The following is a 144,179-nucleotide window of genomic DNA, read 5'->3' as shown; positions in this document are numbered from 1 at the left end:
TCCTCCTCTGTACGAAGAAAACAATCATGCTGCTCTTGGGTATCTTTGTCTTCTGGAATGGGTAACAGAGTTGCTGGATTTAAAACATTACATCGCTTGATGTGTATATGACTAGCCAAGAGCGTCAACTCGTACCCAGACAAACAGGCACTCGTGAGGTGTTGCGTTTTCGTTCTGTTCAAAAGAGTATCTACTGCATGTGGTACCATAACAACAAGAGTGTTATCCAGTACCAATCCAGCAGATTGACGAATAGAGATTGCTGCTGCTGCTGTAGCTCTGAGACAACTAGGCAATGCCTTGGCTACCGGATCCAATGTAGCCGAAAAATAGGCACATGGCCTTTGTTTGTCTCCAAATTGTTGCGTTAAAACTGACAATGCACAACCTTCTCTTTCATGTACATAGAGTGTGAAAGGCTTGCTATAATCCGGAGTACCTGCACACAGGAGCAGAACACAAAGCAGTACGTAAGTCAGAAAAACTCTTCTGACATTCATAAGTCCAAGGAAGAGGTTGGGGTGTATCTTTCAAAGTAAGTGCCAGCAGAGGTTTAGCCAACAAAGAAAAATTCGGAATCCACTGTCTACAATAAGAGGTAATGCCCAGAAAGGCATCACCTCCCTTTGTGTGGATGGCACAGACATTCGTGCAATCGCTTGAATACGTTCTGGGGTCAATCGCCTTCCCTCCTTCGACAAGAGATGACCTAAATAGGTAACCTCTTGGCGGCAATATTGTAGTTTAGAGGGTGACACCTTATGATGTAAATCAGACAAATTACGTAAAAGCGAAACAGTCGCATTTTTACAAACATCCTCCGAATCAGCAGCCACTAATAAATCATCCACATACTGAATAAGAGTAGCACCTGAAGGCAAAGAAAAAGAATCAAGCTGAGATTTCAAAGCCTGACTATAAATGGAGGGACTCTCACAATAACCTTGAGGTGCATGTTTGAATCGAAAACTTCGGCCTCCAAGAGAGAAGCCAAAGAGATCCCTACTCTCCTCAGCAATAGGAATGCTGAAGAAAGCATTCTTGAGATCAATAACTGAGAACCAAACAGCCGAGGCAGGTATCATTGTGAGCAAGGCAGTGATATCCGGGACAACGGGAAACTGGGGGACAACAATTTTGTTGACCTCCAGAAGATCAATCACAAAACGGTATACAGGAGGCTGAGAAGGATCAGTGCGTTTAAGAACAGGCAAAACAGGACTGTTGCAAACATTTCCTCTCGTTTCTTCAACCACACCCTTCTGAACTAAATCATAAACAATAGCCAACAGAGCTCTTTCACCATCGTTAGAAATCTTATACTGAGGAATGCATGGTAATTTAACATCGGGTTTGACAGTAATCACGTAAGGTGGAATTTTGAGCAACCCAACATCATTCGGACCCGTGGCCCAAAGCGTAGCAGGAAGTGAACGCAATTCAAGTGACAATTGATCCTTAAACAAATACATAGGAGAAATCAATTTGTCACCCAAAGTAAGATGTACACCAGAGGGGGAACAATACAATGTTGCATGTAGACGTTTCAACAAATCCAAACCCAACAAATTCTCACCGCAACCAGTCGTTAAAATGAGCGAGCTTCCAAATCATAAGGACCAATGGAGATAGGCAAAGGACAAGAAACTGGGTTACGAACTGGGCCGCCAGAGAATCCTACAGAAACATTTGTTAAGCCGGACAAAGGTGCCCCAGGGAGTTTGGAATGTATGATAGAACTTCTCATTGCACCAATATCCAAAGGAAATGGTTCTGAAACACTCAATGCACCAACATTAACATAAGGCCCATTCTGATCCACTGGAACTGATACGACTCCCGTACTTTGCCCATGGCTGTCCTAGCTAGTATGAAAATCCTGATTTTCACTTTCAGTACAATAATCGTCATTGTAATATTGTGCAGACTGAGAATTCTGCTGATCAAAATAGTTCATAGAATTCTGAGGGGGAAAAGAACACTCGCCCTCTACCTCTAGGTGCTGACTGAAAACCATCACGGCCTCTCGACCCTGGAAATCCACCATTACGCTGCAATAAAACTGGACAACTATTCTTAAAATGACCTTCCTCTTTACAATAGGCACATTGATTAGGACCCAGCAAAGGTCGTGGAACAAAAGGTTCAGGTTTCTGTAACAACCTTTGAAACTGTGAGGGCTGTTGCAATTGGCGCTGAGCAGAACGAGAGGGATAAGCCTGTTGCAAAAGAACCTTCATTTTTAATTCTTTAGTCTTTTTCTCCACTTTATCCTTTTCTTCCTTATCCCTGTTCTCGTAGTACTGAGCAGTAGCTAATATCTGGGCAGACGAAGAAACGGCCCATGAACTTTCGGAATCTTTCAATTTATGCGATAGTTCTGGAAGTAAATTAATTACAAATTTATCCACAAATAAACGCTGTCCACCCTCAGTACTCATATCTTGACCACTACGGTCGATGAACGTCTCCTCAAAACGAGTAAAGAAATCAGAGACACTCTCATCTTTCTTCTGTTTACACGCAGCTAACTTATCCCAGTTAACACGTAGGGCAGGCATCATCGTTTTCACTAAAGTGATGATCCTACCAGGTAAATCTGTAATCAAAACATCGGGTTTAGCACCACCAACTTGTGCTGTATCTTCAGCAACTATAGCGGCCCAAGTACCACCTAAAGCTTGGTCGTGGTCTTCCCTACGAATCCGAGCCCATAATGCTTGTGGCACTACATTTCCCATCAGTAAATCAATATCTGCCAAATTCATAATACACGCATCGACAGTCTGGGACAGCTCCTTATAATACCCAGCAGGATTTTTACCAGGGTCCGGTAAAGACTGTTTAAGCGCCAACACCTCAGATCGATTCCAGGGGACATGTACCCATATACGTTGGAAATTAGCTGGAACAGCTGGAACAGCGCCTGCCTGTGGAACCGCATCCCTCCATATCGGGGGAACTTCTCGCATAGGATAGTGTTTCACTTTAAGCCGAACCGCAGGATCAGGTTCAAGAGGAGCTTGAGAGAAAAATAAGGACCTGAAAGTGACAAGAGTCTTTACGGCATCCTCAACTTCGGGACCCACAATAAGTCCTTTATCAAATTTAGCCTGTATTTCTAACAAACCCTGGGGAGGTAAATCCAAATCCATATCCTCCCATCTTTTAACAAGAGTATTACACATGACATTAAAAATTAAAAACATATCACTGCTTGGGCGCATTCCATTGACGAAAAGTGTTCAGGATATCACGCACGCTCTACTGTGGACCACTCATGATCCAATTGTGAGCAAGAGAGTCCAACATAACTCGCTCGTCAGAATCTGGAAATTGACTACGGGATTGCCATCGGGATAGAACAGGAGTCAAGTTAAGAGACCCAAAGAAAGGGGAGAAAAGACCAGAAACAGTATCGACTAATCGTTTACGAGCTGTAGGAGAATCTGACAGTAAAACAGGAGACAAGGTATTAAGCACAGCAGGAGAAGAGCTAACAGTTACAAGAGGAACTGATGGTAAAGGAGACTGAGGTACAGAAGTCGGTGGCAAAGGAGGCGGAGGCGGAGGTGGAAATACTGGAAGAGGCAATTGCGGAAGAACCGGAACAACTGGCTGGACAACAGGTTGCTGGACAAGTGGTAACAATGAGAGGGTGCATTAGCACCTGGTACATAAGGCGGAGGCAATCTCAACAAATGGGACATTAAGGGATCTTCGTCAAGATCCTCATTCTGTGGGGGAGTAGGCAACACAGGATAACATCTATCTATTGCCATACGATGCTGTCTTTCTGAGACTTCAATCATCTGATCAGTCTCATTATTCTTAAACTGCTGGGCAGCCTGTAAAATCGTCATATCTTGCGCTTTCTTATTTCTTTTAGCCTGTTTAATTTCTTTCTGTTTGGCTTCCTTACGCCATAGGCGGAAAGAGTCAAACATTGCCGGCCGGGCTTTTCTTTTAAACAAAATTGCTTCTAGATGATCTAATATGTCAGGCTCAAAGCTACCATTTTGTGGCCACTGCAGAACACCATCTTTCTTCGTATATCGGATCCATGTTTCATTAAAAATAATGGGGCCGATACCATGTTTCGAATAAAGCTCATAAGTGGGAGTTCCAACCTGAAGAATTGGACAAGAGTCCTCCAGCCGGGAATCCCTATTACAGTCCAAACAGCAAAACTTCCTAAACTTACTAAGCCCAGGCATTTCGTAACGGACTGGACTGTTCACAAACTTCAAGGGGTTTGATCACAGCACAAACGTACTTACCCCTTGGCTTCGACTAGTGCAAAAGTTGAATAACAAAAACAAGACAAAAAGGTGGGCGCTACCCACGAATACTTAACTAAGTGTTTTCTGACGCCAACAGAGGTCCGTCTAACGTCTCGCGATACCAATCATCACCAGAGGGGCAAGGCAGGCCGGCAGTCAGGGCAGCAGTCGTCGGCAGCCGTCGGAAAGGAGTAGCCACACTGCAAAAGACCTTTGGTCCACTTCGACATACAGGGGTCGCTTGACATTGGTTCGCGAATCCTCCAGAATTTTCTTGCGAGGCTCCTCACGACCTCGGGCTCAACCGCTACCACTGAAGCCGCCCTACGTTGGGCGCCAGTTGGAGAACCGGGCCTTATGGGCCGAGCGGCGCAGGGCACGCCTGAAATCTTCGGGTTCACCTGCCTTCTCAGACAGAGACACAAGACACTCTGTTAGGCATAGAAAATCAGGTTTATTAGCTGCAGCTAAGCACAGTTATCCAAGAAGTACATGGTATATTCTTAGGAGACTGCCACTTGACTCTTTTATAGTACACATATTTACAACCGCTACTCCCAAAACATACAAAGCTGACAAATAGGAAAAGTTTGAAAACAAGCTATCAAGTATCTTGAATATGCCCTTCTTTCAGACCCCGTGTTCACTCCTCCCCTCAAGTTAATCAGTGTTAATGCCCACAATTCAATTTACAGGTGGTAGGACGTGTTCGTATGTCTCAAAGGATAGTTGTGTAATAGGAGAACATAAGGAGAGAATAGCGAAGGCCAGTCAAATAAGATAAAGTAAGAAAGAATGGTGGGACCCAAACAGTCGACTAAGACAAGGATCAATCAGTCTATACATGGATTAACAAACTCGGCCAGACCCTGACTTCGGTTTCGTAAACAAGGACAAGGGGTTACTTTTTAACAGAACAGACGCAAAGCAGATGGAAAAGCAAAAACACTCCGTTCGCCGTGCTGCCTGAGTGAGGGCAACACAAAATGGCGACGGACACAAAATGGCGGCTAAATACAGGACGAAGTCGAAAACCAAAGAACCTCAGTACCTATTAAATGGCACTGGAACAATGACAGAAATTGCACCGTAGCACAGTATTTTTCATCTGTAATATTTGAACTGTCTTAAAATGTTTCCAGTTGGGCACATTGTATCAAACAAGCACTGCTTCTCTTGTGGCACACATGTGTGCGCTGTGTATTCCATTTATGTTCTCGATACATACTGTTTTATTGACACATCTGGTTACCTGTGAAGAATGTTGCTTTTTGGGGGAACATACGTGATAATTTTGATGTAAACTGCACACTGTGGCCCAATTTGCCCCAATAGTCTCTTGGTAGAGAAAGTAGGGTCCAAACCCCAACGACCCCAATCCACCCCCTCTGGGAGAGGTTGGCGTGCTTGCTACAATTCCTCTCAATATACCATGTGTGACTTTTGTGATTTTTTTGTAAATCCAGGACTATTATTATTTCATGATCGACCTCGACTGACTGACTAAGATCACTTGTATAGCGCCCTCACACACCACTCTCTCGACCTGGAGGGTCCTCAAGGCGCTATACTTGCAGTGCCCCACTTTACAGGGCTGCTCTGTTGCAGCTACAGAGCGCATTTCCATGTCCTCTGATCCTGTACAGGTGAAAATAGTAATTGTTGCGCTTTCCCGCTGGGAAGTGTTCCTTTTTGGTGCACTGCCGGGGTCCCTATTGGAAAATGAAATCAATTTAATCCCAAATCAGGTTATAATTTCATTTTAAATTCTTTATTCATCTTAAAAAATAAACTTCTTTCATTAGATATTTCGCTTTATCCATATGTCAACACAAATCATATAATTCAATTGCTGGATATCAAATAAAGGTTACAAATGCCCCCAATGCCTTTCGGGCATGGACGCTGCCCTTCATCAGTTCCTTATCAAGATGCCTGAGTTTGCGCGAATTAGACGTGTGGTGTTTCAGTGGGAAACATCCTTTACAACGCAACTTTTACCACGCAGTGCTTTTACAACGCAGGTTTTACAACGAAAACCATTACAACGCATTGCGCTGGGGGGCGTTCTAGGATAGGGAATAGATTTAATTTACTATCCAACACCTTCCCTAGTGTCCACGGGGACTGGAGTTGGAATAGTAAATTAAATTATTCACTATCCAGCACCCCAAAGCGCTCTGCGTTGTAATGGTATGCGTTGTAAAAACCGCTTTGTAAAAGCATGCGTGGTAAAAGCATGCGTTGTAATGTCATACATCCGTTTCAGTGAACGCCATTGTGAAAGACACAATACCAGGCCAATGGATGCAGAGGGCTAGCTGGAAGCTCCTATACATAAATATATCATAAAAACTATTTTAGTAAAAACACGTATTCGCTAATGCTGGATCTCAAAAAGGAGGCATTTTAAATTTTACAGAAAATTCCAACCAGCTGCAAATTACGAAACAGCTATTGATGAATAGGCAAAAACACCAGGCTACTGTAACTTGATAAAAACTAAAGATTTTGTTAAGCTAAATACTTGCTCTTAAAACATACATAATAGTATTGGTTAAATCAGATGTTTGTCAAGTGTACACATGGAGAAAGCCACTGGAGCCACAGCTAGCTGCCTTTACCATGACATATCCCGGAGCGAAATAATCTGCACCTCCAAGAAGAGCCATTTTAAAATCTTTTAAAAGCAAATTCCAGTCTTTCAAGTGTTTTAAGTTTTCCGTCGACGATATATCTTATTGTTTCAAGTACTGCAATGCAAAGTATTAAAGAAGAGACGCATTCGTAAAATAATGGTCGTTTTCTAATAAACATGTGCTTTCTTCTCTCAGTCGTCATTGAGGTAATTGGATTACCACGAATTCACCATGTTCCTCATACCTAGACAAATTAATGCGGTAAAGTTATTCCTGCCTAGTTTTGTTAACACTTATTTATCGCACTAGCCTGATAAAGTAATTTGAGTCTTTTAGCAGTTGTCAATTTTGTTTTATTGTATTAACATTTTAGTGCACTTAATAATAGATACAGCAGTCCTTAAACCGATGTGAAACCATGTATTCATTTATTCGTCTGCGAAATAAAGTCACGTTTCCCAACTGGAATACAAAGTGGTGAACTCGAACGACCTGTCGCACTGCTGACACAATTGTTGCATTTTTAAGATACACTCTAAACTGGTAAAGGAAACACAAATGCAAGGAAAGCTTTACACTGGAGTTTATTTTGTTTCCTGCTTGGAACGCAGTGTTGTGTGTTTAAGCTTAAACGTTGTTTCCCTAAGAAACATGTTTCTTTGCAAACCGGCTGCAACGGCCGAAGATCTGTTGCAGATTATTTTTTTGTGAGTGGAAATAGAAGATGAGGGGCTTGAGAGCTACTTTCTGTGCACTTCTGCCTTTATTCAAGCAGACATTTATATGTTTTTTTTTTTATTTAACTTTTTTTGTGCTTTATTAAGCAGGGCAGTCAAGAGAAATGACACAGTTCAAATATTTTACCGGAGGCAAAATATTAGCTTCTGTACACAAGAGGGGTGCAGTGCAGGGGGTTGGAAGACAAATAAAGCACCCCTCTTTGACCCATGTGCCACTACATGAAAAAGCAAAGTGAGTGATACCCATCCTTCCTATGAAGGCCATGAGAATTGTTCACACCTAGTAAATTAAAACAGAAAATTGTGCTGAATGATGCACTTCACTGCAAGATTTTAAAGAAAATTGCCCATAAAACTACACATTTACAAATCTTGGAATTGCTTTTATTCGTTCCTCTTTCTTTCCTTTTATCCATTGTTCATTCTTCCCTCCTTTCCGTCTTTTCATTATTCTTTCCTTCTTTGTCATCTTTATTTAATACTTCCTGTTATCCATTCTTTCCACTCTCCTTTCATTCCTCCATTCCTTATTCTTTCCTTCTAACCATTCTTCTTACATTCCATCGCTCCTCCTCTCTATCTTTCTGCCCTTCTTTATATTATTTTACTTTTTCCTTCTTACAATATTCTCTTCCTTCTTGCGTTCTTTTTTCTTGCTTTCTATCCTCCTGTCCTTCTTTCTCCCCTTCTTTTCATCTTTCATTATTTATTCCTTCCCTTCTTTGTGTCATTTTCTTCTTTTCTTTCTTCTTTTTTTCTTTATTTCATTATTTGTTTATACTTTCACTTCTTATTTTCTTTCCATAGTCATTTCCTCATTTACAGAATGTCCTCCTATGTCTTACTTTCTTTCCCTATTTCACTCCTCCTTTTTTAATTTTTGTTCCTTCCTTTATTTCTTCTTAACGTTTTTCTTCCAATTCTCTCTTCTTTCTACATTTCTTTACTTAGTTCCTTCTTGGTTGATTTCTTTTTCTTTCTCTTGCCTCCTGCCTCCTTTCCATTTCATTGTGGCTTTTTAAAGAAGTAAAATTTCTTATTTACCATTTCAATCATTTTTCTATTTGCCTATGTATTTGACTTTCCTGGCACCCCTTTTCCCCCACTCCACAGATCGGTCATGGGATCTTTCATGTCTTCTGTCTTGTGATCTCTGAGTCACAGGTCGAAGTTGAAAAGGGCTTAAAAAGCAATTTAAACAGCCCCTGATGCATCCCCATGGAGCTCACAAAGCTGGTCCTTTATTACGCCTTTGGTGCAGTACCAATTTGACAGCCAACGGTCTTAGCATTCCAAGGATAACAAAACAACTGTAGGCCTTCTGTTATGTTACCTCCTTCGTTGTAGAGGTTCATGAGCCAGGCATTGTGCAAGGATGGCTAGGTCTAAATATCTGGCTCGTGAACCCTCAGGAATCGTAAGCCAACATAGAGCCAAGTCAAGTTTGCCAACTGAAACTTGCTAACCACTTTATATACATGCGACTCAACAAGGTGGTATAATCTAATGTACTAAACTGATCCACAAATTTTGATGAAATAGCTTACTTATTTGTAAAGGTCTTTATAGTTTTATATTTTAAATGTTTGTTGATGATGTACATGCCAAATCGTTTCATGACAGGACTTATGATTTGGATCTTGGAGCCAAACCAGAAGGCTCAGTTCTGGCTCGCCTTGCTCTATAAGTTTGTGGGCTTGCCCATATCTCATTCAATGTTCTCGATAGTGTTCACTTGGGAGCTGACGGTTAAATCCACTTTAAGTGGATAGGAATGCGGTTGGAGGAAATCAGCAGAACCGTCTGCTCTTGGTGGCTAAAGAAAAGAGCTTGAATGCCATAATCCTTAACACAATGCAATCATATTATTCTAAAAACATTGCTTGTCAAGGGAGTTTCCAACATAAACTGTGAAAAAATTGATGGACATTTCAAAGGTACTGCAGAGGGTTGATCCCTCACAGAACATGTGTGAACAATTGAATCATTTCTTACTGGAGAAGGTAGAAGAGATTATAAAAGATATTGAATAATTCTGTGTTTTGAGGATAATCCTCTAGACAAAGATCTGCTAATGCACTCTCGTCGTTACCAGTTTTAGAGGATGGAAAGTTGAAAGAGTAAATATGTACAGTGAAGTTGGGCTCGCAGCTGTATCCCTGTCCTCTGGAGGTCACCCATTCTTTGTCGGTGACAGCCTTGCAATCTTGAAGCCTTTTTGAATGCTTCTCACTGCATACTTTGAAAAAGACATTGTCCTAGCTATCTTCAAGGTGGCTACAATCATAATACTGCTGAAAGAACCCCATGGTACTGATCATTTTCACCATATTGCACTTCTACTTTTTGGGACAAATGTGATGGAAAATTTTGAGCCCAAAACTCTTTAGAATGATCTTAAGACACTCCATGGCCTTTGCAACATGCAGGCTGGTTTTCACTAACCCTGGGCGTAGTTCGCGTAGTAGCGCTACGGTAGCTACGCGAAGTGCATTTCGCACTACGCAAGCTATGCGTAGCTACGCGAACTGCGTAGTGCGGTAGGGAAAATGCTGTTCGCACTGATTGCACAGTGCCGGATGCTTGCCCGCACTGTGCAGTCATTGCAAACGGCATCTTGCACAATGCAAGCAGTCGTTTTCTGCCGCTCGAGTAGATTTCTACTCGAGCAGCAGCTTTCTCAAAGCGGACTGGTAGTTTCTCATCGCAAGGGTTCGTGAGCATAGGCGACCACTAGCAATGAGGAACCTGATCTACCACTGTTGAGAATCTCACCGGGAGGTTTATTTTCCACGCTCGCGAACGGAAACTTGATGTTGCTGATCGCGAACGAGGAAAGAGTCTCGCCGGGATAGTGATTTTGCTCGCTCTCGGTCGCCAACTTGACGTTGAAGAACGCGAGCGAGCATAAAATGCCCGCTACGCTACGCGTTTTTGCACTGTGCTACGTGCAATTTGTGTAGTGTACCGCCCAGGGTTGGTTTTCACTCGACTCACAGTAACTTAACAGTCTTACTCTCTCTATTGAATGACCTCAGGTTTGATTTAGATGTGAGAAAAATAAGTGCATTGATACTGATAAACCTGTGGGCTTTATTTAACATGGTTGATCGGGACATTTATTTTAGATCATTACAAAGCAGTCGCATTGGGCACACAGTGTGGAAATGGGTTAAGTCTTTTATGACAGATAGGACGCAAGATATGATTATGAGCCCATACTTCTCGCAGATAGAAAAAGTCCAATTTGGTTAGTTCCGCAAGGATCGCCAATGGCACCACACCTCTTCAACATCTGTATGAGCCCATTGGCCAAAGCCTTGTCTGAAATGGGTGTCAGGGCATGCACATGAGCAGATGATATGCAGCTGCTTCTTCGGTTGGCTAATAGCATCTTCTCTGGTTTGCATACTGAGTTTCAACAGAATATTCACTTAGTTTGTAACTGGATGGGGTTCAATAAACTGAAATAAACTGAAATTTAATTTTCAGAGTTCAGCGGTCTTGGCAGTGAATGGGCATTCTTATTGATGGTTAGATACTTACTAGCCGTCCAAGCTGAGTATGATGCTTAACCCAGGCTGTGGTGTGATGATTGATGTTATGTCATGTTATGTGATGTGTATTTGTAAAGTGCACTATCAAATGCGAAGGTATCTTGGCGCTGAGCAGGTGTATGAGCCTAGCCCTGCCTATTGTAGGATGGTTAATCGAAAAGCCACGTCTTCAACTTCTTGAGGAATTGAAGAAGGGAGGAGGAGGCTCTGATTGGAGTGGGAGGCCGTTCCACACTTTAGGAGCAATGTAGGAGAATGCCCATCCTCCTTATCTGGTTCTGTGTATGTGTGGAATGTGTGCAAGGAGGAGTCCTGTAAACGGAGAAGTCTGGGTGGTTGAATGAAGGAGTTGCGACTGTTGAGGTAGGTGGTGCCTGAGTTGTGTAGTGCCTTGAATCTGTGTGTGAGGAGTTCTCAATGACCACGTTTGTGTATCTGGAGCCAGTAAAGCTCCCTAATGTGTGGTATTATGTGCGTTCTGTATCGGAGGTTGAGAATAAGACTGTTCCTGATTTCTGGATGGTTTGTAATCTTTTAGTGAGTTACTTGGTGATCCTGGTGTAAAGGGTGTTCCCGTAGTTCAACCTGCTGGAGACTAGGGAGTGAGTGATAGATTTTCTAGTGCTTCTTGGAAGCCATTTGAAGATCTTCCCCAGCATCTTCATGGTGTTGAAGCTGGACGCAGTAACAACTTTTACTTGTGCGATCATGTCCAGTTTGCTGTGGATGATTATTCTGAGTTTCTGGTGTGGGTGCTGGCTGTGGGTGTAGTTTCGAGTTTGGTCGGCCACCAGTTGGGGTCCCATTGTGAGGTGTTCTTGCCGAAGCTTTGAGACAATTTGCTTTCATTCAGTTACTGACTTCGGTCATGTAGGTTGTGAATTTGTTTCTTGTGTTCAGGGTCTTGTCCAGAGAGAGCGCATGAGTTACATGTCGTTGGATTAGGAGAGGATGTTGATGTTGTGTGCACAGATGACATTGGGGCTGAGCAATGAGCCTTGAGGTGCTCCGCAGAAGAGTTTGCCAGCTTCTGAGGACTATGGTGCCAGGCTGACAGCTTGTGTTATATCCATTAACAAGGAGCAGATCCAGCAAAGAGCGGATCCTTGGATGCTAATTTCATGCAGGGGAATAATGAGGATGGGGTGTGAGGCCATGTCAGATACTGTAGAGAGGTTCATGAGAAGGAGGCCTTGAGTGTCTCCTCTATCAAGGATCATGTGGATGTCATATGTGGCGGTGATGAGTGCTGTTTCTGGACTGTGGTAGGGCCTGAATTCGGACTCCGGGGGGTTGAGGAGCTGGTAGTTGCTGAGGTGGTCGGTGAGGTGTCAATTGATTTGTTTCTCTAAGACATTTGCCTGCATGGTAGGAGGGAGATGGGTCTGTAGTAGAAAAGCATGGCTGGGCCAGATAGTTTCTTGAGCAGTGGTGTGACAATGGCATGTTTCCAGGTGTCCGGGAATGTGGCTGAGTCAATGAAGGTGATGAGGATGGGTGTTAGTACTTTGCTGATCGATAGGAGTACTTTTGTGAAGGTGTGGTGGGGGTAAGTGTCAGATGGGGCTTGTGTCTGGATGGTCTTCATTGTGGGAGCAATTCTGACTATGGTTATGATGGACCATGAGGTCAGGGTTTTTTCTTCTGCCGTGATGGGTAGTTGAGTTGATCTGGTGACATGCAGTGGCGTAATGAAACTGAAGGCCCCCCCTGCAAAGTACACAGAGGGGGCCCCCTCACTGGTCCTCCACCTACCACTTTTGCTGTCCACCCTCAGTACTCATATCTTGACCACTACGGTCGATGAACGTCTCCTCAAAACGAGTAAAGAAATCAGAGACACTCTCATCTTTCTTCTGTTTACACGCAGCTAACTTATCCCAGTTAACACGTAGGGCAGGCATCATCGTTTTCACTAAAGTGATGATCCTACCAGGTAAATCTGTAATCAAAACATCGGGTTTAGCACCACCAACTTGTGCTGTATCTTCAGCAACTATAGCGGCCCAAGTACCACCTAAAGCTTGGTCGTGGTCTTCCCTACGAATCCGAGCCCATAATGCTTGTGGCACTACATTTCACATCAGTAAATCAATATCTGCCAAATTCATAATACACGCATCGACAGTCTGGGACAGCTCCTTATAATACCCAGCAGGATTTTTACCAGGGTCCGGTAAAGACTGTTTAAGCGCCAACACCTCAGATCGATTCCAGGGGACATGTACCCATATACGTTGGAAATTAGCTGGAACAGCGCCTGCCTGTGGAACCGCATCCCTCCATATCGGGGGAACTTCTCGCATAGGATAGTGTTTCACTTTAAGCCGAACCGCAGGATCAGGTTCAAGAGGAGCTTGAGAGAAAAATAAGGACCTGAAAGTGACAAGAGTCTTTACGGCATCCTCAACTTCGGGACCCACAATAAGTCCTTTATCAAATTTAGCCTGTATTTCTAACAAACCCTGGGGAGGTAAATCCAAATCCATATCCTCCCATCTTTTAACAAGAGTATTACACATGACATTAAAAATTAAAAACATATCACTGCTTGGGCGCATTCCATTGACGAAAAGTGTTCAGGATATCACGCACGCTCTACTGTGGACCACTCATGATCCAATTGTGAGCAAGAGAGTCCAACATAACTCGCTCGTCAGAATCTGGAAATTGACTACGGGATTGCCATCGGGATAGAACAGGAGTCAAGTTAAGAGACCCAAAGAAAGGGGAGAAAAGACCAGAAACAGTATCGACTAATCGTTTACGAGCTGTAGGAGAATCTGACAGTAAAACAGGAGACAAGGTATTAAGCACAGCAGGAGAAGAGCTAACAGTTACAAGAGGAACTGATGGTAAAGGAGACTGAGGTACAGAAGTCGGTGGCAAAGGAGGCGGAGGTGGAAATACTGGAAGAGGCAATTGCGGAAGAACCGGAACAACTGGCTGGACAACAGGTTGCTGGACAAGTGGTAACAATGAGAGGGTGCATTAGCACCTGGTACATAAGGCGGAGGCAATCTCAACAAATGGGACATTAAGGGATCTTCGTCACGATCCTCATTCTGTGGGGGAGTAGGCAACACAGGATAACATCTATCTATTGCCATACGATGCTGTCTTTCTGAGACTTCAATCATCTGATCAGTCTCATTATTCTTAAACTGCTGGGCAGCCTGTAAAATCGTCATATCTTGCGCTTTCTTATTTCTTTTAGCCTGTTTAATTTCTTTCTGTTTGGCTTCCTTACGCCATAGGCGGAAAGAGTCAAACATTGCCGGCCGGGCTTTTCTTTTAAACAAAATTGCTTCTAGATGATCTAATATGTCAGGCTCAAAGCTACCATTTTGTGGCCACTGCAGAACACCATCTTTCTTCGTATATCGGATCCATTTTTCATTAAAAATAATGGGGCCGATACCATGTTTCGAATAAAGCTCATAAGTGGGAGTTCCAACCTGAAGAATTGGACAAGAGTCCTCCAGCCGGGAATCCCTATTACAGTCCAAACAGCAAAACTTCCTAAACTTACTAAGCCCAGGCATTTCGTAACGGACTGGACTGTTCACAAACTTCAAGGGGTTTGATCACAGCACAAACGTACTTACCCCTTGGCTTCGACTAGTGCAAAAGTTGAATAACAAAAACAAGACAAAAAGGTGGGCGCTACCCACGAATACTTAACTAAGTGTTTTCTGACGCCAACAGAGGTCCGTCTAACGTCTCGCGATACCAATCATCACCAGAGGGGCAAGGCAAGCCGGCAGTCAGGGCAGCAGTCGTCGGCAGCCGTCGGAAAGGAGTAGCCACACTGCAAAAGACTTTCGGTCCACTTCGACATACAGGGGTCGCTTGACATTGGTTTGCGAATCCTCCAGAATTTTCTTGCGAGGCTCCTCACGACCCTCGGGCTCAACCGCTACCACTGAAGCCGCCCTACGTTGGGCGCCAGTTGGAGAACCGGGCCTTATGGGCCGAGCGGCGCAGGGCACGCCTGAAATCTCCGGGTTCACCTGCCTTCTCAGACAGAGACACAAGACACTCTGTTAGGCATAGAAAATCAGGTTTATTAGCTGCAGCTAAGCACAGTTATCCAAGAAGTACATGGTATATTCTTAGGAGACTGCCACTTGACTCTTTTATAGTACACATATTTACAACCGCTACTCCCAAAACATACAAAGCTGACAAATAGGAAAAGTTTGAAAACAAGCTATCAAGTATCTTGAATATGCCCTTCTTTCAGACCCCGTGTTCACTCTTCCCCTCAAGTTAATCAGTGTTAATGCCCACAATTCAATTTACAGGTGGTAGGACGTGTTCGTATGTCTCAAAGGATAGTTGTGTAATAGGAGAACATAAGGAGAGAATAGCGAAGGCCAGTCAAATAAGATAAAGTAAGAAAGAATGGTGGGACCCAAACAGTCGACTAAGACAAGGATCAATCAGTCTAGACATGGATTAACAAACTCGGCCAGACCCTGACTTCGGTTTCGTAAACAAGGACAAGGGGTTACTTTTTAACAGAAGAGACGCAAAGCAGATGGAAAAGCAAAAACACTCCGTTCGCCGTGCTGCCTGAGTGAGGGCAACACAAAATGGCGACGGACACAAAATGGCGGCTAAATACAGGACGAAGTCGAAAACCAAAGAACCTCAGTACCTATTAAATGGCACTGGAACAGTGACAGAAATTGCACCGTAGCACAGTATTTTTCATCTGTAATATTTGAACTGTCTTAAAATGTTTCCAGTTGGGCACATTGTATCAAACAAGCACTGCTTCTCTTGTGGCACACATGTGTGCGCTGTGTATTCCATTTATGTTCTCGATACATACTGTTTTATTGACACATCTGGTTACCTGTGAAGAATGTTGCTTTTTGGGGGAACATACGTGATAATTTTGATGTAAACTGCACACTGTGGCCCAATTTGCCCCAATAGTCTCTTGGTAGAGAAAGTAGGGTCCAAACCCCAACGACCCCAATCCACCCCCTCTGGGAGAGGTTGGCGTGCTTGCTACAATTCCTCTCAATATACCATGTGTGACTTTTGTGATTTTTTTGTAAATCCAGGACTATTATTATTTCATGATCGACCTCGACTGACTGACTAAGATCACTTGTATAGCGCCCTCACACACCACTCTCTCGACCTGGAGGGTCCTCAAGGCGCTATACTTGCAGTGCCCCACTTTACAGGGCTGCTCTGTTGCAGCTACAGAGCGCATTTCCATGTCCTCTGATCCTGTACAGGTGAAAATAGTAATTGTTGCGCTTTCCCGCTGGGAAGTGTTCCTTTTTGGTGCACTGCCGGGGTCCCTATTGGAAAATGAAATCAATTTAATCCCAAATCAGGTTATAATTTCATTTTAAATTCTTTATTCATCTTAAAAAATAAACTTCTTTCATTAGATATTTCGCTTTATCCATATGTCAACACAAATCATATAATTCAATTGCTGGATATCAAATAAAGGTTACAAATGCCCCCAATGCCTTTCGGGCATGGACGCTGCCCTTCATCAGTTCCTTATCAAGATGCCTGAGTTTGCGCGAATTAGACGTGTGGTGTTTCAGTGGGAAACATCCTTTACAACGCAACTTTTACCACGCAGTGCTTTTACAACGCAGGTTTTACAACGAAAACCATTACAACGCATTGCGCTGGGGGGCGTTCTAGGATAGGGAATAGATTTAATTTACTATCCAACACCTTCCCTAGTGTCCACGGGGACTGGAGTTGGAATAGTAAATTAAATTATTCACTATCCAGCACCCCAAAGCGCTCTGCGTTGTAATGGTATGCGTTGTAAAAACCGCTTTGTATAAGCATGCGTGGTAAAAGCATGCGTTGTAATGTCATACATCCGTTTCAGTGAACGCCATTGTGAAAGACACAATACCAGGCCAATGGATGCAGAGGGCTAGCTGGAAGCTCCTATACATAAATATATCATAAAAACTATTTTAGTAAAAACACGTATTCGCTAATGCTGGATCTCAAAAAGGAGGCATTTTAAATTTTACAGAAAATTCCAACCAGCTGCAAATTACGAAACAGTTATTGATGAATAGGCAAAAACACCAGGCTACTGTAACTTGATAAAAACTAAAGATTTTGTTAAGCTAAATACTTGCTCTTAAAACATACATAATAGTATTGGTTAAATCAGATGTTTGTCAAGTGTACACATGGAGAAAGCCACTGGAGCCACAGCTAGCTGCCTTTACCATGACATATCCCGGAGCGAAATAATCTGCACCTCCAAGAAGAGCCATTTTAAAATCTTTTAAAAGCAAATTCCAGTCTTTCAAGTGTTTTAAGTTTTCCGTCGACGATATATCTTATTGTTTCAAGTACTGCAATGCAAAGTATTAAAGAAGAGACGCATTCGTAAAATAATGGTCGTTTTCTAATAAACATGTGCTTTCTTCTCTCAGTCGTCATTGAGGTAATTGGATTACCACGAATTCACCATGTTCCTCATACCTAGACAAATTAATGCGGTAAAGTTATTCCTGCCTAGTTTTGTTAACACTTATTTATCGCACTAGCCTGATAAAGTAATTTGAGTCTTTTAGCAGTTGTCAATTTTGTTTTATTGTATTAACATTTTAGTGCACTTAATAATAGATACAGCAGTCCTTAAACCGATGTGAAACCATGTATTCATTTATTCGTCTGCGAAATAAAGTCACGTTTCCCAACTGGAATACAAAGTGGTGAACTCGAACGACCTGTCGCACTGCTGACACAATTGTTGCATTTTTAAGATACACTCTAAACTGGTAAAGGAAACACAAATGCAAGGAAAGCTTTACACTGGAGTTTATTTTGTTTCCTGCTTGGAACGCAGTGTTGTGTGTTTAAGCTTAAACGTTGTTTCCCTAAGAAACATGTTTCTTTGCAAACCGGCTGCAACGGCCGAAGATCTGTTGCAGATTATTTTTTTGTGAGTGGAAATAGAAGATGAGGGGCTTGAGAGCTACTTTCTGTGCACTTCTGCCTTTATTCAAGCAGACATTTATATGTTTTTTTTTTATTTAACTTTTTTTGTGCTTTATTAAGCAGGGCAGTCAAGAGAAATGACACAGTTCAAATATTTTACCGGAGGCAAAATATTAGCTTCTGTACACAAGAGGGGTGCAGTGCAGGGGGTTGGTAGACAAATAAAGCACCCCTCTTTGACCCATGTGCCACTACATGAAAAAGCAAAGTGAGTGATACCCATCCTTCCTATGAAGGCCATGAGAATTGTTCACACCTAGTAAATTAAAACAGAAAATTGTGCTGAATGATGCACTTCACTGCAAGATTTTAAAGAAAATTGCCCATAAAACTACACATTTACAAATCTTGGAATTGCTTTTATTCGTTCCTCTTTCTTTCTTTTATCCATTGTTCATTCTTCCCTCCTTTCCGTCTTTTCATTATTCTTTCCTTCTTTGTCATCTTTATTTAATACTTCCTGTTATCCATTCTTTCCACTCTCCTTTCATTCCTCCATTCCTTATTCTTTCCTTCTAACCATTCTTCTTACATTCCATCGCTCCTCCTCTCTATCTTTCTGCCCTTCTTTATATTATTTTACTTTTTCCTTCTTACAATATTCTCTTCCTTCTTGCGTTCTTTTTTCTTGCTTTCTATCCTCCTGTCCTTCTTTCTCCCCTTCTTTTCATCTTTCATTATTTATTCCTTCCCTTCTTTGTGTCATTTTCTTCTTTTCTTTCTTCTTTTTTTCTTTATTTCATTATTTGTTTATACTTTCACTTCTTATTTTCTTTCCATAGTCATTTCCTCATTTACAGAATGTCCTCCTATGTCTTACTTTCTTTCCCTATTTCACTCCTCCTTTTTTAATTTTTGTTCCTTCCTTTATTTCTTCTTAACGTTTTTCTTCCAATTCTCTCTTCTTTCTACATTTCTTTACTTAGTTCCTTCTTGGTTGCTTTCTTTTTCTTTCTCTTGCCTCCTGCCTCCTTTCCATTTCATTGTGGCTTTTTAAAGAAGTAAAATTTCTTATTTACCATTTCAATCATTTTTCTATTTGCCTATGTATTTGACTTTCCTGGCACCCCTTTTCCCCCACTCCACAGATCGGTCATGGGATCTTTCATGTCTTCTGTCTTGTGATCTCTGAGTCACAGGTCGAAGTTGAAAAGGGCTTAAAAAGCAATTTAAACAGCCCCTGATGCATCCCCATGGAGCTCACAAAGCTGGTGCTTTATTACGCCTTTGGTGCAGTACCAATTTGACAGCCAACGGTCTTAGCATTCCAAGGATAACAAAACAACTGTAGGCCTTCTGTTATGTTACCTCCTTCGTTGTAGAGGTTCATGAGCCAGGCATTGTGCAAGGATGGCTAGGTCTAAATATCTGGCTCGTGAACCCTCAGGAATCGTAAGCCAACATAGAGCCAAGTCAAGTTTGCCAACTGAAACTTGCTAACCACTTTATATACATGCGACTCAACAAGGTGGTATAATCTAATGTACTAAACTGATCCACAAATTTTGATGAAATAGCTTACTTATTTGTAAAGGTCTTTATAGTTTTATATTTTAAATGTTTGTTGATGATGTACATGCCAAATCGTTTCATGACAGGACTTATGATTTGGATCTTGGAGCCAAACCAGAAGGCTCAGTTCTGGCTCGCCTTGCTCTATAAGTTTGTGGGCTTGCCCATATCTCATTCAATGTTCTCGATAGTGTTCACTTGGGAGCTGACGGTTAAATCCACTTTAAGTGGATAGGAATGCGGTTGGAGGAAATCAGCAGAACCGTCTGCTCTTGGTGGCTAAAGAAAAGAGCTTGAATGCCATAATCCTTAACACAATGCAATCATATTATTCTAAAAACATTGCTTGTCAAGGGAGTTTCCAACATAAACTGTGAAAAAATTGATGGACATTTCAAAGGTACTGCAGAGGGTTGATCCCTCACAGAACATGTGTGAACAATTGAATCATTTCTTACTGGAGAAGGTAGAAGAGATTATAAAAGATATTGAATAATTCTGTGTTTTGAGGATAATCCTCTAGACAAAGATCTGCTAATGCACTCTCGTCGTTACCAGTTTTAGAGGATGGAAAGTTGAAAGAGTAAATATGTACAGTGAAGTTGGGCTCGCAGCTGTATCCCTGTCCTCTGGAGGTCACCCATTCTTTGTCGGTGACAGCCTTGCAATCTTGAAGCCTTTTTGAATGCTTCTCACTGCATACTTTGAAAAGGACATTGTCCTAGCTATCTTCAAGGTGGCTACAATCATAATACTGCTGAAAGAACCCCATGGTACTGATCATTTTCACCATATTGCACTTCTACTTTTTGGGACAAATGTGATGGAAAATTTTGAGCCCAAAACTCTTTAGAATGATCTTAAGACACTCCATGGCCTTTGCAACATGCAGGCTGGTTTTCACTAACCCTGGGCGTAGTTCGCGTAGTAGCGCTACGGTAGCTACGCGAAGTGCATTTCGCACTACGCAAGCTATGCGTAGCTACGCGAACTGCGTAGTGCGGTAGGGAAAATGCTGTTCGCACTGATTGCACAGTGCCGGATGCTTGCCCGCACTGTGCAGTCATTGCAAACGGCATCTTGCACAATGCAAGCAGTCGTTTTCTGCCGCTCGAGTAGATTTCTACTCGAGCAGCAGCTTTCTCAAAGCGGACTGGTAGTTTCTCATCGCAAGGGTTCGTGAGCATAGGCGACCACTAGCAATGAGGAACCTGATCTACCACTGTTGAGAATCTCACCGGGAGGTTTATTTTCCACGCTCGCGAACGGAAACTTGATGTTGCTGATCGCGAACGAGGAAAGAGTCTCGCCGGGATAGTGATTTTGCTCGCTCTCGGTCGCCAACTTGACGTTGAAGAACGCGAGCGAGCATAAAATTCCCGCTACGCTACGCGTTTTTGCACTGTGCTACGTGCAATTTGTGTAGTGTACCGCCCAGGGTTGGTTTTCACTCGACTCACAGTAACTTAACAGTCTTACTCTCTCTATTGAATGACCTCAGGTTTGATTTAGATGTGAGAAAAATAAGTGCATTGATACTGATAAACCTGTGGGCTTTATTTAACATGGTTGATCGGGACATTTATTTTAGATCATTACAAAGCAGTCGCATTGGGCACACAGTGTGGAAATGGGTTCAGTCTTTTATGACAGATAGGACGCAAGGTATGATTATGAGCCCATACTTCTCGCAGATAGAAAAAGTCCAATTTGGTTAGTTCGCAAGGATCGCCAATGGCACCACACCTCTTCAACATCTGTATGAGCCCATTGGCCAAAGCCTTGTCTGAAATGGGTGTCAGGGCATGCACATGAGCAGATGATATGCAGCTGCTTCTTCGGTTGGCTAATAGCATCTTCTCTGGTTTGCATACTGAGTTTCAACAGAATATTCACTTAGTTTGTAACTGGATGGGGTTCAATAAACTGAAATAAACTGAAATTTAATTTTCAGAGTTCAGCGGTCTTGGCAGTGAATGGGCATTCTTATTGATGGTTAGATACTTACTAGCCGTCCAAGCTGAGTATGATGCTTAACCCAGGCTGTGGTGTGATGATTGATGTTATGTCATGTTATGTGATGTGTATTTGTAAAGTGCACTATCAAATGCGAAGGTATCTTGGCGCTGAGCAGGTGTATCAGCCTAGCCCTGCCTATTGTAGGATGGTTAATTGAAAAGCCACGTCTTCAACTTCTTGAGGAATTGAAGAAGGGAGGAGGAGGCTCTGATTGGAGTGGGAGGCCGTTCCACACTTTAGGAGCAATGTAGGAGAATGCCCATCCTCCTTATCTGGTTCTGTGTATGTGTGGAATGTGTGCAAGGAGGAGTCCTGTAAACGGAGAAGTCTGGGTGGTTGAATGAAGGAGTTGCGACTGTTGAGGTAGGTGGTGCCTGAGTTGTGTAGTGCCTTGAATCTGTGTGTGAGGAGTTCTCAATGACCACGTTTGTGTATCTGGAGCCAGTAAAGCTCCCTAATGTGTGGTATTATGTGCGTTCTGTATCGGAGGTTGAGAATAAGACTGTTCCTGATTTCTGGATGGTTTGTAATCTTTTAGTGAGTTACTTGGTGATCCTGGTGTAAAGGGTGTTCCCGTAGTTCAACCTGCTGGAGACTAGGGAGTGAGTGATAGATTTTCTAGTGTTTCTTGGAAGCCATTTGAAGATCTTCCCCAGCATCTTCATGGTGTTGAAGCTGGACGCAGTAACAACTTTTACTTGTGCGATCATGTCCAGTTTGCTGTGGATGATTATTCTGAGTTTCTGGTGTGGGTGCTGGCTGTGGGTGTAGTTTCGAGTTTGGTCGGCCACCAGTTGGGGTCCCATTGTGAGGTGTTCTTGCCGAAGCTTTGAGACAATTTGCTTTCATTCAGTTACTGACTTCGGTCATGTAGGTTGTGAATTTGTTTCTTGTGTTCAGGGTCTTGTCCAGAGAGAGCGCATGAGTTACATGTCGTTGGATTAGGAGAGGATGTTGATGTTGTGTGCACAGATGACATTGGGGCTGAGCAATGAGCCTTGAGGTGCTCCGCAGAAGAGTTTGCCAGCTTCTGAGGACTATGGTGCCAGGCTGACAGCTTGTGTTATATCCATTAACAAGGAGCAGATCCAGCAAAGAGCGGATCCTTGGATGCTAATTTCATGCAGGGGAATAATGAGGATGGGGTGTGAGGCCATGTCAGATACTGTAGAGAGGTCCATGAGAAGGAGGCCTTGAGTGTCTCCTCTATCAAGGATCATGTGGATGTCATATGTGGCGGTGATGAGTGCTGTTTCTGGACTGTGGTAGGGCCTGAATTCGGACTCCGGGGGGTTGAGGAGCTGGTAGTTGCTGAGGTGGTCGGTGAGGTGTCAATTGATTTGTTTCTCTAAGACATTTGCCTGCATGGTAGGAGGGAGATGGGTCTGTAGTAGAAAAGCATGGCTGGGCCAGATAGTTTCTTGAGCAGTGGTGTGACAATGGCATGTTTCCAGGTGTCCGGGAATGTGGCTGAGTCAATGAAGGTGATGAGGAAGGGTGTTAGTACTTTGCTGATCGATAGGAGTACTTTTGTGAAGGTGTGGTGGGGGTAAGTGTCAGATGGGGCTTGTGTCTGGATGGTCTTCATTGTGGGAGCAATTCTGACTATGGTTATGATGGACCATGAGGTCAGGGTTTTTTCTTCTGCCGTGATGGGTAGTTGAGTTGCTCTGGTGACATGCAGTGGCGTAATGAAACTGAAGGCCCCCCCTGCAAAGTACACAGAGGGGGCCCCCTCACTGGTCCTCCACCTACCACTTTTGCTGAGGGGGTCCCCTGGAGCTTGGGGGTTGCGGGGGCTTATGTTATGCCACTGGTGACAGGGTCTGGTTGAGGGTCAATGTTGCTGTATACGGAGGGGATTTTGGTACATAAGAATTCTGCGAGCTTGTGGAAAAGATCTTGTGAGGGGGTGATGTTGCTGCAAGTGGCAGGAGGCACTGTGAAATCTTTGAGATGATGAAGATGTCATTGCTGCTGATAGTGCTGGTGTCAATACAATCAGCAAGAGCTGTGCACTTGGTGCTCCTATTTACTGGTTGCAGCTTCTTCAGGTAATTTGAAAATGTCTTTATGTGTGGTGCCTTGAGTAGTTCTCCATATATGCTCTCCAGTTGCTAGCAGTGGTGTTTCATCAGCCTGAGTCCTCTCTGTACCAGCTGGCTTGTGGTCGGGCCCTTGTTATTGCTTTGCGTTTGAGGGAAGCCAGGGTGTCAATGCATGCAGTGATACAGCTGTTAAGGTTCTTTATGGCTTTTGGCAAGTTGCTGGTTTGCTCAGGCCAGTGCCCATGGCCCACTCCTCTTCTGAAATGCTTTTACAGCTGCCATGGGCAGTTCCAGTGGTTGCAAGTCTGCTGTGGTGTGAGATGGGTATGCTGAAACTGATGAAGGCATGGTTTGTCCAGGTCATAGTTTCTGGCTTGTTGACTATGATGTTGCTGATGGAGGAGAAAATCAGGTTCAGTGGGTGTCTGGCAGTGTGGGTGGGTTCGGTTGATGCTAAGCTTACTCTCCTCAATCAAGATCAGTTTACACTTTTGACTTATTGTCACCAATTAAGAACTTTAAGGAAATACATCTCCTTTACTTACTGGCAAAAGTGGCTTCTTGGCAGATAAAGCATTAATTGGCTCCCAGCTCAGTTATGTTAATGCCATTGATTTGGAAATTCACTTTGTTGCAGGGCTCTTTAACGTTTCACATGGCAGGTATATTTTACATAAACTTCACTGGGAACCAAAGTGCTTTGCTTTGCACACAAGTCTTTCTTTCACAAAGCACCCTCTTTTATAAAATAAGTCTTCTGATATAGATAGAGACTAGATCCCTTCTTTTCCTAGGAAAGCAATTTCTCAAGGGTTTCCAGAATATGAAACGTGAATTCATTAAAAAGCATGCTTTAATGACTGCTTATATACTACAAAAATGTAAATGCACATATGTGCCTTTACATATGCTGACTTATTTTTGGATGAGGTTTCATTTTTAAACCAGGTTGAAGCCTGCATATGCCTTAGAATGATTTAAGACACATTTTAAGTGAGTTTCCATGCTATCCTGTTCTGTACAATGCAAATGTTATCTATACTTTTCCAGTAATCATATTCTGACGCTGGCACACCAAAACAAAGATTTTCAAAAGTAGTAAAGTCAGCTTTTTTTGGCAATATTTGTATCTCCTCCCCAAAGCCTTCTCACATTTATCCCATGAGAAGGTTCTGACACATACTCAGTAGCTGTTCTCTTCCATTGACTAGCATTGGGAAAAAGTTTAGCACCAGAATTTAGCATTACATGCTCCATCTGATTAGAAGCGAAGCTCTGGTCCATTGATTAAGCAATTGCTATTTTTGTAATGCTTGTTGCCTATTTTTGCATGTTAGGCAACGTGCTATGCAGAGTGTCTGTGTTTTCTTGTACAAAAAAGACTGCATTAGCTCCGAGATGACTCTAACTAAATTCAGAAGGGACTTAAAACGCGGCTCTTTGTATATATATTTTCATAATTGCCAGCTATTCTCTCACTACTGTAAGCCAAGCCCCTAGACACCCATTTAGTGTACATTATAAAAATATAACATTATGACGATGATGATAACATAACAGTATCCATTATCACAATTCTGTTTGCCTCCAGACTCTTTGCTTACCAAAATAAAATGAGCCTAACTCATGCACTTCCATTTGATTGCATAGTGCTTATGGTTCAATTCCTCTTATTTTTTTTTCCAAAAAAGTGCCAATATCTGCAATATTAACTCTCGGAAACCGGTGAGGTCGCTCATCATAGCAAACATGTCTATGCAATCAGTATCTTGGCAAACACATCCCATTCCCAAACCACCCTTCCCTCCCCCCACTCACTTCATATCTTTAAACAAGCATAAAATAACCACAACAATTCATTGCTACTAGGTGATTCAGTTAGGGCTACATATCTGTCTCTGGTAGTTGTAGGAGGTGGAGATATTTAGGGCAGGTCAGTTCCCGAAAGTCGTGAGAGTGCAAAGACAGATAAGGCGCCATAAGTTCCTGAAGGAAGTGCCCTGGTTGACAAGTGAAAGCGAGATCTTTTGCATACTTAGGATGTGCCATAGCATGTGGAGCCATCCAGTGTGGGTGGCAATCTGCGAAGTACCCCAGTGCAAGAGAATATTCTGTATGGCTGCCCCCAGCGATAAAACAATCCGTTTTCCCCCGGCTGGACTTTAGGGGGTATGTTAAGAGATTTAGGCAGATTCAAGACTATATAAGCAAAACATCTTGGCAATTGTGTATTAAGGTGTAGATCTATATCATCAATGTTATGTTATGTCATGAGGTATTTGTAGAGCACGTAGCTACTCCAGGAGTGTCCCGGCACTGTCACAAACCCTTAACAAAGCAATGTACACAGAAACAGCAGGAGCCTCGTTACTGTTGGAAGAGCCAGGTTTTCAGAAGGCGCCTAAAACCAAGAATCTCCTGCACCTGTCTCATAGAGGGAGGCAAACTGTTCCATAGCTTCGCGGCTACTACTGAGGTTCTGTAATTCTCAAGCCTGACTCCATTTTGTGTTGCCCTCACGTAGGCCTGTGAAAGAGGCCCGGCGAACAAGTGGCCTGGCCTTCTGAGTTCATGTATACATGAACTAGGTTTCTTTCGACCTTGAATGAACTGCAGAGAAACTGACCTTTTCACCTGAAACTGACCTCGCAAAGTCAATTTCCCTTGGTTTGATCCTTGTCTAAGATTGCCACTTAATGTTCAGGACCTCGTTAACCTTTAGTTTCCTTGCACATGTTTTATCTTGTTCAGCATCTATTACTGTTTCCTTTATGTTCTGACATTACATGGGTTGTGCTTTTCAATTATATATTTGTCCGGCTTGTAAAGATTGAATTTGGGACATTCCTAATAATTAACTTTTGGGTTGGGTTACTGTAAATTGGGTTTTTGGTTAATGTGATACTCAGTTAGAAAATGTGCCCTATTGGTTAGAATTTTGTGCAGTGGGTGTACATTTATAATGAGAATATGGTGTATAAAAGGAGATGTCTTGCCTTAGTAATTTGAACAGTCTCCTAGGAATATACATTGTGATGTATTGTTGGGATTTCTGTTACTAGCTGCAGCTAATAAACTTGGTCTCTGACGCCACCCAGAAGTATTCCGTGTCTCTGTATACCAAGACAGGTGGAACTCGAAGATTTCAGGTGTGTCCCTGGCACCGCTGGGTTCTGACCCGGTTATTCAACTGGCGCCCAACGTGGGGCGACTTCAGCGGTACCGGTCCAAGCCCGAAGATTGTGAGGAGCCCCGTGAGGAAACTCTGGAGGAGGGCCCCCACTCCATCGACCCCTGCATGTCGAAACATGGACCGAAGGTCTTTTCTGCGAGGCTTCCCCTTTCCGACGGCTACGAAGGACTGCTGCCCTGACTGTCGCCCTGTCTTGGACCCTCGTGTGATGATTTGTAAGGCGAGACGTTAGACGGTCTTCTGGTGGCGTGACAGACATTTTGGTTAAGTATAAGTGGGTCGCTCCCACGACTTTGTTTTGTTTCTTGGGTTTTGATTCGGCCATTGCAGTGGTCGAAGCCGAGGGGTTCGTATATTTACGAGTGTATCATTTTTTGATACCCTTTGAAGTTTGAAACCAGACTAGTGAGCAAGATGCCTGGTCTTGGTAAACTTGGTAAATGGTTTGTTTGTGGTCTTAATAGGGATTCCCGATTGGAGGATTCGTGTCCGATACCTCCGGTTGGAACTCCAACTTATGAGCTTTATTCGAAACATGGCGTGGGTCCCATTACCTTTAATGAGGTTTGGGTCCGCTACACTAGGAAGGACGGTGTTTTACGATGGCCCCCACATGATAGTTTTGAAACAGAGATTTTAGATAACTTAGAAGTTGCGCTATTTAGGAAGAAAGCCCGGCCGGCGATGTTTGACTCTTTCCGCCTTTGGCGTAAGGAAGCCAAACAGCGAGAAATTAAGCAAGCGAAAAGAGATAGGAAAGAAAGGAATATGTCAGTAATGCAAGCCGCTACGCAGTTTAAGGACGATGAAGAAGATCGTGTGATTGAAGTGTCAGATAGACAGCATTGCATGGCCATTGACAAATGTTATCCGGCTTTGACACCTCCCCTTTCAACTGTGACTGAAGACCCTGAAAAGGATCCTTTGATGTTGCATCTACTGAGATTACCACCCCCTTATGCGCAGAGTGCTAGAGCACCTCCGTTACCTCCAGTTGTTGCACCCCCTGTTGTTGTTCAACCCCCTGCTGTTGTTCAGCCATTTGTTGCTCCACAAGTGGTTCTTCCTCCTGCTGCGCAGCCCCCTCTAGGGCCGCCAGCTTTGTTACCAGCCTTGCCTCAAACTCCTTTGACTTACACTGCCTTATCTTCGTCTTCTCTTACTTCTGTCCCTATGACTCCTATTCCTCGGACTACTTTGTCTCCTGTCCTTATGTCAGCTTCTTCTCCTTCTGCTCGACAAAGAATGACTGAAACTGTCACTAGTCTTTTGTCTCCTCTCTTTGGGTCACTGAATAGGACCCCTGTTTCTGAACGTAAGCAGAGACGTAGTCAGCTTCCTGGTCCCGAAGAGCGGGCAGTGTTAGATCTCCTTGCTCGTAGATGGGTTTTGAATGCTTCCAGGTATGGTTTACAAGCGGTATGGATGTTTTTTTACAGTGGGAAGCACCAAAGCAAAGGTATGTTTTTGATGTCATTTGTACCTTTCTTCGTCAGGAGTGGAAGATAATGAGTTGGGTCCAATTCCGTTGGACTTGATTAATGTTCAGCGCGAATTTGCTAAGGGAACGATAGTGGGTTCAGATGTTGAGGTAGCGGTAGAGACAATACTTACTTTCAGGTCTAGACTTCCACCTCAGTTATTGTTCGAACCTGACCCTTCTGTTAGGAGAAAAGTGAAGCAGTATCCTATGAGAGTGGTTCCCCCTGTATGGAGAGAAGAAGTTTTGGCTGATGCCGCTCATGGTATTGCGGCTGCACCGGCTCATTTTCAGCGAGTGTGGGTGCATGTCCATTGGAAGAGAGCTGAGGTCCTGGCTCTTAAGCAGACCTTGCCTGACCCCCGTAAAAATCCTGCTGGTTATTACAAGGAGTTGTCTCAGACAGTTGATGCGTGTGTTATGAATATAGCTGACATCGATATGTTGATGGGTAATGTAGTTCCTCAACCTTTGTGGGCGAAGATCCGTCACGAGGATCATGTGCAAGAGTTCGGAGAAACATGGGTTAATATTACTGCTGCAGATGGTAGACAGGTAGGAGGTGCTAAACCTGAGCCTTTAGTTGCAGAACTACCTGGTAGGATTGTTAATTTAATGAAAACTTTGATACCTCCTTTGCGAGTGAATTGGGACAAGTTAGCAGCATGCAAACAAAAGAAAGATGAGAGAGTGTCCGATTTCTTCACTAGGTTTGAAGAAACATTCATTGATCATAGTGGTCAGGACATGAGTACAGAAGGTGGTCAGAGGTTGTTCATAGATAAATTTGTTTTTAATTTGCTCCCCGAACTTTGGAATAAGTTAAAGGACTCTGAGAGTTCGTGGGAAGTTTCTTTTTCGGCCCAGATATTGGCTACCGCACAATACTAAGAGAATAGAGACGAAGATGAGAAGAATAAAGTAGAGAAGAAGACTAAAGAATTAAAAATGAAAGTTCTTTTGCAACAGGCTTATCCGCCTCGCCCTAATCAGCGTCAGTTTCAGCAACCCCCACAGTTTCAGAAACCATTGCAGATGCCTGAGTCTTTTGTTCCGCGATTTCCGCTAGGCCCTAATCAGTGCTCTTATTGTAAAGAGGAAGGTCATTTCAAGAGTAGTTGTCCGGTCTTGCTACAACGTGTGAATGGTATGTCTGGTCTGAGAGGTCGTGGTGGTTACCAACAAGTACCTAGGGGTAGGTGACGTGGTACGTTTCCTCAGAATGAACGTTCCTTTACCCCCCAGAATTCTGCAAATTATTTTGACCGACAGAATGTTCCGAACGTCCAGTCTGCTCAGTACTACGTTGATGATTATTATGTTGGAAGCGAGAGTGCTGGTTTTAATGATAGCTAGGACAGCCATGGACAAAGAGAGGGAGTAGTGTCCGTTCCAGTAGACCAGAGTGGACCTTATGTTGAAGTGATTACATCAGGTGTGGCAGAACCTTTTCTTTTGGATACTGGTGCAACAAAGAGTTCTATCATGCACTCTAAACTCCCTGGCGCACCTTTGTCTGGCTTGACGAATGTTTCGGTAGGATTTTCTGGCGCCCCAGTTAGCAACCCGGTTTCTAGCCCTTTGCCCCTTTCTATTGGTCCTTGTGAATTGGAGGTTCCCCTTATTCTAACGACTGGTTGTGGTGAGAATTTGTTGGGTTTGGACTTGTTGAAAAGATTGCATGCGACATTATATTGTTCTCCGTTGGGAGTACATCTTACCTTGGGTAAGAAAGTGATCTCCCCGATGTATTTGTCTAAGGATTGCCTGCCGTTGGAATTGCGTTCTCTCCCTGATACACTTTGGGCTACGCGTCCTAATGATGTTGGTCTTTTGCAGATTCCACCCTACGTTGTTACGCTTAAATCAAATGCTAAATTGACACACATTCCTCAGTACAACATTTTCAGTGATGGTGAAAGAGCTCTTTTAGCAATTATTTATGATTTGGTTGAGAAAGGTGTGGTTGAAGAAACAAGAGGTAATGTGTGTAACAGTCCTGTTCTGCCTATTCTTAAGCGTACTGACTCTTCTCAGCCACCTGTGTATCGATTTGTGATCGACCTTCAAGAGGTCAATAAGATAGTTGTGCCACAGTTTCCTGTTGTTCCGGACATTACTGCTTTATTGACTATGGTCCCTGCCTCAGCTGCTTTGTTTTCTGTGATTGATCTGAAGAATGCTTTCTTCAGTATTCCGATCGCTGAGGAAAGTAGGGACATTTTCGGCTTCTCTTTAGGAGGCAGCAGCTTCCGGTTTAAGAGAGCTCCTCAAGGTTATTGTGAGAGGGCCTCCATTTATAGTCAGGCTTTGAAAACTCAACTCGATACTCTTGTGTTGCCTTCTGGTGATACTCTTATCCAGTAAGTTGATGATCTGCTAGTGGCTGCTGATAATGAGGAGATTTGTAAAGAGGTTACTCTTTCTTTGCTACGACATTTGTCTGACCTTCATCATAAAGTTTCCCCTTCCAAGTTGCAGTATTGTCGACAAGAAGTGAACTACTCCGGTCATCTCTTATCGAAGGAGGGAAGACGATTGACCCCAGAGCGTATTCAAGCGATTGCCCAAATGACTGTACCATCCACACAGAGAGAAGTGCGTGCTTTCTTGGGTATCACCTCGTATTGTTGTCGGCAGTGGATCCCGAACTTTTCTTTGTTAGCGAAACCTTTGTTGGCACTTACTCTCAAAGATACACCACACCCTCTTCCTTGGTCTGATGAATGTCAGAAGAGTTTTTCTGAATTGCGTGATGCATTGTGTTCTGCTCCGGTGTTGGGTCCCCCTGACTATAGTAAACCTTTTATACTTTATGTGCACAAGAGAGAAGGTTGTGCGTTGTCAGTTTTGACACAACAGTTTGGAGACAAGCAGCGCCCATGTGCGTATTTTTCGGCTACTTTAGATCCGGTAGCTAGGGCGTTGCCTGGTTGCCTAAGAGCTACGGCAGCAGCAGCTGTTTCCATCCGACAGTCTGCTGGTTTGGTATTGGATAATACATTGATTGTGATGGTCCCACATGCAGTGGATACCTTATTAAACAGGACGAAGACTCAGCACCTTACTAGTGCATGTCTGTCAGGTTACGAGTTGACGCTTTTGGCTAGTCATGTGCACATTAAGAGGTGCAACACATTGAATCCAGCTAAATTGTTGCCGATTTGTGTAGAGACAGATGATCAAGAACAGCATGATTGTGTTTTTAGGACAGAGGAGGAAACAAAGGGTAGAATTGATTTGAAAGATACTCCTCTTTCAAACCCTGATGGTACCCTATGGGTAGATGGTTCATGCTTTAAGCTTCCGAATGGAGAGACGTCTGCAGCATATGCTATCACAACTTTGCACACGATTGGTGAAACAGCGCGTATTGCACAGAATTCAGCCCAGGTAGCTGAATTGATAGCCTTGACTAGAGCGTGTGTGTTGTCAAAAGGAAAGAGAGTGAATGTTTTTACTGATAGCCAGTATGCGTTTGGCGTTGCTCATAGCTTTGGACGATTGTGGAAAGAAAGAGGATTTCTTACTTCTCATGGTACGAAAATCCAGCATGGCCAATTAGTGAGTGAGCTTCTTGAATCGCTTACTTTGCCAACACAGATCGCCATTGTAAAGTGTAGTGCGCATAAAAAGGTTACAGATGATGTGGGTCGAGGGAATGCGTTTGCGGATGAAGTAGCGAGAGAAACAGCGAGAGATTTGATGAGTCGAATGTATGTTGCAGGTCCTGCAAGATGGGTTGTGGAAAGAGGAATGTGTGAGGATACAATAGAAAGTGTGAAGATGATTCAGGCAGAAGCTACTGAGAAAGAATTGAGTACGTGGAGAGAGAGTACGGGAATGTTGGATTCAACAGGCTGTTGGGTTGAGTTGTCAGAGCATCGGCGATGGTTGTTGCCAGATGTGTATGTGCTTCCAGTGGTTACTATGGCTCATGAGATGGCTCACATCAGCTCAAAAGGGATATGCAAGTTGTTGGCTCCGGTATGGCAGAATAGTGGAATTCCCAAATGTGCTGAGAATTTGGTTAAACACTGCATGATTTGCTTGATGCATAATCCTGGCAAGGGAACTCCAACTCCAGCGGGTCATTTTGCTCCTCCAACGTATCCGTTCGAGGTGTTGCAGATAGACTACATTCATATGGAAAGATGCAATAACTTGAAGTATGTCCTTGTGGTTGTTTGTGCCTTTTCCAGATGGATAGAGGCCTACCCCCTGAAGGATAATACTGCCTTGTCTACAGCCAAGTTTTTGCTCAAAGAGTTTTTCCCGAGGTATGGATTGCCGAGGATGGTCTGGAGTGATAACGGAAGTGAATTCGTGGGTCAGATTATGCAGAAAGTGTGTGCGGGAATTATACAGAAGTTCCACGCAGCGAATCACCCCCAGTCAGCAGGCCTGGTCGAGTGCTATAACGGCACGTTAAAGCTGAAGTTGGCCAAGGTGCAAGCGAGCTCTGGTCTCACATGGCCCGATGCTCTACCATTGGCACTTTTGTCCACACGAACGACAATACATTCTCGCATGGGACTTAGCCCATACGAGATTGTTTTTGGAAGCCCGGCAAATGTTTGGGGTGTGCCGAGGCCAAGAGAATACAGCGATATTGAGTACCCTATGTTGGTTGACTATTTACATGATTTGACTGCTAAATTGCGTGTTCTTCACCAACAGGTTCATGATACCTTACCTTCAGCTTCTGTTGACGCGTGACATGCGATCCAACCCGGCGACTGGATTCTGATCAGGAACTTCCAGAGGTCCAAGAACCTACAGCCGAGGGGGACTGGTCCTTATCAAGTGCTGCTAGCAACAAGGACCGCTGTGAAAGTCTTCGGGAAAAAGAGTTGGGTGCATGCCACCCACACGAAGAGGATACCTCTGCCCTTACCGTATGATCAGTGGGTCCGGGAAGGTGTTGCCGATTCTGAGACTGAAAATGTCCCGAGATTTGTGCCTTTTAGTGATGCTCGTTTGAAATGGACTCAGTCAGAACGTGCGGATGATGAAATTTTGCAAGAAGCTGCGCCGCATTTGAGACTGGACACTACGCATCCGGAGATTCTTTTTCAGGATCAAACATTATAGTTTAAGGCCGAGGTCTAAAAAAGGACAAATAAAGTAATATTTTTTTGTGTATTGTGCTCTCTCAGACAAGAGACTATTTTTCTTTTTGCTTTTTCGAACCACCATCCGGGTTCAGCTGCAGGGTCGTGGTATAAGACTTAAGGGGTGAACCGCGAATTGACGAAAGGTCTGTGGTTCTAGGTTGTCTAGGACGCCTGGACGCACACTTGAGTGAAGAAGGAAAATTGCCGCGAGCAGCACATTAGAGGATGGAGTCTTTTGTACCTGGGAGAGATGTTGAGAAAATAGACCTTAAAATGAAATTCTGTGCATTGATACGTAGCAAATGTTTTATAATATCATGTTTTTTAATGTTTTAAAATATTACGATAGCTTATGTGGGATGGATTGTCTATGCTACACAACAGACGTTTGCACCCACTTCCAACCTATGCTTTCTTACACTACTGTTTCTTTGCATCAGTTCTATACGTTGCCTGAACATGAGCAGACAAGGAGGTCAGAATTTGTCAACAACTCGTTCATACAGTTGTTGCATCAGCATCATTTAGTAGTGAATACCACTAACTGTTGGGTTTATGGTCTTATGCCGCATACGACCGATAAGGGTATGCCATATTTGGTTTTGCCTTTTTCTTTTAATGGGTCTGTGTGGGCTTTACAGACTATGTTTATCTATGGAAATGAGATACGCCCTTCACGTTCCCTTAAGGATAACTCCAGCAATAGTGCCTTGATAAAGGGAATAGTAGATATGATCCGAGATATCGATGCATATAATGCTATCCCCAAGGATGAGATGCAGGCTTATGTTGGTTGGAATTTGACCGGATATAGTACCAGCTTGACTGAGAAGGAGAGACGAAAAAGGTCTCCCCCGATTTGGATTGTGCCCCATCAAGGTTATTTTTGTTTGCAAGGTGTTAAAATCTGGATTGTGGCGTAAACATTATCGGCGCCATCTTGTCCTTTTCAGATCCATACGTGCGCGTAAGCAGCAACCATTTTGATTGCCATGGCCTCTCTGCCCACTCCCGATAGCCAGCGTCTCTCTCTCCCCCTCACTCCCCAGCCTCGCAAGCATCCCCGACAGCCCCCGGTCTCTCCTGCTTGGGTCATAAACGCACCTCCAGCGCGACCCTGTCTCCGAGCCACATCCCGTGCTGAACCCCCCTCACTCTTTCATCTCATTCATAGAACAGGCTCTTTTGATAACCTCTTCCTCCCTGCCCGATTGTCCGGCCTGACCCCAGGCCATCACCTAGCTCAACAGATGCAGTTTATTGCCCCCTACAGTAGGACCTCGCCCCACATCAAAGGAGCGGGGATTAATCAATGCCTTCACACCCCTAGATCCGACCGATCGCCCACATTCCTGTTCCCAGCGGAATGTCCAGCTGCGCGATAGCCATCATGCTGAGATTTGGGTGGGGACCTCTACTGTAGATATGTGTGAGAACGGGCCTGAACCGGGGATTCCAAAGATGCCTTTTTGAACTTCAAAGCAATACCACGGATGTCATAAATGTAATAAAGCCATAAACCTGTGTATAAGAGGCCAGGCCTCAGAGATGCGGAGAGAGCACCTCGAGAAGATACCCTGTTGTCTGATTTGACGTGTTCTGCTCCGTCGGAATAAACTCCTGTTTCCTGCCTTCCAGTCTCCAGCGCCTGCCTCTTTATTTGGTAACCGTGAGTTGGGTGAGAGGCGGCTAACACCGGGCAAACCTTGAAAAGGGGTAATTGACCTGATCTGCCTGACCCCTTTTCCTTAATTGGCGTCCCAAACGTGGGGCCCATCAGCGACACGTGGATCCAGTGGGAGAGGTCCTGATGACGGAGTGAACGACTTCAACGATCGGGAAGTGCACCTGCCCGATAGACCCTCGTCTGGCAGCCGATCATCCGAACTTCACTGGTTCCGAGCAGACTTCTTTCGAGTGATCTACGGTCCTGACTGGGAACCATCAGGAGTGCCACGACAGAAGATAGAGGATGATCAGGCGCTGAAATCGGAAGACAGAAAACTGTCCATGCGGTCCGGGTAAGGTCGTGTAACACGACAAACTGTGAAATATTTGATTGATTGATTGGAAAATACTAGTATTACTCTCCGAATTGTTGGTTCTCTTGGAGATTCTCTGTCTGCAAACGGAGAGGAATAGAAAGTATTCTCTCTTCCTTTGCAGGTAGTGAAGGGTAGGTAATGCAGGTCTTTGCCCCCTGTTGTAATCCGTCGTGCCTATCTTTCTCCCCCACTGATTGATTGTTTGCCCGAACATTGTTTGTTCGAGGATTGTTTTCTCGAGAATTCTCTGTCTACAAATGGGGGAAGGATAAAAGTATTCTGTCCTCCTTTGCAGATAGTGAAGAATAGGTAACGCAGGCCTTTGCCCCCGTTGTAACCCGTCGTGCCTATTTCTTTCTCGCCACTGATTGTTTGATTGAACGGACATTAATTGTTCGATATTGGTTCTTTGGAGGTATTCTCTGCTTACAAATAACGTGGAATAGAGATATTCTGTCTAGTCTTTGTAAGCAGTGAAAGGGTAGGTAGCGCTGGCTTTTGCCCCCGTTGTAACCCGTCGCGCCTATTTGATTCCTCATTTGATTGATTGATTGTTTGACCGAACATTGACTGTTTGGAATTGGTTCTCTCTTTGGGTATTCCCTATTTGCGAATACTGTAGAATAGAAATATTCTGTCTAGTCTTCGCAAAGTAGTGAAGGATAGGTAGTGCAGACTTTTGTCCCCATTGTAACCCGTCATGCCTATCTTCTCCCCATTGTTCAGTAGTTGGTTCAGCCCGGACCGCTTATTAGAGGTGGATCATCCGGCTCCTCTGGAGGGCACCCCTAATAAGGATATGTTTTTAAAGTATGGACTAGTCGCCGTAGCTTATAGTAAGTTATGGCATAAATATACTAAAAAGGATCAGGAAAGTCAGTGGCCACTGATAGGATCCTTTGATGACGCAAAAATAAGCGTGCTGGAAACAGCCCTTTGTAACAATAAAACAACGCCCACTATGCTTGATAGTTTCGGCATGTGGCGCAAAGAGACGGAACAACGAAAGAAAAGAAACGAAGTCAGACTAGAGAAAGAATTGCGAAAAGCAGCTCATTTAGCCTCGAGCAAGTTGAAAGAAGAGATAAAGGAAAGAGAGGGAGCTAGACTGAAGCAAGAATCCGAGACATCGAGCCAATGTCCCGTTAGAACACCCTCTACGCTTTACCCTGAGCTACCTTCGAAGCAGCGAGCGAACGATGATCTACTGCTAGGTCCCCCGATCATCTACATGCCCCCTCCATACGCCCCTTCCCACCCTCTAGTGCAACGCACGCAACCCCCTAGCACAGATGAGAGCAGTGCCAGAGCCTCGGTCCTCACGGCCTCCTCACCGGCCGAGCCCCTTGTACTCAGCGCAGCGCAAGCAGCAACATTAGATGAGCCCGAAACTGAGAAGAAAGACTCTGCTAGGCTCCATCGATTGAGTAAGAAGGAACGAGCAGGGATTGATAAGATCGTAAAGACGCTAGTAGAACGGAAAGAAAACGAAGATTACGTGACAGATATATTCAATACATATGCTGATAACCACAAACGACACTTTGTTGCACGTTTCTGTTACCACACCCTTAACGCCTATGAAGACCGGTATCGTAACAAAGGTCCTGAAAGCCTAATGACACTGTATAGAAAAGTCGACATTGGAGACGAGGGCGAAGGTGATGTGACGGACCTCTTCTCGTGCATGCTTGAAGTCTGCCGCCACCTCACTGAACAAAGATTAGAAGCCGACACCACGACCCCTGTAGCGACTGAACCTCAAACTGAGAGAACTGACACCATGATGCCAATAAGAGAAGCGGCACCTTATTGGGTCCCCTCACGAGGACAGGGAACACACGACGATATTAACCACCAAGATGCGAGAGGGAGGGTAGTGTACAACTGGGTCTACCAACCCTGGGATCGGCAAGACATCCTGACTTTCCGAAAGTCCTTGCCCGATCTACGAAAGAACCCCACTGCCTTCTACACAGAATTAGGTACCGCCTTGGGTTCGACGATTATGACCCTAGCGGACATCGACTTGTTTTTCGGGCTATGTCTGCCAGCTGATGTATGGAAGCAAATCCGGAAAGTCGACCACCTTGAGCTGTTCGGACATACCTAGTCACAACTCGATGGCATAGACAAACAGCGAGAGCCCGGACAGAAACCCTTGAAATCGATTCTAGACCTGCCAGACAAAATAGTACTAAAACTGAAAACCATAGTACCAGAAAAGAAGGTGGACTGGTCGATATTAACGGCTTGCTGCCAGAAACCACAGGAAGACGCCTCAGAATATTTCTCCCGGTTCGAAACGGTGTTCTCCGATTACAGTGGCCAGGACATGACCTCTGCGACCGGACATCACTTGTTCGTCCAGAACTTTGTAAAAGGCCTGACACCAGAAGTCTCGCAAAAACTGCAGACTAGTGAAAGTAGTTGGGCTGCCTCCAAACCCGCGGCTATCCTTCAGATGGCTCAATACTACGAACGGCAAAAGAACGAGAACGATAGGGCGACTGAGAAAAAGAAAAAGGACTTGAAAGAACGAGTGATGATTGCTCAATTGCAAGGAGTGACGACAGGAAGGGAACAGTATAGAGGAAACTACCAGTCGAATGCTCCTAGAAATCCACCCCCTAGAGACCGCACACCCGCACCCGGCGCTCCACGAACAGACCTCGATGAGAACCAGTGTGCGTTTTGCAAAGGATTTGGGCATTGGAAGTCCCAGTGCCCGGTCCTGCTAGAAATGTACAAAAATAGGGACGCAAAAGACATAGCGGGTGGGCCGAAAAATAGAGGACAGGGACGAGGGCACGCAAACGACGCCAGAAATGACAGATCAGGCAGACCGAACACTTTTGACCACCCCCGTCAGAACCAATGCCAGCAGACTGACTGTGACGATGCCCGCGACTGGGCATAGGACTGCCTAGGGCAAGGGAGGGATCCAGTCGAGCTCTATGTTGACCAGCAAGGTCCTTATGTCACCGCTAAGGTCCTAGGTACGAAGTCTCCATTTCTGGTAGACACTGGCGCGACACGTAGTGCGTTATCTAAACGACTGATTCCAAGGGCACCCTTGTCTGGCTCACACATAACATCAAGAGGCTTTGATGGAACGCCCTCCACTAACCCCTTATCCGCACCGGTTTCCTTCGACTTGGACAGTAACCCCACTGACACGACGTTTCTGCTTTCCTCCAACACCCCCGATGCCATTATGGGACTTGACTTACTGAAGCATTTCCGAGCTACTATCAGGTGTTCACAGGACGGAGTTCGAGTCATTCTGTACGATAACCCGACTTTGCTCAGACCTCATCCCGCACGACACATGTTCTCCATCTCTGACGCTGACGCATCCTTACTTGACTCTCTACCTCTGTATCTGTGGGCTAAAACTGACGCTGACGTAGGACGAATGATGATCGACCCCGTGCACATAACTGTTCGCCAAGATGCGATACTCCCAAAACTCCCACAGTATCGGATATCGCCCGAAGGTGAAAAGGCATTGGTAATGATAATCCAGTCCCTGGTAGAGGCAGGAGTGGTAGAGGAAGTAGTCAGCAATATTTGCAACAGCCCTATCCTACCCATTGTGAAGAAGCAGGGCGAGGGAGATGAGAAAGCGTACCACTTCATCATCGACCTTCGAGAGGTCAACAAGGTTGTTGTACCTCAGTACCCCGTAGTCTCAGATATCGCCACCATTCTGACCCTGATTCCTTCCACAGCCACCACCTTCACTGTAATAGACCTCAAGAACGCTTTCTTCTCCATCCCCATCCACCCAGACAGCCGCTACCTTTTCGGCTTCACGTTAAAATCCCGCTCATATAGATTTTGTAGAGCTCCCCAAGGTTACACAGAAAGTCCCAGCATCTATAGCCAGGCCCTCAAGAGACAGCTGGACGCCGTTCAGCTACCGGAGGGAGTGGTGTTGATACAGTACGTCGATGACATCCTTTTGGCGGCCGACACCACTCCACTTACAGTCACAGCCACCATCCAACTCTTGTACTTCCTTGCGGAAAATGGCCACAAGGTCTCCAAGAGAAAGTTGCAATTCTGCCAACCTCAGGTCACCTACCTAGGCCACCTCTTGTCCAAAGACGGGAGAAAGCTTACACCCGATCGAATTCAGCCCCTATCCCAAAGATCCAGAAACAAGTCCGCTCACTGGTAGGCCTCACCTCCTTCTGCCGGCAGTGGTTGCCAAATTTCAGCCTCATTGTAAAGCCACTACTTTCCCTACTAGCCAAAGATGTCCCCTTCCCACTCCCTCGGACCCCCGAATGCCAATCTTCCTTCAAAGAACTTCGAGACGCCCTTTGTTCTGCACCAGTCCTAGGAACCCCCGATTACACCAAGCCCTTCTCTCTCTACACTCACGAAAGGGAGGGGTGCGCTTTGTCTGTCCTGACTCAAACTATTGGCCCCAAGCAACGACCATGTGCCTATTTCTCTGCCACCCTTGACCCCGTAGCGAGAGCCTTGCCTGCCTGCCTTTGAGCCGTAGCTGCCGCTGCTGTCTCTATCCGACAAAGTGAGGGGATCGTACTATCGAATTCCCTCACGGTATTAGTGCCCCATGCTGTTGACACCCTCCTGAACCAGACTAACACGCAACACCTGACTAGCGCACGACTGACTGGATACGAACTGACTCTGCTTGCACCCCACATCACGCTGAAAAGATGCACCACACTGAACCCAGCCACCTTGTTGCCTCTGCCCGAAAACAACCCAAATGTTCCCCCTATACATGACTGTGTGACCCTCACAGAAGAACAGACTAGGAGTAGAGTTGACCTCCGAGACACCGCCTTCACAGACCCTGACGGAGAGCTATGGGTAGACGGCTCTTGCATCAAACTCTCCGACGGCACCACCTCAGCTGCCTATGCAGTAACGACAGCCCGAACAGTAATTGAGACAGCCCGCATCACACAACGATCCGCACAGGCGGCAGAACTGATTGCCCTCACACGAGCATGTATTATAGCGACAGGGACCACGGCAAACATTTACACGGACAGCCAGTACGCCTTCGGAGTGGTTCACCATTTTGGACTCTTGTGGAGAGAAAGGGGATTCCTGACGTCCCACGGCACGCCCATCCTCCACGGAGATCTAGTCTCCGCCCTGATTGAAGCAGTTCTCCTCCCCAAACGATTAGCCGTAATCAAATGCCAGGCACACAGGAAGGTGACAGACTTAGTCGGACAGGGAAACGCACTGGCCGACATCACTGCCCGAACCACAGCTGAGAATAGGACGATGACACGCATGTATGTGACCAGGTCACAAGCAGAAAAATGGACTGACGCTAGGGAAACGATTAGGGACATCCAGTCGGCCAGCACACCTCACGAACTGACTGAGTGGGCACGGGTAGGCTTAAAAGACGATGAAGGCTGCTGGCGGACAAAAGACACAAACAAATGGTTGCTGCCTGACTCGTACCTGATTCCCATACTGACTATGGCACACTCCCCCGCACACATAGGATCTGCCCCCATGATAGAACTCATCTCCAAGGCCTGGCACAATGACAAAATCCCCGACTCAGCCACACGCCTGGTCCAGCAATGCCTTATCTGCCTGCAACACAACCCTGGGAAAGGAACTGTGGTACCCCGGGGAGGGTTTGGGGTCCCCGACCATCCCTTTGAGGTCCTCCAGATGGACTACATCCAACTAGAAAGATGCCAAAGCCTGAAGTATGTATTAGTCATTGTGTGTGCCTTCAGCAAATGGGTAGAAGCCTATCCAACCCGTGATAACACTGCCATGACCACTGCCAAGGTACTACTGAAAGAGTTTTTCCCTCGCTACGGTCTTTGTCGAATTCTATGGAGCGACAACGGCCCCCACTTCATAGCTGAAGTTATCCAACTAATCTTGAAAGGGTTGGGTGTAAAACAGAGGTTTCATGCAGTCTTTCACCCCCAATCTGCTGGCTTAGTTGAGCGACACAACGCCACACTGAAACTAAAACTGTCGAAGATAGTGGCCACCACAGGACTTAAATGGCCAGATGCCCTCCCACTGGCATTGCTATTGATGCGCTCCACTCCCACTAAGCACCATTTGACCCCCTACGAGGTTGTATTTGGGCGACCAATGAACCTCTGGACTACCCCTAAACCGACCTCCATTCACGACGTCCTGGATGTCCTACTGTCTGATTACTTGTGCAAATTGACTAAAACTTTGTCTGTCACTCATCAGCAGGTGCAGCAGGCCATCCCCGATGCTTCCAGGGGTCCGGGTCACGATATCCAACCGGGGGATTATGTGCTGATCCGAAATTTCCAACGGGCAAAGAGTCTGGAACCCCGGTGGACGGGCCCCTGGCAAGTACTGATCACCACCCGGACGGCTCTTCGAGTGGAGGGGAAACGACACTGGCTGCACGCACACCACTGTAAGAAGGTCTCCTCGACCCTGGCCACGACAGAAAACGTCAGCACCCAAGAAGAGCTCCTGAACAAAGACCGGCCATCACTGAACTGTTATCCTGATACCTAGGCACTCGAACTTGCAAAATTCTCTGATCCCACTGTGCCATCCAGGGAAGGGTATTTCCTGCGTCGAAAGGAGGGAGCTTCGGCTAAGTAGACCACGGACTAAGTTGAATCTCAGAACGGTAGCCTAAACACAACCAAGGGTTACCCGGAGAGAAGCTAAACGAAGTCTGCGGTTCTGCCCACTACCGAGCACCTCGAAGATGATGGAAGCGCCAGATAAGAAGATGATGGAAGCGCCAGATAAGAAGATGATGGAAGCAACCGGAAATACCCACTACAGGAACCCAAAGACTGACAGTATGCACAAATCAAAGACAATTGCCCTTTTCATTGTCCTCCTCTTTTGCCTCCTCCTCATGACTTCCTTCTGGATCGTGGAAGAGAGCGCACCCGCTCATCAGATATTGCTGACCACTGCACAGCCAACCACTATGAAAGAGCATCACCTGATCTCCCTTTCGCCTCAGCTCCGAGAAAGGCGTAAGGAGTTCTGGAACAATTCCTTCGTGCAACTGTTGCACCAACACAACCTTGCCGCCAACGCCACAAACTGCTGGATCTGCGGGTTGCTCCCGCATGCCACCGGACACTCCATCCCTTTCATCCCTTCCCCGTTCTCAGTTCATGGCTCCTGCCTTGCCTGGTTGATCCTCTTGCAAGAGAGCTACAAGGACAACGCCACTTCTGGTCAAACAGTGTCACACTTCTACCATGGGTTCTGGCTGAACAAAACCGGGAGGACATCTGCTCCCTTTTGTCCTTTGACCTCTGGTTCCTCCTTCCATATGGACATCCCTGCCAAGGAACGAGTTGAAATGCAGGTGTTCCATAATCCAGCCAGACCCACCTTCTCCTACCTACGGAAACGAACTGCTGCCACTCTGACTGTGGCTCTGTCTGTTATCAATGTCACGGGCCTCGTGTGCCTCGAAGGCCTGGGAACACAGCTGGTGGGTCACAGTTCCTGCCACATCACCAGAACATTGGACTCAATTGATCCCCCCTCCTTTGTTGCTTCTCCGAATATGTACTTTGTTTGTGGCACCAAAGCTTACACTTGGCTTCCAAAAGGTTGGGGGGGTACTTGCTACATCGCCTTCATTCTCCCTCCAACGTACGTGGCCCCAGCAAACCATCACCGGCAGAAGCGCGCAAAAGACATTGAACAAGCCGACTCCACCGGAGCACAGTTCCTGGATGCAGTGAAGGGACTTGTTCCTCTGTGGGGCCCAATGGCAAACAGCTGCGCCATCCGACATCTGACCCAGGCAGTAGAAACGACCATGAACATCACGGCTGGCATCCTCACTAACAATACGGCTGAGCTTCAGGCAGTCCGCCTGGTGGCTCTTCAGAACCGCCTTGTTCTAGATGTGGTTCTAGCTGACCGTGGAGGAGCATGCCGCATCATCGGATCCAGCTGTTGCACCTACGTGCCAGATAACTCGCCCTCAGTCTACAAAGCAATCGAGCACCTCCACAGACTTTCCTCAGAGGTTCACCAGGAGCAAGAAGGATGGTCGCTTGGGAGCTGGTTTTGGGGTACTTTGAAGGACTGGGGATGGAGGTTGTTTACATTTATATTGATACCGGTCGTGGTACTGTGTGGGTGTTGCCTAGGTATTCAATGCTTGCCACCTTTGTGTTCACTCATTACTAACTGCATGTGCCCTAAGACTCCGAATTTCGAAGCTGAACGTATGAAAGCTTTGTATGATATCGAAATACGTAATATAATGGGGATAGACATAAATTGACAAGCTGGCTAGATATGTTGAAAAGGGAGGACTGTTAAAATCTGGATTGTGGCGTAAACATTATCGGCGCCATCTTGTCCTTTTCAGATCCATACGTGCGCGTAAGCAGCAACCATTTTGATTGCCATGGCCTCTCTGCCCACTCCCGATAGCCAGCGTCTCTTTCTCTCCCCCTCACTCCCCAGCCTCGCAAGCATCCCCGACAGCCCCCGGTCTCTCCTGCTTGGGTCATAAACGCACCTCCAGCGTGACCCTGTCTCCGAGCCACATCCCGTGCTGAACCCCCCTCACTCTTTCATCTCATTCATAGAACAGGCTCTTTTGATAACCTCTTCCTCCCTGCCCGATTGTCCGGCCTGACCCCAGGCCATCACCTAGCTCAACAGATGCAGTTTATTGCCCCCTACAGTAGGACCTCGCCCCACATCAAAGGAGCGGGGATTAATCAATGCCTTCACACCCCTAGATCCGACCGATCGCCCACATTCCTGTTCCCAGCGGAATGTCCAGCTGCGCGATAGCCATCATGCTGAGATTTGGGTGGGGACCTCTACTGTAGATATGTGTGAGAACGGGCCTGAACCGGGGATTCCAAAGATGCCTTTTTGAACTTCAAAGCAATACCACGGATGTCATAAATGTAATAAAGCCATAAACCTGTGTATAAGAGGCCAGGCCTCAGAGATGCAGAGAGAGCACCTCGAGAAGATACCCTGTTGTCTGATTTGACGTGTTCTGCTCCGTCGGAATAAACTCCTGTTTCCTGCCTTCCAGTCTCCAGCGCTGCCTCTTTATTTGGTAACCGTGAGTTGGGTGAGAGGCGGCTAACGCCGGGCAAACCTTGAAAAGGGGTAATCGACCTGATCTGCCTGACCCCTTTTCCTCAAAGGCACTGGTCGAAATCCGAAAGCTCAGCTAGGTAAGAGTGTGTGTGTTCACACCTATGTCTATTCGTCCCAGACTTCTCCACCGTTCGTACCAGCTAAAGGCACATATTTTGTTTCTCACAACAGAGCCTACACATGGTTGCCACCTGATTTTTCAGGTACATGTTATGTGGTGTTTTTGCTTCCCCCTACATATACTACGGCTCCGGCCTATCATAGAACGAGATATGGTAGAGGGGTCTTCGATAATGAAGATACTGCAGGACAAGAAGCAGGAGATTTCTTCAAGGGTTTCCTGCCCTTTTGGGGTCCTATGATCAATAGTGGGCATATTCGACAGCTTGTCCGTGTTGTTGAAGCTACTATTAACGAGACAGCAGGTGCTCTTAGTAATGTTACAGCTGAGTTTCAAGCGGACCGCCTTATGATGTTGCAGAATCGTATGGTTTTAGACGTCATACTTGCAGATCGAGGTGGAGTATGCAAATTGATCGGATCTAGTTGTTGCATTTACTTACCAGATAATGCTCCTACAGTGTACCAAGCCATCTCTAGGTTACATAAGATCTCAGAGTCTATCCATGTAGACAAAGGAGACTGGTCATTGACGGCATGGTTTTGGGAATTGCTGTCTAAATGGGGATGGAAGATTTTGACATTCCTTGGTATGGTTTTGGCCATCCTTTTCTCTTGTTGTCTTTGCATCCAGTGTGGTCCCGCCATTTGTAGTCTTTGTGCTACTATGTGCGTTAGGAGACCTGTCCCGAGAGAAGTAGAGAATAATAGGATGATGCTACAGCAACACTTAGATGACCTAATGAAGATTGATATGGACCTAGATTCAGATTAACATGAGTTTAGAGTATTGCCTGCGTAATGGCAAAAGGAGGGTCTGAGGTTCTGTAATTCTCTAGCCTGACTCCATTTTGTGCTGCCCTCACGTAGTCCTGTGAAAGAGGCCCGGCGAACAAGTGGCCTGGCCTTCTGAGTTCATGTATACATTAACTAGGTTTCTTTCGACTCTGAATGAACTGCAGAGAAACTGACCTTTTCACCTGAAACTGACCTCGCAAAGCCAATTTCCCTTGGTTTGATCCTTGTCTAAGATTGCCACTTAATGTTCAGGACCTCGTTAACCTTTAGTTTCCTTGCACATGTTTTATCTTGTTCAGCATCTATTACTGTTTCCTTTATGTTCTGACATTACATGGGTTGTGCTTTTCAATTACAAATTTGTCCGGCTTGTAAAGATTGAATTTGGGACATTCCTAATAATTAACTTTTGGGTTGGGTTAATGTAAATTGGGTTTTTGTTAATGTGATACTCAGTTAGAAAATGTGCCCTATTGGTTAGAATTTTGCGCAGTGGGTGTACATTTATAATGAGAATATGGTGTATAAAAGGAGATGTCTTGCCTTAGTAATTTGAACAGTCTCCTAGGAATATACATTGTGATGTATTGTTGGGATTTCTGTTACTAGCTGCAGCTAATAAACTTGGTCTCTGACGCCACCCAGAAGTATTCCGTGTCTCTGTATACCAAGACAGGTGGAACTCGAAGATTTCAGGAGTGTCCCTGGCACCGCTGGGTTCTGACCCGGTTCTTCACTACCTGAAAAGAGCGTCCCCCCTTTCGAGACAGAAAGCACTTTGGCATGATCGTCAAGCACTTGTGACCAGTATGATAGTAGCCGCGGACAATCCCACAGTATATGGACCAGGGTTCCCTGTGCCCCACAACTCTGCCAGCAATCCGCACTTCGAGCCGAGTTGACTCTATGTAGACATACAGGAGTGTAGTACCAGTACATAACTACTTTGGTGAGTGTTTGAGAGAAATCCACATTGCTGGCTGTGTGCCTAGCTCTGTAATATATCTCCTCCCATTACCTGTCACTGAACTGCCTCCCTAGGTCCCTTTCCCATCTGGGCTGATTGGCTTTGTTACATTGGTTCTGGAATACATATATTTCTGTGAAGTCTTGTATACCATGTTTTAGTCATCAACCACTTCTCATATTGGTTGAGATGTTGCTGGGAGTTAGACCTATTGTACAGGTGTAGTATCCATTGATGGAGTTGCATATTAGAGGTAGTCAGATTCAGGGAGCCCATAGTCTGTGGCACCTGGATAAAAGAGATCACTCCTTCCTTGTCGAATGAGTGACCCATAGTGTGTAGGTCCGATTGCCACCACCTCCCAAATGTCCCGGATCTAACGCCCGGAGCAAAGTCCGGGCTGTCCAATAGAGGTGTCATGGGTGAGGGAAAGAAACTCAGTCCGCACTGAACACTAGTCCGGTCCCATGATACCATCATCACCTGTGTGATAGGGGACAGGTATAGATTCCGAGGTCTATGCATTTTCTTTAGGAAGGGAACTTTCCAAAGTGACGTGCCCGCCACCACCCTGTCCTCGAACAACTAGTGCTTCTCGGATTCAACCCGATTCCACTCTACTAGGTAATGGCCGCCTGGTAGTACAATTCGAGATCTGGATTGCCTAAGCCCCAGCCCTAGGGGAAAAAAGCCCAGGTCTTTCTTCATGCGAGGTTTCCCCCCAAGCCGGATGCATTTAAGCAGTTCCACCTGGAGCTTAGGGATCATGCCCTTGGAGGTGATAGTGGAATTGTTTGAAAAAGATATATTATCTTCGAGGGAACAGACATCTTGAAAGTTGCCACCCTTCCCAGCCAGGAGATGTGGGAGTGTTTCCAGCAAGCTAAGCAGCTGCAAATTTGTTGATGTAATGATTGGTAGTTAAGAGAGGCATTTGATTGTATAGCGGATGCTAGTTTAATCCCTAGGTATAGGATTGCCTCCGTCGCTCATTGGACAGAGTATTGCCGCCCAAGTTGGTCTGGGGGTAGGGAGAAGCGAAGTGCCAGCAATTTGTCCACGTTAACCCGGAAGCCTGATGCTGCACCAAAGGTCTCGAGTTCCCTCCGAAAGGCCGGCAGGGCCGTAACTGGCCAGTCCAGCATTTCCAGCACATCGTCCGCATAGAAGCTTATGATGTGTTGCTCCCCTCCGGACTATCACCGTGGGTAAGTGATTGCAGTTCAGAAGCTTTGTCCTAATTTTCTCCCCAATCCAAAATGTGTGGGAACCTGCTCCAGGAAAGGCCAGTGGACTATATCAAAGGCCTTTTTGGTGTCAATCGCCAAGAGCATGAGATCTCCCAGTGCACACAAGGCCTTCTATATGATATGTAGAATACAAATGGCATTGTGGCTCATTTGTCTCTGTGGGATGAAGCCTGCCTGATCTGGATCGACAAAGGAAGGCATCTATGGGCTGAGCCTGCTGGCCAGAATGCCCGTAAACAGTTTAAAATCCTCATTTAAAAGGGAAATGGGGGTGAACTGCACTGTGACTTATCTTTGCCCAGTTAGGGTATGACGGTGATATCTGATATTACTTCCTCTATGCATATCTATGCGTAACTGGTGCTATGTAAAGCGCTCTGATACCTGATTCGGTTCGGTTCTAGTTCGCGCTATATAAAACTCTGCAAAAAAAATAAAAAAATAAAAAAATATATCTCTCTTTCTAGCGACTATGCCTGATCCGGAGAGAAATGGGTCGTGCGTGCTGATTGGAGATACCGGGCGCTATCCGCTGGGTCTAGGTGTTGGCAAGAGTAGAGGTGTGTGTAAAATTCCCTAAAGGCATCCGCTATGGCTCTGTCCTCTCTTGCCAGCTGTCCCCCGACGTGCATATGGAGGATACCCCAAGGGCCTGCCGTTGAGCAGGTAGTTTGTTCGCTAGAAGCCGGCCACATTTGTCTCTGCCAACATAGAAGGAATGGCGCAAGCGGTGGGCCACATACTTCCAGGTCAATGCCCATCAGTTGGGAGAGAAGGGCTGACAGTTAACGCCAAACCCTCAGGGCATATGTACGTTGTTACAACGCATGATTTTACTACGCTTGCCTTTACAACGCAGGTTTTTCAACGCAAGTCGTTACAACGACTTGCGTTGGGGGGTGCTGGATAATGAATAGTTTAATTTACTATTACAACTCCAGTCCCAGTGAATAGTAGGGAAGGTGTTGGACAGTAAATTAAACTATTACCTATCCTAGAGCGCCCCCCAGCGCAATTCGTTGTAATGACTTGCGTTGAAAAACCTGCGTTGTAAAGGCACTGAGTGGTAAAAGTTGCGTCGTAAAGGATGTTTCCCCTCATGGCACCAGTGCATTGGTGTATGCGTTCGAGCTCTTTGTCTTGTTTGGTGAGGGTCTCCCTGTTTCTCTATTTGGGCTGTATTGTCAGCAGCTGAAATCATGATGAGTTCACGCCTAACTACTGTTTTTAGTGATTCCCACGCTATTGCGATGGAAATGTTGGAGTGTCATTATGTGCAAGATACTCAGTGATGGCTTGCTGAATCTGTGCCACCACCTCATCACATTGTAGCATGTTTCTCACAGTTTCCACTGGTGGGTAGGTTGCTCTAGTGGGGGGGAGTGTCACCGCATTGTGATCTGAGAGCACCGCTGTGAGTAGTTCAGTCTCTGTGGTGAATGTATGTATGTCTGTCATTCCCAAGAAGTAGTCCAACCTGGCATATGTTTTATGTGTGTACGAAAAAAAGGAGTATTCACATGCATGTGGCTGGGAGGCCCTCCATAGATTTCTAAGCTCTAAGATTTCTAAGCTCTAGGTCTTTCAGCCACTCGTGTCCTCTCTCCAAAAGCGCCCCTGCTGGACCCTGCCTCTGTGCTGACCAGTATAGGACTTTATCAAATACCAGATTAAGGCACCTCCCAGCAATACCTCGTCTGTAGTAGACATGGCCTCCGACAGTGCAGTGCATAGAAATGCCTCCTGCCCTTTGTTCGGAGCGTAAATAGAGCCCACCACTAAATACTGTCCTCCCAAGCGTGAGGTGGTAAGTGACAAGTCTGCCACAAATGTTGGGCCCTTTTTGTCCCATGCTCCCCCTGAAGGAGCGCACTACCATATGGCCACCCCTGCTGTCTTCGTGGAGGCCAAGAAGAAATACTGATGGGGGCAAAGCATGTGACCTAAGTCGTTGCCAGTCCTTTGAGAGATGGAGAGCCCCTGAAGGAGACCTATGTCCATTCCCGAGTATTCTAAATGTGACAATACCGCCCTTCGTTTTATCAGGTTATTAAGCTCTCTTCACATTGAGAGTGAGAACCTTAAGTGGCGTTGCCTGCATTGAGACCGTCAAGATTGATGTAAGCTATGGGATTCGGCAGTCTGCTAAGTCTAGGGGGGGCGCTAATTATTATGGAAGTCTCTATGAGTGTTTGGCGTTCATGTTGTTGTGTCAGCTGTGTAGGTGAGTGTCGGCCCCAAAGATAAAACAAAGGGAACAGAAAAAAAGGATAACTTGAGAGACCCGGGACACTGATGCTTGCTATGGCAGTGCGGGAGCAAGACTCCCGCCCTACCATAGCAAACTCCTGCATTGCTTCATGGAAGCGAGAGCAGGTAAACCTCTTCTCTTGCTTCTACGAAGCAAAGCAGGATTTCTTTTCCACAAGGGGAGCTGCATGTCAGCAGCTCCCCATGTGGAAAAGCAATGCCAGCTCCCGCAGGAGGTGGGGAGCCGGCGGGACTGTGGGAACATTGGGGCTCCCACCACGGTCCCCAACTCTGAGGGTATGCCCCGGGGAATGGGGTACCCGGGGCCAAAATTGGCCCGGGAGGGGGGCCACACGGTCCCCCTCCCATTAAAATAAAAAAAAAGATTTTGGCATCCCCCGGGGCGCATATAAATTAATGGTAGTAGACGTTTTTTTGCCAAAGTTTCGAGTCGCAACCCTAGCATGGCCCCCTGTTGTGATCGTGATGGATGCGTGGCTCTCTGTGTGGCCCCCTGGTGTGAACGTGAGGGGTGCGCGGCTCTCAGCGCAGCCACCTGGTGTGAACGCGAGGGGTGCGCAGGTCCGTTAGTCGCCCCAAGTGCGCGACTCCAAGCAAAAATAAATATTTTTTTATTTATATAAACCTAGGTTATATGTTGGGTTATTGAGTAGGTCTAAAAAGAGCCCTTGCTTTCATTGGGCGATTGTTGTAGCTACATGTAAGTGCGGATGCAGAGCTTCAGGGTGTTGAGAAACACTATGTTGCCTTGATCAGTGAAGTGTACTCCATCACTTCTGTAGATGCCATATTGAAACGAAGATTGTTGTTATTAATGGAGCCCATCTTATGGTATCTGAGGTTAGTATAAACAGCTTTATTGACATTTTTTCTAGCTAGTAAACAAAGACAGTTTGGGGGAAAGCAACATAATTCCTGCAAAGGTGTCCTTCATTAGCAATTCCAGACCTACCCCAGTCAATGTGCTTAGGTCATTGCCACCAAAGTGCACAATCATGAGCTCAGGGGCTTGGAAATGCAAAAAGGTTTTAACCAAAGGCATCAATTGGTGCCACTGTAATCCTCTCTGCCCAATCCTTTAATGTCTACATTTTGAGGTGCTAGGTCTTTGTCAATACCTCTGTGTTCAGCATACCTTTTGCACCAGAATACATAGCTGTGCCCAACAATCCACACAGAAAGCATCTTAAAGGGATGTCTGTAGGTAATCAAAAGATGTCTGTAGCTGAGGTAGTCAGTTGGTAGAATGAGAGGTATCTAAAATGGTGGAGAAGATGCTCTTTTAAAAAAAGAAGAGAATTGATTAGCTGTTTAAGAACATTGAACATTCAAAAATAGGGTGCATTTTACTTTGTTTAAAAAGCAAGTTTCTTATTGGTTAATAAAAGAATGTTCGAAAGATACAGTAGAAAGGATAAGGTAATGTTCTGTAAAGCCAACCACACCACTGTTTTCGTTTGCAACATTGTGTCGTGAACTTGAAAATATGGTGAACTTGTGACCTGTCAGTTAAGTTGAATGTTACATGAACTGTTACTATGGTAACTTGCATTAAGCAGAAGGGGTGAAGAAGTCAGCTGATAAGGGTTAGTATCTGTGACTAGTGGAAATGTGTTTTACAATTTGAAAAACTCTGGGAAGCAATGTCATTTGTTGCTTATGTGTGTTTGTATGGAAAAAGAGAGGGAAAGCTTGCCATTACTGGTTTTATCTTAAAGAGTCTAGTGATGTATATTGACTGTGTGTAAAAGAAAATCCTGTCTGAGTGTGTGAGTTTTTCATTCAACACATTTATTTGCAAGGTGAGTTATACATTTTTTAGGTTTATTTAAAAAAGATTAGACATTATTCAATAACTGTTGTTTGAAATATATTATTAAATGTAGAGATGTATATTAGAATTTGTTTCATTGTACTTGAATATTGTTTAAAAAAGAGTCTGTACAGTAATATGTGTATTTTTTTTAGATCAAATTTATTTTTATTTTCTGTAAGACAAAACAGTGCAATATGAGGACAATCACAATCAGATACGCTTAATCCGCCCCTTGTGTTGGATCTGGCATCAGCAATTTGATCCCCTGGGGTAAATGCCATGTGTCCATGTATGCTGGCGAGGGTGATACCCATCAAGGTGATGTGGGAGTATATCTTTATGAGTGAGCGGTGCCGTAACTGAAAATATTGGAAAGTTTGTGGTTTGTCTATGGCATACCCATCCTTTATATCGTCTAGTGTCATGAAACCCTGGAGATCAAATAAGTCCCCGGCCGCGCGACACTCGGTCTGGCGCCACTGCGGAAAGGAACCAGGAGCCATCCCGGGCGGGAACGCAGGGTTGTCGAGCAGGGGTGTCATCCGGGACGGGAAGGACGTAAGGTCTCTGGATACCGCCACCGCGTCCCACACCTGGAGGAGCGTTCTGGTGATGGGAGATTTTTTAATGTATGCTAGCCTGTCCGGACGCGCCAGGAAGGGAACCCTCCATAGCGGCATTCCCGCCATTGCCCTGTCTTGAAACAGCCAGTTTCTCCGAAGTTGGCCTGGACCACTCTAAAAGATATCGTAGTTGTGCTGCCCGGAAGTATCGCTGCAGGTCAGGCATGCCCAACGCTCCCTCGGCTGGAGCTCGAGTGATTAGGTCGCGCCGCATCATAGGACGTTTACCGGCCCAAATATAGTGCTGAATGGTGTCTTGAAGTTGTTTGATCATACCTATCGGGGGGTGACCGGGATGGTCTGGAACAGGTACAACACTTTTGGTAGCAAGGACATTTTAACAGCGGCCACCCGGCCCAGCCAGGAGAGCGGCTGCTGTCGCCATCTCTGAATAACCCCCTGGATGCGTGTGAGAAGCTTGGTGTAGTTTAGTTCAACGGTTTGGGCGGTTGTGGGCGTCATGTCGATCCCCAGGTATGGGAGCTCCATTTGCGTGGACAACCCTCCCAGCCGAAGCGAGCCTCTGCTGGCCTGGCGGGTATTTCTCCCAAGAGGGAGGATCACTGATTTTCCGACGTTCATTTTAAAGCCCGATACCTTCCCGAACCGCTCCATTACCTCTAAAAATGCTGGTATCGAGACCCTAGGGTTGTCTACGGCGACTAAAATTTTGTCCGCGTACAAGCTTATAGTTTGTTCTGCGCCCCCAAATGTGATGCCCTTGATGGCCTAGTTGTCAGGCACATGTTGGGCGAAAGGTTTTACATAGAGGGCGAAAATCAGCGGTGAGAGCGGGCAGCCCAGCCTTGTGCCTCGTCGAATGTCAAACGGTTTGGAGCTAGTCCCGTTCACCTTAATCGTTGCTTGGGGCGACGCGTAACCACTCGCCACCCAAACAATGAACCTATCACCCATACCAAATCTCGCCAGCGTCCTATCTAGGTGGATCCAGTCCACTCTGTCGAACGCTTTTTCGGCGTCGACTGAGAGAAGGGCCGCGTCCACCGCGTTATAGTGTGCTTTATCGATCACGTGCATCAGGCGCTTGGTGTTGTCGGTGCATTGTCGGGAAGGTATAAAGCCCGCCTGATCCGGTTCTATTATACCCGGAAGACAAGGGCCCAGTCTCGCGGCCAGAATCCCTGTAAAGAGTTTTAAATCGAGTTTGAGGAGTGAGATCGGCCGATAGGCCGCGCACCGGGACGTGTCCTTGCCTGGTTTTGGTAGGACTATAATATCTGCCTCCAGCATGTCTTGGGGGATCGATCCCGGGCCTTGGAAAGAATTGAATAGTTTTGTCAGTACGGGAGCTAGGAGGGGGCAAAAGGATTTATAAAAGCCCGCAGAGAACCCATCTGGGCCCGGGGCCTTAAGCGGTTTGAGACGTGCAATGGCCAAGATCACCTCCTCCAATCGTATGGGGGCATCCAGAGCCATGGCGTTCGCCTCATTAAGGGTTGTGATATTAGCTTCGTCCAAGTATGCTGTCCCTGCCTCAGCATCCGAGGCCGGATCAGCCTTGTAAAGTGTGGCATAGAATGCTCTGAATGCCTCCGCGATGCGGTCGTCCCCTCGGAGTTCCCCCCCACCTTCCTCGTGAATGACTGGGATCTTAGACCGGACAATTTTCGCTTTAAGTTATCCCCCCACGTAGTATGTGTGCTTGAGACGCAATGCTGCGTATTCTGCTCGGTCCAGATCGAGGCTCGCAAGCTGCGCTCTGGCTGCCTTCAACTTGCGCCAGATCCTAAGGGCCCCTGTCCGGCTATGTACCCTCACCGGCTCCAGCACCTGTGCTGCCAGCTCCTGGCGTCGCTCTTTCCTTTCCCTGATGTCCGCTGCCGAGATTGCTAATAATTCTCCTCTGACGACCGCCTTGAGTGCCCCCCAGACTGCCGTCATAGCCACATCCCCCGTATTGTTCTGGCTTAAATAATCCGCGATGCTCTGGGAGAATTGTTGCGCGACCCCCATGCGGGAGAGCAGAGTCTCTCTGAGTCGCCATTTACCCCTATGCGACCGCATGCGCTGGACCTGTAGGTGAAGTACTATCGCATCGTGGTCCGACAGGGCGGCAGGGGCGACCTCCATGTCCTGCACCATCGGGGCCAGCTCTGCAGAACTGAGAAAGTGGTCTATGCGGGCGTACGTACGATGCACATGTGAGTAAAAGGTGTACCCCGGGGCTGTGGGGTGGATCTCCCTCCATGTGTCCAGGAACCCCCTGCTAGCGAGCCAGCGCTTCCCCTCAGTAGAGAGGGCTCCGGAATCGCCGAACCTCCGCCCCGACCTATCCCTTTCGTTATCAATAACCAGGTTTATGTCCCCGCCTATCAGTGTGTGCCTCGAGTCCGTGCCCATGATCTTCGATAGTGCACCTTTGAGGAATGTCTCCTGGTTGGAGTTGGGAGCGTAAACGGACCCCACCGTAATTGCCATGTTCCCGAGGAAAACAGTGTGGGCTAAAAGTCTGCCTTTGATTTCTGCCACCTTGTCCCCCACCCAGCCTTTGAAGTGACTAGCAACAAGAATGGCTACCCCTGCCCTCTTCTCTACTGTGGAGGAGTAAAACTGAATAGGGAAAGCCCTGGACTTCATGCGATGCCAGTCTTTGGCCAGAAAGTGTGTCTCTTGGAGAAGGCATATGGCCGCCCTGGAGTTTTCCAGATAGGAGACTACTGCCCTCCTTTTGATAGGGTTATTGAGCCCTTTAACGTTCAAGGTAAGAACCTGAATAGTCTCGTCAGCCATGGGGAAGTACGTGCCCTATCCCGCTCTTCCGCTGTCCTGATCCAGAGCCACCCCAAACCACCCCAAACTCCCGCTCTCGCTGCCTTAGCAAATTGAATACACCGGAACCCACCCCCAAATCCCCCCACCACCCTTCCCCACCCCCCACCCTGTGCCCCAACCCCAACTGAACTTGTGAACATTGTCCCAGGCCTGATAAAGGCACAGTCCAGGCCTGTGGTAAGTCTCAAAGGAGGGAGAACAGTGACAGTGGCGGCTCCGAAGCCCCCCATCCCACCCCCCCAGCCTGTAGCGAACTCAGAGTGCTGCTGCACCCCAACCGTGACCCCTCACTGATCCTCAGTCGTATCCTTGGAGACCTTCTTTATCGCCGCTGCGTGCTCCTGCCCTATTGTCTCGGGGTCTGGCTTAAGTCCCTTCCTGGACAGACGTCTGCGGCCGACCGTCTGCCATCCATCTCTTGTCCTCCGTGGGGACCCCGGATGGGAAGACTGCGTGCCAGGACTTTCTTCTGTGTCGCCACCCTCAGCGGTGATGCCCAACAAGTCGCATGTCTCTCGAAGGGATCAGAGCTGGTATAAGACACCCTTCCATTTGAAGATGAGTCTAAACGGATGCCCCCAGGAGTATGGGGTGCCATTATCGTGCAGGAAGGATGTGACCACCTTGAAGGCCTTTCTCTTTTGCAGCGTGATCGCAGATAGATCTTGGAACAGTTCGACCGTGTACCCCTGAAAGTGGAAGGGTTGCTTTTGGCGTGCCGCTTTCAGGATGCGCTCCTTGAGGGGGTAGTCAGGCAAAAAGGCTAGGATGTCCGGTGGTGGAGCCTGTGCTCGGCGTGCTAGGCCCACTCTGTGTGCTCTGTCTATTCGGATCTCAAAATCCGCTGGTTCCCCCAAGATATCCCGAAACAAAGACTGCAGGTAGGCCGTGACATCGCTCCCCTCCGATTTGGACAGCACTCCTCTGACCCGTATGTTGTTGCGCCGAGTGCGGTTCTCGAGATCTTCCGTGTGGGTCTGCAAGTCCATCTGTTGTTCGTGAAGTTTAACGATTTCTTGCCGCAGCAGGTCTACTTCTTCGCACCTAGCGTCCCCAGAGTTCTCAATCCCTGCCACTCGTTCCCCGAGGTCGTCCACATCTCGACGCAGCTCCCTGTATTCCCCCGCCATGTCTTGTTTGAGGGTCTGGAAGTCTTCTCTAAGGGAGTTGAAAAGGAGTTCCAGGAAGAATTTTGTGATCGGGGCTTCCTCCTCATCTTTGGCCCTCTCCTTTAGTTGGGACGCATTGGCCGGTTTGTCGGGGCTTTTCTCTCCTTTAGCCCCCCCTTTAGCCAGCATTTCGGGGATGGTGCGGCCAGCCCTGCGGTTCGAGGTTGCCATGATGTCCCTTGGTAATATCCCTTGGCAGAACCTTTGGACCTCCTGAGGCGAAAAGCCGGGAGATAGATGCGAATTGTTTTAACTTTTGTGTGTCACTGAAATATACTTTGCTGATTTTAAAGAGCACTTCTCACCTGGCTTCACAGGACTCGCTCCTGTAAACTCACCGCACAGCTGCCCCAGCGCTGTCAGCGGGTTCTCTAACAAACACGGCGCCATTGCCGGCGTGCGATTAGGCCACGCCCCCTTGGAGGCCACGCCCCTTCTGAGCAGGTACTTAACGCTGTTCAAGAGCGCTGCCTGCCAGAACCTTTGAACCTCCTGAGGCGAAAAGCCGGGAGATAGATGCGAATTGTTTTAACTTTTGTGTGTCACTGAAATATACTTTGCTGATTTTAAAGAGCACTTCTCACCTGGCTTCACAGGACTCGCTCCTGTAAACTCACCGCACAGCTGCCCCAGCGCTGTCAGCGGGTTCTCTAACAAACACGGCGCCATTGCCGGCGTGCGATTAGGCCACGCCCCCTTGGAGGCCACGCCCCTTCCGAGCAGGTACTTAACGCTGTTCAAGAGCGCTGCCTGCCAGAACCTTTGAACCTCCTGAGGCGAAAAGCCGGGAGATAGATGCGAATTGTTTTAACTTTTGTGTGTCACTGAAATATACTTTGCTGATTTTAAAGAGCACTTCTCACCTGGCTTTACAGGACTCGCTCCTGTAAACTCACCGCACAGCTGCCCCAGCGCTGTCAGCGGGTTCTCTAACAAACACGCGCCATTGCCGGTGTGCGATTAGGCCACGCCCCCTTGGAGGCCACGCCCCTCCCCCCCCCTCATGAAAGTATGTGTCTCTACCGTACGCGCAGCGGACGGGCGCAGCGGGCGCGCCTAAGGCAAGCCCGTCTTCGCCCGTCCTCGCCAAGTCATCGCCTCTCGCCAGTCCTCCTGCTCGAAAAATGCAGACGGCACACGGTTATGGTAAAAATCATCTCTTGGCACTCAACCCGGGCCCACGGTGCGACAAACTAGAGGGCTGCTTGGGACAGACCGCTCTCAATTGTAAGTCCTGTAACTTATTTATATCTGAACCAAGTCTCCCTAGACACAGGGCTACCAGTAGGACGTTTTCCTCTCTCACAATATCTCACCTCAATGTCAGGTCCCTGGTTAAACATCATCCTGAGGTTCATACGCTCTTAATAGAGGACAACCCAGACATACTGTTTCTAAGTGAAACTTGGCTCAAAGATGAACTAACCAGCATCCCTAATCTTACGCTACCGGCTGGATTCTCGATGACCTCTATCAATAGAGACTCGAGAGGAGGCGGTATTGCAGCCATATATAGAACAGCATATAACTGTGCTTTTGTGAAGGAAGACATTACGGGATGTGAGTGTGCTCGCTTCAAAATTACTACTAGCCCTCACTTCTCCCTATCTGGCCTTCTCATTTATAGACCTCCGGGGCCCACCTCCAAATTTATAGAGGAACTCCTAGAGACTGCCCATGCCTTAGTTGCCATTTCACCTAACTTTACGATCTTGGGGGACATAAACCTCCATTTTGATGCCCTCGAGGATCCGACCATTAGCAATCTCCTAGCAGACCTTACAGCCCTACAGCTGACCCCTCGTATACTATCCCCCACTCATTCTGCTGGCCATCTACTCGACCAGGTTTTTACTAATATTCCGGAAGCGAAAGCAGACCCCCCTAAACCTATGGGATGGACAGACCACTCTCTGGTCACATTTGTGATCACGACCGCCACTCAACCCAAAAAGGTGCTGCCCGTCTCCCGTCTTAAACGGCCCTGGCACAAACTCTATAGTATGGACTTTCCTGCCAGTTTAGGTGAACCCAATCTGGATAGTGCAAGTGACATCAATTTGTCATACGCTGCTTTTCAAGAGTGGATTATTAAAGGACTCGACACTATCATACCAGCCAAATGGACTAGAGGACGGAGTACCCCCTCTAATCCATGGTATGACGAGAATTTAAAAAAGCTTAGAAAAGAGTGTAAAAAAGCCGAACGCCATTGGAGGAAAGACTATAGGGACAAGGAGAAAGCCTGCTATCTAGCCACACTCAAGCTATATCACAAAGCTATACGCATGGCTCGCGCTTCTTTTTATGCTAATGAAATTGATTCCAGCCCCAACCCCACGAAAACAATTTTTAAACTGGTGCAAAAACTACAAAATGGTGGCAACCCGGTCTCGTGCATCTCTTCCACTCAACAGTGCGATGATCTTGCCACCTTTTTCACAGAAAAGGTGAGAAAAATCTATAACACCTTCTCTCATACCCCTATTGTCTGCACCGGCCCTTCCAATGATGCTTTGAAAGGCTCCAAGCTTACCCTTCTACCAGCTATCTCTCTTGAAAACCTAGCTACAATTTGTAGAAAAGTGAAATCGGGATCTCCCTCGGACCCCATGAGACCAGCCCACTTTTTAAAAGCACTGGACTTCTTCCTACTTCCATTGGCCAAACTCCTTAATCTTTCCTTTTCATCAGCCACCGTACCCACATGCTGGAAACAGGCTTGGGTTACCCCCATAATTAAAAAATCTACGCTAGACCCTGCAAAACCGGAAAACTACAGGCCAGTCTCACTGCTCCTGTGGGTGTCTAAACTAGCTGAAGCCCATGCGAACGCCGTACTCACTGACCATCTGGCCAAAAATAACATCTTGGACCCCTCCCAACACGGGTTCAGGCCTGGGCACAGTACGGAGTCCGCTCTTCTTTCCACCACAGAACACCTCCGGAGGATTATGGACACCGGTCAGAGTGCTGCGCTGATACTGCTCGACCTCAGCGCAGCATTCGACACGGTTTCCCATAATATCCTACTGGGCCGCCTGGAAAGCATGGGGATCAGTGAACTGGCTCTGGAATGGTTTCGGTCATTCCTCACGAGCAGATGCTTTCGTGTGTCAGTCCCCCCTTTTATTTCCCAACCTCATGTGATAGGCCAAGGAGTCCCACAGGGTTCTGCCCTTAGCCCATCCCTTTTTAATGTGTATATGCAACCTCTTGCGGCAGTGGCCAAAGAATGGAACCTCACATTGGTCTCATATGCTGACGACACCCAGCTGGTCATCACCCTCACGGAAGTGCCCTTTGCCACTGCTACAAGATTTAGGGATGGGTTAGCTGCAGTCGCCAACTGGATGACTGCAAATTGTCTACAACTAAATGCAGGTAAAACCGAGGTGTTACTCCTGGGTAAGAACACTAGCGGCTGGAACGACCATTGGTGGCCCCCTTTGCTGGGCCCCACCCCCTCTCCCAAATCCCTGGTAAAAAACCTAGGAGTATGGTTGGACTTTGCACTGAATTACCAGTCGCATACCAAAAAAATAGCAGCTACTTGTATTGGTTTGCTGAGAAGCCTTAACCCCATCTTAGGCTTCTTTGACCCCAAGACAAGGCAGCTCATTGTCCAAGCCACCATCCTTGCCCGGCTGGATTATGCGAACGTCCTTTTACTGGGCGCTAACAAAGCTGAGATAACCAGATTCCAGCGGATTCAGAACTCAGCGGCCAGGGCAATTGTAGGCCTGCCCAGAAGATGCTCGGCTAGAGCCACCATACAAAGGCTCCATTGGCTACCCATGGAGGCTCGCATCCAGTTTAAGGCTCTTACTATCGCTTTTAAAATCCTTAGAACTGACGACCCCGAACTTCTCCGATCATTGCTAACACCTTACACTCCCCAACGCAATCTTCGCTCCATGGGCCAACACCTAATAGTGGTCCCCCGCACGAAGTTCTGCCGTAGTGGAGGTCGCTCCTTCAGGCTAATAGGAGCAAAATTATGGAACTCTTTGCCCCTCCACATTCGTTGCCTCAACAACCTGTTCGCTTTTCGTAAAGCAGTGAAAACGCACCTCTTTTCACTTCTGTAGTCTCGTCTCCCCCCCCCCCTCTCCTCAGTTGGTTATGCTATGGTTCTTAGCGCCGGGACGCCCCGTTGCTGGGGCAGCTGTCGCGCTCAACAAAACTGATAACATAACATAACATAACATACCCGGCTGGGCTCCACGGGTCGATGCCCCTCTTCGGGGGCCGCGCGGCCAGGAGCGGGCCCGGGTAGGAAGCGGTGTGCGCGGGTGGGTGGGCGCCGACGTCCTCTGTGCCCGCCGGGCCTACGGCGCGGGCGGGAACCCCAGCGAAGTCACCTCCGGGGCTGGCCCCTTTCATCGATGTGCTGGCAGCTCGGTCCGTTCCACTGGACTGCGGCCTCTCCGCTAGTGCGATTGCCCCCGGGGGCTCAATAGGTGCCCCCCGAACGCACCCCTCGACCGCAGTCCCCAAGCCCCTGCCTCAGCCTCCGGAAGCTACCCTTGGGCTTCCGGAGGCCGCCTCGTGCTGCGGGGTCACCAGCCCACCTCTATGTCGCCCTGCGGCCTACCGCTGCTCTCCGGGGGCTCGATTGCCGCCCCCCAAACCCGCCGCTGTGGTGTGACACTGCACTCCCTTGCGCCTCCTGGATTCTCACCGGGGACTCGGTGACTGCCCCCCGAAGCCACCCTCTTCCCGCCTGATAGGGCCTCCGGTCGCGTGATGCAGCCGCAAGGGTCCAGGACCACCCTGGAGCGCCGCCGTATGCCGCGTGGCGGAGCGCCCGGCGGCCGCGATCGCCAGGCCTCACTGGGCCACCCACCGGGGGCTCGAGTAACCGCCCCCCGAGCTCTTTCACCAGACGTCCCATGGGTCCACTCCTCACCTGTGTCCCCGCTGGTCTTCGCGAGGCTCCGGACCAGCCCGGCCTAGGCCCAGACCGGGGCCTCGATTAATGCGTCCGGCCGTTCGGCCCTGTCTCTCGCTCCCCGGGGCTCGGTCCACGCGGCCAGCGACCTGCTCCCGGCACCTCCCCTTTCGCTCTTCCAGCCTCCGGCAGGGGTCCTCTATGTCGCGGGCCAACGTCAGCCACTCCGCCGAGGGGCGCCTATGCCGCCGCCGCCGCCCGGTGCACCTGGCCGCCGCGCTACTTCTCTCCGGCCAGAAGCTGCCACCTCCGCCGTCCACGATCACCCGCTCCAAGGGCGGGGCGATCACGCTCGCCTGAGGTCCCGGACAGAAGCCCCTGGTATGCCGATGTGGAGTTTAGCAGGTAGGGGTGCAGTAAGCAGGTTTTAATGCGTTATTGGGGGTTTGGGACGGGGAGCCTCTCCGAGCCACGTCCTCTCAGGCCGCCATCTTAGCCACGCCCCCAATATGTGTATTTTAAAAGATGATTACTGATGTAATTAATTAAGCTTGTTTTTTAGGCTGTTCAAAGGTATAGTCGAATGATGCCATATATATTTTTTAGATAGTTGGATGAAGATGCAGTACAAAGGTGCAGTTTGAAAGATGTGCATATCAGGTGTAGTTTATTAACCTTAATTCTTTCTTCTCCCTATAAAAGGAATAGTTGAATGATACTGCATAATTATAGATACTTGAGCACTTCCTATACAGTTCAGTAATCTCCCTGTTACAACCTATGCACTCCTCCAATCACCTAGGCAGCCTCATGTCTGTATCCAATCTCTGCGCCAAAACCCAAGCACTTATAAATTCACCATGCACGCTCCTTGCAGTACTCTAATCATCCAGTCACTACCCATGTAGTCATGCAATGACATAGGCACTAACTAATGCACTTCTACAATCGCTTGAGCACTACCTATACAGTTCAGTACTCTCTCTGTTATTACCTATGCACTACTCCAATCACCTAGCCAGTCCCATGTCCTTATCCAATCACTGCGCCAAAACTCAAGCACTTATAAATGCACCATGCACTCTCCTTGCAGTACTCGAATCATCTAGTCACTCCCCATGTAATCATGCATTGACCCAGGCTCTAACTCATGCCCTTCTACAGTCCCTTGAGAACTACCTATACCGCTCAGTAATCTCCCTGTTACTACCTATGCACTCCTCCAATCACCTAGCCAGTCCCATGTCCTTATCCAATCACTGCTCCAAAACCCAAACACATATAAATTCATCATGCACTGTCTTTGCAGTACTCTAATCATCCAGTCACTACCCATGTACTCATGAAATGACCCAGGCACAAACTCATGCAGTGGTACAATCCCCAGAGCACTACCTATACACTACAGCAATCCCCCTGTCTCTCCCTGTACACTCTTCTAATCACCCAGCCAGTCCCATGTCCTTAACCAATCACTGCGCTAAAACCCAAGCACTTATAAATTCACCAAGCACTCTCCTTGCAGTACTCTAATTATCCAGTCACTACCCATGTACTCATTAAATGACTCAGGCACTAACTGATGCACTGCTACAATCCTCTGAGCACTACCCATGTAGTCCAGCAATACCCCTGTTACTACCTACGCACTTCTCTAATCATCCAGCCAGTCCCATGTGCTTATCCAATCACTGCGCCAAAACCCAAGCACTTATAAATTCACCATGCACTCTCCTTGCTGTACTTTAATCATCCAGTCACTACCCATGTATTCATACAGATTCCCAGGCACTGAGGTTCCGTGGTTTTCGGGACCGGACTCCATTTTGTTTACGTCGTCCGAAGACGCCATTTTTGTGTTGCCCTCACGTAGGCCTAGGTGGTAAACGAACGAACGAAGTTGCATGGGCCTCGTTGTTCATGTAAGCATTGACAGGCCCTTTTCGATTTGCGAGTGAACTGCAAATATGCTGACCCCGTCACCTGAAACTGACCCTTTTCGAAGCCAGTTTTTTCTAGCTGATCGTTGTCTGTAATTCCCAATCAATGTTCAGGATATCGTTAACTTTTAGTTTCTTGCACATATCTTATCCTACTCAACATCTGAATTGTTTCTTTCCTTTACGACTTTTCATTACATGGGTAGTGCTTTTCAATTATGGGTTTGTCCGGCTTGTGGTAATCGAATTTGGGACAGTCTTAATAATTAACTTATGGGTTGGTACGATGTAAAGTGAGCTTTTTGGAATGTAATAATGTATGTGAAATGTGTTCTATTGGTCAGAATTTGCCGCAGTGGATGTGCATTTGTAATTAATTGAAAATACCATAAAAAGAGATGTCTTGCTCTACGAAAGTTGAGCAGTCTCCTGAGTTGTACACCGTGTTGTATTGCTTGGTATACTGTTACTAGCTGCAGCTAATAAATTTGATCTCTGACGCCACCTAGAAGTATTCTGTGTCTCTGTATACCAAGACAGGTGAATCCGAAGACTTCGGGTGTGTCCCTGGCACCGCTGGGTTTTAAGAAAACCCGGTTCTTCAGCACTAACTGATGCACTGCAGTAATCCCCTGAGTACTACCCATGTAGTCTAGCAGAACCACTGTTACTACCTATGCACTAATCCAATCACCCACCAGTATCATGTTGTTATCTAGTCACTGCGCCAAAGCCCAAGCACTTATAAATTCACCATGCACTCTCCTTGATGTACTCTAATCATCCAGTCACTAACCACGTACTCATGCAATGACCCAGGCACTAACTCTTGCACTTCTACAATCCCATGAGCACTACCTATACAGTTCAGTAATCTCCCTGTTACTACCTATGCACTCCTCCAATCACCCAGCCAGTCCCATGTCCTTATCCAATCACTGCGCCAAAACCCAAGCACATATAAATTCACCATGCACTCTCCTTGCCGTACTCTAATCATCCAGTCACTACACATGTTCTCATGCAATGACGCAGGAAATAACTCATGCACTTCTACAACCCTTTGAGCACTACGCAAGCAGTCCTCTAATCACCTAGACACTACTCGTTCACTCCTTCAATTACCAAGGTCCTACTCATGCAGTCCAGCAATCACCCTGTAACTATCCATGCACTCCTCCAATCACCCAGCCAGTACCCAAGCACTCTAACAATCACCTAACCAGTACCATATTTGTATCCAATCACTCCGGCAATACCCAAGCACTTATAAATTCACCATGCACTCTCCTTGCAGTACTCTAATCATCCAGTCACCACCCATGTACTCATGCAATGACCAAGGCAGTAACCCTGCACTGCTACAATCCATCCCCTATGCACTACCAATGCAGTCCTCTAGGTACTACCCGTTCACTCTTTCAGTTACCAAGGTACTACTCTTGCAGTCCAGCAATCACCCTGTCAATACCCATGCACTCCTCCAATCACCCAGCCAGTACCATGTACTTATTCAATCACTCCACCAATACCCAAGCAGTTATAAATTCACCATGCACTCTCCTTGTAGTCACTATATATGTACTCATGCAGTTTTACAATCACCAGAGCACTACCTATGCACTCCAGCAATCCCCGTCACATCCGGTGGACTCTTCCAATCACTCAGCCAACCCCTTGTCTTTATCCAATCACCCTGCCAAAACCCAAACAATTATAAACTCACAATGCATTCTCCTTGCACCACTCTAATGATAACCCAGGCAGTAACACATGCACTGCTACAATCCCCTGTGCACTATCCATGCAGATCTCTAACCACCTACACACTATTGAATCACTCCTTTAATTACCGAGGTAGTACCCATGCACTCCAGTAATCTCCCTGTCACTCCCTGTGCCCTCTTCCAATCACCCAGCGAGCACCATGTACCTATCCAATCTCTCTGCCAAAACCCACGCACTTATAAATTCACCATGCACTCTCCTTGCACCACTCTAATCATCCAGCCACTACCCATGTACTCATGCAATGACCAAGGCACTAACACATGCACTGTTACAAGCCCTTGAGCACTACCTATGCAGTCCATCAATCTCCCTGTAACTACCAATGTACACTCTTCTAATCACCCCTGCCAAACCCATGTCCTTATCCAATCACTGCGCCAAAACCCAAGCACTTATAAATTCACCATGCACTCTCCTTGCAGTACTGTAATCATCCGGTCACTACACATCAACTCATGAAATGACCCAGGCACTAACTGATGCACTGCTACAATCTCCTGAGAACTACCCATGTGGTCCAACAATACCCCTGTTACTACATATGCACTCCTCCAATCACCCAGCCAGTCCCATGTCCTTATGCAATAACTGCGCCAAAAACCAAGCACTTATAAATTTACCATGCACTCTCCTTGCAGCATTCTAATCATCCAGTCACTACCCATGTACTCATGCTATAACCCAGGGAGTAGCAAATGCACTGCTACTATCCCCTGAGCACTACCCATGCGGACCTCTAACCACCTACTCACTACTGATTTACTCTTCCAATTAACCAGGTAGTACCCATGCACTCCAGCAATCCCCCTTTCACTGCCTATGCTCTCCTCCAATCACTCAGCCAGCCCCATATCCTTATTCAATCACTCCAACAAAACCCAAGCACTTATAAATTCACCATGCACTCTCCTTGCAGTACTGTAATCATCCAGTCACTTACCATGCACTCATGCAATGACCCAGGCACTAACACATGCACTGCTACAATCCCCTGAGCACTACCCATGCAGTCCAGCCATCGCCCTGTCACTACATATGGAGTCCTCCAATCCCCTAGCCAGCTCCATGTACTTATCCAATCACTCCACCAAAACCTAAGTACTTATAAATTTACCATGCACTCTCATTGCAGTACTCTAATCACCTAGTCACTACCCATGTACTATTGCAATGACCCAGGCACTAACTCATGCACTTCTACAATCCCTTGAGCGCTACCTATGCAGTCCACCAATGTCCCTGTTACTACCATGTACACTCCTCCAATCACCCAGCCAGTCCCATGTCCTATGCTCTCCTCCAGTCACTCAGCCAGTCCCATGTCTTTATTCAATCACTCCGCCAAAACCCAAGCACTTGTAAATTCACCAGGCACTGTCCTCACAGCAACTGGGGTCTCCTATGGCACAGCCCGGTGCCTCCGGTTTCCAGGTGGGGGCCGATTGCCGGTGGCTCCTCCTCTTGCCGGACAGGTCAGTGCTGATGTGCTGGGCCAGTGGCGGCATGAGAGACAGGGAAAAATGGCTTACCCTGCCACCATCCTGGCCATGCATAGTGCTTTAAAAGATTCTGAGGTTGGGATTTATCAGGCCTTGTATACTCCTTCCTCTCTGACATCAATACATTCTGCATGCTTAGTTCTGGAGGGGAACAGACATGTCTCCAAGCACTTGGAGGAGCACTCACAAGCCCCACTTTTGTTGTTGGACATAGATAATGTAGGTGGAAGGAGGTACCAATTAAATTGAAATATTTTACTCAACCTTTCAGTCGGACAGGAATGTGTACAATATTATATTATTTCATTAATGTAGTCATGTAAATCTTGGAGCTATAAGAACAAAAACAGCCACAATTAGTGCCACAGCAAGGAATTGCTTCCACAGGGCTTTTATGAGGCATTAGAACATAATTCCAGCTCATTTAATAAAGTAATCAGTTCAGTTTCAGATTTTATGACTAGCCCATGATATGGCATCTGATTGGTCAGAATTAACGATGACTTCTCACTTTTCTTACTCTATCTTCACCAAGCCTATGTTCACCTTCAGAGGTGGAAGGTGCTGCTGCAGAAATCTGGGACTGAATCCCAATCTCTGTGATTCCAGCTATTTGTCGTCACTTTGTTGCCTGTCCAGCAGGGCAAGCTGATTGTGCTGAAGCTTCAAACTCAGACAACTCCGAGCTGTTTGGGTACATGACCCTTGAACTCCTCTATCCATGGATCTGGGGGTTACAATCCGGGCAGGCAGAAGGTGCCCTTTGTTTTATTGCTGGTTTCACATATATTGCTGTCTCTACCAGTGCTTCAATAGACTTGCTTTCTAATTTGAAACTATCAGCCAGATTCATCAAGGGAAATTGAGCTCGCAAAGGGCCAGATTCTGAGAATCTGGCCCTTTGCGAGCGCAATTTTTGCATTTGGAATTCATCATCCCAAATGCAAATTTCGCTATTACAGAAATCGCATTGTAGCGAGGAATAGCATTTAAGGAATCTCTATTTGAGATTCCTTAAATGCAATTCATGAAAACTTTTAAAATATGCGAATTCGCAATTTCGGGCCGCTATTTACCGCGAAGTCTGACTTCGTGGTAAATAGCAAAAACTTAGAAAAATACACTTTAGTGCATTTTTCTAAGTGGTATGTTACACACATTACACACACACATGTCCTTGTGCAACATCAGGCTACATTTCCATTTCAGGGGTGCTACAGGGTGTCCTTTGGACACCCCTGGCACCCTTGAAATCGCATTCTTATTTGCGATTAGCAAAGTACTAATTGCAAATAAGGATTGACTCCCCATAAAGGCCCATAGGAATGAATGGGGAGTTATTCCTTATTTGTGATTAGCAATTTGCTAATCGCAAATAAGGAGGCTGTAGGAATCGCAATTTATTTTGCAATTTCTACATGAATCTCGATTTGAGAGTCCTTAATAGCGATTCCTTAATAATCGCTATTAAGGACTCGCAAATCGGGACCATGATGAATCTACCTGTTAGTGACATGCTTAAGTGGCATATCCAAACTCATGAAGCATTTTTTTTCATTTCTGTATTTGCTTAATACGGTCTTGCAAATTCCCAAAGTAGCTGGTTCAGAGACACATCATATGTTTTGTGATCTAGCCCATTCTCAGACTGCCACTATGCAAAAAGACCCACAGGATAAATATTAAATAAATAAATCTGTATTTGTAAAGCGCAAACTACTCACCCTTACGGATCTCAAGGCGCTGGGGGCCGTTGTGGAAATTAAGTGAGCTATTGCCCAGAGTCACATGGTGCTGAGCTGAGCTGCTGCTGGAGCCAGGTATCAAACCGTGAACCCTGTGCTCCGAAGTCAGCTGCCCTGGCCGCTGCACCACACCTCTCCACTGGAGATCTCCAATAGGCGGTGAACTGTGCTTGGAATATGAAGTCATGAAACAAAATGTCTTTCCCAATGCTTAGATGTCAGATATGTAGAGGTCCCATGGAGGATGAACTGTTTGTAAAAGGAGAAGTCTAGTGTGGTGAACCCTAGTCCACTCAGTGTGGCCAACGTTTCTGCAATGTTGACTAGCTGGCATCAATCTACACAGATACTAGCATTCAAGGACCTTAAGTCCACCTGGAAAAGCTGATATTCATTTTCTCCATCGTCACTATAGGAGGCAGACAATTTCTTGACTGTATTTGTTGTATGAAATCTTCTAAGAATAACCTATCCAGCTCTGCTTTCACATTTTACGTGATTAGGAGGTGAACCTAGTGCACGCCACAGATAAAGAAATCCATCTTGCTTCCCAAGTTTCTTGCTCTAGGTCCCTTGGAACTTTTAGTAAGCAACCTATTGCAACCAGATCTTTATTTACCTAGCCTGGCTGCTGAGGGGTGTTACCCCAAAACCGGTCCCAGGATGCTTGTTTCCAGTACAGGGAAGACTTGGCTTGGCAGTTCGGGCTAGACTGTTCCTATGAGGCACAGGGCCAAGATTGATTTGCATATAGCTGGGTCTGAACTGGGGTGGCGAAGTGAGCTTAAGAACGATGATGGATTCAACCCAGATCTGTGACTGGGCATGAGTGTCTGAAAAGTTTCAGCGCTCCTTCCATCATCTACTTATGTTTGCTTTATTTAGTTAGGCCACTCCAAGACGGCTGCCATATTAACTGCTGATGGGCTGGGCCTTTAAAGTCCCATATGCACCTTAGATGCAGAGCTGAATCAGGAAATAGACTTCTTGCCGATTACTCTCTAATGAGCATTCACAGATTCTCAATCAATCAATCTCAAGGTGCTGGGGGGGGGGGGAGCAGGTTCGGATCAGTGGAAGAGCCAGGTTCAGCCTGAACATGTGCATGGTCGTGGAGCATCTGATGTTACCAGGGAGCACATTCCAGGTCGTGGCTGCGATGTAGAAGAAGGCTCTCCCGGCGGTTCTGTTTCTACGCATGCGGGGGATCTATGCCAGGGCGAGGTCGGCAGAGCGGAGGTTCCTCTTGGGTACGTGGAAACATACTCTGTCATTGAGGTATTTGGTTCTGATGTTGTTGAGGGATTTGTAGGCATGGGTGAGGAGTTTGAAGGTGACCCTCTTCTCGAAGGGGAGCCAATGGAGGCTTCCTAGGTGTTGGGTCATGTGCTCGTGTGCGCTGTCCCTAGCACGAGCCTGGCTGCAGCGTTCTGGATGGTTTGGAGTTTGTGTAGAAGAGTTTTGTTGATTCCGGCATAGAGGGTGCTGCCATAGTCTAGTCTGCTGGTTAGGAGTACCTGGGTGACAGTCTTTCTGCAGTCGGGGGGGATCCATTTGAAGGTCTTACAGAGGATGGAGCGGCAGTTGAAGCTGGTGGATGCGACGGCGTTGATCTGGCGGTTCATGGAGAGGGAGGAGCCGAGGATTATACAGAGGTTCCACGCTTCGTTCATCATCTAATTGTGTTTGCTTTATTTAGGTAGGCCACTCCAAGACGGCTGCAATATTAACTGCTGATAGGCTGGGCCTTTGGAGTCCCATATGCACCTTAGATGCAGAGCTGGATCAGGAAATAGACTTCTTGCCGATTACTCTCTAATGAGCATTCGATTCTCAATCAATCAATCAGGGGTTTGTAGAGCACGCTTCTTACTCGTGAGGGTCTCAAGGCGCTGGTGAGGAGCAGGTTTGGATCAGTCGAAGAGCCAGGTCCACCCTGAACGTGTGCATGGTCGGGGAGCGTCTGATGTTAACAGGGAGCTCATTCCAGGTCTTGGCTGCCATGTAGGAGAAGGCTCTCCCGCTGGTTCAGTTTCTACGGATGCGGGGGACCTCTGCCAGGGCGAGGTTGGCGGAGCGGAGGTTCCTCTTGGGTACGTTGAAAAAAACTCTGTCATTGAGGAATTTGGGTCTGATGTTGAGGGATTTGTAGGCATGGGTGAGGGGTTTGAAGGTGACCCTCTTCTCGATGGGGAGCCAGTGGAGGCTTTGTTGGTGTTGGGCCATGTGATTGTGGCGCAGTGTCCCTAGGACGAGCCAGACTGCAGCATTCTGGATGGTTTGGAGTTTGTGTGGAAGAGTTTTGTTGATTCCGGCATAGAGGGCATTGCCGTAGTCTAATCTGCTGGTTATGAGTGCCTGAGTGACGGTCTTTCTGCAGTCGGGGGATCCATTTGAAGGTCTTACGGAGGATGCAGAGACAGTTGAAGCTGGTGGATGCGACAGCGTTGACCTGGCGGTTCATGGAGAGGGAGGAGCTGAGGATTATGCAGAGGTTCCGGGCGTGGTCTCTCGAGGTGGGTGGGCTCCCGAGCGCAGAGGGCCACCAGGTGCTGGCCCAGGCTGAGTTGCAGGTTCCGAGGATGAGGACCTTGGTCTGTTCCAATAAAATGATTCTTAAACAGGCTGAATGTCGCACATCATAAACCAATAGTGTCAACAATAAATGGATGAAATGTAGGCTGCTCTAAAAAGCAATTGACACTTTAAACAAGAAATGGCCGAAGGGGGCAACTTCTAGTCTTGCACTAAAATGGTAACACTCCCTAAGGAGGAGTAATGCAACTAATATGCACTCATATCCTGAGCTGCCACAAAGGGCATAATCAACAAATCCACTCTGTCTATATTCATTTTTTTGGTATGCATGCTGTCTGCTTAAGGCTAAAGCTGTCTCTATCCTGACTTAAAAGGTGAGACGAGCGTAGGGCAGGTATTTCACTGAGAGGTAGTCACCGGCATGTTTTGGGCATCTGTGACTGCCTTGCCTAGAATCTGAGAGGAAATATTAACTCAGAGTCCTATATAGTGTGTTGTGGGTTGCCACTATATTTCAGTTTGCAATGTACACCTGATACTATAGGTTGGGACATTGGTAGTACAGTTCCTTTGTCATTGTGTGTTACCTCTCCTACATTTCCCATGGTGTTGGATTCCTAAAGCGCTTGGCAAAGTGCCCAGTCGTTCCTCAATTCGAGCATTTGGTATTTTAATCCCTGGCCAAATAGCTGTGGTTTTGCTAATCCTAGCAAGCCACCAGTGTTCTGGGTTTATTGCAGATTTTTTTTTTTAGATTAACTAATGTTTCCGCTTTTTTGTATGCCTCACATGCTCATGTTCTTTATGTTGTGTTTGATCACCCTACTTGAAACTACATGTAATGGTTTTTGCAGCCCTTGATACGAGGCTCTCACTGAGCCACATTAACATTGTTTGTCTTCATCCTAAATTGTTCTCGAAACACCATATTAGCAAATGTACCAAAATGACAGGCATATGAGGGAGTCTTCAGTGCCGCTGTCTGATTAACCACTGTCGCATTGGGTGCCTCAGACCACAAATTGGAAATATTCCTCTGCTGCCTGTTGCAACATTTCCTTCTGGCACATGAGTGTCTAGTACATCAAGCGATCACACAAATTCAAATTCATAATCATAATCATTCACCCACTTCACACCCCAGAAAATGTTAAATCTTAGAAAACGAATACTTGTAAGCAATTTATTAACATAGCTTTTGTCTGTTGCGGTTTGAAGTCCCCTTCCCCTCTCCATGTGTGTGAGGTACAAGCTAAACCCCACCTTTCAATGTACATATGGAAGGTTTGAAGGGCGTCATTTTAGTTTGTCAGGTGGCCCACCAGCCTAAAAGATCAGAGGGTAGGCGGGCCCTGACCTTCACTTCCCTGGGGAGTTTACCCACTGTGTTTAGAGGCCCCGGGTACTCTGGCTGGGTTCTCTGCACCTTCATTTCATCCATTGGTGCGGCAGATGCACTCATGAATCTTGAGCTGGAAACATCCGTTACTGCGCGGACTTTTCTTCACGTACCGTTACTACGCAAGCGTTAGTACGCATGCGATGTAACAACGCCTCACCTTTAGTACGCTTGCTGTTACACCGCATGCATACTTACAACGCATGCGTAGTGGGTGGACGCCGTTTTTAGATGTCGTTGCGTCGGCCATTTGCTCCCTGGGCCTGCTGCTTCTGCGGAGGATGTAGGAAGCCAGGGGAAGCAGGAAGGGGGAGAAGATTGGAACCACGTGTGGAAAGAGGTAAGTGGGGCTGTGTAGGGGCATATAGGGGCTGTGCAGGGGAGTGCAGGTTTGTGTACTTGTGTAGGGTTGTACTGTTTTAGGGTGGTGTCGTGCAGGGTAGTGTTTGGGAGTAGGGACGGTTGTGTAGCTGTAGTGTAGAGTAGTGTATTTGGGTGTAGGGTAGTGTAGAAGGTAGTGTAAAGTTGGTGTTTAGAGTAGTGTTTTAGGGTAGTGTTGTAGGGTTAGTGTAGTGTAGGGTAGTGTATTTGGGTGTAGCGTAGTGTAGAGGGTAGTGTTTAGGTAGTGTAAGGTTAGTGTTTAGAGTAGTGTTTTAGCGTTTAGGGTAGTGTTGTGGGGTTACTGTAGTGTAGGGTAGTGTAGTTGGGTGTAGGGTAGTGTAGAGGGTAGTGTAAGGTTAGGGTTTAGGGTAGTGTTGTGGGGTTAGTGTAGGGTAGTGTATTTGAGTGTAGGGTAGTGTAGAGGGTAGTGTTTAGGTAGTGTAAGGTTAGTGTTTAGAGTAGTGTTTTAGGGTTTAGGGTAGTGTTGTGGGGTTACTGTAGTGTAGGGTAGTGTAGTTGGGTGTAGGGTAGTGTAGAGGGTAGTGTTTAGGTAGTGTAAGTTAGGGTTTAGGGTAGTGTTGTGGGGTTAGTGTAGTGTAAGGTAGTGTATTTGGGTGTAGGGTAGTGTAGAGGGTAGTGTTTAGGTAGTGTAAGGTTAGGTTTTAGGGTTAGGGTACTGTATTTGGGTGTAGGGTAATGTAGAGGGTAGTGTTTAGGTAGTGTAAGGTTAGGGTTTATGGTTGTGTTTTAGGGTTTAGTGTAGTGTCAGGGGGTTGTGTAGGGTAGTGTTACAGTGTAGGGGAAGGACTTGGGGTAGGGGTAGGGTCGTGCTGGGGTAGAGGTTTAGGGTTTAGGGTAGTGTTTGTGTAGTGTAGGGTAGTGTTTTAGGGTTTAGTGTAGTGTCAGGGGGTCGTGTAGGGTAGTGTTACAGTGTAGGGGAAGGACTTGGGGTAGGGTCGTGCTGGGGGTAGTGTTGTAGTGTTTGTGTAGTGTAGGGTAGTGTTTAGGGTAGTGTAAGGGGGTAGTGTAGGATAGAGTTACAGTGTAGGGGACGGTCAGGGGGTAGGTGTATGATCACCAAGTAGTGGTATGCGTAGAAAGGTTATGCGAAGTAAAAGTAAATTAATATCTTATTAATGCACTTGCTTAGTAATTGAATGCTAATTAAAATTATGCGAAGTAAAGGCATTTGCTATGTAAAAACATCGCAATAAAAGCATGCGAAGTAATGTCACGCTAAGTATCGTCATACAACCATCTTGAGCAGGTTGTGAAAAACACCTGGGCAAGGTTCTGTTACTATGTGTGCGGTCAGAAAGATCTAGAACATGAATCATGCAATTGCATTTATTATATACAGAAACAAACAATTTGACAGAACCTGATGTCATTACATTTTTAATAATTATTTTGTATATAAAAGATATTGTTCATTTTGAATATATATATTTTAGTATTTTGTTTGAATTTTGTTAAAAGAGTTATTCCGTTGTCCAACTTATCAGTGAATACATGAAAGATTTCAAAAGTGGTACATTCGTACAAAAGGATAACTTTTTTAACCCCCTATTATTTTGAACATATACATCACATCAATTGATAAATCATAGCCACTAATTGTTTATGGTGTACAATACGAATAACTGAACGATGTGGAGAAGCTGGTGGTAAAGAGAATATTGAGTGGGTGCCATGTTTTTTACTCCCACTCAGCATTCATGTTTTGTTTTACTGAAACAAACTCCCAAAGTGTGATTTCATTAACAACAAATCAATGACGCTAACATGCGTTTGTCAAGCCTCTCGGGCAAAAGAAATCCTGTGACAACCACCACGCAATAAATAGGATGACCACTACTAGGCCTTGGCAATACTCTGGTGGCGAGGCTCCACTGGCAGAAACATGGCGGTTGCCACAGGTCAAACTAAGGTGGGGGTGATTAGCACAAGTTTGACGTTATCAGACAACTGACCATTTTACGGCGATTCACCTAAATGCCCCCCTAAGTTTCAAAGATTGGGCAAGAAAGAGATTTAATGCTACACTTTGTTCCAAATGAAACCGTGCTAGTGAAGGCAGGGAAATGAGCACAATCGTTTTACTTCCAAATTGAGTGCTGGCTCCCCTGGAATGTTATTAAACACCTAGTTAGTACTAACAACAGCATGTGCCTGGGTGGGAGTTCGACAAATTTCAGTGGAATACTTGTATCAATATCTTAATTCCTGCAAGTGCATATGGAGGTTAACAAGTATGCACAGCCAGAATACACTGTTTGTTCGACCGAACTACAGAGAACTGTGTATATTAAATTCCTTTCTCACTGCCATGTGATTGAGCTGATGGCATCACGGAGGCATGTAATACCCTTATGTTGTTCTCCTTGCTTTGACCTGTGCAGCGCCAAATGTCCAATCAATTATGGAAAGTGGGAGTAACGGGGTGGGAACGGCATAATATCCACTGAATTCCACACAAAGTCAGATCAATAAAAAGAAGGCAAAGCAGCCAAACTGGTTTTGTGTAGAATTTGAGCAGCAAATTAAAACTAGTGAGAACAATTAAAAATTGTGTGTTTTTCCTGTGTATATGCGCAAGATTTCTACACGTTAAGTGATTTATACTTGTGCAATTGCCTGCAAGTAGAGATTTGTACTGCAGGGTGTGCCTCAAGTACAAATCTTTTACAAGACTCCACTCGCTCCCTTCAGCTCCACAGCATAATACTCAATTATGGTTTGCAAACAATGCATTTTTTGGTCAAGTGTGGGCAATGACATCATCCCTGTGGGATGCAAGTGTGAATACACAGCTGTGCTATTTTTTTTTTCTGGCATGTCAAAAGTATTGATGAAACTTTTTGAGCAGCCTTGCCTTGAAATAGTTTTAAATACTGTTGTCCTAAAAAGTTCTAATTGAGTAATAGGGGAATTAATTGATTTTAATGTATGACTGAGTCAATTCTTAAGACAGTTTGTACATACCTTTACTTCCAATGTCAGGTCATCCTATATATAGATATATGTATATATGTATACAAACACACACTATAATTTTCATAACCACGCTTGAGCATATACCATAGCAAATACATGTTTTGCTTTGCTAATAACTTTTGTGTCGTTTGGCAAATCTTTGCCAAACTGTCCAAAAAAAGTCTCATCCAGTTGAGCTTCTTCCTGGAAAATTTCGAGGTGATCCGTCCCGCGGGAATGTGGCCGAAAAAATGGGGTCAAAATGTGTTTTCCCCATCCAGTTCTCCAAAGGACAATTAGATACAGCTACAGCTAAAATGGCTAAACAGATTTACACCAAATTTGGCAGAATGCTAGCTCTTGGTCCAGAAAGTGGGCTTTTTGGGATTTGGTGTAAATCGATTAACCATTTTTGAGAAATTATGGTTCAAATTTTATGTATATGTAAGGCCATGGAGGATCCACAGACCAGACAGATCTAAAGATAAGATTTGATTGGCTGCCACCACATCAAAAAAGATGTGGCGGCAGTCATTTTACGACTCGGGGGCTCAGTATGGTATCCTACAAAAATAATTAATAAAAGATATAAGGGCCAGAGTTCAGATACCCTGCCTTTCAAAGGCAGGTGAAGGGGGTGGACCAGGGCTCAGGAGGTGTTAGTAATGTAGTTTTGGGGCAGGGGGCATGCAGGCCCCATCCAGAGCCTATAGAAGACACCAAGGACCTCATCCCCTAGTGCCAATTTAATGTTTAAGGGGAGGAGGGCTGTCACAGGTACCCCCTCCCTGAACCTCTGAAATGCTCTGGGGACCCCATCCTCTGGGGCCAAAGTTGTTTTTATCCGGAGGGGGCATGTTGTCCCCCTTCCTGAGCTGTAGAACGGCCCCAATTACCCCATTCCCTGGGGCCACAACAGATACAGTGACCCAAGGACCTCATCCTTCAGGACATTTACCAGATCCCTATCCAGAAGAGGTGGAGCAGGGAATGTGAATCTAATCCCTGCCCGCACTCTCCTGGGGCAGTGAACACAGCTTTGCTCTCACATGGTGGGAGCAGAGAAAAAAGCTGCTGTCGCTGGGCAGGAGCTGAAGAACATAGCTGGCTCCTGCTACACAAAGGATTAATGCTGGCTGGGGAGTCAGCAGGGCCCACAGGGGCATTGGGGGTCTCCCCATAACCCCTAACATTAATAAAAAGTTCTGGCTAACCCAGGTGACCACTGGGTCACCCACTGTAAAAATATGTCCAGCATCCATGGCAAACAGTGTGGGTGCTGGCTGGGGAGTAAACAGGACCACAGGGGCTTGGGACTCCCCATTTCAGTCCCAAATTGAATATAAAGGTTGTGTGTCCTGGGAGCAACCAGGATACCCCAAACAAATAAAACATAGCACAAAGGAGACACTCATTTATTAGTCCCTGCTCCAGGGAGGAGCACCCCACAATGCCCTGCATGTGCTTTTGAATTATAATTTTTAATCCTGGTGATGCCCCTAAAAGTGGCAGGGGCACCATCAACCATATTTTAATGCTGTGGAGGGCTGCAGTGAGCACAGCAACATTAAAAAATATACACAGTAAGTCTCCTGGGCCATTGAATCCATGACCCCAGGATAGTTGACCATAATTTTAAAGCACTCCAAGCTGCAGCTGTATGCTCTACTGTTGGAGTGCAGAGATTCCTTTGGGCTGGTTCTATGGAATTTTGTGACTTGAAAAATGTGAAAAAAAGAGTCAAATACATCTTTAGGCTTGCTGATAAAATTCTTTTTTTTAAACATATTGTGGCAATAAGTATTATTAAACATTACAATGTGTGTCAATACGTCTCCTTTGTAGATATTGATGTGCTCACCTACGTATAAAGTCAACAGGCCTGCCTTTTATATTTATATATTCAAAAAGAAGGAGGTTGGGTGTCAGTGGGGGGTGGGTGCAGGGCCTGGCCATAGGCCAGGCCCTGCACCCACCCTACACTGAGAACAGTGATTGACATCTTGCTTTAAGTTTTAAAAAACATAGAAATTTGCTGGGGGGGGGGGGAGGGGGGCGTGGATTGCAGCCCAAGATGGTGGTCGCATAAGCGACGAGCTCCGGTCCGGGGTTTCAAACCCGATCAATTATCCGACTCTCCCTACCTTGTCAGATGGTGGAAAGGGAGCGGCTGACATATCCTGACTAAACGGTTGCCTCAACGGAGTTTTGTGGACGTCTGGAGCCCCCTGGAGCGGTCTTGTAGGCGGCGGAGATTTCTGGCCTTCCTGAGGCCTGTTGAGAGTCTGGAGCCGCGGGTTATCCTGTGGCCTGGCGGGGCTGCCGGCGCCTGATCCTGGCTGCAGCGTCCACGCGAGACCCCGGCTCTGGGCCCAGGCTTCTTCACTGCTGCTGAGTCCCCTAAATGGTGTTCTGCCCTGGCGTGCTGGGGGCACCGGGTTCCTGATACCGCCCGCGGAGACGGGTGACGCACTGGTGCACTGGTGCTACTGTGCCTGCTGCTGGGGGAGGCTTCCCCGAAGAGGCCCGGGTGGTTGTGGGGCCGCATTGTGCCACAGATCGGTAGCGGCTTCTCGGCGGACACCGTCTGTGCTCGCATGACACTACTGATCGGAGGAGTGGCTAGGAGTGTTGGATTGGTGCCCCCCATTTCTGAGGTGAGATCGTGGAGAGGGCTATTGATAAGCGCTGTGGCTTTTGTCCTTCGCCCCCCCCACCCCACTGCACAGGGTGGTGCCTGGAGATCCTTCCCGGACCACTGGTGAGGCTGCGAGGGTGCGGACCGTCAGAGTTGGTTGGTGGGCCCCCCCTGCCTCCTAAGCAGGAAGTTATGGAGAGAGAGCTTCTACATACCTAGGGGAGCCCTATCGCACCACATGGCCAAGGCAGTACCTTGTCTGGACCGGTGGTGCCCGGTGCGGAGTTGGGATCAGAGGTGAGCTGGGAGTGGTGTGCACCTGTGGTTGGTGACCTGCATTGGCGTACTGACTGGGGGAACACCTGGCTGCGCAGAGACCTGGCTTAGCTGCTTGGGCTTGGTGATATGGGAGCTGAATGGGAACCTTAATGCCGCCATTTCCTCTGTTTTTACTCCGGTGAGCTGGAGGGGCTCGCTGTTACAAGGGATATCGGCTGCCATAACCCTCCAGGGTACCCTGGGTTGCCCTTGCGATTGGACTGAGTGGGTTCCTTGCTACTGCCTTGTATCGTTGACTGGTGGTGGTTGCTTGTTTTCTGGCGAGGCTCTCCGCCGGCTGTGGTGTAGTTGTTGATATCCAATTGCTGTTGCTGGGTGCTCGCTACCTGGCCCCACCACGCCGCCGGCTATGGGCAAGGGAAGGCCTAGGGTGCCAACGAGGTCTGGGAGAGCAGGATCTCTCTCTCTCCGACTTCGGGTCATTCTTCCACCCTGTCCCACCAGATGGAGGGGGCTGTGGAGACCAACACTTCGGGGACAAGCTGGACATGATTTTACGAGAGATTCGAGATTCCTGTTCTGTATTGGAAGGACAGCTGGGCTTAATCTCGGTGGATCTCAACTTGCTGAAGGAGGATCATACGAAATTGGCAGAGTGGGCTAAAATAAATGAGTAAAAGGTAGACACCATGGTACCCCAGGTACAGGCCCATGAAGAGCAATTACAACACATACGTCAACAGATCGACTCCCTCCAGGCGCGGGCTGATGATGCAGAAGGCCGGGCACGCCGGAACAACCTCTGAATCGTGGGTCTGCTGGAGGGGACGAAAGAATCTACGCCACAGCTTTCCAAACTTTTCATGTTGGTGACACACTTTTTGGAGATGCATCATTTTGGGACACAGTAAGGCAGCGTAGCGAGTGAGCGTAGCGAGCAGGTCCGAACCACCTTCGGGGGTTTCTCCCCCGGAAGAAAATTTTGAAATAAAAGTGGGCAAATGGTGCACTTTCAAGCAAATTTGAGAAAGCAGGAAGGTTACTAAAGCAATTGTGAATCTGTTCTAACAAAGACAGTGACTGGCAAAACTGGGTGTAAGGTTATGTTTGTGCCTGAAGCAAGAATATAATCATGCACACATTGACACATGCCCCAGTGATTTACGGCACAAAGAGGGCTGTTTCACGCACTGCCAACACTTTCAACCATTCACAAAGTTGACCTGCTGGCGAGCGAGCCCAAATCACCCAAGAGGGGTTCCTGGGGGATCTTCCCCCGGAGAACATTTTGAAGAAAAAGTGGGCAAATGGTGCATTTTCAAGCAAATTTGAGAACGCAGCAAGGTTAATAAAGCAATTGTGAATCTGTTCTAACAAAGACAGTGACTGGCAAAACTAGGTATAAAGTTAGGTTTGTGCCTGAAGCAAGGATATAATCATGCACATATTGTCACCTGCCCCAGGGATTTAGGGAACCACCATTATTAAAACAAAATGGACTATTGCTGGGGGCTTTTTCCTGGTGCTTGGTCTTTTGAAGTTGTGCAGTCTCAACAGCTATGTGCCAAGCACATACAAACAGGTAGTAAGAATCATACTGCAAGAGAGGAAATTCCAGAAACTCATAAGTTGTATATTCTGTTAAAATATGTACATTCACAAGTACTTGATGGTTGCAGCAAACAAAATTGAGGTCTGGATGTTAAGTCCCATATTACCTCTAATATTTACCCTCTGCTACTCTTAGTGATCACTAATCAGATTGTCCTGATTGAAAATTGCAAGCTAAGGAGTTTCGACCTGGGTGGTTGAGACATATTTACCTTTTTTTCTTTTCTTTGCAAGATTGAATGAGGGACTCTGAGAATGACATTCTAATTCCCTGTGACATAGGCTTTCATTAGATTATTGACAGCAACCAGCTGTGAGGTGACGCATTATCACAGAGCGCTGCCTGATCATGGCAGTGACACCCCGTCACAACAGCTACGCATGTGTGTTGCGTTATAGTGTGGAAAAGTAAATTTTGCCATGTTCTGTGTCCCTACGTGTTCCCCATCTTATGTTATGTGTGCATGATTAATATGCATATGTATCCCCCATGTTCGATTAAAGACGCAATTACAGTTGTGTCCATCTCTAGTATGCCAGTTCCCAGTTCTCGTGAAAGCTACGAGTATTAGGCCTATGTAAAGTTACGTTGCCACGTTTCTCAGTGTGCACGTTATTTCATTGTAAAGTCCCCGTTTCTAGGCCTCAAAAGGGCCCGGACACCAGATTCAGCTCCTGTCTCCTGAACCCTCGCTGAGGAGCGATACAGCCCCCACCTGTATCCTCGACCCTTCACTTACTTCCTGCCTCACAGTGCCCGGCTCGGCCTGGCTCTGCCTACGAGTCTGCCAAGAGTATGTTATGATTCTAGTTATCAGTCCAGCCCTCCTTCTCTGCATTCCTAAGCTACTGAATCGCATCAATAGTTTCCGTCATTGTCTAGCCTTTACGTCTCCATGTAGGAGAAATACTGTATTAATGGTCATTTAATATTCTTCAACACGCACTACATGTATAATAATGCATGCTCCAGTCTTAGAGTCTGTTAGCCTTTCCCCTCCTGACTCTTAGTTTATATCAACATGTCCTCTAAACATTAGATACTAGATAGGGTTTAGGTACATGTCGCCCTGACTCTCCAGACTTCAGTCTCTGCTCCTAGCGCAGAGTTCATAGCCCCCAGCTTCTCCTAGTAACACGTAATTGTCAGTTTGCGCGCACCTCTAGGTCAGAGGTCCCGGCTCCTTAGGTAGCCCCCTCCATGTTTCCGCCCCATTTATGACATATTCTGTTACGTTTACATCACATGTCCATGTATACGCCTCTTGTTACACCTACTTTCACCCTTATCTTTCGCGACTGCTATTGACCACACCCACTGCTCCGCCTATTGTATGTGTTGTAATGCAACTGTTTTAGTATATATGCTTGTGTACTGTTATTAAAGTTAGCGCGCTCATTCCCTGTCCCCCCTGCAGGGCCCTGCCATCCTGTTCCCGTGCAGGTTGTCCTGTTCCTGTCCTTTATGCTGTATTAAACCTGCAAACTCCTACTACCTCGAATCTTGACTCTTATTTATTGAGCTATCTGTTATTACTATGTCCAGTCAAACCTAGATCCGGTATTATTTATTTATATACCACATAATGGCGCCCGAACAGGCACTTGCCCTTTCCCCACGCGCCGGTGAAGCCACGCCGGCCCCCTGACCCTCTGCAGCCGTGACGGAACCATACCGTGCACGTGCAGATATTTCTGCTTCAAGTATCCCTCAGGCCCACGGAGGAGACGGAGGTGGCGGTCCAGCATCCAGACGAGGCGGTGGAGGAACGCGGCGAGTCCCGACCAGAGCCCAAGCCAAGAGTCCAAGGTCCGAGGTATCCGGAGGCCCACCCGTAACTGAAGTCCGAAGTTCGTCCGTCCGGCGTCAAAACAGTCCAGTCCAGTCCGAGGCCTTCCGTTCTTGCTGCCCGGTGAGTACCGTTGCTGGGGTAGTATCTAGACAGGGTCAATCTAATTGACTCTGGTCCGTGGGTTTTGGTGGTACACAGACCCAAAACGAAGTGTCCACTTCGGTGGATGCGGGTCCTGACGTGTCTCTTTATGAGACCGGTAAGTTTCGTACTGTTTTAGCAGTGCATCTAGTTTCTGTTCTAGTCAGTTCTGTTCTCGAGAAGATTCATGTATTCTGTTTTCAGTATTCCAGGTAGTATTCTGTTCGAACTGTTATTTTAAATGTTCTTCATGTATTTTTAATGTCGTGGTATGAAAGTGGTGTAATTATCGTGTTCATTGTGTATTGTATTGTGTCTAGATTACAGTTCAGTCATGCCCTTATTTTCTAAATTACGTCAGTTAAAAACCAGAAAAGGTCTGTTAGAAGCAGCAGTTCCTGTCCCGCCTAGGGACAGTCCAGGTCATTTTATGTATCAGAAGCATGGCATAAGTGCCATATTATATCTAGATTTATGGGTGGAGTACACCAAAGAGTTAGAAGAAAAGTATAGATGGCCCGTATCAGGTACGTGGGATGCCGAGTGCATCATGCGAGTAGAAGAAGCATTATGGAAAAAGAAAGCCAGACAGTCACAGAAAGATGCCATCGAGTTATGGCGCAAAGAATCTCATAAAAGAACCGAAAAAGAAATCAGAAAGTCAGAATTAAGAAGAGAATCCTTAGAACGAGCCCAAGAAAGGGAACTAATCGAGATAGGTGAACGAGTCAAAACCGAACAGTCCGACAGACAGAGGAATGCCCTCATTAAGGGTATGTACCCTCTTCTTGCCGAGGGCTTGCCAAAAGCAACCCCGGAGGCATCCAGTAATTTTCCGCCACCATTAGTTCCGATCAAGCTACGTCACAAACCGACCGCAGCTGATATTTTCATTTCGTCCTATTTGGACGACACAGTCCCAGAATATGCAAATCCTGTTCCGCCAGCTCCTGTAAATAATGTAAATCCTGCTCCTCCAGACACCGGAGTACCTGCCACGGTACCCCCGGTCCAGCCTACATTACAATTTCCCGCCGCGCCAATACGAAGAGTATCAGTCGACGATTCTAGTTTAGGGGCCGCAGGAGGAGGTCCTCCTGGTACCCCGCCACCACACCAACGAGTAACGTTAGTCGAGTTACATGAATGTGCGTTACAGCGTACGCCCAAATATAAGTCCGTTGCAGATATCCGACGAGCTCTTACTGAATGCCGCTATGATCCAGTTGCAGGTGATGATAGTACAGTTATATATTCCATCCGTGTAAGACGGGTGACCGGGTATTTGGACACCCTACCGAATATGAAAGAAGATCTAGACAGAATATATCGTTTCATCCGTACAGGGGATGATCCAGAAAGTATTGGTGAAGCCATGTCTCAAAGGAAAGCTGAGATCCAGCTCATGTTATTAAAGTTTCTGATTAATTGTTTAATAAGGGAACAAGATTACCCGACCAAAGATCCGGCCGAAATGAGAATCCTGACAAGGTGGAGTGATAATATAGCCGAGGGTAAGCACAGAACCATCAGTAGTATAGAGAGTATGTACAAGAAAATCCGTAAAGAAATAATAAAGTTACACGAACAACGTAAAGCAGCACAAGTAAGCGAGAAAGAAAATGACTCTTCTACTGAAGAGGTGTCATATAGCTCCTGTATATCCTTATATCGTGTTAAGTTAGCATAGGTACATTTGAGGTTTAAACGCCATTTTTCTTTCTTGCAACTTCTGCACACGACACTTAATTGTTGACTTAGCTTTCAACCTAGTAGTTTGCCGTGGTTTATGTGAGAATAATATGTTATTGCTCTGATATCAGCTTTGCTTAATAAACTATGTCTGCACGAAGAGTGCTGAAGTTTCAGGAACAACACGATAGGGAATTGTTATGAGGTCTGATCTCCACGCCTTCATAGTCATAACACAAGTGCAGCCTTTGCCAACTCTGGCTTCAGGCGGGATTGATATTGCTTTGCACGAGGCACATAGAACACACTTGATGCGGTGCACATGCAGAGAGAGCTGGTGTATGCTGATGTGATTCCTTCATGCTAGGACACTAAGGTATGGGCCCGCCCTAAAACAACCCAAAGAGACCTTCTTAGCTAATAATATAATATATGTGTTAGGGAGGGTGAGATATAAGTGTTGTTAACTCTTATACATTACAGCATGTTAACATGCTGTCACCATTCGCTTTTTATGTCTTAGTAACTATGCTGATAATTTTGATACTGATAATAAGTATACTTGTATTATCTAAGATACTGCGCCTGAGAAGACGGCATTAGTAAATAAACATTTCAAATGCACATGTGTCTTCTTTACTCCATGTTCTGGTTTGTAATGATAATATAACAAAAGAGTGTTCATGAGTTCCACGTACCCTGAGGTACTGTAAGTTCATGTTCTGGTTTGTCTAAACATTGGGAGTTTGATATGTCCAATGAGACACTGTAGCTAGCTCGGTAAGGGGTGAGTTGGTTGCTAAGGTAAGTTTTGGGACACCCTAATTTGCCGAGGTTCCACTCCTCTGTGCACAGTTCTGTGTGAGAACAGAAACCCTGCGACATGGCCCCCAACGTTTTCGGTGGTCTTATATCATGACACTCGAGTAGTTTATCGTTCATACCTTAACCCCTTCACCTCCGTTTCCGGAAAGCGGGGTGTCGGTGAAACCTACCTATTTTTTGGAATAGGTTTTATTCAAGCTTGATATTTTCTTAAACGGTTTCTTTGAATTACTACCCAGTTGTGCTACAAAGTATTCTTTGTGTTTTCTTGTTTCCAGTGTTGTCATGGCGGCGGTGGCTATTGCGCAGCATAGTCGCGTAGCGGTACGCAACCATCTTCAGACGTACCAGGTCCCAGTAGATGGGATGGCTGTGATTTTCGTGGTATGTGCAGATCCGGCGTTTCCTTACGAGTTGTTTTACTCTTGGGTTACGTTTCCGGCTGTGGACGCTAATTCTGGTTTGTTCCACTCCTACACCGCCTCGGATGTCCCGGCTGAGTATACGCCGTACAGGGCATTGGAAATACCTATTGATCATTGGCAGCATCGAGTTTGGTTTGATGGCGCCCTCCCCCACTCTTTGTCCGCAGCGAGGTTAGGTCCACTCTCAATTCCAGGTACAAATTGGCCTGCGTTGGGTGGCTTTACCCCGCACCCGAATCACGGCGCTTGTACCCTGCAGGAAATTCGTAGGCTGCATGTTGTTTCCATTTCCGTGATTCGTGCATTAGTGCAATACATCGGTCGCCACCTGCCTGGTGGTCCCCAGGGGGGTGCGGCCGTTCCCATCGATCGAGGCGGAATGCGTCTCAATCCAGTGATGGTTAATTCGGTTTTTGGTGCTCGTCCGCTTGACAACGATGACTTCCCGTTCTGGCTAGCAGAGAAGTTTGATCAACTGGAGGCGGTTTTTCCGAATTCTACTCCTGCTGATAAACATAGAATGTTAACGATTACTCTACCGAAGGATTTAACTCCTGAACTTGTTGACTGTGAAAGCTGGGGAAAAACATTTGCGGCAGTTTATACAAGGTGCTTCGGCACCCCGTCTATGACTGCCCTGCCTGACATCATTAGACGTGTTCAGAATGATCACGGACAAGAGGCAGCGGTTGAATTGGGTATGCGCCTGTGTGGTTCTTTTGAGATTGTATGTGATCTCATTCTCTCCAATGTTAAAGGAGATGCAGTTAACTTTCAGGTGTCGAATGCTTTGGCTGCTCTGCCCGATGCCGACAAACCCCGCCAGTTAGCAAAGATTGTGGTGGCCGCTTATAAGACAATTGGCCGCACAAGTAGAGGTCTGAAATATTTCCCAGTAAAGGAGAAAAAACAACCTCAGGGACAATCTGCAGTGACAGATGTCCAGCCCAAGTCCAAAAAACAAAATTGGCCTAAGAAACAGACACAGGGGAAGCAGAATACACAGACTCAGGATTCTTTTCCTGCAGTACAAGCACCTGCGCCAACAGAAAAAGTTTATGATTTGCGCGATCGCGCGATGATTAAATCACCTGATCGATTTCAGGGTTCTGATCAACGCTCTCCTCGTTCCTTTCAGGAAACATCGGTCCCGAAGACCACTGGAGGAGGGGGTGGACGTGGACATGGTGGCCAACAAGGACGTGGTCAGTCCAGCCAGACGGACGGCGCAGTGAAGCAGGAGGATTCTACGCCTAAGCGTCCGCAGTTTGCGAAAAAGAAAGTCGCAGCCTTAACAGCGCATAGATATGCCACAGATAGTGAGATCGCGGCTTCGGAATCTGACGTGGGCTCTGACCTTGCTGGACAGCGCGGCGGAGATTACCATAGTCAGAGAGGCGCTCCGTCCACTACTGAAGGTGACAGCGACTGAAGTGTTTGTTGTCATAGAAACAGCCGATACGAGATTAGCTCCCCCTGAAAGACTTTTTGAAATTGTCCTGTTAATTGAAGGTGACATACAGCGTACTGTCAGAGGGGTGTTTTGGGAGAACCTTTCGTCTACGTACGACATTTTGCTTTCCGAGGCTGACTGGCCCCCACCTTTTGTGCTCGCAGCGCCGCGAGGGGAGGAGGTAATCCTTCCCAGTTTCGCGCACACTGTCTCGACTGAGCATGCGCAGCATTTTGCAGAAGAGTGGGCTCGGGCTCTTGCACCGGCTCTCTACCGCAACCAATGTGGTTGGGACAAATTGTCCCCGTGCCACGAAATTCCTTTGCGGTCTGAGCCGCAGCCTCAGCCTCAATATCCCATACGGCGTGAAGCTAAAGCTGCCGTCGCAGGAATCCTTGAACAATTGGAATATCAGGGAGTTATTGAAACGTGTGTGTCACCGATGAATAATCCCCTTTTTACTGTGACCAAACCTGACGGATCATTTCGTTTGGTATTGGATTACCGGCATTTGAACTCGCATTGCCGTAACTGTGCAGTACAGAATACTCACGGCTCTGCGTTAGTGGATAGTCTAGTGCGTAAGCGTTTCAAGACAACGCTTGACATTTCCAATGGCTTTTATGCCCACAGACTGGATGGCTTTAGCTCCCAATGGACAAGTTTTACGTCCGCTGGTGTGCAAAAATGCTTCCGAAGACTCCCTATGGGCTACAAAAATAGTCCTGGAGTCTTCACCTCCAGAATAGTCACTCTATTGGAGGGTATCGATCCAGATGCATGTTCTTATGTGGATGACATATATCTCACAGACGACGAAATTTGGATGCATCTGTGTCGGGTGAATTCAATAATTTGTAACTTTGCAGATATGGGTTACAAGTTTAATTTTGCAAAATCGCACATTGCAGAACACACAGTGTTGTTCCTCGGCTATGAGCTGAACAATGAAGGTCGAGGATTGGCTCCTCACTTCCTGGAAAAATGCGCCCAGTTGCGCGCTCCTACAACACTGAAAAAATTACAGTCTTTACTGGGCTTCTTGAATTTCGGCAGAACTTACGTTCCGGAATATGCCCAGCGTATCAAGCCTTTGTATGCTTTGATACAACCAACTTTTTCAAAATCATGCTGGCTGCCTGAGCATTCGGCCATTTTGCAATCTTTGCAAGCTGATCTGCTCGCTTCTAAATACTTATTGACTCGTGATAACCACACCAACCTGGTGATAAGAATTATTCCAGGGGCGGTGGGTTTCACGTACCTGACTTTCAATGAAGGTGACACAGTACCTATTGCTTACAAGTCACACTTGTACACTTCGGCTGAATTGCGGTTTCCCACTGTGGAGAAAGTTTTAACAGCTGTACAGATGGCGATTCTTAAAGAACGAGCGCTATCGCAGGGGAAACGCATGTTGGTGGTAACACCCTGTCCTCATTTGGAGGCAGTCACAAAAGCAAGTGTGCCAAATTCAAAAGCTTTGCACCCTCGGTGGATTCAGTGGGCTGCGTCATTGACATCCACGGATGTCACGTTTATTTTTGACGCCTCCTTACGGTCGCAAGAGTACTTGCAGTATGAATTCGTTCATCCTGCTCCTCTGGCTATGCGACCTTTGGAGGACTTCCATTGCATCATTTACACTGATGGGTCGGCGCAGGTTGCGCATGGCTCTAAACATGCCTACGTTTCCGCATGCGCCATTGTGGTCGGTGCTATGTTGGATGATGAGTTCATTTCCAGGGAAGTGCACACGTTGCCCCTGGGTGACTGCACCGCGCAATTAGCAGAGCTTCGTGCACTCTTACTAGCGTTAGAGTACGCGGATCCAAGTGTTACTACTCTGATTGTAAGTGATTCTTACTACTGTGTCCAGTCTTACAATGAAAACTTGTTCTTTTGGATTCAAAATGATTTTCATGATTCCAAGGGTAGCACAATAAAACACAAAATGATCTGGGTTCGAGTGGCAGAGCTTAAGGCTCTGTTGCCTCTCGTTTATGTGATTCATACTCTCGGTCATCAACGTGTGGGAGTTCACGCTGTTGGCAACTCGCTTGCTGATGAAGCAGCGAAATCAGCAGTATCTACATACTTAGTTGCAGCGGTTACTAGGTCAAAAACCAAGATTGATAGCGACATCTTGGCAGCGATTGCTGCCTCTGAGAAGGGAAGTAAACATCCTGCGGGATTCCCTTCGAAGTACAAATACCACTTAAGTCCCGAAAAGGTTCCTTTTGTGACAATTCCTGATGTTGGGGAACGGCTGATCCCCAACTCGGATCGCAGAGCAGACTTGATTACAGCGGCACATGAAGGTGTGGCGTCTGCGCATTCGGGCGTCTCAGCCACTGTAACTCAATTACAACAACGTTTCTGGTGGCGGGGACTGTACAAACAGACGCGTGATTATGTCCTGCTTTGTGACATATGCCAGCAGATTAAACCTTCGACTGCTGCGCGTCCGCCACAGACTCAGTTGTACATTTCTAATAAACCGCTAGGTTGTGTTTATTTAGATCACTGCGGTCCTTTTTCATCTGATACTGCGTTTAGGTACATCTTAGTAGCAGTTGACTCATGCACACGCTTTGTGTGGGTTTGGCCACATCGCAGCGCTGATTCACGGACTGTCGTTAGAGATATGCGTGTCTTTATAGGGATTTTTGCCTGTGGTACCTTCCATTCGGATCAGGGTCCGGCTTTCGCCTCTAAGGCGTATAAGGATGCCATGACTTCGATGGGGGTCCAAGTCAAGTTTTCGTCACCCTACAGACCTGAGGGTAATAGTGTAGTTGAACGAATGAACCGTGATTTAAAGCAATCTTTGACAGCCCGAGTTATAGGCACTGGCAGAAACTGGCTGGCTCACCTCTATGGCGTGCAGCGTGCTCTTAATAATCTCCCTAGAAGGTCTCTGGGTGGGCGGACCCCATACGAAATGCTCTTTGGAATCAAGATGTACGTCCCTGACCTTGACGGTCTAGACTATGTGGTTCGCGCCACTTCCTTTGACGCAGATGAACATTGCAATGTTTTACAGAATCTACAAAAGACCAGAGACAGTCTTGCAAAGGAACATTTGCCCTCCACGTCGGATGATGCGTTGCAGATCCCGGTAGTTGGCTGGCTACCCCAAGTTGGAGAACTGGTTCGGGAGAAGATCGATAACAAGAAAGAATTTGGTCCTTCCTATCGAGCTCCGGTTCCCGTCGTTGGAGTGAAGGGCACAAGAACAGTCATTTTACCACCTCTTCCTGGTCGTAAGGAAAACAGGTTTATTTCAATTGACAATGTCAAGATACACAGAGTGGCCGATTCTTCTTAGCATGACACCGGCTGTTTCCTGTCCTTCCATTGTGAGAAATTCAGTTATGCCTACTGCTTCTAATAATGAACCTGAAGTGGCCATCGAATTACCTGCTCTTTCCAGTCCTTTATTAAATAATTTACCTGGAACTGACATTGATGAGACAGACTATGCCTATCCCACTGATTTGTCCATACCTGACCTGCAAGCACGTTTAGCCACAGACTCCAGATTTTCTTTTGACTCTGTTTCTCTTGCCTCAAAGGAACCCTCTCGTGTTGCAGTTTATGCAAGCCTGTTTAAAAAACATTTTTTGATACCGCCTTGGACTTACATTTGGCTAGTCCTTGTTTCGATTTACCTTTTTATGTCAATTGGTTTTGTGTTTTATTTTTTTCGAATCATCAATGGACATTATGTCGAGGAGAGAACATGCATTACTCATTTAAATGGAACTTTGGCCCCACTTTCCTCTTCACATTCTACACACAGATTAAAAAGAGACTTGACTTTGGTTAACATCACAGCATGGCCTGTCCTTGATGGAATCGTGTGGGATGCAGTTCGGTTTCAGATTCATGGCCCCACGGAAGTCGTTAATGTTCCTAATGTACTTAGAGTGAATATGGGGGATGTGGTGAAACAAAACATTCGTTCTGATGACTGGGATGTTAAGGCTGTGGAAAGTTTGTTTTCTGATTTAAAATACTATGCTGCCTTTGATGCTGAGGATTTATATTTAGAATCTGCGAATTATGGTGAATTGTTCTGTTACCAACATTATGTAAATGTAAATGTAGTTGAGCTTATATAGCGCACAGCTACCCACAGTGGGTTTCCCGGCGCTTGCTTAGGGAACCCTTCCTGGTATTCCCCTGTGAGATAGCAGGGTATCCACAAGGTGAAAGTCAGGCATCCCGCCGCGAGGGGCCGTTGTGGAGATTAAGCAAGCTATTGCCCAGAGTCGCAGAGTGTGAACCCGTGAGTTGAGGAGGCACCGGGGCGAGAATTATCGAGTCCGTGGAATTTTTAGCCCAAGACCCGCCGAGGCGGGGAATTGAACCCTGGTCCAGGACCGATCTCAGCTTCCGGGTCTGCTGCCTCTAACCCCTGAGCCACACTTCTCCACATTATGGCAATCACTTTTTACACAAAACATCATCCCGAAGGGATGCTGTTAATTTTACTCAGTGGGAACATTGCCCAGCACCTACACAAGGGAGTTCAGAAACGTTTCTCAAAAAGTATACTTATTTCACTGACTTTAACCAGTCCAATCCCGAGTCCTTTTATTTTAAATTTCACAAACAACCACTGTCCAAGGTTAGACTTACCGATACAAAATTGTTGTATTCGAAGGCCTTCCTAGATCAATTAGTTACTGGAGGCTATGACCTATGGAAGGAAACAATAGACCTTAAATCGGTTTGGGGTTCAAGGGCCTGGCAGGTACAAGGCGCTGAGGCTTTGCACCGTGCATGTCTCATCCCGAATCATATGTTGTTTTTAAATGAAACAATTTCCCAGACCACATGCTTTGGATTGGCTACATCTAAAAGGTTAAACACTCCGTCTTTCCCGGAGTTGGAGGAATATGATGGGTGGAGTAATTTTACTCAGTTATCAATTAGAGAATTACAGACTCTGCTTCTCAATTCCTCCTTTAACATTTCCAGTATGAATCCTAAGGGTTGGCTACTTTGGCACCGTAGTGCAGATTCTTGTCAAAGTAGATTTTTAAATTTAACTGACGGTTTTAAGACTGTTAGATCTGATCCCCGGTTTGACTTAGGTCATACTGTCACCTCGTATTCCGTAGGCAAGTTGTGTCAAAATTGGCTGAGGCATTCAACTTTACCTGCGGTTAAGAATCACCTTTCCAAATTGAATGCAGAAGTGGATTGAATGATTTCATTAAAGGCCCGGCTAGTGGCAGGTCGAAAAGGTGGTTATATGGGGTTTACAATGAAATTTGGAAGCTATCACAGATTGAGGCTGCTACACGCCTTAGGGCTATTGATCAGGCTAATCTTGAGAAAGTGCTTGCAGTTGTTGACAATAGCATTAATGTGCTTTCCTCTAGAATTTACACATTGGATAATATTGTGTCGTCAGTTGTCGATATTGTGCATGATGAAATATCTGTGTTATACCATGGTCAGAATCAATTACGATCAATCATGCAGTTTGCGTGGACCCTTCAAACTCTGAAAATGGGTAAAGTCCCCTGGGGTTACATGAACGTTTCTTCTTTATTTGCCCCTTTTAATTTGACTGAGAAACAACGCTTGCTTTCAATGCGTGATGCTTCCTTTTCTATGTTACATATTGAAAGGTTGGAATCTTTACCTTTTTCTGTGGCAGAAGCCACTGCTGCGACGTGGCTTATCCACGGTTTAATAACACTGCCTTTTGCTTTATATAAATTTTCAAATTGTATGAAATATGTGCCAATAGGTCGTTATGAACCTTTGGGTAGCGGTTTCCTTCATGAAGTCTGGTCACTCCCATACACGTACAGATGTTTTAAGGATGAACAGGAGGTTTATCTGAATGGGGAGGAGTGTACTGAGACACCAGATCATTCTTTAATGTGTCGACACATACAGTTACACGGTTCATGCAACAAGGACAGGCCGAATATGGCTTGCGTTTTACAGGGCACGCCTGTTCCTGCTATCATCCCCACGTTTAAATTATTAGGGAATGGAAGTTATTTAATGCTCAATAATGAAGACTGTTGTGGGTTAATTAAAGGTATCCCTTTCATAGTTACAGTAAGTGAGCGGGTTATTTGCTGTAGAAATGTGCTTTACCCTCCCACACATGAACATAGAGATTCTTCCATCTGGCCAAGAATACCAACCTTGGGAGCAGAATTCAGCGGCATGGCAAGAATAAGAGCTCTTTTGTCCCAGAAAGAGGTGGCCTTGAGCTCGGCCCGTGAAACTTTCGTGCTTCACATTGCTAACACACGTACAGAAGTTCAGGCTCTATTAAATACTGATTTGCCTTTGCATTTCGGAGCAATGGTTCGTACTATCTTTAACGCATCCTCCACAAAGGGCCTATCACATTTTTTTTAAAGTTGTTAGCAGTGGTCTCGTGACTTCCTTTGAGAAAATTTTTGGAGTCATCCCTGCTTTCTTCCATTCAATCTTTTCATCCTTGTTTGGAGGGTTCCCGTTTTTACTTGCACTAGCGGCTGGCGCTCTGGTGGTTTTCTGTCTTTTTAAATATGGATGCCCATCCTGTGCAAGACCACGCGCAACTGCTGCTGACGCGGTTCCGCAATCGCATGCTTGAATATTATGGCACACTGCCGTTGGCGACTTTAAGCACGGCATTTGGATTATCTTTTCGATTCTCCTATTTCACCTGTGTCCAACCTGTTTTTCACTGCCTGACCTGTGATTTCCAGTGGGCCATTGATTTGTGTCTCTGCGGACCGGTTTCTCCTGACGTCGATTTTAATCAACTGATATCATTGCTCACGAGTTGGTTTGTTCTGACGAGAGGATTATGGCCTTAGCAGTGGCGCATTGACTAATTGGTCCCTGGGATGTGTTGTCGGCAGCACGGAGTTTCTTGGAACTGAGTTTTCTTGAAAACCCACCGAGCTGTCCTCTGATGGTTATAGAGGATCCGGTGCTGGAAGAACACGTATGTTCCTTTCATCTTTTAAATTGGATGGCTGAACTGTTTTCGGATGAGGACAGTGACTTCCTATTGGAGGCTGTTGCTACTTACTTTTCATATACAGTTTTGTCATAGACACTGCTTCGAATTGACGTGCTGATTAATGGCATTTCATTGATTTTATTGACTTATTTGTCAAGAACTTTTTGTTTTCGTTTGCCTATTGGCTTGAGCCACGTTATATTTTTGGGCTATTTTTTAGCATTACTTTTTAAAGTTTGGTTTCGACTCATGCTCGTTTACTGTTGAGTTCTGCTCTCATGTGATGGCACTTCTGTTATCATATTTAGTCCGTTCTCGGATCATGGGGGGGTGTCATATAGCTCCTGTATATCCTTATATCGTGTTAAGTTAGCATAGGTACATTTGAGGTTTAAACGCCATTTTTCTTTCTTGCAACTTCTGCACACGACACTTAATTGTTGACTTAGCTTTCAACCTAGTAGTTTGCCGTGGTTTATGTGAGAATAATATGTTATTGCTCTGATATCAGCTTTGCTTAATAAACTATGTCTGCACGAAGAGTGCTGAAGTTTCAGGAACAACACGATAGGGAATTGTTATGAGGTCTGATCTCCACGCCTTCATAGTCATAACACAAGTGCAGCCTTTGCCAACTCTGGCTTCAGGCGGGATTGATATTGCTTTGCACGAGGCACATAGAACACACTTGATGCGGTGCACATGCAGAGAGAGCTGGTGTATGCTGATGTGATTCCTTCATGCTAGGACACTAAGGTATGGGCCCGCCCTAAAACAACCCAAAGAGACCTTCTTAGCTAATAATATAATATATGTGTTAGGGAGGGTGAGATATAAGTGTTGTTAACTCTTATACATTACAGCATGTTAACATGCTGTCACCATTCGCTTTTTATGTCTTAGTAACTATGCTGATAATTTTGATACTGATAATAAGTATACTTGTATTATCTAAGATACTGCGCCTGAGAAGACGGCATTAGTAAATAAACATTTCAAATGCACATGTGTCTTCTTTACTCCATGTTCTGGTTTGTAATGATAATATAACAAAAGAGTGTTCATGAGTTCCACGTACCCTGAGGTACTGTAAGTTCATGTTCTGGTTTGTCTAAACATTGGGAGTTTGATATGTCCAATGAGACACTGTAGCTAGCTCGGTAAGGGGTGAGTTGGTTGCTAAGGTAAGTTTTGGGACACCCTAATTTGCCGAGGTTCCACTCCTCTGTGCACAGTTCTGTGTGAGAACAGAAACCCTGCGACAGAGGTAGAGGACGAGAATCCCGCCAGAATAGCGTATGTAGGAAAATCGAGATTTCCAGACCGCCATTTACGCCTAGAACACAAGAAAATCTTTCATCATCCAGCACCAGAGCAAGGTTCTCTAGAACAAGTATTTCAAGCTACCGATCATATTTTGAAATCACGAATCGGTTATAGTGAGTTAAGTACTATGCATGAACAAGAACTAGCCCGATCAGCAGTCCGATGGATTACTGATTCTACCACTTTTCCAGACGAAATAGTGGCACAAATGTTTCTGAAACTGCCCCCAGCCGAGCAACGACTGGTGGGTATGTATATGATCCAGCACCTCATCACATTGTATGAGGGTCAACACTCTGATCCAGGTCCGTTACATGATGTCCTGAACGAGTTACTCCAGTATAGATGGAAAGGTCTAGGTACCGATTTAATTAGTGTTATTCTAGAACAGCGCCACAAATATAGAACGTTCCTGAACCCGCATTTTGTTCATGTCTCACCCCCAGAAAGTAAACCGTTTTACATAGATAGACAGAATCCGTTACGAGAAGTACACCCAGTCAGGACAGCAGATGGTGAAATGCAACGAGTGTTTGTTTACACCCCGATTACAAAGATGGAACTCTTAGAGATGAAGAAATTAATTCCCTGTCATGACAAAGATCCAGCAGGGTTCCACCGAGAATTAAAAGACATGCTCCGTATGGGAGAATACACGTATCCAGATATAATTAAAATGCTAAAGGTCCTGTTGCCCGCAGGGGTATACGAGAAACTCAAGGAAAAAGAATGGGAGGTGGGAGAGAAAAAGATCGATTGGGCAGTTCTAGAAGCTGAAGATAAGATACGAGTACCAGGTACCGGTCTTGGAGAGAAATGTAAAGAATTACCTGAATTATTGATACAAGTTTTGCCAAGATTATTAGCAACTAAAAAGGAAGACTGGGATGCAATCTCAGCCTGTAAACAGAAACCAGACGAAGACACTAGTGATTTTTATTCTAGATTTGAGAAATGCTTTATTATAAACAGTGGCCTCAAGACGAGTAGCGAGTCATACCCTCATCTTTTTGTTACTAAATTAGTCGAGAATTCAAGTCCACAAGTTAAGAATCGAGTTTTGAAAGTCAAAAGTACATGGCAAGCTAGTACCCCGTCCCAAATGTTACAGATGCTTCAGTATCACCAGAATAGAATCAGAGAAGAGCAAGATCATGAAAGAAAACGTATGAAAGACACGAAAATGAAAGTACTAGTTGCACAATCTGTTCCTCAAGACAGTCAGAAGAGGGGTCCGAATCAAGCCAGTCATCCTGCAGCTCCCGTTAAAGGGACCTGTAATTATTGTAAACAGCCAGGTCATTTCATAAACGAGTGTGCAGTTCTGAAACACAATATAGCTACTGGTAAGACTAAAGAAAGACCACGTCCGTCTAGACAAGAACAAGTTTCACAGACTTCTCAGCCACAGAATGCACAACAGACAGTTTCAGCACCGCAGCCTATTGCTGCAACACAGCATGTTACACAGCAGATGTATCAGTATGCACAGACAGAGTATCCAGAGTATCAACAGTACTCATGAAACAGCCTAGAGAGGGAGGTAGGCTTGCCTCTCATCGAGATTCCTGTAGATCAAGAAGGTCCCTATGTTCACAGTCAAGTATTAGGGAAAGACAGAAAGTTTCTGATTGATACAGGGGCAAGTAGGACCACCATTAGTCACGCCGAAGTTCCAGGGGCTCCGCTCTCAGGCTCTAGAAATGTTTCCCTTGGTTTTTCAGGAAAGCCTATTGTAAACGAGATATCTAAGCCAGTTACTCTAGAAGTAGGTCCATTGTCCCGCACTACTGATCTGTTACTTACGAAGTCATGTCCAGAAAATCTGTTAGGTATTAAAACACTGAAAGAATTAGGTGCAGTTATTTGCTGCTCCCCAGAAGGAATACGACTGTTTCTACGTGACTTCAAGGGTCACTATGTATTACGAGATTTTGATCCGAGATTGTCTAATGTTCCGCAGCATCTATGGGCGCAAGGTCCAACTGATGTAGGTTATATGCAAATCACACCCCATCGTGTGACTCTCAAACCAGGTGTAGTGTTACCACGAATCAGACAGTACAGACTGCCACCTGAGGCTGTAACAGCCTTATCCAAAATTATTGACGAGCTCATGGTTCAAGGAGTAGTTGTAGAAACTGACTCCAATGTATGTAATTCTCCGATCATTCCAGTCATGAAACGTACTGATCCAAATGCACCCCAGTATATCGATTAGTGATTGACCTTCGAGAACTTAATAAATGTATTATTCCGCAGTACCCAGTTGTCCCAGATATCTCTTCCCTATTGACAGCCATTGATTCCGAAGCCTCATTTTTTACAGTCATAGACCTCAAGAACGCGTTTTTCAGTGTCCCCATTCATCCAGACAGCCAGTTTCTTTTCGGATTTTGTTTAAATGGAAGGAGCTATATGTTCACACGAGCTCCTCAAGGATTCACAGAAAGTCCTAGTATTTACAGTCAAGCACTTAAGAGACAACTAGACAATATTCACATGCCAACAGACACTGCCCTGCTCCAGTATGTCGATGATCTACTGATCACAGCCCGTTCTGAACGTGCTTGCGAGCGAGCATCACTTACAGTCTTGTATTTCCTTGCCGAGATGGGGCACAAGGTGTCCCCTTCGAAGCTTCAATTCTGTGTCCAGCAAGTGATCTATTTAGGCCACTTACTGTCCAAGAGGGGTAGGCAGTTGACACCTGACCGTATCCAGTTAATAGCGAGTCTTCCTCAGCCCAAGACCCAGAAGGAGGTACGTGCTTTTATCGGCCTTACTTCTTACTGCAGACAATGGATTCCTCAGTATGCATTTCTAGCTAAGCCACTGATACAGTTAACGACACAGGAGGCAGCCGTATCGACTGTCCTCCCTTGGACATCTGAACATACACTTAGTTTCAATGAGTTAAAGAAAGCCTTATGCCAAGCTCCAGTTCTAGCTACACCGAACTACAGTAAGCCTTTTACACTTTTCGTCACTGAACGGGAAGGTACAGCATTATCTGTTCTCACACAAGATCAAGCAGGACAATACAAGCCCTGTGCTTATTTTTCGAGCACACTAGATCCTGTAGCCCAGGCTCTGCCTGCGTGCCTCAAGTCAGTTGCAGCCACAGCACTAGCTATCAGACAAAGTGATTCCATAGTATTAGGACATTCCCTGACAGTACAAGTTCCACACTCCGTGGAGGTTCTTTTAAACCGAACACAGACTCAACACTTGACAATTGCACGTTTGACAGGTTATGAACTGACACTGTTCCAGCCACACATAGAAATCAGACGCTGCAACGTTCTAAATCCTGCTACACTGTTACCGTCAGTTAATTCGAATCCTGCCACACACGACTGTGTGGAAGTAGTTAATATTATGACAAAGCCAAGACAAGATCTGACATATATTCCATTACCAGATCCCGACCTGACACTTTATGTGGATGGTTCATGTATGAGAACAAGTACAGGAGAACTAGTAGCCGCGTATGCAGTGACTACTGACACTGAAGTTATAGAAACACACCGTATTGACACTCTGTCCGCTCAAGCAGCAGAGCTAGTTGCTCTGACCCAAGCCTGCATACATGCCAAGAACCTGAAAGTTAATGTTTACACAGATTCACGCTACGCATTTGGAGTCGTACACGACTTTGGAGTGCTCTGGCAGGAGAGAGGTTTCATGACTTCTCATGGAACCAAGATTCAGCATGGTCTCCTTATTCAGGCTCTGTTAGATGCCATACACTTACCGACATCTATTGCTATCATGAAGTGCAAAGCACATACGAAAGTTACAGACATTGTTTCCCAAGGTAATGATCTAGCAGATCGCACAGCCAAGCTTACAGCACAGACTCCAGACATTTCAGTTAATCCGACACAGACACATACTCCAGATCCAACTACCTGTATGACAGTTAAGGACCCCACTCAAGATGTCATAGATATCCAGTTACATGCTACTCCCGATGAAATCAAGAAATGGTCCGAACAAGGAGGGGTCCAGACAGATCAGGGATGGGTAACGAAGGGTAAAGCCACATGGTTTCTCCCCGACTCTATGGTTCAAGTCATTATCAATACCGCACATAGTCCAGCACATTTAGGAGAAAAAGCTATGTTAGACAGTATTCAGAACATTTGGTCCAATAAGCATTTACGAGCTGCAGCCAAGCAGAAAGTCCGTACCTGTATGATAAGTTGCCAGTTTAATCCAGGTAAAAGTGTCCCGGTGGAACAAGGTGGATTCCAGCCCCCTGACCACCCTTTTGAAGTCCTCCAAATGGATTATATTCAGATGGAGCGATGTCGAGGTTTCAAGTATGTCCTTGTAGTTGTATGCGCTTTGTCCAGGTGGACAGAAGCATATCCAGTCCCAGATTACACAGCCGCGACCACTGCCAAGCAGTTGGTTCGTGAATTCTTCCCCCGCTATGGACTCCCAAGGGTCGTATATTCTGATAACGGCCAGCCATTCTCATCTGAGCTCATGAAACACATCTCCCTTTTGTTAGGGTACCAGTGGAAGTTCCATTGTGTACGCCATCCTGAAGCAGCCGGTCTCGTAGAGAGACATAACCAGACCCTGAAAATCCGCATCGCCAAAGTATGTAAAGAGAAAGGTGTGGACTGGCTAGTAGCTCTGCCAGTCGCTTTGTTTTATATGCGTATGGTCGCACATTCCAGATCAGGTCTGTCCCCGTACGAGGTCGTATTCGGCCGCCCCCCTAACATGTGGGGTACACCTAGACCCCGAAGTATTACCGATGTTTCAAGTAATATGCTGACAGATTACCTAGCTTCCTTGATGTCTGCCCTACACTCTTGTCGTTCACAGGTTGCCGCCGCATTTCCAGACAATACCGAGGTGGCACCGCATGAAATCGTTCCTGGAAGTTTGGTTCTTGTCCGGAATTTTGATCGTTCAAGTCCGCTGGAGCCCCTCTGGAAGGAGCCCAAGCAAGTCCTCCTGGCCACCCGTACTGCCGTCAAACTGGAAGGCAGGAAGGGCTGGGTACATTTGTCTCACATAAAGAAATTTTATGGACTAAAGACTGTTTCCAAGAACATTTTCGAGGATTTTAAGGATTGCCAAAGTACTATTCTTAAGGACTGTCCCGCAAAAGACAATGATACAGATCCCTCCCTGTTAGAGAAAACTCCGCAGCAGGAGTATAAGAAAAAATTAAGGTCTAGTAAAATAAGTCAGCCAGTTTGATTGTCTAAGTCCTCCCCTAGGTGAAACGGTTAGACCGGTTTCTGACATGTATAAAATAGACCCCCACAGAGAGAGAGTTAGTGAGAACTCTAAAAGTTGCACTATTATTTTATGTTTTCTGCTATATCTCAGCCTTATGATTACCTGCATAAGTTATGCATTTTATTTGTGTTTTCCAGTTTCTCATGTAAATAAGTATTCTATTGCTACAGTAGAGCACACGTTTAGTGATCTGCCTCCTCATGAACTATCATATCGTCTTGCTATGCGTAATAATTCCTTTATCCGCATGTTACATTATTCCCACCAGACCAGCAATGCCACTAATTGTTGAGTGTGTGGTCGACTCCCCCCTTTCCAGACACCGACGGGAGTTCTGCCACTCTTTCCTTATCCATTTTCACATAATGGTTCGTGTGGAGCATGGTCCACGTTAACGTCATCCTCAACAGATATGTCCTTTCTAAACAGTACATGTTTTCCAGACAAGCAAGGTCTTCCCCACAGAACAGGGTTAGATCTAGAAAATGAAGTTTATAATTTAGGTAATTATTCTTTGAATTTCATGGTCCTGAATGTTCAGTCTGATACTACTCCAGACTTACCTGCTATGTCAGTACTACCAGTCAAAGGCGAATTATGTGTCCGAAATAATGGTTCCGTACATGTAGGCCATAGTGATTGTACTACTATTGTCAAGTATAGTGACAGTAGGAAATCTATTTTCAAAGCTTCACGTCATTCTTATTTTGTTTGTGGTCAGACCGCATATGTTCGTTTGCCCCTCGATTGGGAGGGAACCTGTTACATTGCCTTCCTACTGCCACCAGTTTTTCTAGCCCCACCTGACTACCATAGGAATTCCCACCTAGTACATACTAGACACAAGAGAGACCTCCCGATTGTCGATTATACTGAAACCGCTCTAGAACAATACATAGATATCAATAAAGGTGTCTTCCCCTATTTAGGTACTGTCGTGAATAGTAAACTGATACGTAGATTAACGAGAACCCTCGAAGCAGTAGTGATTGAGACTACTTCTGCTCTAGGTAACTTAACCGAAGAGCAATCCTTTATGAGAATTGTCGTGCTCCAGAATCGTCTCGTCCTTGACGTCATACTGGCCGATAGGGGCGGGGCATGTAGAGTCATCGGATCTAGTTGCTGCATTTTCATTCCTAATAACGCGCCGTCTGTTTATTCAGCTATAACCAGACTCCATAAAATTGCCCATCTGTTACACCAAAATCCAGGCACCTGGACATGGTCCGGTTGGTTCTGGAATATTATTTCCGCCTGGGGATGGAAAGTATTGTCATTTCTGGGTATTGCAGTAGCGATCATATTCAGTTGCTGCCTCTGTTTACAATGTGGCCCTGCGATTTGTGGCATTTGTGCTACCTCTTGTATTCCTAGTCCCAAGTCCCGTTCTAAATCCCGTTCCAAGAAAATTCGAGACGAGCAAATGATCCTGTATGAAATGATAGATGGTATCATGAATATTGATGTTTCCTGATGGAAATGTAGTGACAAGGAGGGAATGTGGAAAAGTAAATTTTGCCATGTTCTGTGTCCCTACGTGTTCCCCATCTTATGTTATGTGTGCATGATTAATATGCATATGTATCCCCCATGTTCGATTAAAGACGCAATTACAGTTGTGTCCATCTCTAGTATGCCAGTTCCCAGTTCTCGTGAAAGCTACGAGTATTAGGCCTATGTAAAGTTACGTTGCCACGTTTCTCAGTGTGCACGTTATTTCATTGTAAAGTCCCCGTTTCTAGGCCTCAAAAGGGCCCGGACACCAGATTCAGCTCCTGTCTCCTGAACCCTCGCTGAGGAGCGATACAGCCCCCACCTGTATCCTCGACCCTTCACTTACTTCCTGCCTCACAGTGCCCGGCTCGGCCTGGCTCTGCCTACGAGTCTGCCAAGAGTATGTTATGATTCTAGTTATCAGTCCAGCCCTCCTTCTCTGCATTCCTAAGCTACTGAATCGCATCAATAGTTTCCGTCATTGTCTAGCCTTTACGTCTCCATGTAGGAGAAATACTGTATTAATGGTCATTTAATATTCTTCAACACGCACTACATGTATAATAATGCATGCTCCAGTCTTAGAGTCTGTTAGCCTTTCCCCTCCTGACTCTTAGTTTATATCAACATGTCCTCTAAACATTAGATACTAGATAGGGTTTAGGTACATGTCGCCCTGACTCTCCAGACTTCAGTCTCTGCTCCTAGCGCAGAGTTCATAGCCCCCAGCTTCTCCTAGTAACACGTCATTGTCAGTTTGCGCGCACCTCTAGGTCAGAGGTCCCGGCTCCTTAGGTAGCCCCCTCCATGTTTCCGCCCCATTTATGACATATTCTGTTACGTTTACATCACATGTCCATGTATACGCCTCTTGTTACACCTACTTTCACCCTTATCTTTCGCGACTGCTATTGACCACACCCACTGCTCCGCCTATTGTATGTGTTGTAATGCAACTGTTTTAGTATATATGCTTGTGTACTGTTATTAAAGTTAGCGCGCTCATTCCCTGTCCCCCCTGCAGGGCCCTGCCATCCTGTTCCCGTGCAGGTTGTCCTGTTCCTGTCCTTTATGCTGTATTAAACCTGCAAACTCCTACTACCTCGAATCTTGACTCTTATTTATTGAGCTATCTGTTATTACTATGTCCAGTCAAACCTAGATCCGGTATTATTTATTTATATACCACAATAGCATGGGTACTCACAAACTTTCTCTCGGACCAAATTTACAGTGTGGTTTGTGGCAGAGGGCTGCAACGGTAGGGGTGGGGTCAGTGGAGGAGGGGCTGGGCTAGCGCAAAAAAAAAGCTGTGACTACGAGGTTGAACACAGACCCCTGCAACGGATGCCTTCGTCCACTGAGCCACCAGACCCGGCATACACATATCTTTTTCTCTCTCTCTCTGTCTCCCTCTCTCTTTCTATCTCTCCCTCCCTCTCTCTGTCTCCCTCCCTCTCTCTCTCTCTATCCCTCTCTCTCCCTCTCTCTCTCTCCCTCTGTCTCACTCTGTCTGTCTCCTTCTCTCTCTCTCTAACTCTCTCCCTTTCCCTCCATCTCTCTCCCCCTCTCTCCCTCGCTCTCTCTCCCTCTGTCTCCCTCCCTCTGTCTCCCTCCCTCTGTCTCCCTCCCTCTGTCTCCCTCTGTCTGTCTCCCTCTGTCTGTCTACCTCCCTCTGTCTACCTCCCTCTGTCCACCTCTATCTGTCTTGCTTCCTCTGCCGCCCTCTATCTGTCTCGCTCCCTCTCTCTCTCTCTCTCTGTCTCCCTCTCTCTCTCTCTCTGTCTCCCTCTCTCTCTCTCCCCCTTTGTCTCTCTCCCTGTCTCCCTCCCTCTGTCTCCTTCTCTCTGTCTACCTCTTTCTCTGTCTCCCTCTCTCCCTGTCTCCCTCTCTCTCTGTCTCCCCCTCTGTCTGTCTCCCTCTCCTTCCCTCTATCTCCTCCTGACTCCCACCCTCCGTCTCCCTCTGCCTCCCTCCCTCCGTCTCCCTCTCTCTGTCTCCCACTCTCTCTGTCTACCTCACTCTGTCTCCCTCTCTCTGTCTCCTTCCCTCTGTCTCCTCCCTCTGTCTCCCTCTCTCTCCCTCTGTCTCACTCTCTCTCTCTCTCTCTCTCTCCCTCTGTCTCACTCTGTCTGTCGCCCTCTGTCTCCCTCTCTCTCTGTCTCCCTCTCTCTCTGTCTCCCTCCCTCTCTGCCTCCCTCCCTCTGCCTCCCTCCCTCTGTCTCACTCCCTCTGTCTCCCTCTCTCTCTCTCTCTCTCTCTCCCTCTGTCTCACTCTGTCTGTCACCCTCTGTCTCCCTCTCTCTCTTTCTCCCTCTCTCTCTCTGTCTCCCTCCCTCTCTGTCTCCCTCCCTCTCTGTCTCCCTCCCTCTCTGTCTCCCTCCCTCTCTGTCTCCCTCCCTCTCTGTACCCCTCCCTCTGTCTCCCTCCCTCTGTCTGTCTCCCTCTCATTCCCTCAGTCTCCCCCTAACTCCCTCCCTCTCCCTCCCTCTGCCTCCCTCCCTCTGTCTCCCCCTCTCTGTCTCCCTCTGTCTCCCTCTCTCTCTGTCTCTCTCCCTCTTCCTCTCACTGTCATCCTTGGTCTCCCTCTCTCTCTCTCTCCCTCCGTCTCCCTCTCTGTCTTTATGCCTCTATGTCTAAGTCTCTGCCTCTATCTGTCTGTCCCTGTCTATGCCTCCATCTGTCTGTCTGTCCCTGTCTCTGTCTGTCCCCGTCTGTCCCTGTCTCCGTCCCTCTGTCACACTCTCCATCTCTGCCTCTATCTGTCTGCTCCTGTCCCTGTCTCCGCCTCTATCTGCCTCTGTCGGTCTCTGTCTGTCCCTGTCTCTGTCTCTATCTCTGTCTGTCTGTCTCCCTCCCTCTCTTTCTCTGTCTCCCTCCCTCTCTCTCTCTGTCTCCCTCCTGCTCTCTTCCCCTCTCTCTGTCTCCCTCCCTCTGTCTGTATCCGTCTGTCTCCCTCTTGTCCAACTTCCTCTGTCTCCCTCAATCTGTCTCCCTACCTCTGCCTCCCTCCCTCTGTCTCCCTCTCTCTGTCTCCCTCCCTCTGTCTGTCGCACTCTGTCTGTCGCACTCTGTCTGTCGCCCTCTGTCTCCCTCCCTCTGTCTCCCTCCCTCTGTCTCCCTCCCTCTGTCTCCCTCTCTCTGTCTCCCTCCCTCTGTCTCCGTCCCTCTGTTTCCTTCCTGCTGTCTCCGTCCCTCTGTCTCCCTTCCTCTGTCTCCCACGGTTTCCCTCTCTCTGTTCCCTCTCTCTCTGTCTTCCTCTGTCTGTCTCCCTCCCTCTGTCTGTCTCCCTCTCTCTGTCTCCCTCTGTCTGTCTCCCTCCCTTTGTCGCCCTCCTCCCTCTGTCTGTCTCTCTCTGTCTGTCGCCCTCTGTCTCTCTCTCTGTCTCCCTCCCTCTGTTTCTCTCCCTCTGTTTCTCTCCCTCTGTTTCTCCCCCTCTGTTTCATTTCTCTCCCTCTGTTTCCCTCCCTCTGTCTTCCTCCTACTGTCTCCCTCCCTCCATTTGTCACCCTCTGTCACCCCAACTCAGCTTCCCCGGCACACACACACAGCAGCACCCGAGCACTTCATAGGTCTTTAAAAGACCATTTACTTGTTACTGAGGCTTTGTTCTGAATCGCCTGACCCCCATAGAGCAGAGTGTCTGGTGGAATACCTCTTAATTAGCAGCAGTTATGTGCTAAGTGCCCGCGACACACCCACCATTTGCAGGCGACACAGTACTGTGTCGGGACACACAGTTTGGAAAGCGCCTACGGAATACATTCAGAACTGGTTAAAGACTACTGTGACCCCCACCGGACTGTCCGCACACTCCACAGTCGAAGGGGAGCATCGGGTCTTCACACGTTGTCCAATTCCAGGTGATAACCCGCATCCCATCCTGGCCAGGATTTTAAATTACAGGGATCGAGATCATCTACTGCAAGTGGCAAGAGATAATGGTCCTCTACAGATTGATAATGCCAAGATTTCAATATTCCCGGATTACACTTTGTCAGTCCAGTGCAGAAGATTTTCCTTTATGGAGTTGAAGGCACGTGCTCGAGCAGTGTGCCTGTCGTTTCCATTATAGTTCCCCGCAAAACTGCAAATCCTCTATGACCAGCTCTCCCTGTTTTTGATACCCCTGACAGCGCGTGGGAATGGCTGAACAAGACGTTCCCCGATGTCCAACCTATGAGACATATGGACTCCTCTCTGCCAAAATCGCAAAGCCCCCCTCAGAGGCGTAAGAGGGGCCTTCTCACTTAAAGTTCGATCTCCAGTTCCTCGGTTCATCAGCAAGTACTAGAGGGCAGGCGAAGGGCTCTACACACTGCCTCCACTTTTCGCACCACTCGCCCAGATATTTGCTCTAGCCCGTCTGAGGGATTGAACACAGACACTGATTCTGTTGGTAGCGTTGCACTGTTTCCTTCTGTGACCTCACGATTTAGCAATGATCCTCTAGCCTAGGCGGACTCTTAGTTCTTTGTCTCATGACTCGTAGGATATGCCTAGCCTATTGTTTTCCTGTCCTGATTGAAGTTCTATTGTTCACCATATGCGTCTTTGCCCGCCTGGCAGAGCATCATAGAACTTGAATGCTGTTACGCCAAGTGGGAACGGATGATTAAGTTCCCTGGCACAGCCCACGTTCTGGGCGCTTCCATGTGTTACCTACTGATCTTACACGGCTGTTGATGGTGTTAGCGACCTTCCCCTAAAGGCGGTAGCACTGGTTGAATGTGAAGCATGTTAACTTTGTTTACACGGTTTGGTCGAACGATGTTTGGGCATTGGACCCAGTATTGGGACTCAGTTGAGTTTGTTGAAACTATGCTGCATGGTCTGGGGGTCGTGGGGGTGGGGGTGGGGGGGTTATGGATGGGTGGGGCCGGGACCCAGGGGTTTCCTCATTCTATTTGATGATGCCTGCTGTTAATTCTTATACCTTTGTCTTGTGGAATGTTCGAGGTATGGGTTTCATGGCTAAATGACATAGAAAAGCTGTGCTATTACATCGCTGTAAAGCGCACATAATTTGCTTTCAAGAGACACATTTGATCCCCACTGAAACTATGAAACTACAAAGGAGATGGCTTGGTCAATTTTTTGCAACGGCATATTCGGCCTTTTCAAGGGGGGCTGCCATTAGGGTTACGGACGGGCATCCCCTTCTCTCTTAATGAGTGCAAGATAGATGATCAGGGCCGGTTTGTTCTTTTGTTGGGAACGTTGGATGGTAGACAGGTAGTGCTGGGGTCCCTCTATGCACCAAATGCGGACCAAGAGGCATTCTTTATGCGGGTATCCCGGGCACTTGCTGGCTGGTCCGATGTCCCGTGGCTTCTGGGTGGTGACTTAAATACAGTATTTGACATTAGTCTGGATCGTTCTCATCCTCCTTTATTTAACACTGCGGCGAGGGTGCAGGCCGTAACCTTAACTCGTTGGGCACAAGGTTGGGCTTCATTAGACATCTGGAGGGCAATGCACATGAACTTGAGGGAATATTCCTTTTACTCTTACCCCCATATGTTGCACACACATCTGGATCACTTGTTCAGCTCCCCAGGTCTCTCCTCTTCTATTAAATATTGTGAGTTTCTTGGCAAGACTATATCTGACCATAATCTCATAGAATTGCGGTTGGCTTGGGGCCATTCCCCTGCTCCAATCCCAACGTGGAGGATGCAGCCTATACAACTTGGAAGACCAGGTCTATCGGGCTGTATTGTATACAGCTATTGATGCATATTATGTGGAGAATGAAGGTACTGCTTCGTCCAGAGCTATCGAATGGGAGGCCTTCAAAGTGACTGAACATAGGGGTTGACATGGGGAATTTGGCAGGATCACGGAGGGAAACGATCAGGGACATCACTGACCTAGAGGGGGAATTACAGGCCCTGGAGGTAGCGGCTCAGAGGAGTGTAGACGGTGCAGAGCCACTTCAGTCCGCTAGGTTTAAGTATGCGGCATTGTTAGAGTGCTTATGTCTGTTAGATTTTTGATGCCTACACACTGCGTACACACTCCGAGGCGGATAGGGTGGGTACACTATTGGCGAGACTGATCCAACCTACGGTGAGTCCTACTCCCATTTTAGCAGTGAATAAGGTTAATAATGTATTGGTTACATCTCAGGGTGATATCACTGATGCGTTTCAGGAATATTATGCTCGTTTGTATGCCGCCCCGTGTTTAGATGTCTCGGCTCTCAAACTTTCCTTCTTGTCCAAGGTTTAGCTTCCCACGGTTTCTGATTCGATTGCCAAGGATTTGGCTGCTCCGATTACTGTCTCAGAGATTCGGGTGCTGATAAAGGCTTTGGCCCGCAACGAGACGCCAGGCTCCGATGGCCTCCCTGTGGAGTTTTATTCCACATTTGCCGATATGTTGATTCCGAGATTGTTGCAACTCTATACTACTTCCCTGGAGAGCGGGGTCTTGCCTCCTACTACCAGGGAGACGATAGTCACGTCCTTATTGAAACCGGATAAGGTCCCAACTGATCTTCTATCTTATAGGCCACTTTCTATTCTGAAAACAGAATATAACATACTCAGTAAGGCCTTGGAGTCGCGACTCCTTCCACTCCTTCCCTGTTTGATCTATAATGACCAATGTGGATTCATACCCCAACGCAGTACCTCTCTGAATATCCGCCGGCTCCATGCCTTAATGCACGCAGCGTCCGACTCTTCCCCTCTTGCTGGTTGCTTGTCTTTAGACTTGCGCCAGGCTTTTGATACTCTCAGCTGGCCGTATATGTTAGCGGTGTTGTCTAAATTTAGCCTGCCCCAGTCCTATTGTGCATTGATTACATTGTTGTATTCTTGTCCCACAGCACGTGCTAAGACGGGTAGAACCATCTCTCCCTCTTATTTAATATCCCGGGGTACACACCAGGGCTGCCCCTTATCCCCCATGCTTTTTGTGTTGGCCCTTGAGCCTCTTGCATAGTACTTGTGTCAGATTATGATCCCTTATGCCATCCCGTTACGTGGGGTGATATATTCAGTATCATTATACGCGAATGACATGCTGTGATATTTTCGAGATTTGGATGTTGATAAACGCATGATTGCTGCTGCCTTTTCTAGATTTGGGGAAATTTCTGGCTTGAGTCTTAATCCCTCTAAATCGGTTGCCTTCGCCTTCTATAATACTTATGCTTCTCCCACTCTACAATTTGGGCATATGCACTTCCGAGTTGAGCCTGTCACTTTTAAGTACTTGGGGATTAATGTCTATAGATCAAATGCCAATACCATGGAGGGTAATGTAGTTTGCACCATTAATTCGCTGCGCTCCTAGATCGCCTTTTGGAATTCGTTGCTATTGACGGTGGCTGGCCGCTTGGCTGCGTCGAAAATGGTTATGCTACCCCGCCTCATTTATTACTTTGGGAATTTACTGGTGGTCCTGACGGCTTGGTTTTTTAAATTGCTGGACAGGCTCCTATCATCTTTGATATGGGGAAAGGGCAGGCATCGGTTGGCGCTGTTTAAGCTGCAGCTACCTAGTGCAGTAGGGGGCATGGGGGCACCTGATTGTAAGACATATTGTATAGTGGGACAATTACAGTGGATGGCATATTTGTTGGCGGGTATTTATTTGAAATTGGATACTCCCTGGAATTTGTAAATCGTGGGCTTCTTGAGTCGCAGCTCTGTCCGGGTGCACAGAAGTTGAGTGATCCTCCTTACCTGTTGCATGGTGTTTTACATTATTGGGCACAGGCGAAAAGGCTGGGAAGGTTGCCATTTCCGTACGCCCCGAATATCCCCCTATGTGGACTGCCTACTAGGTGTGGGGTACCATCGATTATCCAAATACAGGGATGGACTCGAGAGGAGGTAGGGACAGTCGGGGATTTATTTCTCGAGGGCCAATGTATGTTGAATGAAGAGTTTGCACGTGCTAACTCGGTGCCTGAAACCTTGTTTCTCACTTATGCTGCTGTAGTGCGTTTCATTCAAACTTATTGGTACACAGATCAAACAGAACCCCCAACTTTCCAATTGCTGAAATCACTATACATTATGGGACATGGCCGACACTTGGTGCGCCGGCTCTATCGAGGCTTGAGAGAACATTTGCATGCTCCACTGATACGTCTTAGGCAGAAGTGGTACTTTATCTTTATCTTGGGGCGGGAATTGGAAGATAGGGAATGGGCTCAAATGCTAGAACATTCCCGACGAGTCTCTCGGAATTGCCGTTTAAAAAAGAATTATTTATACTACATAAAGCATACCTTGCCCCGGCAACGATACAAAAGATGTTTCCCACGGCGTTCGCGGCATGTCCGCGGTGCAAGGCGCCTGCAGCTGATTTCCTTCATATGATATGGCACTGTCCGGTGCTGCAGGGGTTTTGGTCAGAGGTTGTCCGGGGGTTGGAGGTATTGAGGAAGTGCACACCATGGAACACAATTGAGGCTTGCCTTCTGGGACTATTCCCCCTCCCTAAGAAGGCAAAATTGCTATGCAGATTTACAGGGTTAGCTTTGATGTTGGCTAAACGTATGATAACACAGCACTGAAAGTCTACTCTAGCACCGCCCACACTCTACCCGGGGGCCTCCCTTTCACTCCCTTATCCCAGGCTCTATTCCTTTTATCCCTCCCCCTTTTGTCTCTCCTTCCTCGTTTTCCACCCCCCTTGTTCCCCTTCCCCCCTCCCTCGTTGCACACCCTTTCCTGGGGATCTCAGACCTGACACGCACCTGACACAGGAACATCAGCGTGGTGTATAGTATAAGTAGCAGCACTTATGTTTCTTGTTTCGTTGGGGTATTGTTTGGGGTGGGTTATTTTGGGGTGGGGGATGTAATGGGTACTGCACCTGATACCACTTACTAGAGTCGTTATTTGCTTTATGAATATACAGTTTGTACACTTATGCTGCAAATATTGCTGTACTTTCTGTAAAGTGTTTTCGCTCCATGTATGCTTTGTTTCAGCATGCGGACAGGCTCCATGCCGACGTGCCCTTTTGCAATGTGCTCAAAATGCTTATGATTGTGTACACCTGTATATTATTTGCAGTGCTCAATAAAAATATATATATTTTTTTAAATAAATTCGCTGGAAAAAAAACAACTTACAAGGACGTTATAGTTAGAGGAACATTTCAGTTAAAACATATTGTTTTAAACCAAGAAAATCACTGAATTTTACAAGTTATAATTATTTCAAGTAACTATAACTCATGCCCAAAGAAACTACATCTCACTCCCTCACCAATCACACTTTATTTAGACCCCTATATAGAAGCTTTTTAAGCAAGAACTTCTCTCTCTTCCCTCATTAATTTTGCACAATATGGAGTTGGATGTATTGGCAAACATGGAAAACATAGCTATTCTGACATGCCCTGCAAGCGCCTTAACTGCGTTTGAAATGGCAGGTGGACAGCATGGGAAGTTGTCTGGTTATAAGCTCAACCTTGACAAATGTCCATGCTACAACACTTGACCCTCATTGGGCTCAGTCGGGACTTACCTAGGTATATAGTTGTCCATGGAGATGGAGGATATAATTGAGTCAAACTTCAACACGCTATTGGGAAAGTGTGTTCCGGAAGCTTAATGGTAGCTTTCTTTAATTCACAACCTTTTATGTTAAATCCAATTACAGACTGTTGGACATGGCCCTTTCCCCAGGGTCACCCTCAAACTTGTTGCATTCCTCCTCCTCCTTTTTGCTGAATTAGTTTTGTTGGCCTTAGGACTCTGTACAGATTAATATACAATACGATTTTTAAATGATTTTGTTGGGACATCCTGCTATCATTCGAGCCGAAGTCATGGGTTTTATTTCTTTGCCATTGCAATAGCCCAGCTTGACTGAGCTTGACACTAGCTTCTGAAGGAGGTGCCTCATTTTATAGCTTGGTGACAAGAATTTGTTATCGTATGTGGTCCACAAATGTCTGTTATAAAAAATGATTCTCGAAGGGTTAGGCTGCTAAGAATTTGGGTTCTGAAAGAATAATGGCTGTCGATGCTCATGCTTGGTTACAATCCAGTAATGGAATTAAATGTATGGATCTGATCCTATTGATATTGATGTGGGCTAATATTAGATCATGAACTGGCTTTAATTCATTCATGAATGAATGAATGAATGAATACTTTCTTGTAGAGCGCATGGCTACCCTCGAGCATCCCAGCGCTGTAAGACCGGAGGACGTCAAGGAAGACATTTTTGAAACAAGAATGTCTTTAGTCGCTTCCTGAAAGCCAGGTGGTTAGATTCATGCCTGATGTTATCCGGGAGTTTGTTCCATCCTTTGGCTGCTTGGACAGAAAGCAGGCGGCCGCCCATCATGACGCACACTGCACTTTATTGTGATGTTTTTTTCTGTAATTCAGCCTTGTAGGGCTATGGGAGTTATTATGATATTTTTCCTAATTAAAAAAATAAAAGATTGCATTATTTTAGGATCTACTCGAAGAAAAACAACATTAACAAAAATAATTCTAACAAAACAGTGGAAAAGATTAGAAGCGAAAAATATGCACATTTTGAAATTATTACACATAATGTGAATAATGAGTTATAATGTGATTCGGCTGTATCAAAAACAAAACAAAGAAAGGTTATGTAAAAATATGTTTAACAACTAAATAGAAATAATGTGGTTCACAAAAAGAAAAATGCATTCAGAACAAATATCACCATTTAAAGCAGCAAGAACAAATACAATCTGAGCAATTGCAAATTACATTAATTTCCCAATATCACGACATTCTGAAAATTCAGATTCATCAAACTAAAGATACAAACGCAAACATTTACTGGAAAATGCATTCAGCCAGTGAATACAACAATGAGAAATGTAAAAAGGGTCTGTTTATTGAAACAAAAGATTAAAAACAAAATAATTAGAGGAAGTTACAGCTAAAGCATGAATGTGCAAAGAAATATCTATGGAATAACCTTCCAAAAATTACATTTGCACACATCTAATTTGTACCACAATTAATAAAATAAAAGCAAAATTGAATATTAAAGCTTTCTAAAATTTTTTTGAAGGACAATGAAAGTACACCTAAAATAAATAATGTATTTTACTGTGGAAAAATATAAACATGAAAATAATTTACAATAGGAGAGAGGCAGCACACTGTCTGGCATGCCAGCACGCAATTTGCCAAGGTGCATTGTGGCAATGCAGTCCACAATAAACTCCCTTTATTTGGATGTCTTTAGTATTCATCATTTTTGGTGCAGCAAGTGCTGTGTATCTCTAGACACATGTTTCAGGATTTTTGTCTTTCTTCAAAAGACAGCAGAACTTGGGTGTGCTGGTAATGCTACTCACAATCTCATGTTTCTGTATCACTACTAGAGGGCAGGTACATCTCACTGATCTTATCGCCAAATAACTCAATAAGGAGCGAATCACAACAAGGAGAAGGAAGCACACTACCTAGCATAACAGCACACAGTTATTGGGCAGACAACTGCTTTCAAGAAAGGATTGAACCCAATTCAAGCTCTAACAATGTAACAGGTCAATCTATGGGTTACATTACAAATCTAAATTGAAAAAGTATTTCATATTTCACACACATTTGGAGCATATGATACTGTAACAAGAAAATTAATATGTAGAATATAGTGAGCTCGAAGACCAATATTATTGCTACAGAAAAAAACAGCAGCATAAAAAAAGGTACGTAAAACAACCTAAACAAGTACACGATGATATCATAACATTTATAGCATAAAAACAAAGCTATCATGAAAACGAAAATGAAAATTAAATATTTCATTACATCTTTAATATTTCCAAGACATAAATGATTTTCTTGTTGAAGCATTTTTTTATTACTCTCAAGTCCAAAGGATCACCATTATTGAAGAATTAACTTTAGTAAATAGTGAGAAGTGGTGCTAATTAGCTTTAAATGTTACTTCTGAGGGACAGTATCATGTCACAGGTATTGAAGTAATTTGCTACACAAAACTACAGGAAAATAAACTACACACAAGGCTCCAACATTTTGGGGAGAACCAGAACAACTTAAAAATTGCATTTGTATGAAACTAAATGAATAACAACTGTACAGCGATTGCACACCATTTCTGGTAACAAACAAAAAAATCATTATCATTTAAAAAATATATTGCAGTTTTATACAGCTGCCTTTAAGGATTGTTGAAAACACAATACATTAGGAATAAACAATAATTTTGACGACAAACTGTTTATTCTAATTAATCAAGTTCCTAGTAAATATTATAACATTTGATAACAGTTAACAGATGTAAACAAACATAAAAAAGCATTCTAATAATTACTAAGACATAATCTCTTCTTCAAAGATTGAAATAAACTGGAGTGATAAAACACGGAACAACAAAAGAACAATTTGAAAAAATTTAGACAAGATTTAGAAGAAATTCATGATCACTGGACCATTACCCCCGTTATACTCAAAAGATATAAGATATATATATATAAATGGAAAATTCAATGGTTACAGGGACGTTATAGTTAGGCTCAGATTTCACTCATACGAGACTGAGGTTTGTGAATTCTGCTGAGGGGCTCATATATTTGCGAGTGTATTGATAGAGATAACCCCTTGAAGTTTGAAGCTAGATTAGTGAGCTATAAGATGCCTAATCTTAGCAAATTTGGGACTGTAGCTTTGGAACTTTGGAATTTGTGTTGGCCAACTTTGGATTTGTATAGGTTTGGATATGCGAATTGCAATTTGTGTAGGCAGGTAATGAGGAGATATTTCTCCATTTGGTTTAGTTGAACGGTGCACGTACGAAAAGTACCTTAAGCACCACTTTGATTATAATACTTGCGTATTCCGCAGTATTTTTTGGCATGCCTGTTCTCAAGCTCACATGGAAAAATGTGTTGCTTTTTTGGAAGGTACCATAGTGTGATGTGAAGTAAATTAGCCGGCCGCCCTAGCGGGAAATATCTAAATAGGTTTAGATTTACAAACATATTTCTTCCTTGGTAATTCTGTAATCCCCAGGGAATTAAAATATGACATAATACATATAAGGATCCTTTGTTCTGCGCAATGTTATGAAGGAAGATATGCAGAGCGATTTTTTGGGCGTTCTGCTAGCCAAAGCTAGTGAATTGAGTGTATTTTCGCTTCTTGGACATACATCAGTCTGTTGGGCTGTTTTTGCAGTCTTTTGAAACACTATTGAGAAGCGTTTCTTGTAAATATGACTTACAACTAGTATTTACAAATGGTTTGGTTTAAGTACAGTCTGTGGGCTGTCCTTGGTTTCTGTCCTGAGTATTGATTTGTGGGTTAAATGTGTGTTTAAATGTCTATGTGGGTTTCCCATTAGTGCAACTTCTGTAAGTACATAGCGATGGCGCTATTCACGAGATGCATGGCTAAAGCGCGCTGTATTGTGTGTCCTGAGTGTTTTGACCCCTTTCTGTTTATGTCTGAAATGAGCTCAATGTCTGTTCGTGGTTTTTCTTGATGTTTTCAGTCTATTAAGCAACATTTTGTAAGCATATTCTTGGGTCTGTTGCTAAATAAAATTGTCTTTTTTAGATAGAAAAAATGGCGCAAACATTTTGTCATGTTTCAAGTTAGGCGTCTGTGCTTGGGCTTATAAATGAATGCATCTAAAAATGATAGGCAAGGGATGCAGCTTGCTCTTATATGAGGAATTATCAAACATAATTGGATTTATTAAAAATAATTATTAGTTATGAAAAATAATTATTAAAAATAAGTGCTACAAAATTTGTTTTTTACTATTCATGGAGCTTAATGCTCATACTGTGACCTCCTAGCATTATAATTTAATTTGAGTTGTGTTGCACTACATAATGAGGACATTAGTATATGACATCTTACCTAGCGCAGGCGTAAAAAACTCATTTTTCTAAGGATTTACACGAGATATGTCTAATGTCTAATATCTGTAATTTGTAAGGAACATTCTGAGGATGATTAATATGTATCACAAGTATAGGATATTTATTTTTAAGTGCCCCAAATATCAAAGTCGAATTTGGGTATTTTTGCCATTTAAAATAGCTTTAAAGTGCTTTTAGGCTTCAGTAAATGCATACTTTTAGGTATAAAACACAAATTTACAGGTTATTCCCATTTGGGGATGCTTTTAATGGCTCAGTCAGCCAATGTACCTGGTGCAGAGGTTTGAGTTTAATATCACGGTTGAAGGTTTTAACTCCAGCTGGACTTACTGAAATGTTTATCTATTTAAGGTTGCTAAAATGAGTACCATTGCATAGGGTAATAGCAAACATCTGTTCTAAAGATGGTATGTTATGTTATTATGTTGTGCGAATTATTCACAGTAAATGTTGTTTAATAATCTGGAAACAGAGATAATTTTTTTAGCGCATAAAAGGGAGACATTATTTTTCAAAATAGAGTGAATTATTGCAGGTTAAGAGGAATTAGGAAGGCCTTTTGTTTTTGTCAGCCTCAGAATGAGCAGAGGGTGGGGGCTGGAATAAGCTACAGCTGGCTCAAGTCGCGCTGAGATGCTATCTTTGGTTTCCCTGTAAGCAATGGAAGGAGGCTGTCATGTTGACATTTGTAACCTTTTAAATTAGGGACTTGTCTCTGTGAAATGCAGAATGACCTTGCTAAACAGGCCTCTAAAAGGAAGGGTTTCTGGTTTCTCCACAAAATTAAAGAACTTAATTCCAAAGGGACAATATGAAACAGGTTTCTTTGAAAGTCCCAACACATGCTAAATGCTCTGCAGAAATGATATATTAGTATCTCTGCCTCTAAAAAAAGAATGTCTGCTAGTTGCTTTTATTTGACCGAAAATGAAGCATTGTATTAAGTCTTAGACAGAAAATAAGACAAAGCTTTTTATTGAAATTTTGAAGGCTACGTGCCTAAGGGAGAACGATTTGCCAATTAAGAATTATTTTTTACAGTGGAAATTGTGGCCCAAAGATAACATGGAGTGTCAGTGAAAGAATTTTACTTTTGGAAAGTTAAAATGGCTTAATGTTGCAAGCTGACTGACAAGATGGTAACAGTTAAGTAATGGAAAATTATTTTTGTGTCTGTTCATGTGTATTATGTTTTGTCTTCTGATTAAAAGTTATAATTGATGTCTGTTTGTCATGAGAAATGTCTCTCTTTTGTGCGTTGTGTATTTTTCCTTTTTGCTTCTGCTCACAGATCATTCATGGATTGTTCTGGGTGATTTTAAGGCTGACAAGACACGTGAGTTTGGTTGGTTGAAATGAGATGTGTTTTTGCGTAATTTCTTTGCAAAGAAATGTTTGTGCATTTTACATATTCTTGCATTTTATCCTTTTATGAATTGTTCCTGCTGGTCCTGTGTGTCAGAAGTGACACACAGTAAGTTGAATTTGACAGCCAAATCTCCACTACGTGGTGATTTGCTGTCAAAAGGAGGGTGAGGATTTTAAACCTGACAAATTAAGCAGGCCCGAATATTGCTAGTACATGACCCATGACCGCTCATTTATATATGCTATTGTTTTGTCTATGCTTTTTGTACTTGATATACAGTGAGTATATCTGATGGCTTGACATGTCCGTTTTGTGCGTTTTTTTTTGCATGTTTTTGTTTTATGTTGCTGCTTATGATACTATTACAAGTTTACCTGTGTTGTGAAGGGATATACATGACGATGTGTATCCTGCACAACAGTTGGGTAGATTTGTTTTGACACTACATTTCACAGATAGACAGCCAACACTTCATCAGTGTATGTCAAATTTGGCCATAATGGCATTTGAAGAAAAGTAAAATAAAAGAAATATACAGGACCAAAGTATGTCATATGCTGTTAGTCATGTACTGCCCCTCCCCTTAAGGAACAGGCAGCCCTAAAATTATGTATCCTGAATTGGACGTAAGGATAAATTATAGATCTGTGACTTTTGTGCATGGTGACCTAATTTTTATATTACATTAGTCAGTTTTGTTCTGCTTCCTAAATAGTGTATGGCCTTGTACCATAAAGGAAACAAGGTTTAATTTTTTTTCCCTGAAAAAAGAACTGGAACATTAGAGGAGATTACCGTATATGGTGTAGCGGCCAGCGGTAGAGTTAAATTTGAAAACTATTTTGACTTTTTGTGTATCACCCATACTCTTGGTATTGTGTCACAAACTTGACTATCACCTGAGTAATTTCTTGTTCTTCCTATAGATTTTTCTTTTGACATTTCTCCCCTGATTGATGTCACATTGTGCCTAGTAATTTGGGATTTTAGCTGTGTCCTAGTCCCATTTTCCCTTTTCCATCTTCCTTTCACCAGTCAGCCCTTTTATTATTGTAGGTGTGTTGTTTAGGTTCACACTTCCAGATTGCAGTAATGTACTAGGAACCCCTATATTATGTATAATTCCCTTTTGTATGACTAGACTGTTTTTTTAAGAATTTTCTTTAGGCCTAACTCGATGTTTTTCAGTCTAACCGTCATGGTAGTGATGGACTGGTTAACTGACTCAATGCTATTATAAGACAAGTTTCCACATTTTGATTATTAGCCTGTGTATTGCGTAGTGCACTTGGTGCACAGTTATTAAAAGGGAGGTATCTACATGTCCCTGATAATCTATATTATGGAATTTTTCTTTTGAGATGTTCTAGATAAGGAATTTAGGAATACCTAGACTTAATCATGCCGCTATGTACCCTTAGATGGTGGAGGATATGCTCTCACACGGAAACCCAATTGAAGAGCCTAGAATCACTGTTTTGCCTACTGCCTTTGTCTTTGTATTGCCTTTGAGAAATGACAGTGTATTCTAGACCAGAATTGTCCCATGGCATATGGCCACTCCTTTGAAGATTGCAGGCCACCTGCTTGCAGTCCCCTTGTTATACAATGAACTGTTTAAAGCATCGCACTTGCTCCATCAGACGGCATTGGACATCACAGAACAATAATTTCAGTGCAAAGAGCGAAAGAGAAGGATTCTTGTTGTTTGAGGCTTCAGTTTTCCACCCACCTGTCATGTGCTGGCAACCTCTGACAGTGTGCAGTCCCTTGAGCCCCTTGGCCTGAGTTTTGGCCACACAACCCCTTTTCCTTTGCTCCAACAGAAGTGCAGTGCACCGGAGGATCCAAGATTGGAAAAAGGCACTACATTCTGGTGCCTAATGAAAGAGTAGCCTGAGCGTACTCTCACACTGAGTAATGAGTGTTGGAGCCTGAGAATGTAGACCTGTATCTGCATAAGATGATCTGTGCCCTTGATCAATGAAGAGCACACTATCTGTAGTGCCTGCCGCACAGAAGAGATATTGGTGCACTGCCTTGAGACATTGAGACTGTCAAATAAGCTGTGAGTGTTTGCCAGGAGGGCACTCCAACGGATACCGAGAAGGACCATTTTCATGAAAGGCCTGAACGAAGAGGCCCATGCAACAACTGGAGCAGATATGATGGACAATAGAAGCCTGACAGAGAGGCTTTTGAACGGACTCTGAGCATAGTTGGCTTCACAAGTGGTTTCCGTGTGATTGCATAAAATGGGTTTGAGGAGACTGATCATTATTGTTTTACTGGCATTGTTTTAAAGTAGTATTCTGTTTAGTAAAAGCAGAATAAAGTCCATTCTCTGTGGAAGAGTATCCTTTTCATCTGAGAGCATTAATAAGGATTGCCACTGTTTCACCTGAATATATAATAAGTTACTGAAGTGCATAGGAGCCATAAAAATGTTACTAGATAATTTTAGGATTTGCTTTCTGCTTAGAGTTGTGAAAAATTATAATTTTGTTTGTAATAGTGGTCATTACTTTCTCCTGTTGTCCATATGTTCTTAATAACATGTTTTCTAGTATTTTTAAGCATGACGTTGTCTTTTGTGGGTTGGATCATTTTCACTACCCAATTGACTTCTGCACCCACCTCCCAACCTATGTCTTTTCCTACTACTACTTCTTTGCATTCTTTTCATATCTTACCTGAACACGAGCAGATTAGAAGATCGGAATTTGTGAATAATTCCTTTGTACAGTTTCAGCATCAATACCAGTTAGTAATGAACACCACTAATTGTTGGGTGTGTGGTCTTATGCCACATACTACAGATAGAGGTATTCCCTATTTGGTTCTGCCATTTAGTTACAACGGGTCTGTATGGGCATATCAGACGATGTTTATTTATGCCAACAAAGTCTATCCCTTGTGTTCCATGAAAAGAACTCGAGTAATAGTGCCTTAGTGAAGGGAATAACGGATAATATTGATATCGATTCAGACACAGACTGAGTGATTGCCTATGTAAGGGCAAAAGGAGGGTCTGAGGTTCTGTGAATTCTGAACCCTTGGGTTCCATTTTGTGCATGGTAGCCATTTTGTGGTTGCCCTCACATAGGCCTATGACTGTGGCTGAACAAGTCTTTCAAGGACATGTACACCTTAGCTCGAATTCGTGCTGACTCCTGTTTGACCTGAGTGAACTGACCCTGTTGCCTGAAGCTGACCTTGTTAAACCAGTTCCTGCCCTTTAGCTGATCAAGATTGAGGATCAAAGCACAGGACATTGTAGAGTTTGGTATGCACAAACACACCCCTTAGCCTGCTTCTTATCTGTTTCTGTTCCTTCTTTTATGGTCTGTTTATGATATGGGTTGTGGTCCTTTTATTATGGGTTTGTCCGGCTTGTGTAAGAAGGAATGTTAAGCATTTTGCATGCTTGCAAAAGCTAGGACTGCCCCTTACTTGTATGCTGAAGTTTGCATATAAAAGGCCTCTGTTTTCTGTATTCCTCAGACTACCTCATTCAGTTGCTACGGCTTCTGTGTGACGTGGCCTCACTTATTAAATTTAATAAAGATGTCTTTTCATATTTGCAGCTTCTGTGCCAAGTTCTTTTTATTAGTAAGTATTCCCTGAGAATGAAGATTACAGTTCTTCAAGACCAGTGAAATTCAGCAGTTATAGTGACCTGAGTTAACTATAACTTAGGCCCTTACATATTACATCACTCATGACATGGTAAGTGATCTCACTGATGACTTCATCCAGTGATTGTGAGTGTTTTCCAAAGAATTTATGTGTTAAATGTATATACTAATGTACCACAAACGTTAAATTAGTATACTTTATGTACTACTAATGAGTGATTCCTTTTTTAACATAGTTTATGGGAGTTGTGTGTGACTTTGTGTATCTGTGTGTGAGTGGGTGTCTGAGTGAGTGTCTGATTGACTGTACAGGTGTGTGAGTGGGTGTGTGAATGGCTGTATGGGAGTATAAGTGGGTGTCTGAATGGCTGTGTGGGTGAGCTAGTGGCTGTGTGAGTGGCTGTACTGGTAAGTGTGTGGGTATGTCAGTGGATGTGTCAGTGACTGTATGGGTGAGTGAGTGGGTGTCTGAATGGCTGTATGAGTGAGTGACTGGGTGTGTAAGTGGCTATATGGATGAGTGATTGGCTGTTTGTGGGAGTGTTTGGTTAAGTGAGTTGGTGTGTGAGAAACTGTATGGAAGAGTGTGTGTGGGGGATTGGCTGTATGACTGAGTGAGTGGCTGTGAGTGGTTGTATGGATGTGTGCCTGGGTAAGTGGTTGTGTGGGTGTGTAAGTGGTTGTATGGATGAGTGAGTGGCTCTGTTGAGAGGTTGTATGGCTGAAGGAGTGGGTGTGTGAGTGGCTGTATAGGTGAATAACTGGGTGTGTCAGTAGATATATGGGTTAGTGTGGGACTGTGTGAGTGGTTGTATGGGTGAGTGACTGGTTGTAGGATCAGGATCTATGAATGAGTGAGTGCACATGTGAGTGGCTCTGTTTATAAGTGAGTGGTTGTGTAAGTACTTGTATGGGTCTGTGAATTGGTATGTGAGTGGTTGTGTGGATGTGTGAGTGGGCATATGAGTGGTTATATGGTGTGTGAATGGGTCTGTGAATGGTTCTGTGGATGATGTAATCAGTGATGTCATTTGAGTTTTCATGAGCGATGTCACTGACCATGTCATGAGTGATGTAATATATTAGTTCATAAGTAGTGCATTGCGGGCCCGTACGTTAAGTTAGCTTAGGTAACTATAACTACTGAATTTCACTAGCTTTGTACAAGTGAAATCTGAGCCTCCCAATAAAGTTCCTGAAACCTTTGATTTTCTCAGTGAATTTCAAAGGTTTTTTATACTATTTTCTAACTATAAATTCCCTGTAGCCTTTGTTTTTTAGTGAATTTCTATGTTTTTTTAAAATTCTATTTCCTAACTATAAAGTTCCTGTAGCCTTGGGTTTTTAAGTGAATTTGTAATGGTTTTTAATTTTATTTCCTAACTGTAACCACTAACCTTTGACACTGAGTGTGTGAGGGAGTGCATGAGTGTCTCAGTGGTTGTATGAGTAGGTATGTAAGTAGGTCAATCAATCAAGTATTTGTAAAGCACACACTGTCAACCCTAAGGGTGTCTGGCTGCAGTGCCTGTGTTGAAGAGCCAGGTCTTGAATCTTTTTCTGAAGTCTGCCTGTGAGGGGGCTGTATGGAGCTGGAGGGGAAGGTCATTCCAGGTCTTGGATGTAGGAAAAGGAGCGGCCACCTCTGCGGCTGTAATGGTTGCGGGGGTGTGTGTGAGGGTGAGTGAGGAGGAGAACAGGTACCTGGTAGGTTGAAGGAAGCTTAGTCAATGGTTGACGTAGGCAGGTTCTAGGTTGTTGAGGGCTTTTAGGCGTGTGTGAATAGGTGTAAGAGAGAATGAGTGGGGTTGTAAGTGGGTATATGAGTCTCTGAGAGGATCTGTGAGTTGGTGTGTGAGTCTCAGAGTAGATTTGTGAGTGGGTAAGAGAGAGTATGAGTGATTCTGTAAGTGGGTGCATGAGTGTCTGACAGTGTCTGTGAGTGGGTGTACGTGTCTGAGTTAATCTGTGAGTGGGTGCATGAGTGAATGGGTCTGTGAGTGACTGTGAGAGCGTCTGAGTTGTTCTGTGAGTGGGCCCATGAGTGCCTGAGTGGATTCTGCTAATTTTATTTAGGCCTCAGTGGAGCTTACAGAGCTTCACTCCACAGAATTCTGGGGAGTTACGGAAAAACTCCACCAAATTCCACAGAGTTCTGTGAGTGAGCGAAGGTTCCTTCAGCCACCCCTAATGAAGTTCCCTTGACTGCTGAGGGTCATTGGGTGGCAAGAACCCCTATTGTTGCCACAAGTAAGTTCCACACAGCGGAATTGCTGAGACCTCATTCGAGGTCCCAGCCCCCTTTCTCAACCACTCTGCAAACACATCTCCTGGCTTACTACTGGTTGGGGAATGAAGTTTCCTTGGCTGCTGAGGGTTGTTGGTGGCCAAGATCCCCTATTGTTGCTACAAGTAAATCCCCTACAGGGGGATTGCTGAGGCCTCTTTAGAGGCCCGCCCCCTTTCCCAACCAGTCTGTAAGTGTACCTCTGAAGTACTAAAAAAAATACCATAGAGCTATACTTACCAATCGCCCATATACATTAGTTACCAAGAATAAGTCAGTCGGCAATGGAGAAGGTTCAATCGTTTATTTTGCAAAAAACGCCCTATATAGGGGAGCCTCCCTCTCGTCACAGCTCTCAAAGGTGTGCAGAGGAGACTGTTGGATTACATACAAGACAGTGCATATATACTTTCAGCATACCTCATGAAAACCCCGTACAAGGAAAAGTATTGTTTCTCATAAAGCTAAAAGGAAAACCCATATAAGGCACAACTGATTGATTCGAAACTTAGCTCAAGTTATTCCGGGGGTAGGTCAGTAGAGGTGCCTCCCTTTCACTCTGGTGCACGGGAGTACAGACATGGCGCCTACAAGAATGTGTTCATCCCACAAGAAAGACAGATGTGACCTTCTGTTTCCTAAGTTAGGCCCGATTCTTGCTTCTCAATGTATACATGGTAGAAATATATTTACAGGGGGTTCGTCTAGGACCGCATGCTGATATAATATTGGATATATCAGGCCAACATTATGACTTCGATTTTTATATTCCTTCAGACCGCCCTTTTGGCGTGATTTATCCAATATATCCTACAATGTACCAGATTGTCTAATCTAAAAACACACCTTCATCTATTTGCATGAGGTCTGCAACTTCCTTTTGCACTAACTGTTTTTCAATTTTCGCCTGTCGAGAAATGGTCAGTGAGAAAGTGAGCCGGGCAGCACAAAAAGAGCAGCATGCTGGCCCACAATGAAGACATAGGCAAAAAACAAATACCAACCCAAGTGCTCCAGCTAGGATCATGAAAATTTTCCAGCCCCAGGTGGATAGGAGGTTCCAAAACCATCCTGTTAAGGACCAAGTACCAGTGTCAGCATGGACCTCGGCAGCTAAGCGATGTAGCTTCTGAATGGCCAAGTGTATGGTTGGAGCAGAATCAGGAATATATACACAGCAGGAGCTGCCGATCACGCGGCATGCTCCTCCTCGGTCAGCTAGGATGACGTCAAGCACCATCCGATTTTGAAGCGATACAAGCCTCGTAGCCTGAAGCTCCACTGTCAAATTAGTCAAAATCCCAGTAGTGGTTTGAACTACATTTTCCACCACTCTAGAGAGACGTCTAACATCCCTGCTAGTAAAAATAGGACCCCAGATAGGGAAGAGGCCCTTTGCTATATCTACAAACTGCTGAGAAGCAGTATCAAACTGATCTGTGCCATCAGTGTCAATACTTCTACTAATTCGGTAAGAATCATAGCTTCGTTTAATCAACTGGTGTGTCTTGTGGTAGTTAGAAGGAGGTATATACACTGGAGGATACAGGAAGGACAGGTAACATTGCCCTGCCCATCCTCTGGGAAGCCAATTGTAGGCGTTCTCACCACAGACAAAGTACACATTTGGGGGAGTTATCAAAGGTGGGGTGCTGTTAGTATGCAAAGTGTAGGTGTAGTTACATTGACTATCTCCTACCTCAACATGACCTTTCCCCTGTATACAAAAGGAAGCAGTAATATTCAAAATAGGAACTGGCATCGCCTTGTCATCAGTAACATTACGGTCTTGGAAGTGTTGGAAATATTGCGTGGAGTTAAATTGTTCAAAATCTAACATTTCTTCTCTTAACCAAGTAGCATTTTCATAAGTAGTATACAGATTCATACAGGCGTCTGGATCTAAAGATACTTCTCCTTGATTTCCTTGAGCATCAAATCCCTGATGTTGTTCTATATACTTTAAAACAGCTTCATAATCCTTTTCAGTATATCTTTTAGGGTCAGCTACATAATGCAGATACATAAGAGATAACAACTGAAACCAGGCTTCACAGCTCGCTAAGTGTGATAATGGCAAAGAAATGAATTAATCATGGCGATGCATCACAGATGGCAAAAGGCCACATACCCAACCGTTTGTCTTATTCCTTAGTGCTATGAGCTTCGTGCAACATTTCTGTGAACACATTTTTAGCATAGGTTTCTCGATGTCGCTCTTTTTGGGGAGGCAAGGTATAAAAGAAATGCTCAGGTGGGGTTGCTGTAGTACCTAATACCTTATGCATAGGGTATTGAAATTCCAAATACATGAACACGCTCATTAATATTATCATAATTACTGCAATAGTTATTACAAAGGCTATCTTCACTCTGGTAGCCCAACCGGAAAACATGGGGACATTCTCGAGAAAAGGTCTGGGAGCAAGAGGACTTTCGTCTTCAAGGGCAAACCGAGCAAAGGGATACATTCTATCTACAAGTCCAAACTAAACTCGGGAATAAGATGCAAGCCAACTGCCAGAGGGTTTCTTCTCCCTGTGTCTGTCTAGAGCCTCACAGGTAGGCTCTTATCCACAGAATTTCAAAGTTGCAATTTAAGCCCTTAACATAACAAAGTCTTTCTTTCTGAACAGAACAATATAACAGTTTCAAGCTCTCAACGGGTTCAGTCCAGTGTCTTGCTCAATACCCCAGTAAAGAGCTATCTTCAACCCTACAGCTCAAGTCTTTCCCTATCTCCTCCAATCCGAGATTGGGGTATCGCGCTGTTTTCGAGGCCGTAAATTGTATCGAAGATGGCCAGGTTGCTCCTGATCATGGAACAACACAGCAGCAGGGACATTCGGTACAACACGTTTTTTGGAAGCCTCAGGGGGATCAGTCTTATCACGAGTTTCAGAAACTGAGGCTGATTCGTCTCCTTGCGGCGTCAACAATCCTTCCTCTTGCCCGATTTCAATGGCATCCGAGAAAGGCACAAAACTCAACCTCCGTTCTCCCTCTTGTGTTAGAACTCCGTCTCGGTTCTGCTGATCAGAAGGAAGCGGTAGGGGTAGTTTCTTTACATGCGAACGTGTATCCAGTGCTTTTTCCCATCTACTTTCACTGCTGTTCGAGAGGCCAAAAGAATCTGGTAGGGACGGCTCCACCTGGGTTCCAGACTCGATTTCGGTTGGTAATTTGGCACGAGGACCCACTGTCCTGGTTCCAAGCGATGTCCGGGACCCTCCGGCAGCGGCTGCAGTACTGCTGACACCTGCTGATGAATGGAACGCAGATCTTAAGTTAAAGCGTACAGAAATCTGTCATCATAGGATAATCAAGATCACGGAAGGATCTAGGCCTTGGGACACCCACACATTGGCTGGGCGACCAAAAACAACCTCATAGGGTGACAGCCCAGCCCGAGAATGGGGGGTTACTCTTATTGACATTAAGGCTAGGGGCAGCGCATCAGGCCAACTCAAAACCGTGCTCTCCTGTATCTTTGCCATTTTTAATTTCAATATGCCATTATATTTCTCAACCAGTCCTGCAGATTGCGGATGTCGTGCTGCATGAAATTTCTGTTTTATCTGTAACCCATTACAAATATATTTAACAAGTTCTGCATTGAAATGTATCCCATTGTCTGTCCATATAATTCTGGGAAAACCAAATCGAGGCAGAAACTCTTTAATCAGGGCTTTTGCAGTGGCCAAGGCAGTATTGTCTTTGGTGGGGTATGCTTCAACCCATTTGCTAAACGCACAAACCACCACCAACACATACTTAAGATTGTTTACTCTGTCAAATTGAATATAATCCATTTGTAGCACTTCAAACAGCAAAGAAGGGGGCGCACAATTTCCACTAAGAACTGTCTCTCCCCCACCGGGATTATGCTGTAAACAGACCATGCAGTATTTAACCACATGGGCAGCAGTCTTGGGGATATTCAAGTTATTCCACACTGGGTCCAATAATGCACAAATACTTTTTGCTCCAATGTGGGCAGTGCCATGGGCAATCACTACTACTGCGTACACCAGGGCATTAGGCAATAGCCATCTCTGTTTGTCAGTCAAGTCAGTCCAGCAATCATTTTTGTCTAACCGCCCTATTTCCTTTTCCCATTTCAATAATTCATCAGGAGTGGCTTCTCTCTGCAATTCTCTAACACTTTCAATAGTATTATCAAATAGTGTAGTCTCCGCCACCCATCGGGCTGCTACACTGGGGAACATCGTGGACATTTTAGTTTGTGCTGTTTCTTTCGCTACTTGATCGGCAAAGGCATTTCCCTCTCCTGTAGTGTCAATGATTATCTTGTGGCACTACACTTAATGATAGGCACCTTCTCTGGTAAAGTTAGAGCATTTAACAATCTTTCAATCAAAGGGCCATGTTGTATTCTTTGACCATGGGAGGTAAGAAAACCTCGTTCCCTCCAGAGCCGCCCGAAACTATGGGCCACGCCAAAGGCGTACTGGCTGTCTGTAAAAATATTGACTCTTAAACCTTCGCTCAGTTCACATGCTCTTAATAATGCTATTAGTTTAGCTGCTTGCGCTGAATGCTGAGAAACCCGAGCAGTCTCTACTACTGTTCTAAGGGTAGTTATGGCATAAGCAGCAGTTGTCGTGCCATCTGGTAACTTAAAACAAGAGCCATCCACATACAACTCCCCTTGTGGGTCAGATAAAGGGGAGTCAGTGAGGTCTACACGTCCCTTCATTTCTTCTTCAGCCCGAAATATACAATTATGGACATCGTCCTTTTGATCACTCGAAGAGAGGGGTAGTAACATAGCTGGATTCAGAGTGGCACATCTTTTAATTATAATGTGGGGTGCAAATAGAGTTAATTCATAACCAGTCAATCGTGCACTCGTAAGGTGCTGAGTTTTTGTTCTGTTCAATAATATGTCCACAGCGTGCAGTACCATCACTGTGAGATCAGTATTTAAAACAATCCCATCCGACTGTCGAATAGCCACCGCCACAGCAGCAGTGGCCCTTAAACAGCTAGGAAGGGCCCTGACAACATTATCCAATACTGCAGAAAAATATGCACAAGGTCGTCGCTTTCTGCCAAAACTCTGGGTTAGCACTGAAAGAGAACAACCGTCCACTTCATGCACGTAAAGTACAAAAGGTTTTCGGTAGTCCGGAGAACCCAAGACGGGTGCAGAGCAAAGAGCAGATTTCAAAGAATTAAAAGCATCTTGACATTCATCCGTCCAGGGCAAGGGTTCATGCACATCTTTGGTAACCAAATGCAGCAAAGGTTTAGCCAGAAGAGAAAAATTAGGAATCCATTGGTGACAGTAAGAGGTTATGCCTAGAAAAGCACGAACATCACATTGAGTACGGGGCACAGACATGTTAGTAATAACAGTTATCCGTTCAGGAGTTAGTCTTCTCCCCGCTTTCGACAGTAAATGACCAAGGTAGGTAAATACTGAAATTTGGATAAGGATACTGTATTACCATTAGCCGCCAAATGGTTCAACAATTTAACTGTGGCCTCCTTACAACCGTCTGCCGTATCTGATGGCACCAGAATGTCATCCACATATTGGACGAGAACATTACCAGGAGGTAGGACTAACTCATCTAACACTGCCTTTAGAGCTTGGCTATAAATACTAGGACTCTCAGTATAGCCTTGAGGTGCGCGGCAGAATCTGAAGCTGCGGCCAGATAATGAGAATCCGAAAATATGACGGCTGTCAGGATGTATTGGGATACTAAAGAAAGCATTCTTTAAATCTATCACTGAGAAATACTGTGCAGTAGGGGGAATCATAGTCAGGATTGCAGTGATGTCCGGAACCACAGGGTATTGAGGAATCACTATTTTATTAACCTCTCTAAGGTCAATTACAAAACGATAAGTATCTTTATAATCGGGGTCACCATCTACCACCATCTAGAGGGGCCTTTTTCAAAATCGGTAAAATGGGGCTATTACAAATGTTTGCAGACGTTTCTTCTACCACTCCTTTCTTAATTAAATCACGAATAACATGCAATAAAGCCTGTTCACCTTCTGGTGAAATTCGATATTGGGGAATACGTGGTAGATGCGCGTTTGGTTTTAACGTTATGGATACAGGGGGTATTTTCAACAATCCTACATCCGTGTCCCCCTTTGCCCAAAGAGTGTGGGGTATGTCTGAAAACTCAGGAGGGAGAGGTGCATCTTTAACTAAACATTGGGACATACGTTCAATAGGAGGCTGCAATGTTAGATACACACCATCAGGAGAACAATAAATACGAGCATGCAATTTCTTTAGTATATCCAATCCCAGCAAATTTTAACCACAACTAGAAGTAAGCAAGAATGGTGAATCCACAGTAACAGGGCCACAGTAAAGGGAAGTGGCTTTGAAACGGGGCTTACCACGGGGATTCCTGAAAATCCCACAGATACGTTATTTTGCCCAGACAGAGCAGCCCCTGGGACCAATGTATGAGCAACAGAACTATTCATTGCTCCAGTATCCACCAAAAACTTCTCAGATGTCCCCATCAATTGCCCCTGTACATAAGGCCCCTGCTGGTCAACTGGTACTGATATATGGCCCCTGCTCTGTCCGTGGCTGTCTCATGCATAATTGTTTACATCGTAGCTGTCTTCCCGATAATCCTCATTATAGTATTGCCTTCCCTGAAAATCATCGAAATAGTTTTTTCCCAACTCATCGCCGGACGTGTCACCACGCCTCATACTATTACGATCAGTACATCCTCTTCCTCGTCCTCGATTAAAACCACCCCGTCCGTATAATAATGGACACTGAGCTCACCAGTGTCCCTCCTGTCTACAATTGGAACACTGGTTTAATCCTATATTAGGAGCCGGACCTCCTCCCCCTCTCATCATTGCTCCTCTTGGGAAGGAGCCCCTTCCTCCCCTTCTACCGTTTTGTCCTCTGCTGACTTGCTGCAGTAGTACTCGGGTTTTCAACTCCTTAACCTTTTTATCCGACTTATCCTTGCTCTCGTTTTCTCGATGTTCATAACACAGGGCCATGCTAAAAATAACTGAGGGGGTCGAAGTGGTCCAAGTACTTTTGGCAGCCTGTAAACGTGTCTTTATTTCTGGTAACAAATTAGTGACAAATCTATTTACAAATAGCCGTATGCCACCTTCTCTGGACAAGTCTTGTTTACTGAAGTCAATAAATACTTTCTCAAACCAAGTGAAGAAATCAGACACATTTTCATCCTTCTTTTGTTTGTAGGCTGTTAGTTTATCCCAATCCACCTTTCGTGACGGAATAAGAGTTTGCATATATGTAATAATTCAAGCGGGTATAGCTAAAATCTCGTCTTTAGGCTTGTCGCCTGGTTTTCGATCTTTGTCCCATGTCTTAATATGATCCCAGGTCCCTCCAAGTTCGGCAGCATGATCTGAATCATGCACCTGTCTCCATATATCTACTGGGATCAGAAGACCGAAAAATAACTCAATGTCAGCTAAAGTCATAATGGCCGAATTTGCGGCTTCTGTTAATTCTTTATAATAAGCAGTGGGGTTTTTTCGAGGGTAGGGAAGTTGGGCTTTTAAGGTAAGAACCTCACTCGGCTTCCAAGGGGTATAGACCCACTGCTCTTGAAAACGTGCCTCTACACGTGGTCTGGTCACTTGGCCCCCTCCATCTAACACTTCAGGAATCTCTGGGGGAAAAAGAGGGTGCACTTCTCTCATAGGATACTGTGCCCCTACATCTGGACATTTCCTATACATTCGGTCCCGATATTGTATCAAAGTTTCGACATTTTTAAATACTTCTTCGACCTGTAATTCGAAATTAAAAGCTCGATCCTTGATATGCCATAATATCTGGGGGGTCAGCCCTTCCTCAAAACATTGCTCCCTTAAGGAAATCAATCTTATTGCCATGTGTTCTAATGCTAATTGTTGCGTAACTGGTTCAAAATCTTTCATAGTACTCCAAATGTCTTCCAGAGTATAAATCGGATTCCGCATCCATTGGGATGCCTGAATCACTATAGCCCGTCTTTCTTCAGTTCCTAAGGATGATCAAGTAAAAACTCGTCGACCTTCCATCCCTCCCATAGGGCGTCGTGGCGTGACATCTGAAGAGGCAGCGGTCAGTCCCATAGGGATGACCGTTGTACCTCTAGCTGGGGGTGTTAAAAATACTGGGGACAAGGGAGAGGCAGCAACCGACCCAGGTAACTAGGGGCCAGATGTAGGTCTTATCTTATCTTATCTTATGCGGAATTTGTTAAGCGCACGGTCACCCAGAGGTTTCATGGTGCTGATGAAACAGATGGAAGATGGTAAGTAAAGAGGCAGATGGAATAATGCTCTAACCGTGCGCTTGTTTGAATAGCCAGGTCTTCAACGCTCTCCTGAACTCTGTCAGCTTGGTACAATTCCGGATAGACAAGGGCAGTGAGTTCCAGGTTTTTGGGGCGAGGTATGCGAAGCAGGATCCACCAAGTCGTTTCTTTTTATATGTCGGCACCGTGAGGAGGGACAGATGGGCAGAACGGAGGTCGCGGGTCGGTTCATGTTTGTTTATGAGTTGATTGACGAACCTGGGGCTTTTACCATGGAGAGCCTTAAAAATTATGCAGCCTGTCTTGAAGGTGATCCGATGGGTTATAGGGAGCCAATGGAGGGAGGCCAACAAAGGTTTGGCTGACTTCCTGCGATTGCTCTTGAATATTAATCTGGCCGCTTGATTTTGAACAATCTGCAGGCGTTTAGCGATGGTGAGGGGAAGACCCAAGTAGATAGAGTTGGAGAAATCTAATCGCGAGAGAACCAGTGCGAGTACTACCTGGATGAGAGCAGTATGGGGCAGCAGATGGGTGATCTTTTTAATCTTTCTTAGCTGGAAGAAGCAGGAGGAGATCACTGTTCCGGCCTGGGTTTTCAGTGAGAGGTCGGCGCTGAGAGTAACCCCAAGACTTTTAGCTGACTGGGAGGGGGATGGGGGAGTGCCCATTGAGGATGGCCAGAAGTGGGGGCCCCAGCTGAGTGCGCTGTTGCTAGGGAGTACCAACTCAGTCTTTCCTGGGTTCAGCTTAAGATGGTTCTGATCCATCCAGCTCTGAATGTGCAGCATGGTCTTTTGAAATTCCTCGACGGAGTCTGGAGAGTTGAGGGGAAATACCAGCTGTAGATCGTCTGCGTAGTTGTAAATAATGACTTTTCTATTTTTCAGGGAGTGCAGGAGGGGTTTAAGATATAAATTAAAAAGGAGGGGAGACAGTGAGGAGCCCTGTGGGACACCGCAGGTGGTTGGGAGTGTGGGGGCTGTGAAGTTGTCCAGCTTTACAGCCTGGGATCTGTCCGTCAGGAAGGACTTAATCCAAGTGAGAGCCGTGCCGCTGAGGCCGGCTTGTTCGACACGGTGTAATAGAATAGTATGGTCCACCGTGTCGAACGCGGCCGATAGGTCAAGAAGTACGAGGGCTTGGTGAATTCCATTGTCGGCGTTGGTCCTTAGAGTATTCTGCACGGCAAGGATCACCGCTTCGGTGGAATGTGCCTGGCGGAATCCCGCTTGGTTGGATTCCAGATAATCTGATGTTTCGATGAAATTGGCTAAACAGCTGGTTACATAGGCTTCAAGCAGCTTTGCACCGTAAGGGAGAAGGGAAATGGGGCGGTAGTTTGAGAGGTTAGAGGGATCGGCACCTGGTTTCTTGATTAGAGGGACCAGGGTGGCATTTTTAAAGGAATCGGGTACTATTCCTCGTGATAGGGAGGTGTTCAAAATGGGGAGTATGCCCTGAGGGAGTGCAGCATAGACTTCTTTCAGTATATGCGGGGGACAGGGATCGTTAGGTGAGCCCGATTTTACTCGGTTCATTAGTTCCAGTAATTTGGGTGGGTCAATGGGGGGGATGTCCTGAAGGGTATTAGGATTTCTACTGATGTCCGGATAGTCTGCCACAGCATGGTTGGTTTGGATACTGTTTTTTATGATGTCGATCTTCTCCTTGAAGAAATCGTTGAGTCGGTTGCAAATCATTTGTGATGCAGGTTGAGAGGGAGAGGTTCTGGAGTCATTGCATAAATCATTTACGACTCTGAAGATTTCCCGTGATTTGTTTTTAGCGTTGGAGATTTTATCTGAGAAAAAAGTTGCTTTGGCAGATAAGATAGAGTTCTTATAATTTTTGCGGGCTGTCTTATATAATGCTCTGTCTATGGCGTGGTAGCCATGTCTCCACTTCCTCTCTAGTTGGCGGAGTTCTAGTTTCTGCTTTTTTAAATCAGCGTAAAACCATCTGTGGGCGTCCATACGACGGGCGCGAGAGAACATGGTGAGGGGAGCGTGTTCGTTGCATGCAGAGCGGAGCCACTCGGTGTGTGCTTTGTCCATCAGATTGATGTCTGGTCCCTGGGTAGGGATGGAGTTGGTCAGAGTGGAGAGGAAATTTTGGAGGTTTAGGGATCTCCATTTCCTGGCTGACCCCCCCGAGGGCGCTTGATTTTTTGGGTGACCCTGAGTGGTGATAGAGAATTGCAATAAGTAGTGGTCAGACCATATACATGGTGAGGCCGTGGGACAAAAGGTAGAAATGTTGTGAGACCAGATGTGGTCTAGGATATGTCCCTTTTCATGGGTGGGGATCAAGACGTGTTGGTGGAAGTGTAAACTGGAGAGGAGCTCGAAAAGTTCTGTGGCGTGAGGTCCAGCTTCCGAGTTATTATACCAGTAATTGAAATCCCCTATGACCATGACCTTGTCATAGTCGACGACTAGACCTGCTATTTGCTCAGACAAGGAAGCTGGGAAGGAAGGCATAGATGTAGGTGGTCGGTAGATCAATGCTAGCGCCATGGTGCCTGTATCGGTGTCAGATTTGATGACTACGTTTTCCGTATCTGGTAAGTCTAGGGGAGGTAAGGTGGTAAACGAATGATCTTTATAAATGATGGCGGCAACACCTCCCCCAGCTTTTCCTGATTTTCTATTTGCTGACAGGATGTAATAATCTGATGGTAAGGCCGTGAGTATATCTGGCAAGGAGTCTGTAGTGAGCCATGTCTCAGTGACAAATAGTATGTCAGGACTATCCGACTTCAAGAGCAGGAATATATCTAGTTGATGTTTAACCAGAGATCTGGTGTTAAGATAGAGACATCGGAGGGTCCGGAGATTGGGTTTAGGGGGGGGTTTATTGGTTTTAGATCTTTGAGATAAGATAGGGGTCGGTTCTTGTATGTGATGGTGAGAAAGGATATTGCTTGCCTTTAGGCCAGCGTGTGTGGTCGGGTCGAGGGGTTGAAGAGCGGGATTATAAAGAGAATGCAAATCAAGGGAGGAATACCTGATGAGTTCTTCATTCTGCCTGGTCCCTGGGCCCGTGCAGGCGCGGACGGGCGCAGACGGGCTTGCCTTAGGCGCGCCTTTGGCGCGCCAACGGCGCTCCCGCTGCGCTCGTCCGCTGCACTTCCTGCCCAGGCACATGATGAAGGGGTAGGAGGGGGCGTGGCCTCAAGGGGGCGTGGCTAGCGAGCACGCCTGCGATGGCGGCCGCTGAATGACAACAAACAATCACCGCAGCAGCACTCAATCGGAATAGAGTGGTCAAGTAAGCTTTTAGAGATTATTCATTCAACAATTAAAAGCAGTTTGCACAATTTTAAAACAAAATAGCGTACCTCCAGAACCCGGCTTCCGCCTCAGGTTTGGAAATCTGGTTTCTGTTGAGGCTTCGAGTACGGCGCCTTATAACGGGGAAGGGGGCGTGGCCTCAAGGGGGCGTGGCTAGCGAGCACACCTGCGATGGCGGCCGCTGAATGACAACAAACAATCACCGCAGCAGCACTCAATCGGAATAGAGTGGTCAAGTAAGCTTTTAGAGGTTATTCATTCAACAATTAAAAGCAGTTTGCACAATTTTAAAACAAAATAGCGTACCTCCAGAACCCGGCTTCCGCATCAGGTCTGGAAATCTGGTTTCTGTTGAGGCTTCGAGTACGGCGCCTTATAACGGGGAAGGGGGCGTGGCCTCAAGGGGGCGTGGCTAGCGAGCACACCTGCGATGGCGGCCGCTGAATGACAACAAACAATCACCGCAGCAGCACTCAATCGGAATAGAGTGGTCAAGTAAGCTTTTAGAGGTTATTCATTCAACAATTAAAAGCAGTTTGCACAATTTTAAAACAAAATAGCGTACCTCCAGAACCCGGCTTCCGCCTCAGGTCTGGAAATCTGGTTTCTGTTGAGGCTTCGAGTACGGCGCCTTATAACGGGGAAGGGGGCGTGGCCTCAAGGGGGCGTGGCTAGCGAGCACGCCTGCGATGGCGGCCGCTGAATGACAACAAACAATCACCGCAGCAGCACTCAATCGGAATAGAGTGGTCAAGTAAGCTTTTAGAGGTTATTCATTCAACAATTAAAAGCAGTTTGCACAATTTTAAAACAAAATAGCGTACCTCCAGAACCCGGCTTCCGCCTCAGGTCTGGAAATCTGGTTTCTGTTGAGGCTTCGAGTACGGCGCCTTATAACGGGGAAGGGGGCGTGGCCTCAAGGGGGCGTGGCTAGCGAGCACGCCTGCGATGGCGGCCGCTGAATGACAACGAACAATCACCGCAGCAGCACTCAATCGGAATAGAGTGGTCAAGTAAGCTTTTAGAGGTTATCCATTCAACAATTAAAAGCAGTTTGCACAATTTTAAAACAAAATAGCGTACCTCCAGAACCCGGCTTCCGCCTCAGGTCTGGGAATCTGGTTTCAAATAGGTCGGCAAATACTGGTCGGTAACCGCCGATTTCGGCCGTTACCGATCGGTATTTGCAAATGGAGATGTAGGGGCCTTAACATTTACAGATTCGGTATATTTACCGAATCGGTAAAGTTACCGATTCCGTAAAATACCGATTCTGTAAATTTACCGAATCGGTAAATCAATATGTAGGTGGCACTGAAAACAGTGCCACAGGCCCTTACCGATTTGTTATTTACCATGTAATACTATTGCATGGTAAATAACGAATACCTGTGTACATGCACATCTATGCATGTACACCTGTGTCATGTGGCCCTTAGGGCATGTATGTGTGCCACATGGCACACAAGCCACAAACAGGGGTGCAACAGGGTGTCAAAGTGACACCCTGTCCCCCTTGGCAATTCGGTAATTTTACAGATTCTGTAATTACCGAATCAGTATTTGCCATTGAATCCTATGGGCTTCAAGGCCCATAGGATTCAATGACAAATACAGATTCTGTAATTACAGAAGCGGTAAATACCGAATCCTACCGATTCGGTATTTTTTTACCAAAAAATTACCTACATTAGATTTACTGATTCAAGAATACCGAATCGGTAAAATTCGGTATTTAAGAATCGGTAAATCTAATTTACCTACATCGGGCCCAAAGTAATCAAATCTGAGCTAGCTGAACAAAGGGTAGGAGGGGCGGACAACGGAGCCGGAGGGTGTACGGCTACCGGTGCGGTAGCAACTGCAGGCACCGCTGCTCCCGCCCTCCCTGTCCGGTCCGCTGGGACCGCCGGGTACAAGCCTTGGGGGGCATATGGAGGCGGAGGGCGAACCTCTAATAGTTCCTCTATTTCGTCTTCTGCCTCGGTTCGGGTCACATAACTTTTATCTGTTTGTAATCGAAACTGTCTATCCAGTTGTTCAATATTCTTCGCTACTTTTTCCTTTTCAGTGCCACTGCCTTTTGAGTTATAGTCTGTCCTGCTTTGATCTTTCCCAATTTTTCTTCTCGTATTCACCGTCGCTTCGCCTCCTTCAACCACAAGGTCAAGGAGTCAAACATAGTCTGACGGCTCCTTTTTAAAAACCGTTTATTCTGTAAGTAGTTCATTTTTCTTTCATCAAAAGACCCTGTGAAAGGCCTTTGTAATTCGGCATTGTCTTTAGTATATTTATTCCACAGTGTATTAAACAAAATGGGAGAAATACCATGTTTAACATACATATCAAAACTAGGACTGCCTTCCGGAGGAGCAGGCTGTCTTTCCTCCAGCCGTCCACTCCTCTGACGGCAGCATCCAAAACACAATTTACAAAAAAAAACCATTTTTATGAATTCAACAAATCATACCATTCCAACTGAAGTTACTCTCATGGACGCGTCCACTCACCACATACTCTTTCACTTTTCAACTCAAAACAATTCCATTCACATAACATACCTAAAGTGCATAAGTTTTGATCGATAAAAGTAATTTGAAAACAGAAGACGGTGGGGGTTAAACCTGGTACGCACAAGGGTATATTTACACAGTAAGTTCAACCAATTATTGTCTCATTTTCTGCACTCTACTCCTATCGTAGTTCACCGTCCAAGCCACTAAAAATAATCCAAAAATACAATAAACAAAGAAGGAGTGCTCCAACTTCAAAAATGATTTTTCAGTCCAATGCTGTAATCCCAAAGTTCTTTATTTTCTGATTAGTCCAATTTTTTCAGTTTTTTTGTTTGATCAACAGAACAAAATATCCAATTCTTGAGATGAAAATCACATATGATACTGCCTACGCGTTTCGTCCTAGACGGACATCATCAGGGCTCCAACATCATCAAGATCCTGTCATCCAAGTTCTGTACATCAGTTTTTCAATAACACTTATCGTTCTCTCTCCTCTCTATTGTATATACTGTTCAATCACTTTAACCATTAGTTGGCTTTATTCAATTCTCAGCGAAGTATATCCAATTCCTAGTACTTGTGGAAAACAGTTGGGTTCCCAGTTTTGCCCCAAATCGCAATCCTGTCTTCAAGATCTTGTTTCCCAAAATCCCAATTATTCATTCATTCCAAACCGCAACAGTAATCTTGCTATAATCCCAGAAATTTGATTCTCATCATCCATCAGCAGCGACACGCCTGATCGTGATACATCGGCTGTGTCGATAAAAGTACTCCGGTCATGAATTCACAATTCCATATGACATGTCTTATACTCGAACAGAGCCCGTTGACTCCTGTTCGGGGAATCGATCACCCTGGATTCCAGACCACTAAAAGAATTCACAAAAGAGACAGTCCAAAGACTGTCCTGGGATCATCAGACAGGTGAACCACGAACCCTCTTACAGACTATCCCGTAGTCCTGTGCTGGTTGGGCCGGGCGTTTTGGGCACGTAGCTCCAGACCCCGAGCTTACCCAGTTTCTCCTAGGGCTTTTCCGAAGAGGATTCGGCCGAGTGAGCACCGCCCGTGAAACACTAAGGCGTCCGATGTTGTCCCAACTAATCACCGAACAAGTCTGTGAGGCATCTGCCCGTGTAGTCACACCTCTGCCACGTCAGACCCCCAGATTCCCTGTGGTTCATTAACCACTACATTCCATACTCAGTTAACTGTTCTTCTGAGCCACTTCTCAAAAGTGCTCGTTCCAAAGTCAACAAAGGACTTACAATACAATTCACTCACCTGGTGCACTTAGGTCTGATTGCGTCTCCACTGCCGACTTCTTTTATAGACCAACACGGTCAGCTGTTCCCGGGTTAAGCCCGAAGGACTCCGGCGAAGGGTTATTTAGCAGCTATGAAGGTCACTGGGCCGGAGAGTGGAATTTTCCTTTTCTACCACAAACTGGTTTCTCAATTAGGATCCTTTTTCAGTCCACCCCCTCAACCAGAACCCCTCCCCGTCCCTCTTCTCCTGCTTACAGGAGGGAACAACCCTATCACGGAGTCCCGGCGGAGTCGCAAACTGAAGTGCTAAAAAAATATACCATAGAGCTATACTTACCAATAGCCCATATACATTAGTTAAAAAGAATAAGTCAGTCGACAATGGAGAAGGTTCAATCGTTTATTTTGCAAAAAGCGCCCTATTTAGGGAAGCCTCCCTCTCGCCACAGCTCTCAAAGGTGTGCAGAGGAGACTGCTGGATTACATACAAGACAGTGCATATATACTTTCAGCATACCTCGTGAAAACCCATACAAGGAAAAGTATCGTTTCTCATGAAGCTAAAAGGAAAACCCATATAAGGCACAACTGATTGATTCGAAACTTAGCTCAAGTTATTCCGGGGGTAGGTCAGTAGAGGTGCTTCCCTTTCACTCTGGTGCACGGGAGTACAGACATGGTGCCTACAAGAATGTGTTCATCCAACAAGAAAGACAGATGTGACCTTGTGTTTCCTAAGTTAGAATCAATGCTCTGTTCATAGCCCAGGCCGACCTTTCAGGCTCGCCCCTCAGCAGCATGTCACGTGCTTTCCTAACTAACGAAACAGACTTTACGAAAGTTAACACCATTATGGCGTCTGTTCATCCTAGGCCCGATTCTTTCTTTTCGATGTATACATGGTAGAAATATATTTACAGGGGGTTCATCTAGGACCGCATGCTGATATATATTGGATATATCAGGCCAACATTATGACATAGATTTTTATATTCCTTCACCTCCTGGCACACTACTGGTTGGGGGATGAACTCCACATAGCTGCTGTGGGTCGTTGGGGGCTAAGAAACCTTATTGTTATCACAAGTAAGTACCCCACAGCAGGATTACTGAGACCTCATCAGATGGCACACCCCTTTCTCAACCACTCTGCAAACACGCCTTGTGGTACACTACTGGTTGGGGTTGAATTCCCCTTTGCTGCTGAGGGTTGTTGAGACCTCGTCGGATGCCTAGCCCCCTTTCTCAACCACTCTGCAAACACACCTCCTGGTGCACTATTAGTTGGGGGAAGAACTCCATTTGGCTGTTGAGTCTCGTTGGGGCCAAGAACCCCTATTGTTACCACAAGTAAGTCCCCTATAGTGGGATTGCTGAGATCTCGTCGATGGCCATGCCTCCTTTTTTCAACCACTCTGCAACTGCACTTCCTGGCGCGCTACTGGTTGGGGAAGGAACTCCCCTTGGCTGCTGAGGGTCATTAGGGACCAAGAACCCCTATTGTTGCCACCAGTTAGTCTCACACAGCAGGATTGCTGAGACCTCGTCAAAGGCCCTGCCCCCTTTGTCAACTGCTCTACAAATGCACCTCCTGGGTCACTACTGGTTGGGCGATGAAGTCTCCTTGGAGCCTGAGGGTTTGGGGGCAAACAGACCCTCTTGTTACCACCAGTACGTCCCACACATCAGGATTGCTGAAAGCTGGTGGGAGCTCCTGCTCCCTTCTCCACCACTCTGCAAAAGTGCCTCCTGGTGCACTACTTGTTTGGGGATGAAGTCTTGGGGTGAGCGCACCGTAAACTCCGCTCTGCAGGCGGTTAGCTCTGTTTTTGCCGCACGACGTGTTCCGAGCACAGTGTGGAGTGGCAAAACTCTACAAACTCGACTGGCAGAGCGGAGTTTACCACCCACCCCTAGTTTTCTGCCTTTTATATGCTCACTTCTGAGATTTATTTTGCCTTTTCTGCTCATTGCTGACCTTTATTTTTCCATTTCTGCTCGTTTCTGACCTTTATCTTGCCTCTTTCTGCTCATTTCTGATCTCTATTTCTCTATCTCTATTTTGGCTCTTTCTGTTCGTTTCTGACCTTTAGTCTTTCCCTGTTCTTGATCATTTCTCACCTTTATTTTGCCTCTTTCTGCTCATTGCTGACCTTTTTCCTGCCTCTTTCGGCTCATTTTGAACCTCCATTCTGCCTTTTCTGCTCGTTTCTCACCTTTATTTTGCCACTTTCTGCTTGTTGCTGACCTTATTCTGCCTCTTTTTGCTCATTTGTTACCTTCATTCTGCCTCTTTCTGTTAATTTCTGACCTTTATCTTGCCTCTTTATGCTTGTTGCTGACCTTTATTCTCCCTCTTTCTGCTAGATTCTGACCATTATTCTGCCTCTTTATTGGCTTTTACCCCCAGGATCGCAGTGGAAGCCTCAAGGCCACATTGCCGGTATTGCTCTCACAGACATTCAGCTCACTGTCTGTCAGAGCAAACCTTTCATGTGTTTCACTGCCTTTTTGATAGGTGGCAGGAAAACAGATGAAACCTTCACTTCCATCAAGCGAAAGCATTTATTAGCTCTCACTTGTTGGAAGCAGAGTGTTTGCTCCGACTTGGTGGGAGCTGTCACAGCTCCTGCCAAGTCAAAGCAAACAGCTATGTCCCGGGGGGGGCGGGGGGGCACACCATGATATAGCAGGAGCCAGTCCTGGGGGGTGGCAGTCCCCAGGGTCATTATGGGCTCCAGGAGGGGGCTGTGCAGCCTGCAGTCCTTTGATCTGCACAGGCCAACCCTGAGGCGGTGGTGGTTCATGGGCTGCATGTGACGCAGGAGGGGGGCCGCACAGCCCCTCTCCCATTTCTTTAAAATATTTGGCTCCAGGGAGATGTGGTGGCTGGGGGGGTCAGCAGAGCCCTAACATTAGGTATTATTTAGCCTCTGGGAGGTGGTGGTCCTCAGGGTTTAGGGGGTCGACGTGGCCCCCTCATCAATCTTCCTTTAGTCACGGGGCGGTGGTGATCCCTGGGGCTTATAGAGCCCATGGAGTGGGGCCCGTGCTCCCCCCTCCATTAAAAAAAACAATTCCCCGGGCCTGTCCACCAAGGGGCTGGATTCAAAACAAGCGTGGGAGGCCACACTTTGGAAAAACATATTTTTGTTGCGGATTTGCAGCTGGGCTCCATTGCATTTTTGTGTTTTTTTGGCATGTGAGGGTCACAGGGCGACCCCACACCACGCTTAGGGGCTCAGGGTATTTTTACCCTGCCCTCTTTTCTGTTTTTAAATGTTTTTTTTGTGAGAATGAAACACTATCAAGGAAACTAAGTAGTATTTGGTTGAAAGCCTTTAAGCACTTTGCTTTTAATGTTTTACCAAATGTATGTCAGACCTTTACAAACATATGCATTTGAATACTGTGCTTCTCAAATATATTCTGAAGACCCACGATTCTGAGAAAATACATGCTACCTATTTCATTCCATATAAAGACCTCCACTGCTTCTAGGCTTGAGCTATGTAATATACCTAATACAAAATTTAAAAAATGCACTGTTTACACATGGCAGGCAGGCTTCATGCCTTATAATTTTCACACCAGACCATCACTAACTTCTGTCACCATATACCTTGCTAGATATTCAGCAGACCTCATAAGGAATTCAGGGACACATGTGATCTAACAGGATATTATTTTTGCACCAGTTGCACAACAATACATGGACATCTATAGGTCAGTCAGAATTTATTTGGCACAAGTGCTGAGATGAGTAACATACTGGGTTGTTCCTCTTTCTCGGTGGTGTAGGAAGACCTTTTGCCGCCCACAGCTGCATGAAAGAGCAGGAGGGGGCAGTGCTGGGGATTCCTGTTCTTGCCTCCCACAATTATATTGTACAATATAATTGATCAGTAATACACCCGGTTGTTCTTGATTTATTCTTTATCCCTATATGCTAACTGACTAGTGTATATTTCACATTCATTGTGGATGTCAGTAAGAGACAGTTTATTTGAACACACAGTGAAAAAAATCCCTTGTTAGCAACATTACCTGACACATTTAGAAAGATGAAGAAAAACCAAAGGTGGTGATGGACGGAGCATTGACAATACAAACACTCACCCCCAGTCAACTGATCTGGGTTTAATCCATCACCGTTCTTTAGCTCACTCCGCCACCCCAGTTCAGACATGGCCATATGCAAATCAGTCTGACCCTGTGCCTCATGGGAACAGTCCATCCCGAACTGCCAAGCCATGTCTTCCCTGGACCGGAATCAAGCTTCCCAGGACCGGTTTCTGGCATTACAGCCGTCTTCAGCCGGGCTTGCTTGACTCCAGTGGCAAAGTGAGCAAGGGACTCACGTCTGAGCATACCCTGCCAACTTAGGGCGAACAAAGAAAAACCAAAGGTGGTGATGGACGGAGCATTGACAATACAAACACTCACCCCCAGTCAACTGATCTGGGTTTAATCCATCACCGTTCTTTAGCTCACTCCGCCACCCCAGTTCAGACATGGCCATATGCAAATCAGTCTGACCCTGTGCCTCATGGGAACAGTCCATCCCGAACTGCCAAGCCATGTCTTCCCTGGACCGGAATCAAGCTTCCCAGGACCGGTTTCTGGCATTACAGCCGTCTTCAGCCGGGCTTGCTTGACTCCAGTGGCAAAGTGAGCAAGGGACTCACGTCTGAGCATACCCTGCCAACTTAGGGCGAACAAAGAAAAACCAAAGGTGGTGATGGACGGAGCATTGACAATACAAACACTCACCCCCAGTCAACTGATCTGGGTTTAATCCATCACCGTTCTTTAGCTCACTCCGCCACCCCAGTTCAGACATGGCCATATGCAAATCAGTCTGACCCTGTGCCTCATGGGAACAGTCCATCCCGAACTGCCAAGCCATGTCTTCCCTGGACCGGAATCAAGCTTCCCAGGACCGGTTTCTGGCATTACAGCCGTCTTCAGCCGGGCTTGCTTGACTCCAGTGGCAAAGTGAGCAAGGGACTCACGTCTGAGCATACCCTGCCAACTTAGGGCGAACAAAGAAAAACCAAAGGTGGTGATGGACGGAGCATTGACAATACAAACACTCACCCCCAGTCAACTGATCTGGGTTTAATCCATCACCGTTCTTTAGCTCACTCCGCCACCCCAGTTCAGACATGGCCATATGCAAATCAGTCTGACCCTGTGCCTCATGGGAACAGTCCATCCCGAACTGCCAAGCCATGTCTTCCCTGGACCGGAATCAAGCTTCCCAGGACCGGTTTCTGGCATTACAGCCGTCTTCAGCCGGGCTTGCTTGACTCCAGTGGCAAAGTGAGCAAGGGACTCACGTCTGAGCATACCCTGCCAACTTAGGGCGAACAAAGAAAAACCAAAGGTGGTGATGGACGGAGCATTGACAATACAAACACTCACCCCCAGTCAACTGATCTGGGTTTAATCCATCACCGTTCTTTAGCTCACTCCGCCACCCCAGTTCAGACATGGCCATATGCAAATCAGTCTGACCCTGTGCCTCATGGGAACAGTCCATCCCGAACTGCCAAGCCATGTCTTCCCTGGACCGGAATCAAGCTTCCCAGGACCGGTTTCTGGCATTACAGCCGTCTTCAGCCGGGCTTGCTTGACTCCAGTGGCAAAGTGAGCAAGGGACTCACGTCTGAGCATACCCTGCCAACTTAGGGCGAACAAAGAAAAACCAAAGGTGGTGATGGACGGAGCATTGACAATACAAACACTCACCCCCAGTCAACTGATCTGGGTTTAATCCATCACCGTTCTTTAGCTCACTCCGCCACCCCAGTTCAGACATGGCCATATGCAAATCAGTCTGACCCTGTGCCTCATGGGAACAGTCCATCCCGAACTGCCAAGCCATGTCTTCCCTGGACCGGAATCAAGCTTCCCAG

This window comes from Lissotriton helveticus, chromosome 10, assembly GCF_964261635.1.
Source record: "Lissotriton helveticus chromosome 10, aLisHel1.1, whole genome shotgun sequence".
Classification (NCBI taxonomy): domain Eukaryota; kingdom Metazoa; phylum Chordata; class Amphibia; order Caudata; family Salamandridae; genus Lissotriton; species Lissotriton helveticus.
Note: the sequence above shows the minus strand (reverse complement) of the source record.